General features: G+C 27.0%; 17 protein-coding genes and 3 long non-coding RNA genes across 44 annotated transcripts in view; 11 read left to right on the top strand and 9 right to left on the bottom strand.

The window, feature by feature from the left end:
• The window catches only part of LOC122716706, a 6,159-nt gene extending 718 nt beyond the window's left edge, over positions 1-5,441 (top strand). Inside the window, exons 2-7 of one of the 2 annotated variants that reach the window (XM_043940043.1) lie at positions 738-850; positions 953-1,171; positions 2,827-3,245; positions 3,355-4,060; positions 4,497-4,731; positions 5,184-5,441. In XM_043940043.1, the coding sequence (XP_043795978.1) occupies positions 738-850; positions 953-1,171; positions 2,827-3,245; positions 3,355-4,060; positions 4,497-4,731; positions 5,184-5,392 (1,901 nt within the window). In that variant the 3' untranslated portion in view covers positions 5,393-5,441. The remainder of the gene's footprint in view (positions 1-737; positions 851-952; positions 1,172-2,826; positions 3,246-3,354; positions 4,061-4,496; positions 4,732-5,183) is intronic. The other variant, XM_043940044.1, reaches the window with a different exon arrangement.
• Positions 5,442-7,457: 2,016 nt separating this feature from the next.
• Positions 7,458-18,195, bottom strand: LOC122716560. Its single transcript, XM_043939767.1, has 7 exons — positions 18,031-18,195; positions 9,811-11,689; positions 9,324-9,487; positions 9,077-9,239; positions 8,731-8,994; positions 8,249-8,470; positions 7,458-8,181 (listed from the first exon to the last, which is right to left on the bottom strand). Exons 2-7 carry the CDS (start codon positions 11,500-11,502, stop codon positions 7,729-7,731), a joined length of 2,958 nt encoding a protein of 985 aa, XP_043795702.1. The 5' UTR covers positions 11,503-11,689; positions 18,031-18,195; the 3' UTR covers positions 7,458-7,728.
• A 1,473-nt stretch (positions 18,196-19,668) lies between these two features.
• On the bottom strand, positions 19,669-43,744 carry LOC122716716. 5 transcript variants are annotated; one of them, XR_006347076.1, is made up of 5 exons: positions 35,266-35,510; positions 24,677-27,608; positions 22,972-23,257; positions 22,750-22,879; positions 22,415-22,530 (listed from the first exon to the last, which is right to left on the bottom strand). XR_006347076.1 is itself a non-coding variant. In XM_043940064.1 (4 exons), exons 2-4 carry the CDS (start codon positions 26,969-26,971, stop codon positions 22,352-22,354), a joined length of 2,760 nt encoding a protein of 919 aa, XP_043795999.1. In that variant the 5' UTR covers positions 26,972-27,608; positions 43,483-43,744; the 3' UTR covers positions 19,669-22,351. The 5 variants fall into 5 exon arrangements, 4 of the variants coding, with proteins under 4 accessions (XP_043795999.1, XP_043796000.1, XP_043795998.1 ...); XM_043940064.1 differs by lacking the exons at positions 22,750-22,879; positions 35,266-35,510 and adding an exon at positions 43,483-43,744 and having other exon boundaries at positions 19,669-22,530; XM_043940065.1 differs by lacking the exons at positions 22,750-22,879; positions 35,266-35,510 and adding an exon at positions 36,035-36,811 and having other exon boundaries at positions 19,669-22,530.
• A 1,143-nt stretch (positions 43,745-44,887) lies between these two features.
• Positions 44,888-46,377, top strand: LOC122716705 (high mobility group B protein 6). Its single transcript, XM_043940042.1, has 4 exons — positions 44,888-45,436; positions 45,515-45,585; positions 45,728-46,073; positions 46,160-46,377. The coding sequence occupies exons 1-4, from the start codon at positions 45,338-45,340 to the stop codon at positions 46,268-46,270; spliced, it is 627 nt and encodes a 208-aa protein (XP_043795977.1). The 5' UTR covers positions 44,888-45,337; the 3' UTR covers positions 46,271-46,377.
• Positions 46,378-46,393: 16 nt separating this feature from the next.
• On the bottom strand, positions 46,394-48,629 carry LOC122716704 (hydroxyacylglutathione hydrolase, mitochondrial). Of its 2 annotated transcripts, none has more exons than XM_043940041.1 (5): positions 48,477-48,629; positions 47,556-47,680; positions 47,026-47,368; positions 46,825-46,928; positions 46,394-46,741 (listed from the first exon to the last, which is right to left on the bottom strand). In XM_043940041.1, the coding sequence occupies exons 2-5, from the start codon at positions 47,601-47,603 to the stop codon at positions 46,469-46,471; spliced, it is 768 nt and encodes a 255-aa protein (XP_043795976.1). In that variant the 5' UTR covers positions 47,604-47,680; positions 48,477-48,629; the 3' UTR covers positions 46,394-46,468. The 2 variants fall into 2 exon arrangements, with proteins under 2 accessions (XP_043795976.1, XP_043795975.1); XM_043940040.1 differs by lacking the exon at positions 48,477-48,629 and adding an exon at positions 48,331-48,467.
• An 80-nt stretch (positions 48,630-48,709) lies between these two features.
• On the top strand, positions 48,710-50,740 carry LOC122716702 (ATP-dependent DNA helicase Q1-like). The gene is made up of 2 exons (XM_043940036.1): positions 48,710-48,764; positions 48,930-50,740. Exons 1-2 carry the CDS (start codon positions 48,716-48,718, stop codon positions 50,669-50,671), a joined length of 1,791 nt encoding a protein of 596 aa, XP_043795971.1. The 5' UTR covers positions 48,710-48,715; the 3' UTR covers positions 50,672-50,740.
• A 399-nt stretch (positions 50,741-51,139) lies between these two features.
• On the top strand, positions 51,140-55,475 carry LOC122716700 (TBC1 domain family member 16). Its single transcript, XM_043940035.1, has 5 exons — positions 51,140-53,165; positions 53,247-53,586; positions 53,652-54,077; positions 54,170-54,463; positions 54,536-55,475. The coding sequence occupies exons 1-5, from the start codon at positions 52,298-52,300 to the stop codon at positions 54,918-54,920; spliced, it is 2,313 nt and encodes a 770-aa protein (XP_043795970.1). The 5' UTR covers positions 51,140-52,297; the 3' UTR covers positions 54,921-55,475.
• A 147-nt stretch (positions 55,476-55,622) lies between these two features.
• LOC122716703 (transmembrane protein 104 homolog) lies at positions 55,623-59,571 on the bottom strand. Of its 2 annotated transcripts, none has more exons than XM_043940038.1 (6): positions 59,387-59,571; positions 59,102-59,183; positions 58,897-59,026; positions 58,382-58,756; positions 58,128-58,305; positions 55,623-58,037 (listed from the first exon to the last, which is right to left on the bottom strand). In XM_043940038.1, the coding sequence occupies exons 1-6, from the start codon at positions 59,388-59,390 to the stop codon at positions 57,328-57,330; spliced, it is 1,479 nt and encodes a 492-aa protein (XP_043795973.1). In that variant the 5' UTR covers positions 59,391-59,571; the 3' UTR covers positions 55,623-57,327. The 2 variants fall into 2 exon arrangements, with proteins under 2 accessions (XP_043795973.1, XP_043795972.1); XM_043940037.1 differs by having other exon boundaries at positions 59,102-59,223; positions 59,387-59,570.
• A 906-nt stretch (positions 59,572-60,477) lies between these two features.
• On the bottom strand, positions 60,478-65,353 carry LOC122716691 (actin-5C). 2 transcript variants are annotated; one of them, XM_043940017.1, is made up of 2 exons: positions 65,226-65,353; positions 60,478-62,911 (listed from the first exon to the last, which is right to left on the bottom strand). In XM_043940017.1, the coding sequence occupies exon 2, from the start codon at positions 62,890-62,892 to the stop codon at positions 61,762-61,764; it is 1,131 nt and encodes a 376-aa protein (XP_043795952.1). In that variant the 5' UTR covers positions 62,893-62,911; positions 65,226-65,353; the 3' UTR covers positions 60,478-61,761. The 2 variants fall into 2 exon arrangements, with proteins under 2 accessions (XP_043795952.1, XP_043795951.1); XM_043940016.1 differs by lacking the exon at positions 65,226-65,353 and adding an exon at positions 63,949-64,100.
• LOC122716692 lies at positions 65,277-66,024 on the top strand. 2 transcript variants are annotated; one of them, XR_006347072.1, is made up of 2 exons: positions 65,277-65,392; positions 65,624-66,024. It is a non-coding gene; the product is annotated as an uncharacterized LOC122716692 (long non-coding RNA). The 2 variants fall into 2 exon arrangements; XR_006347073.1 differs by having other exon boundaries at positions 65,298-65,407.
• Positions 66,025-69,437: 3,413 nt separating this feature from the next.
• On the top strand, positions 69,438-71,640 carry LOC122716644. Of its 2 annotated transcripts, XR_006347064.1 has the most exons (4): positions 69,438-69,550; positions 69,626-69,950; positions 70,693-70,966; positions 71,094-71,640. It is a non-coding gene; the product is annotated as an uncharacterized LOC122716644 (long non-coding RNA). The 2 variants fall into 2 exon arrangements; XR_006347063.1 differs by having other exon boundaries at positions 70,693-71,640.
• A 5,840-nt stretch (positions 71,641-77,480) lies between these two features.
• LOC122716653 lies at positions 77,481-79,801 on the bottom strand. The gene is made up of 3 exons (XR_006347065.1): positions 79,729-79,801; positions 78,949-79,136; positions 77,481-77,820 (listed from the first exon to the last, which is right to left on the bottom strand). It is a non-coding gene; the product is annotated as an uncharacterized LOC122716653 (long non-coding RNA).
• A 4,356-nt stretch (positions 79,802-84,157) lies between these two features.
• Positions 84,158-84,937, top strand: LOC122716645. Its single transcript, XM_043939922.1, has 2 exons — positions 84,158-84,312; positions 84,407-84,937. The coding sequence occupies exons 1-2, from the start codon at positions 84,296-84,298 to the stop codon at positions 84,744-84,746; spliced, it is 357 nt and encodes a 118-aa protein (XP_043795857.1). The 5' UTR covers positions 84,158-84,295; the 3' UTR covers positions 84,747-84,937.
• Positions 84,938-88,785: 3,848 nt separating this feature from the next.
• On the top strand, positions 88,786-97,356 carry LOC122716685. The gene is given in 6 exon segments (XM_043940010.1): positions 88,786-88,959; positions 89,297-89,784; positions 89,894-91,306; positions 94,715-95,051; positions 95,122-95,971; positions 96,077-97,356. Coding segments are annotated over 5 exon segments (3,177 nt in total). The 5' UTR covers positions 88,786-88,959; positions 89,297-89,314; the 3' UTR covers positions 96,184-97,356.
• Positions 97,357-106,293: 8,937 nt separating this feature from the next.
• Positions 106,294-108,317, bottom strand: LOC122716623 (zinc finger protein 616-like). The gene is made up of 3 exons (XM_043939891.1): positions 108,211-108,317; positions 107,326-107,767; positions 106,294-107,197 (listed from the first exon to the last, which is right to left on the bottom strand). Exons 2-3 carry the CDS (start codon positions 107,726-107,728, stop codon positions 106,731-106,733), a joined length of 870 nt encoding a protein of 289 aa, XP_043795826.1. The 5' UTR covers positions 107,729-107,767; positions 108,211-108,317; the 3' UTR covers positions 106,294-106,730.
• Positions 108,318-114,790: 6,473 nt separating this feature from the next.
• LOC122716717 (epidermal growth factor receptor substrate 15-like 1) lies at positions 114,791-126,105 on the bottom strand. 5 transcript variants are annotated; one of them, XM_043940067.1, is made up of 14 exons: positions 125,873-126,105; positions 125,374-125,418; positions 125,030-125,263; positions 124,691-124,963; positions 124,381-124,593; positions 124,156-124,313; positions 123,914-124,073; positions 120,646-120,891; positions 120,021-120,083; positions 118,745-119,088; positions 118,488-118,656; positions 118,244-118,363; positions 117,869-118,174; positions 114,791-116,603 (listed from the first exon to the last, which is right to left on the bottom strand). In XM_043940067.1, the coding sequence occupies exons 1-14, from the start codon at positions 125,897-125,899 to the stop codon at positions 115,875-115,877; spliced, it is 3,087 nt and encodes a 1,028-aa protein (XP_043796002.1). In that variant the 5' UTR covers positions 125,900-126,105; the 3' UTR covers positions 114,791-115,874. The 5 variants fall into 5 exon arrangements, with proteins under 5 accessions (XP_043796002.1, XP_043796003.1, XP_043796007.1 ...); XM_043940072.1 differs by having other exon boundaries at positions 116,507-116,640; XM_043940069.1 differs by lacking the exon at positions 114,791-116,603 and adding an exon at positions 117,113-117,402.
• On the top strand, positions 121,776-123,901 carry LOC122716718. The gene is made up of 8 exons (XM_043940073.1): positions 121,776-121,899; positions 121,961-122,144; positions 122,247-122,412; positions 122,464-122,782; positions 122,866-123,059; positions 123,142-123,323; positions 123,379-123,534; positions 123,620-123,901. Exons 1-8 carry the CDS (start codon positions 121,776-121,778, stop codon positions 123,789-123,791), a joined length of 1,497 nt encoding a protein of 498 aa, XP_043796008.1. The 3' UTR covers positions 123,792-123,901.
• A 393-nt stretch (positions 126,106-126,498) lies between the features above and the next one.
• LOC122716578 (PCI domain-containing protein 2) lies at positions 126,499-129,315 on the bottom strand. Of its 3 annotated transcripts, none has more exons than XM_043939803.1 (5): positions 129,184-129,315; positions 128,015-128,056; positions 127,794-127,915; positions 127,197-127,678; positions 126,499-127,116 (listed from the first exon to the last, which is right to left on the bottom strand). In XM_043939803.1, exons 2-5 carry the CDS (start codon positions 128,045-128,047, stop codon positions 126,602-126,604), a joined length of 1,152 nt encoding a protein of 383 aa, XP_043795738.1. In that variant the 5' UTR covers positions 128,048-128,056; positions 129,184-129,315; the 3' UTR covers positions 126,499-126,601. The 3 variants fall into 3 exon arrangements, with proteins under 3 accessions (XP_043795738.1, XP_043795737.1, XP_043795736.1); XM_043939802.1 differs by lacking the exon at positions 129,184-129,315 and adding an exon at positions 128,889-129,025; XM_043939801.1 differs by lacking the exon at positions 129,184-129,315 and adding an exon at positions 128,144-128,357.
• On the top strand, positions 128,972-138,267 carry LOC122716577 (protein lingerer). 9 transcript variants are annotated; one of them, XM_043939794.1, is made up of 15 exons: positions 128,972-129,013; positions 130,836-131,032; positions 131,143-131,506; positions 131,607-131,870; positions 131,954-132,147; positions 132,223-132,462; positions 132,536-132,856; positions 132,948-133,385; positions 133,448-133,669; positions 133,730-133,937; positions 134,024-134,220; positions 135,256-135,465; positions 135,598-135,720; positions 135,839-136,114; positions 136,188-138,267. In XM_043939794.1, the coding sequence occupies exons 2-15, from the start codon at positions 130,901-130,903 to the stop codon at positions 136,434-136,436; spliced, it is 3,438 nt and encodes a 1,145-aa protein (XP_043795729.1). In that variant the 5' UTR covers positions 128,972-129,013; positions 130,836-130,900; the 3' UTR covers positions 136,437-138,267. The 9 variants fall into 9 exon arrangements, with proteins under 9 accessions (XP_043795729.1, XP_043795731.1, XP_043795727.1 ...); XM_043939796.1 differs by having other exon boundaries at positions 128,991-129,013; positions 130,895-131,032; XM_043939792.1 differs by having other exon boundaries at positions 129,002-129,145.
• Positions 138,268-141,240: 2,973 nt separating this feature from the next.
• The window catches only part of LOC122716631 (WD repeat-containing protein 13-like), a 2,976-nt gene continuing 37 nt past the window's right edge, over positions 141,241-144,179 (top strand). Inside the window, exons 1-4 of the mRNA XM_043939901.1 lie at positions 141,241-141,556; positions 141,626-142,302; positions 143,513-143,805; positions 143,893-144,179. The exon at positions 143,893-144,179 is cut by the window's right edge and continues 37 nt beyond it. Of these exons, the coding sequence (XP_043795836.1) occupies positions 141,475-141,556; positions 141,626-142,302; positions 143,513-143,805; positions 143,893-144,139 (1,299 nt within the window). The 5' untranslated portion in view covers positions 141,241-141,474 and the 3' untranslated portion in view covers positions 144,140-144,179. The remainder of the gene's footprint in view (positions 141,557-141,625; positions 142,303-143,512; positions 143,806-143,892) is intronic.

Consider the following 144,179-nt stretch of genomic DNA (forward strand, 5'->3'; position numbering starts at 1 on the left):
ATAATAAGATATTAATAATAATTATCATGAATAATATTTTTTAATATTTATATTTATTTATTTATATTTTATTAGTTTTTATTTTTTTTTTATTAAGTTAAATATCATTTCTCATAAAAATTTCTTTGCATTCATTATCGTATTTTGAAAGATATCATTTAGATAAATAAATTACAAATGTTTCGTAGAAAATATTAACGAGGAAATTACAATTTTGTTATAAATATAAATCTTAACGATGTTTTATTTATGAAAGTGATTCATAACAAGTAAAAAACTCGATGTTGTATAGTTTATTAATATTATTAATAAATTTAATCATATTTTGTTGCTGATATGTATTTCCTTGAAATTATATGTTTTATTGAAATTATTTATAATATGCAATAATACAATTATGTTTTTTTCGACAAATGTTCGATTAATTATTATTATTATATATTGCAGATACACGAAACATTCGTAATAAATAATAATTGATAGAAAATTCGTATAATATCAGAAGATTTTTATACGTTTTTTGGCCAGACATCATGTATCTGTTTAACGAAAAATTGAAAATATAATTTTAAAATTGTAAATTTCAGTTATAAAATAATTATGATAGACAATTTGCTTAATATTATATCAAGTACCATATAAAAATATTAATGATTCTCAATATTTCGTATCATCATCTAATTTAATTTTATTATTATAAGAAATCCATATATATATATATATATTTTCATTTCAAGTATTAACATGGTCAAGAAAGAGTTGGATACGTTTTGTAAAATGGAAATATCCAAATGTGATCGTCGTAGAAGAGAACAATATTCGTACAATTCTAGATAAATTTCGGAATCATGTAGGTGCAATACGAATATAAGATTAATTTAATTCTACTTTTTATTACACTTCAATATTGTCAGTTTAGTCTTAAATGTACATTCTTTTTCTTTAAATATAGGGAATTTATACTTTATTGATTCAAGGCCGTTCAATTGCGGAAAGCATTCGTGCTCATTTAATACATTTGACTTCGTCCAGAAGATTTCTTCGTGCAGGCTTATCTACGCGATGGGGTCTTTATGTATGGAAGGATCTTGATTATTTTTCCGTGGACAATCATTTGTTAAATTCACCGTGTTTATACAGAGGTCGACCTATTACAGAATCCAACATTCAGGTCGGTTTTCAAATTCTAATTTTTCATAGTCTATCAATTTGTATTCTGTTTTATACTACATTTGATATTTCTTTTTATACAATTTTTATTTTTCATTTTTATTATAAGCTTTTCTGCATATTCTATGCTTTATTATGAATTACATTTTCTTCTATTTCTATACTTTAAAATAAAGTTTTTAATTATTTTTTAGATTTTTTATCAAATTTGACTTTGGACATGGGTTATAATGGATTATAATTTTTTTCAAATTTTTAATTCTCTATCATAAAATAGATAAGAATTTTTTTTACAATTTTACAATTAGGAGAATCTAAAATAGAATCTAAAAAGATATATGAAAATGATATATGAAAATTGTTTAAAATTTGTATTTAGTTGTTTTATATTTGCTTTTTTAATGCTACATTTATTAAAAGAAATTAGACTTCTTTATTCACTTCTCTAAATTTAATTACGAAATTTGAATATAAAAGTTTAAAAATATAAAATATATATAAGATATAATAGAACGACAAAATAGAAATATAATACACATATATATAACACATAAAAATACAAAAATATATATAGAATTTGATACAACATATAAAAATATAAAATGTACTTTTATAAATTAGACAAAAAGCAAATCGAAAAATTTAGATATATGTAATACTATTTTGTGATTGAACATTAGAAACTTTGCTACTAGCATTATAGGATGCAAAGAGCTATATATTTCAGAGACAGAAAGAAAAATACTAAACTTTTGAACTTGAAAACTAAAACTTTAAAATAAATTTCTCATATAAATTTTAATAAAAAATTCTTTTTAATTAATTATTTATTATCGATTAATTTATCAAATTGGATTGATATTTTTGATACGCAACATGTTTTTCACTAATTTTATATTATTATGAAATTTATTTCTAAATATGAATGTATATATTTAAGATTGTTTCCCTACATTTATATATAATTTTTATTCATAATTTTATTATTTATATGAATAAATTGATTATTTATTATTCAAATGAAACAGAAGTTTGTAATTAAGATAATTAAAATAATCGTTAATAAGTAATTAATGAAAAATAATTATGTTAAAATTGATATGAGAAACTTGTTCGAAATTCTAACTTTAGAGAGACATAAACCTAAAAATGCATAAATTTTATGATAGAAAATTAATAATTAATTGATTTTCTTTGTAACTTTACCAAAATATCTTTTCTATTCTTATCACACTATCACTCTCTTTGTTTTGAATACACCTTGAACATCCTGTTATGCTAATAGCAAATCGAAATTTTCAGTGTTCAAACGCGAGATCGCGCTGATTCCGAAACTTTTCGGTCGTTTTCTAACTTATCGTCAAAATGTCAATAGATCAAGAAATAAAAGTATGGCTAAGTTTTATAATATTTAGAAATATTTGTTTAAGAGAAGTGTTATAAAGGAATTTGTTCTAAAGTGAAAAATTTGCAAAAATGTTGAAAATAATTAGAAAAGAAATTTTTTAGAAGAAAAAAAGAAATATAAGGATATAAAAATAATGTATACATATTTATATATTAAAAATTATATGGATTAAAGTTCATTTTAAGCAAATAGTTAATAGTTAATAATTAAATAGTAATATATTAAATATTTGGATTCATGCATTTTAGGATTACGTGAGTGATCTCACATCGAAATTTTTTCCACCAGAACAACCACCATGGCAAGTGCACGTAATAAACTGTTTCTTTCGTGGCGAAGAGTATCAAATCTGTTTAGTGAGAGTCCATCATTTACTTCTACGACAAGAACACTTAGTCTTAGCTGATTTTCTTCCATTAAGATATTGTTCCGATATTTGGGAATGCGAAAAAGTGAATTCTCCTTTCACGAATCTTTATTCCGAGCCATCGGCACTTCCGAAACTTTATCAGAATCTCACGGAAAGTTTCAGTAATTATTGGAACGAATTTTTATATAATAACGACCCAAACAAAAGACCGGAAATTTTGAAGAAACAAATTGATATTCTGCAATGTTGTAAAATCAGTGTGATAGTTTTATTTTCTTCGATGAAAGAGATAAAAAGGTAATTAAATAATAAATAATAAAAAGATAATTTCACATAATTTCGCGTAACCTAAAAAATTATCAAATTTCTAGAATTCTTTATCAATATTTTTCTTTTTTCACTGAAGGAAATACGGAAAAGGAGAAGATTTCAAGTTTCTCGATATTTTCTCCATATTTCAACGAGAAGCTAAGAAACGAAATATCGAGCAGATCGTGTTTTTACATGCCTTATTAAAATCTTTGAATCCTTTTAAATTTTTGTCTAATCTTGTTCTGTGGTGTTGGTACTTAACAATCATATTCATATTAAAAACACCGATTCTCTTTGCTCGAGAGTTACAAGCCTTAAAATCGCCTTACAAACATTATTATCCGGATACTTTAATTTCCACGTTATGGTATTATGTTCCTCTAATATATTGTGCCACTATGGAAGTATTATCTATTATGTGGATCGCGATAAAGGCACCGAAAATTATCTTTGAGGAATTGTTTTTGAAATACGTACATGTGAGTCGACTTCAAACTATATCTTCTTGTGGACGAAAAGTGGTTGCATGGTCGGAGGAGGTCGAACTCGATATTCTTCGAAAAATTTCCATTATGACAGGTGCGACAGAAGCTGAAATTTTGTTGGCCGCAACTGTAGATGCTCTCAAAAAATATTTCCGTCATTCTGGTGTTAGAATACCGGATGATGTATTCGCTACTGGAAAGTTCGTCAGACAAAGAACGATATTTGTACAAAATCACGAAACCAGAGGTATTTTGTGCCTTGCACTTCCTACGAAAACTTCGTTGTTCGAGGATGATTTGGTTGAAATTTTGCAGGTTTGTGTTAGAGAATTTAATTTAATAATATTATAGTAAAAATCGATTTATAATAATTCTTTAATAATAATTTCATAATTAGATAAGATTGTGTACTATACAATAATTTTACAATAGTTTTACAATAATTTTAAATATTTGAATTAATTATAATTATTTATCAATTTCTTCGTCTAATTTCTAAGTAGCAAAGAAGAATAAAATTAACGTAAAATATCTTAAATAATAAAACGACATTATTCTCTTTAAGACGCATTCTGTATTTCATTTTTATATTTTTATATTTTAATATTTTTATTCTCCTTTAAGGAACATCGATAGAAAAAAAAATTATCGAATAATAAAAATTATGAATTCATAGTATTATTCGTAATAATATATATATATATATATATCATAATAGATTAAATATTTATTTTAAAAGTACTTATTTCAGATTATTCAAAAAAATGTGCGTGAGGCAAGATCAAAGCAAAATGCGTTATATGCAATTACGGCGGCAGAAGAGTCCTACGGATTAATTTCTTCTTGTTTACCTTCCTTATTACTTAAAGTGATGCTAAATCATTTAACGAGAAGATATTCCCTTTCTTTAACACACATCGATGGAAATCTCGTTATAGAAGGCGTCGATGCGGTGATGTATTGGAGACCACCTCAAGGCAATTGTAGTAAATGTTTTATTAAAAATTTTTCATCTATGAAAATGATAAAAAAAATCTACGATGTTTTTCTCATATTTGTTTTTTTAATATATTACGTTGTGAGAAAAAATCAAGAAATTTTGAATTGATTTAAGAAGAAAAAAATTATGAAGGATATATAATTATAAGAAATTTAAAAAATTCTTTATTTCTAAAATACTATCTTAAATGTTTTTGACAAAACCATAAATATTTAATAATTTTAATCGTTAAAAATCGTTTAAATAATTACTTAAATATTTTTTATCACTTAATACATGTTTCATTCTTGATAAAAATCATTATTAACTCACATGATATGGAACATGTTAATTGTTGTTGGAAAATTTATTTCTTTTTTTTTTGATTTATAAATATTCTCAATATGTATCTTCTTTTATTTTCAATGTTCATTAAAATCTGCAACTTATTTTTTTTAGATATGTCGATAAGTCTACACAAATATGGAAGTGGTGTACGATTAGGTGTGATGGCTGACGCGTTAATTGGTCCCGAGCATGCAATCATTACAAGAACTTTTCCAAAAAGTGTGGAGAATCTCGCTAATGTAGTTGGTGTTCCTAGAATTCCGAGCAGAAGTCCAATTCAGAATCTAGCACTTAATCCAAGCACTTCACCGGGATATTAAAAATGTATCGAGATTGTACAAAATAAATAAGGTTCTAATTTCTAATCGATATTTGAATTGTTTTTTTTTTTTATCGTGTTTTAGCACATTTTTAAAGTCAGAAATTTAGAAAGAAAATTCTTAGATTCTTAAAAAAGAAAAATTGTTTTCGTATATAAATAATTAAAATTTCATTAGTTTTATAACTAGAAAAATTTTTCCTTTCACAAGTATCATAAAATATTACAAATAATATTGATTCGGATATTGCACGATATTATGTTAATGATAATTCAATTTCAGTTCATTATCTCTTTTATATTTTCTTATTTATGCTTGTTTACATTATAAAATTTTTTTCTTACAATTTTAAAATTAATTAATTTCACATATCTTCTATGTCTGACATATTATCTGCAGTAATATGGATAATTTTACAGGTCACGTGTTTGTCTCTTGAGAAGATAAATTCTTCTAAAAGATTGAATAAAATTTTAAATTTGAAAATAGAACTGGATATTAGGTTGTACAGTAATATATAGAATTTTTTATATTTAATCATATTGAATAATATTTATAATTATTTTCGATGTTCATATATTTATAAAAAAATTTTCAATTTTTTAAGAAAATGATAATAAAAAATGAAAAAAATTAGCTATATTATTTGTTACATTTTTATAAATTTATGATGCAATATTATTTTATCTCCGTCCTTTTTGATACTCATTTTTTTGATATATTAAATAATTATATAAAAATAATGTTTCTTGAAATTATAATATATATATTACAATAAATATCACGTATATATTTATATAAATATGTATACTCGCATCTAATTTGTACGTGCACTTTTATTGTACAATTTACACTTTATAATAATTCATATTATATATAACATATTATATATAACACAGAATGTTAAGAAAGATATATTTTTTATTTCTCTACATATATTATACTGGATAAAAAAAAATTCTAAAAAAATATTCTTAAATTAAAGTATACTTAAATTACTTACCAACATTTTATATTCTTTCCTTTTCTTATTTAAAGATATTGTTATTGATAATTTTTATAGATATTTTTTTAATCATTATCACGATTATATTTTATTACTATTATTAAAATAATTATATAAAAAAACTATTATTATTAATATTATCAATAATAAAAAAAAAGCTAAGAAGATTTAAGAATAATACAAGTAAAATTACAATCATTATAGTTAAATATTTTTATCCTCTGTCATGAAAGAAATATTTTTTTGAAAGTTGTAAAAATGTTTTTAAAAATTAAATAAGTTCATCGAATTTATTTTATTATTTTTTATAATGTATAACATGATAACATTGCACTTCAAAAAATTTCGTTAATATATTAATTAAGCGCCATATCTACAATTATATAATTAACTAGAATACACTAATTCCAAAATTTGACTAATTTTTTCCTGACAATGATTATAATCACAGTTGGGACGTTACGTTACAACGATGCGAAAAATAATCATGCATCGTTTTAATTAGCATGGCAGACTTGATTTCTCAACTTTTTATCTATATTGGACGTTATAAGGCAAAAATTTAGAAATATAAGAAGTATCAATTTCTGAGTATATTCGCAATTTTTCTCTATCATTAACATCTCCCAGAGTATATGAATTTAGTTTTACTATGTTTTTGTTCAGAAATATTCGAAATATTTAATTATTAAATAATATATTTTCACATTATATATTTCCATTAATATATATATTGTGTATAGAAATCTTGTAAATATTTATCAAAGCAAGATTTAATTTTTTTTTCAAATCTTTTTGTTTCTTCTTTTTTAAAAAAAGAAATTTATAAATTATTTAAGTAAAAATTTTTATTTTAATAAAATTATTGAAATCTAGTTTTTATTAGTAAAACTAAATAAGATGTATATATAGCTTTGTACTGTTAGATAAGAATAAATATAACAATCAATGATCATAATTTTGACAAAAATGTAGTTATTTAATTAAATATTTTATTTCCTCGCTGTTTATTGTTTCCTGTTTTTTTTTTATTTATTTGTAAATGCATTTCATTGAAATTTAAGTTTCATTCTATAAGTACATGTTATTACGAATTAGTATATATAAATACTATTATTATCATTATATATAAAATATAACTATCATAGTTATCTAATAGAAATGAAAAAATCTCATAATAAGATAATAATCAGATTAAAGAAAAATAAATAACAACAAATAATACTTTCTTTTTTCATTTTTCAACTTTCAACAATAGAAATAACAATAAATGATTGTTTACTTTTGCTGGAGGTAATAGTGGTTCATTGAAACTTAATTAATAATAAATTCAAGCTAAACTGTCTCTTTCACGCTCCATTTCGATTGGACCTTTGCCCCAAATTTTTCTATTTTTGGTGTACGGAATAAGCCCCACCAATAATCCAGAAACAACAATCCAACTACCCGCCATATAAAAGGATAAATCCCACGAATTCGTTATATCAAATAACCAACCAGCCAATGGCGGACCAAGAAGATTCCCTATACCCTGACATAATAGGCTAAGACCATAGGCAGTAGTGAATCTCTCCAGAGGTATCAATTGTACCAATATAACAGGAGTAAAACTAAAGCTACTCGCGAAGAAGAGGCCAAATGCTGCTGAGGTAATCATCAACAAATTGTAGTAAGGAGTAAATGTTGACATTAAAAATGTTGCCACACCACAAGCAACCAGACACCAAGTGTAAGTTTTGCTCACATTCATCCAAGGTTGATCTCCCGCCCATCCAAGACCAATCTGAGAACATATTAAAAATAAAATTAGATATGTATTGAAAACAATTGATAAATAAAATCAATAGTACCATTCCAATTGTGTTAGTGATGCCGATAATACTGAGAAGATTCGCAGCATCGGACTCGGTGTAACTGTTTCTGGTAAGATGTTCGGCAAGATAAAAGTAAGGCACGATAAACCAAGTGAACAGCAAAATCGTTGACAGTGAGAGGAATAAAAAATGCAATTCCAGGAACATTGAAAAGTCCATCATACCTTTTAGTAAATCTATTAATTCGCTGTACCATTTCTGAAAATAAGAAATTAAAATAGAGACTCGATCGGTAAATGAATGATGAGTGATAAGACATAAAGAAGCGAAAAAGAAGTCTAGAAAATAAAGAAGGATTGAACAGAGGTCAGAGAAAAAGAAAATTCAGGAATAAAAGATAAAAAGGTACATAGGGTGGAAATAGAGAAAGGAAATAAAAAAAAATCTAAATAGAAATTAAAATAGATCGTGAGTTTAATTATCGTTGATATAAAATAAAATTATTATTTTTATTTTACCTCCTCGTTTTCTTTGGCCAATGTAGTCATACTATTTCTATAAATATCGGGACAACTGCTAGCTCTTAATCGGTATTTGTGTAAATTGAGAGCAGCGCCACGATACATAACCGAATTTCTATGGACTCTGATATCTTTGAAGTAATGAGTGTTGGTATTAAATTGTTTTTTTAACCACGGAAGCGAGTCCGTTTTAATAAGTCCACAATTTAATTCTACTATGTGTTGTCTAGACACAGATTTTAATTTTCGTCCCTCGCTTATCTAAAAAATTATGCAATAATGCGAAAAGATATAAATAATTTTCTTTCTTATACAGCAAATAAATTAAAATTAATTTACTAACGTTTTCAAGTTCTTTAATTAAAAGAGGATTAGCTTCTTCTGATTCTTTTTTATATATTTTTTTACCTATATGATTTTTTATAGTGTTGCACGCAGATCCAGAGTAAACATTATTTATTACATGCGAATTGTCATGTTTTGATTCATCACGTGCTTGCTTGATTCTTTCGAAAAACGAAATATAATATTAAATCTCTCGTCATTGATAATTTATTATAAGGATAATCTATATAGATAAAATTTAAAACCTCATAGACATTGTGACAATACTCTTATTGCCAACTTCTGAATTGGAATCTTGTAACATTTTGTCCGAATAACTTCTACAGGATAGAAGATTAGGATAGTTCTCCAAAATGACCTTGCATAATCTCGGATTACTGGAAAGCGACTCTAATACTTCCATAGGCACCTACAATCCTCAAAAATGCATACTTTAGATGATATTTCCCAGATCTTTTCTTCGATCAATTTTTTACAAAGCATTCGTCAAACTTATTCATATAAAATATATCACTGTAAGTATTAATGTACATTCAAGATCAAGTTCTTTAATTAAGATACGCATAATAAAATAATATTGATTTTCAGTATTTCCTCACAACTGATATATTTGACGAAATATTAAAAAAAAAAAAAAAAAAAAAAAAAAAAAAAGAAAAAGGAAAAATGACAAAAGAAGTCCTTCAAAGAAACAATTACGGTATTCCACGTTTATCCAGGTCAGTTTCTCACCTTCTCATTATGTCTGACAAAAGTAGGCAAATTAACCACGCTTCTGAATCTAACATCTCCATCGACCGATTGCGGATCCTCCGTGGTGGTGCTGAGAATTTGCAACAGATATTCCGGCGTATGTCTGCTCTTCAACATCTTCCTCAGCTCCTCGATCCCAGGAAACTCGTCCACGGGGCTGATGCTCGATCTGTCGCACTCGGACTTGGTGATCGATTTTTTAGGTGTTGCACCGTTCTGCTTCTCTTGTTCCAAGATCCACCATTCGGGATCGCGCATCACCGTCCCGCAAACGATCATGTTGAAGAATGTGCCCGCCAGTAGCAAGCAGGTGCCTCTCCATCCGTATTCCTCGATGAAATACGTGGTCATGGGCGCGTACACGAAGGTGCCGATTCCTGTGCCGCACGCGCTCAAACCTACAGCTAGGGTCCGCTTTTTCTCGAACCAATACGCGATGCTCACGACCGCAGTGACGTAGCACAGACCCAGACCGAGACCCGCGATCACTCCAAACGTCAAATACATTACCTCAATCGTGGTGCTGAAACAGCTCAATATGAACCCGAATCCCGAGATCAGACCGCCGACGATGGTCATGCTCCTGCACCCGTAACGATCGACCAACGCGGACATGATGGGTCCGGACAAAAGTGGGACGGCCATGAACAGAGAACCTATCCAAGCTGTTTTCAACTTGGATGCGCCGAACTCTTGCAAGAATTCGATGTACAGGAGACCGAAACTGAACGACACCCCGTCTGCTATCATGGATATGATCAAAGAAGCCAACACAACCGCCCAACCCCATCCGCCGTCCGGCACCTTCGATTTCCTCTTCTCGTCCTTGGCCGTGCTAGTTAACTCGTCCACCAAATCGCTATCCGAGTCGATAGAATCCCTCGTATCGTCGTCCTTGTAGCCAGGATTCGGTGTAATTATCGGCCTTGCCTCCGGGGACCGTCTCAAATTATCCTCGCTTCTTTTAAACGAGCGCGACTCGTCGTCGCTTCTGTTCGTAGGGCTATGCCCGATCGCGAGGTTCGTCGAGATCAGGTAATCGGGGGGAGGAGGCGTGGGAGGGCCTATCCTGTCCTCGGTGCAATCCGTTCCAGGGCTCAACAGATCGATCTTGTCCTCTATGTCGTCGGCCAAGCTCAGCTCCTTGCTTCTCCCGATTTCCGGGGACGTGGTCAGGAACGTGTCCTTATCGGGCGACAACGATTCCACGCTTCTGTCGATGGTGCGGGCAGGCGTGGATTGAAGGAGTCTCTCGTCCGCCAAGCTGCTCAGGTCCTCCGTGTTCCCGGAATCTTGACATATCTCGGAACATTTGGTGGACGACGCGACGCTCTGCGAACGGGACAGATCGTCGATCGTGTCGAGCGATTCCGGGTCAGGGGTGGTACACGGTGTGCTTGGAAAAACAGTCGGGCTGCCGTTCTGCCAGCCGACTATGGGCGCCCTTTTCGGCAGACGATAATTCGAGTTCGTTTCATCCCTTTGAAACGCGTTCGACCGATGGTAATTCGTTTGATCCCTTAATCCGTCCCTTCTGCCGATCAGGTTCGCGGAGCTGTTGCTGCGAATATCGTTGTTGTTGTTTGTCCAACTGTAGACAGGTTTGTAGGGGCGTGTGGTGGATTGGTCGGAGATTGTTCTGCATAAGAAATTCTCGTTACGATCGGTCATTTTTGTTCTTCTAAATGTAGGTGTTGGCCGGGTGGATCCAACGACGGGGCCACCCCTTCAACCCTTGGATCTCGCTCGGGAAAGATCGTCCACGCCTCTCAGCTACCATAAGGACTTCCCAGCCGAGCTTGGACGAGTCACTAAACGTCGTTCGCCTCAGCATGCACGTACCGTCTTCTTTCTTCTCCTGTGGAAAATAATCTTTCGCTAATATAAGAAGGATTATGTTTTTTGCAAGTATAATTCAATGTTTATGTTTATGTTTGGATATGTTAGCGGTTCTTAAAAGTTCTTACGATTTTGAACGTGACTTTTATTTATTTATTTTTTTTTTCTTTTTTATGTGGTGTACGCGCAAATTTACATGGATGGTATCCAGTTTAAGGTTTCTTGAAGTTTAAAGACTTTGAAGAAGAGTTTTTATACGATGTGCAGTTTTCAACTTTATATGGATAACTTTATCTAACCGTTCTTAAAATTTACGATCTTGAAGATATTTTTTTTTAGTATGTATACCAATTTTCAACTTTACATTCACGTTAATTCCGTATCATTAATTTTTTTGTGGAAAAGAAATTTTCGCTGGAACTAATTAACTGTTATCCTTGTCATTTATTTTCTATCACAAGAATACTTGTATAGTGAAAAAAATAATTGTGAGAGAAAGAAAATTCTATTTCATCGTATAATGAAAATTGAAAAAAAGAAAAGAAAATAATTCATAGTAAAAAATTTCAAAAATTCAAAGCTTAATTTACTTTTTAAAAAGATTATTTAATTTTCTCGTATGATCTTATAAATACAAATGTAGTAAATGAAACGTACATTTTTTAACACGTATATAAGATGAACGTGCATTTAAGGTGTAAAATTATAAAATAAATCGAAATGCTTATTCATTGGCACGTGAATTGAAACGGTATGCCGGTGAAAAAAAAAAAAAAAAAGATGAGATTAAAATGAGAAAATAAGAATTTTAATAAAAGCGGAGCAAAAAAAAAAAAAAGAAAAAGTGAAGTAATTAGCAACAACGAAAAAAAAAAAAAAAAGAAAAAAACTGTTTACTCACCATTGAGGTAATGCAAGATGATATACAGGCGTGCATGCGTATTTAGGTGCAGGAATGTGCATACGACACTGAACGGTGTGAGCAAATAAAAAGAAATCGATAGAAAAAGAGAGGGAGTGTATATTTGCGATCAACCATTAAGTGATTAAGTTAACTAATCGTATATGCTAAAACAAGCAAAGCGTATACAAGTCAATTAGAAGAATAGAAGAAAAGCTGAGAATGGAAACATATTAATCAATTGTGAAAACAAGAGGAGAAACTTCCTGAAACAAGATAAGAATAATTACAAAAGTTGTGAAATATATTTCTTTATACATTTAATACATTGGCTCTTGGATCGATTCAACAGACAAAAATTATTAAACACAAATTGGTATACAAAAATTTCGTTTAAGAAATTTTTACTTATTAAATTAAAAAGTAAATAAATTTCCTTTAGATGAAGCGAAATGAAGATATAGCAGAAACAATTCTATTTCAGTTATATCGTCATCGTGTTTTATCTCCGTCTTGCTTCATTTAAAGCAAACTTTTGTTTTAATCTTTTTCAAGAAAAAAAAAAAAAATTTCAAAAAGTGTGTCACGAATATATAAACATCCTTTTACACGCATAATTACAAATATATATTAATGTCATCTTTTATATAATATTTTTAATTGAATTAAAACATTGTGCATAATATTTTAAAAGTAAAAAGAGATGGATATCATCGTTAACTCCAAGAAGAATAATTAAAAATTTTCAAGATTTTTCTCAACAATTTTCTCTCTACTATTACTTTTATTACACAAATAAATAAAACATTCTTCTATACTTGTATCTTCACTTCTGTAAATATATTTTCCTATTATACTCCATTTATTTCATATTTTAAATGTGTTCTTACAAAAAAGAAATTGTTTGTAATTTGTAAGCTTTCTCTTTTATTTCGTTTCATTAAAGAAACGAACGGAGTGATGGTGCAAGGATTAGAAGCAATCTGTTTGACCACTTCTCTTTTCTTCAAAACTTCTCTAAGAGAAATACAATAATCGAAAAAGTAAATAATTTTGATTCAATCCAATTCTCGAATGAATGTATCATGATTCAAACGGCATGGTAAGAGCATTATATCCTAAACGTTTTATTAATTATCGTTTATATAAATACGAGAAGGTCGACTTTTGTGCTAAATAACATACATATGCTATATCCCCGATAAAAGCTCGGCAATGAATCATCTGTTAAGTAGTCTTTGACAGGCTTCGATCTAATGTAATTCATTTATCTTTCTGTATTTCTTCTTTTTTTTTTCTACGAATCCACTTCCATGAAATCTTCTCTCTAAAACTAAATATAATTTATTCGAAAGAGGACTTGGAAAAGAAGTTGGAAAGAACTTCTTCCAAAAAGTCGTATTCTCTGGACATATCCTCTACATGGACGCGATCCAACAATAGCATGCAGTTTCGTCTAACTATTGATCAGGAAGATGAATAAAATATGTTCGTGCAACAAATTTTGAAATATTTATTTCTTCGTATTTATTTTTAGAATTTAGAAAATAAATTCTTTTTTTTATATTCACGCATTATAATCGAAAGATCCAATAAAATTTTTATATTTTTCTAGTTTGGCAGATTTGTTATTTCCAAGAAAATAATGTCACTGGGTTAGTAAGTGGATTACCAGTTTCTTATAAAGGAGAAGTAAACCGAAGCACGTGATTTATAGGTTTACGAGGAAATCGATGGGAGTTCAATCGATACGGTTCTCGGGTTATTTTAGGTACATTTATCCTCTTCATTCTTTTCACCATAGAGTGCTTTCGATTAGAATAGAGACCTTGAATTCTATTGCAAACACAGATGACAAGTTGAACGAATTTTCTTCTCTCTCTCTCTCTCTCTCTCTCTTTCTTTCTCTCTCTATTAATCTTATAATTAAAGATATATATTTGACTATTGTTGATACAAGTCAATTTAACTATTGCAATTAATATCAACATTATTTCAATATATTAATATCGAAATTTTAGAAAATTTAATTTTCTTTATCTCTAGAAATTCTTTGCTTTTCATTTACCGATTATAAACGATCTATCTACATATCTCGTTTAATTTATTTCGTGCTATGTATTGCGTGTAAAGACCAGAAACAAAGTAGTATTTGATGACACATATCAGACTTGTAATCTTTTGAGCAATTTCATTCAACAAATAGCGATGATAAATAATTATTTAGAGAGATAAAAAGAATCTTTCGAAATTGTTAAGAATAAAATTTATCGATAGAAAAAATAAAAAAAATTTTTTTTCTAAATAAATGTCAAGGAAATCAGAAATTAATTTAATAAAAATATGAAAGTTTTATTTTTATTAAATTATATAACTTCATTTATTTATTAATGCTTCTATAATTTTTCTCTAGGTATCGCAAGATATTCATTCAAAGAGCCGTCGATCGATTGTTCTTTTGATTTCACGTGAACCTTCACCTACAAGGTGTGGCCATAACTTTAAGGTTATCTTATCAGGAAAGGAAATTCAGAACGGATATTATTAGCCTGCATGCAACGAATCCTTAATCGCTATTGTATTTATTATTCACAATTCCTATTGGATTGTTTCATATTTACAAATTTTTAAAAATAAGACAAATTAATTTTATATATTTTTTTTTCTAGCTTTAGTTACAAAAATTTAAGTGCAATATTAAATGTTTTCGAAATATTTGATTCTTCATTTTTTAAGAAGACATAAATGATATCATTATTTCGAATAAAAACGTCAATTAAAAAATTAGAAAATAGAATAGTATTTTGAATAATTTAATATTTTTTTCCGGCACAAGGAATAGCACAAAAAAATCTATGAAAAATTCATAAGTCACGAGATTCTAGTTTATACATATATATTAAGGAGATTAGGTCACGAGTGCTTATTCTTTTTGGCTAGTTCACAGGAATATGAGTACTACAGGATGATTCAGGAATGCCTAAGGCTAGTGATCGAGGGGAGTCACCATGACGACCGACATGGTCGATTCCAACGTCTCTCATCCACCAGAAGAAAATAAACAAGCGAGATCCAAGGATATTTTTCTAAATATCATCGATAATCGATCGAGGAGAAATTCAGATAATTAAATAAAATAGATATCGAGAACAGAATGTAAGATTCTTTCCATTGCTTAATTTGCCTAATTTTAGATTTCATATTTCTATGTTTACCTTCTTTCTCTATGACACCTGCTCGCTAAAAATTTCATTTCGATCGATCACGTGTATCATTCTCAAGTTCAGCCAAGATTCTGCATCGTTATCATTCATTTTTTTCGATTAATAACGTAATATAATGTCTTTTCAAAAATTTATAATAAAATTTCTTTTACACCGATAAAATCGATTTGTTCATCGGACAACGATATGATTATAAATTGTTGAACGAGCAAATTCTAACCTGCAATATTATCATTGTAAAAAATATCGTAATGTTAATATTTGTGTTATTAATCTTTTATTATCATGCTTGTGTAGCATACATTCGGTCGAGTATAGATTGTTGTCGGTTATGGATAAATATTTCAACCCTTTAAGTTAAACGTTTTATATAATATGAAACATTTTTGAACATAATCCGCCATTGGCTGACTACAATGATTCTGATATGTTAAATTGAACATTCGATACATTTCTTAAAAAAATAGAAATATCGAAACGAAAATAAAATAAAATAACGAAAAATAATTTTCAATATCATTTATATTGATGAAAAAGAAGTTATTAGTAGGACGTAGAGATTATTTCTCAAATTTCTCGAAAAAAAAAATTAAAAATTTGAAATAATGAAATCTTATCAAGACCATTATAATTATTTAAGGAAGTTATACATTTTTTAAACATGTAAATCATTATCGTTCCAATTAATTATCTTGAATGCACCGATATTGAAAGCAACATCTAATTGTGAACGTACTTGCTTATCATGCATAACGTGAATATTAATATTCGTTATTACTGATACTTTTGCAGCACAATTTTAAAATAGAAGATCAAGTTATTAAAAAACAGTTATATAATTATATCATCTTATTAAATCTTCACTTTTTCACGATTATATACGATTTTTATTTAAAATATTTTAAATATTTATATATAATAAAATAACTACTTAAAAAAGAAATAGATTTATAGATAAAATAATAATAATATGTGAAATTAAAATTTTTTCATCAATTGTAATAACATGAACATTAATGTCACAGTGTGCCTGTATAAATTATATAAATTTTCATGACATAACCTATTCGCATAATAATCCTATAATACAACGTTAATCCTTCTATACAAGTATAATATGTACATACAATGTACATATTTAAATATAATGTAAAATATTATTTTTCATGGAACGCGTGAATATTTGATGTTTGTAATCGATATCATAGTATATCAGATGTAATATGACATTCTACTTCATATAAGAAAAATATAGATTAAAGAAATAAAATATTAATAAAGTAGAGAAATTCAAATAATAAAAAAAATAAAAAAATGTAAAAGTAACGTTTGTCATCTTTTTTATTAAAATATTTTTTTGATAGAAAAATTATTTTCTTATTAAGAAAAAACAAAAATAAAGAACTATGATTCTATTGATAACGCAGAGATTATTTTGCAGAGAAATTTTGATCACTCGATCATATAAAAAACCTATCGATTAAATTTGTTAAAAAAATTTTAATATATTTTAATGTTTTTATTACAAATATAATATATACATAAATAAAAATATGTAATAATGTGATAATAACTAGATAAACAATAATAAAGTAAATAAATTAGATGTAATTAAAATGTAATTATTAAAGGAAAGAAAAAAAAATCTAAACAAATATTTTAATTAACTATAAAACACAAATATTATATATTCTAATTATTAATATTTATTTAAATGTGTATTAAAATTAACATATTTGTCATTTTATCGAAAAACAAAAATTACACGAGTATTTGTGTATTATAATTAATTAAAATTTATTAAATATATACACATGGATATATAATAGATAAAGTGTTAAATATAGAACGTGTTAAGTATAGAAAATAAAAAGAAATAAAAATCTTAAAAAATTGTCTGTTCTTTTTTTCCCAAAAATATAATATAAATTTTTTAAAATATCATATCATAAGATATAATTTTTTTTCCTTATATTGCAAAAATCACATTACATTTTGAGAAACTAAATTAAATGAAATTAATTACATGAATTAAAATTTTGAATTTTATACGCATATTTTTATAGAACGAAAAAAAGAAATATGAAAATAGACACATTGATAAAATTTTATAAAATTTAATTAAACTACATTATTTCTATTTTATGTACTTACTATTTTTATGTTAATAATAAATCAATGAATTTAATAACAGAAATTCATACATGTACGGAAATTTTCCGATTGTCAACTTACCCACGAGGAGTGTTCTTGGTATTTTGCTGTGTTTTGCGTTTCTCACGAGAATGGATCCTTGGAAAATCGTCGATTCGCTAAAAGATTAATTCGTCAAGAATCTACTCGTGTAATCCCTTTCGATCGATATTCAATATGTTTCTTCTATTGTCACAAAAACGTGAATTTTGTCTTTATTACATGCGTATAACCACTTCGATTGAACGCGCCCTGAGTACTGAAACAGAATTGAGCGCTACTGTGTGTTGTATCATTGAAACGCTTCTAAAAGAGGGCGCATGTCATTTCTTCAACTATTTATACATATATATATATATAATATTATAAACCATTTATTAGATTTAAAATAATAATAATAATTTTTAAAATCCTATATTTATAGCTTAATAATAAATTATAATTATAATTATAATTATATATATATATGCAATTATAATGAAGATAAATCTATTGATTAATCGATTTTAATGACCTTGTGCAAAGGATATTATTTTAAGCAATTAAAATAATTGCTTTTTCTTGCACAGAACTGGCAGTTTTCGAATTTTTAAAAAACTTTCGATACTATTATATTAAATAATGATTTTGTTTTTTAAGAAGATAATGAAAATTATATAAAATTGATAAAAATGATTGTGAATTATCTAAATTATTTTATTCATTATTAATATAATTTATTAAAATAATCTTATTAATTCATAATATTCAAAGGCAATATTAGAATACGAAAAAGAACAAGCAATTTGGAATTGTAATTTACTTTTTATTTTAGTTTAGTTTAAATTTTTTATATTTTTGTACGTGTGAATAGTATACGTTTATACGTGAATGTGTGTATGTATGTATGCTTGAGTACGTGTAGCTGTGTGCACATATACACATTTATACAATTCAAAAAATGGGTTGTCTAATAAAGTCTAAAAAGGAGTCTTAACATAAGTCTTCGCGTTCCATTTGCAATGGAATAAATTTGCTTGTAACTAAACTTGTAACAAAACCGTTCTTTTAGCAGGATAATCGTGCGCATTAATTTATCGAAACATTTACTAAAAAAAAATATCATATCAACGTTTAATATAAACGTTAAATTATTTTCAATTAAAACGTTATTGCTACAATATTTAAATGTAAAAATAATCATATAACGAAAATCGATTATCGATAGTATTATTTTCTTAAAAAAATAACAAAAGCAATAACTTATGTATGCAATTAGATAATAGATCATTTTTTTTTTTTATAAGTTAATAAACAACGCAAACAACACAATTGCCCACGAAAATCCAGAGTACCAGCGATCACGGAGATCACTTTTGGACCACGTACAACAGTTGTAAAATATATGCTAGATTCTAAAATATGTAAAACTAAAGGAACGATTTTGCTCGAATTTCCCTGTTTTACAGTTCAGAAAGAAACTCTTAAACTTGGATTTGCATCATGTTGTAAAACCGAATTATCATCGTTTCTCTTTTTCTCTCTGCGTAGACTTTAAGCCACTTTCAAATGGTTTAAGCGATTGTTTCAAGGTTATCAACCGTGGATAATAGGATATCTTATTAATAAAGAGGTAGTGAGAACGTTCCGGTTATTGAGTTAACAGTCAACAAGAGAAATCTTTGAGAAGGAAATTCAACATTTAAGACACACTTGGTGGACACACTTATCACCAATTTTAATTAAATTCTCAAAACGTCTTTCGTCACGTATGGAAACGTATCCTCTCGTTCGCTTGAACAAAAACATGCATTTTAAAACCTCGTATATACGTTAGACGTAAATTCGCTCCGCTTTCACAAATATAATATAGAAGTTCTCACTAGTCCTTTTACAAAAAATTATTATCCCATATACCTCGTCTTAATAACTACTTAATAGCTACTTGACGAAAGTCACACACGACTCGGTTTCGATATATTTGAAATGCAGTTTTTTTGTCTCCATAATAAAATATTACTTTTATTACATCTCGTAAACGCCTGTAAGGCCGCGTATGCATAATCACGCTACCATAACGCGAGCACATGCACTGTAGAACTAGTTATTGTACCATGAAAGAATAAATTATTACTCGAATTGGCAAAACGTGCCGATAGATTTATATATGTATATACGTAGATATATTAAGACGCAAGGATAAACAAGTAATTCATACATAGATATCTGTTTTCCTTTTCTTAAATATCGAAGAATGGATTTCTTTTTTTTTTTTTTTTTTTTTTTTTTTCTTTTGTATATTTATTCGAAGAAAATATACTTTTGAAATTTTTCTCTCGTGTGAAGGCCCCGTACAGTCACAAGTGTGTGTTCTAAGTAAAAATTCTGAAAACTAACTTGTTCGAATGTACGAGTGACTTTTCTAGAAAATTAGCTTATATCGGAGGAATTACACGCACTTCGATTTTTTTTTTTTATCAATTTTAATATTAATCTTCGATTTATCCGTACTTAACTCGATCAAACATTTAAAATAATTAAGATTTAAGAAATTGTAATCTTCCAATTCTATGATTAATAATTAATATCTCGATAAATAAATTGCGTCGATTGAGGAAGAATTATAATTATAATATCCGTGTATGACTGTATGATATTGGTAGATTATATGATATAATAGTGGTGCAAATAAATTGGAAATGCATCGTTAGAATTAATAATACACGCACGCACGCACACGCTATGGAAACGGAGGTATTAACCTATTTGTAGCTCGGAAAGTTCATAAAATTCAGGTTCATCATCACAGAAAAGCTATATATATTATATATATATATTATATATATTATATACATATTATATATATATTATATATATTATATACATATATGCCTATTTACATATACATCTTTAAAAATTTTGCATGCACAAATGTACATGAATCTAAAGGAAAGAAAATGGTAACTAAATTGATACGGCTAATCGATTATTACTTAGTTTGCGTTGTTCGATTAATCTCACTTTTTGTCTATTCGATCGACAAAATTAATACAAATGTAGGCATAAAATTAAACGTTACGTTATTGAAATGTGAAGGCGACTTCTGGTTATCAAGATAATTAAACGACATAACAAAATCAACAAAATAACGAAATTATTTAACTAATATATTTTTAACACATGTTGTTGATATATGTCGCATGACTTATATTTACAATGATATCTTTGGCGTTATTTAGAAATAACTTGTCAAATTTTATACGTATAATTGAATGAAAAAGTTTATACGTAAAAAGGAACGTTTTTTTTTTTTTTTTTTTTTTTTTCTTCTTTTTCCTCTTACTTTTTCCTTTGAGAACGTATCGTGAAAAAGTACAAGACGAATTTCGTTTAATCCTAGAGGAGTAAAGACCGGTTGACCGTTTATTAAATTATCGCTTTAATCATTTATCTATTATCCTGAGATTCAAACTTTTCTTAATTATCGATCACGCTTAACGTTAGAAACGATTCGCAAAGTCTGTGCACTTTATTGCTAAAGCAAGCATTATCTTATTTTAATTGATATTACTTTTATTGTGATATCGATTCACTATCTAATCATAAACTTCTGTTCCTCCGTTACATTTTTTTTTTTTTTTTATTTATTTCAACGATTATCAATATTTTTTCAACTTTGAGAAGTTAGCAACGTTTTTTGTCTAACTCTTGTGTAATATCATTATTAGTATGATTATTGAGTTCGCTGAATACAAAGTGAATACAAGATTTATGTAAATATCGTAAAATGTTAATTGCGAACAGCGATCATATGGAATTCATTCGCAATTCGATCAACTTACGTATCGACATAAATCTTGTCAGATCATTCGTAACATTATCTTCGGACATTATCGTTATCAACAATAGATCTCGCTTATTTTTACATCGTTTTAAATCGATCGATCTGTTTAAATATCACGCGCGAAACTTAAAGGACATATAAATCCTTAATGAAAGAAGATATCTCAAAAAACGTTATTTCTTTTCCTTCTGTCTTTCTTTTTTTTTTTTCTTTTTTTCTTTTTCTTTTCTTTTCTAGATGAATTACTTAATTGTCGAGCTTAATTGTTCAATCAACTCGTGTATACGCTATTCTATGAAGGAACCCCACGAACGTTTAATTGAATGTAAAACACGCGACTGATTTTAACACGTATTGCGGGTAAAAGATACCTTGCTGTAAAACTAATTGTACAGGTGCTAATTGCAATTCCTTTTGCTTTGGAAGTGTTATGTATTCCATAAATTCCGTTGAATTGATAAATACATCGATGTACATCGTTATCGACGATCGTAATTTCCTCGAGTATAATCATCTTTAATACTACTAGTCGCCGTTTATTCAAACTCTGTTCATGTTCGCGAAATCCTTATCCGTCTCTTCCTTCCTGGATCCGTTCAAACATTTTCGATAGAGGCTGATTAAAGGCATGGCCAGCAACAGAACTCCGCTTAACGCAATGAAGAAACCGGCCAAATAAAACGACAGATCGTACGTCCCTGTGATGTCGTAAAGCCATCCTGGAACAAACGGAAAACGCGTTTCGTTGGACATCGGTACGTTTCATCAATAGATAAAGAAGGATTGATACGAATAGAATGGAATAGATAAAGAAGCATGCATTTGCTCGAATTTTCTCCAGACTCCAATGAAAGTTTGGCCGTAATTGCACGATCCTCGATCTGGGCCACGAAACTCGAAAATTATTACGTATAATTCATACAGAGTTTCAGAGTTACCGTGGGCGGAGCCACTGTTAATTGAACTTGCTTTTTCGCATATGTGCTAGTTGCATTAAGTATTCGCTCACTACGAATACTACTGTTTATTATTCCGTTATCTAATTTGCAAAATGCTCGATCGCAGGAACTGTGTTAACAAAATGTTGAAAATCATTTTTAACACGAATGTTGAAAAATTTGTTAATTTGTTAAATTGTATATTTTTATTTCATCTCTTACCAGCCAGTGGAGGACCCATGAGATTGGCAACACCTTGTACCAAAAGCAAAAGGCCGTACGCGTTTGTAAATCTTTCGAGCGTGATCAGTTCGACGAGGATGATGCTGGTAAGACTATAATTTGCCCCGATGAATAATCCAAAAGCACCAGAGATTGCGCACAAAGCATAGTAATTGCCAACTACCATAGGTATTAAAGCTGTCACTGCACCACAGAGGGCCATGCACACTGCGTACACGATAGATGCATTTACCCATGCTTTGTCACCTGCCCAACCAAGGAGAATCTGAAAAAAAAAAAAAAAAAAAAGAAAAAGAGAAAGATTTATCTTCTTTAATACCAAAAATTTCGTCACAATTTTTATTTCTCGCATTCTCTGTTAACAAATTATTTTCAATTCCACAGAAATTATTCAAAATATGTATTCGAGAGGAACGAAAATATATATTCCTTTTTACAATTAATACGATTTGCAAATATTCGTAGATTTCTATTCAAGGATGGTTTGATCGTTTTCCTACGCGATATATTCCCAGAATCGATAGAGAGAGGGGAGCAACTTTTCTCAGAATCATTCCTACGTTAATTGTCACCAACACAGAAGTTGGTGTATAACCGTTGCGTGACACCGTCTCAGGGTTAAAGGGAGTTTACAATCAAATGAGATCAGGGAGGGTGAAAGGAAACTAACTAGCCGCGTCACGCTGATTGACCTAAGACGGGATTGACGTAATACTAACCTGTAAGAAGCTTTTCTAGTTTAGCAAGAAAACTCGTTCGATCGTTGCGACATCTACGTTTCTCGTTTGCGTTTTCAAAGATTTGCGGAAGAAGGAAAATTTAATCGCGTCGATTAAATTAGAAACGATTGAACGATTGAAAAAAAATTTAACGTTTTTGAAATATTGAATTTAGCTAAAGAATTGAAACGATATATTACGACATATAAAAAGATTGATGTACAAAGATTTTTGCAAGGTTAGAAAATGGAAAGGTCTATCGATTGTTGCATAAGCGGTTAGTGGATTTAATTTGAACATCATTTTCGAAGCCGTAGGAACGTTCAAAGCGATTAGCTGAATTTTCAGAAATATCACTCGTTAAAAAGAAAATATCGTTTCAGGAATGATGTCTTAACGAATCGGTAAGCGGAAATAATCATTTCTTCACTGGCCGATGAACAGCGGTGAGGCAAACTTAATATCGGAACACCAATAAAGCAACAAAGTAATAGCGCAAAGGAGAACCCAGTGAACAATAAACATCGATATTTGGAATTATCGGTTACATTCGGTTGAAGTGACACGATCGGTATCAAGTAATAAAGCCATTTTCTTGATTTTCAACTATCACGATTTCAAAATTATTAGCAAACGAAAGTGGAAACGAAAAGAATAAAACACGATTATTACGAGTAAAATAATTTTGGAAATGGAAATAGAATAAACGAATATATCACGAGATATTGCCACTCTCGTAATGTACGTAAGAATATTTCATCATTCTACGTAGACAACATCAATTGAAATTCTGAAAATAGCCTAATTCTTGCAGAAGACGCACGCTTCGATCGCTTTCGAGAAAGATTTCACCGATGATCCGTGTTAAAAGAATATTCGAAAATCGGATGAATAATCGATAAATCAACGTAATTCTTAATTTCACATTTCGTTAAACAAAGATTTTGTTAAAGAACGATCCTTACCTCGCCACTCATATTGGATATCCCTATAACCGATATCAAGATGGAGGCATCGGTTTCGCTGAATCCCATCTCGATCGCGTTGTCCGTCAAATAGACGTAGGGGACGTCGTACCATGTGTGAAGGAGGAAATTGCTGATAGCGAAGAGCAAGAAGCGGGAGTCTGCGAAATGGGAGAAATCGAGCATGTCGACGACTAGGTCCCAGAACTCCCACAGGCCCGCGTACCACACGAGCTTGGTCTTGGCTATGGTGGTCATCGAGTTCCTATAAATATCCGGACAACTGGACGCCCTGAGTCTGTATCGATTTATATTGAGCATAGCCCCTCTGTAGGTGAGGCTGTGCCTGTGCACTCTGATATCCTTCAAATAAGCGGTGGGCAATCTCCTCGTATGGTCGAAGGTGCTGGATCTTCTCAACGAGCTGTCCAGATTGATCTTCTTCGACCACCACAGCCGCCAAGCGGCGTCCGTTTGCTGTTGAAGGGTTTGCTCGTCGTTGGCCGGCACCTTACCCTCATCCTTGTTCTCCTCGCTCTTCAACTCGGACAGGGAGCTGGGGGTGGGCACGAATCGGGCCGAGGGTGTGCTGAGCTGGTCGTGAAGGGGCCCCGAGTCGCTGAAACTTCTCGAGGAGATGAGCAAGCTCGGATAATTTTGCAGCAACACGTTGTACACGTTCTTACGCGTGCTCAGAAGTTCCAATACCTCCAACGGCACCTTCTCGCTGTTCTTCACGAACGTGGGCAAGCTCACCAGACTGGAGAACAGCTTCTCGTCGTCCTCCTCCTTCTCCTGAATCCGAAGATTATCCATGATCGTGAGAGTGTTGAGCGAGCTGTTGGCCGAGAACGAGTCCACGCTCGAGCTCTGTATCCTGCCCCTCTTCCTCTCCCGATTCTTCCGCCTCTCCTCGGTCTTCGCCTTCGCCCTGATCGTCGTCCACTCAAGATCCCTCATCAGGCAGCCGCACACGGCCAGGTTGAGGAACAGGCCTGCCAATATCAACGTGGTTCCCCGCCAACCGTACTCGGCGAGCAGGTACTGGGTGACAGGGGCGAATATGAACGTTCCTATACCGCTTCCGCATACGGACAACCCGGTGGCGAACGATCTCTTCTTGTCGAAGTAATAGGCGACTATGACCACGGCTGCGACGAAGCACAGGGACAAACCGAAACCGGCGAGGACGCCGAACGTGAATATCAAAACTTCCATCGAGTTCGCGTAAGAGCTGACGACGAAGCCGGCCGTGGCCAGGATGCTCCCCGCTATGGACACCCTCCGACAACCGTATCTGTCCGTGAGGAAACTTGCCACGGGGCCCGACAACAGCGGCATCGCCATGAACAAGCTCCCTATCCAGGCGGTCTTCGACTTACCCTCCCCGAAATAATTGAGGAACTCGACGTAGATGACACCGAACGAGAACGTGATACCGTCCGCTATCAGGTTGACCATGAACGAGGCCGCGACCACCACCCAACCCCAACCGCCGTCGGGCGGCGTGGCCTCGCACAATTGGCCGAGGCTCGAGTTGTCGTCCGAGCTGTTGGTCGTCGAGGGTGGGATCAAGGGGCTCGACTGGGGCCTCTGCGTATCCCTCGACTGCTGCCTCTTCGAGTCTTTGTTGAATTGCACGTGGTGCTGTTGCCTGTCCTCTCGCCCCAGCTTACCGTTCACCAATTTCTCCATGCTCTTCTGGGACGAGGATTGATTCTTGGACAGGATCTTGGTCGGCGAGGCGAAGATCGAGTTCCTCTCCGCGAAAACGCTTTTGCGCTTTGCCGGGCTTTCGACATTCTTATCCTTGTTGTACAAACTGTCCGGCTTCTTAGCCGAGTTCTTACGTGACGATTCGTTCGCCAACTCGTGCCTCGCTTCCTCCCGTATCTTCGACCCGGCCTCCTCGTAACCCACGTTCAACGCCTTCCTGTCCAAGCAATTGCGAATTTCCTCGTCCCTCTCGGTCGCGATCGAGTTCACGTAGCTCTGATCGTTGATAGATTTCGACGGTTCCTCGGACAGGATCCCGATTCGATCGGAATTCTTCCTCTGCCTCGACGACGAGCTCGACTCGGACGCGTCCTCGCTACCCTTCCCCGACCCCGCCGCTCCAACCGGCGTCGCCTCCTGGGGGATTCTGTTCGACGTGGAACACCCTCTCCCCCTCTCCCCGTCGCTGCTTCTCCGCGCCGCGCTCGCCTCCACGCCCCCGCCCCCCTCCTCCCCCGCCTTCTTCCTCGACGATCGAGTCGGCTTCTCCTCGCCGTTGAACTTGGCCCACTCGGCCATGATGATGCCTGAGACGACCAAGAATAAGGGAGGAGAGCCCGCTGTTCAAGCGCAGTCCTCCTCGACCGGCCAACGCAACGACATCGAATCTAATTCTTCCTTCCACCCCTCTCGTCCACTACTACTACTACTACTACTACTACTACTGCCGCTACACCGATCAGAGATCGACGATACGCGCTTCTCTCCGCTCTTCTCCCCTGCCCTATTATATCCTTTATCCTTTCTGTTGCCTCGCCTCTTCTCGTGGCAAGCACTCAACGATAAAACACGGGCACCGCTGGAAAAGAAGTATTCGTCATATCGCGAGGGGGAAACGCGATCGATTGTTCAAAACTGATCTAGTTTCGTCCTTGATTTGAACAACGGTAAACCCGGCCACTCGTAGAGCTGTCTAGTGAACTGGCGGCGCAACGGCAACAAGGACGATACGCGCGAATCGGCAAAGTTCCTGGTGGCGAAACACTGGTGGTGTATCGCGTCCGGGCCGCAACCATCGCAAACGTGGCCCAGTATGCGGGACGCTTTCCTTCTTCTCGGGCCCTGGATAATCGGGACCGCCTCCTCCGCCGCGAAACGATCGTCAACCCAGGCACCCATACGGCGAACGGTACTGCTTCGGCTCTTGCGGTGTATTCTGCGAACGAGAATAAAATATGTGTGTAATTCGCTGCGTTCGTCCATATTTTCGTTCCTTTGATCCTTTTTAATTCTGCCTAATTCTGCATAATGAGCTTGTGGAGATATTGAGAAAAATTAATTTTTTTATTGTTTTGGAAATATTGAGGAAAATTAATTTTTTTATTTTTTTAGAAATATCGAGGAAAATTAATTTTTTGAAAATATTAAGGAAAATTAATTTTTTTATTTTTTTGGAAAGATGGAGAAAAATTAATTTTTTTATTTTTTTAGAAATATCGAGGAAAATTAATTTTTTGGAAATTTACTTTTTTGAAAATATTAAGGAAAATTAATTTTTTTATTTTTTTGGAAAGATGGAGAAAAATTAATTTTTTGGAAATTTACTTTTTTGAAAATATTAAAGAAAATTAATTTTTTTATTTTTTTGGAAAGATGGAGGAGAATTAATTTTTTTATTTTTTTGAAAAGATGGAGGAGAATTAATTTTTTTACTTTTTTGGAAAGATGGAGGAGAATTAATTTTTTTATTTTTTTGGAAAGATAGAGGAGAATTAATTTTTTTACTTTTTTGGAAAGATGGAGGAGAATTAATTTTTTTACTTTTTTGGAAAGATGGAGGAAAATGTATTTTTAAATAATTTTATTTGAAAGTTTGAAAGTGCGAAATTTTTAAATCGAAATCTAATTGGTTGTATTCGTTCGAATTTTATTTAAATTTATCAAAGATATTATTAATAATTATTATTAATTTTATCAAGATACGAAGAGTATTTTATTTCAATCCATCTAATAAGAGGACGTATTCTCTCGTTCGTCCTCAAGTTTAACATTTTATCGTTCAATGAAACTTATTTTTTCGATACTTTCGTTCGATCACGGGTTATAAAAACTATCTTCGCGCGCGAATCGATGTGTCTTAAATTGAATATTTCCATTTCTTGTTAATATTCTGTAACGTTATATGCACTCGTGATAGAAGATTAATAAAAAACTAAAACATGGATCGTATCGAATTTCTTCAAATTATAATTTTATTATAACGTCTAATTATATATATATATATAATTAAGATTAAATACAGATACAGTTTCTAATTATTTTTAATCAACACAGATATAATCTCAAGCAGGAGATCGTTATAACGTTTAAACACTATAAAATAAACGAAATAAATTCATTAATTTATATGCATCTGTATCTTGAGTGTATCTCTGTAACAATGAATTTTCAATTGCAACTACTTGTTCCAGAATCACGTTAAATTATTTCAATTTTATGCTCGATTACATTCGTCATGCTTGAATTAATTTCGAATTCATTTATTCGAATCGTTATTGATCGTTCGGCGTCCATCGTTTTTTTTTTCTTTTTTTTTTTCGTATTAAAAGATGCAACCAGTTTAAGTACACTCAAATGCACACAAATACAAATATATATATAATATAAAAAGAAGTTCGTCTCGTCTGACCTTGTTTTCAAGTTGCACCCGTTTTTATTGTCCCGCCCGCTTTGTACAATACTCATCACGCTTGATGCGCGGAGGAGCATCATCGATTGCTAATATTCAAATGAGATCAGCCACGCTGATTAATTCGCGACGAGTCGAATCGAACAACAAGCGTACTTTCGATCGGAGAATTATTAAGGTTAATCTGATGGAAATACAGGTGATAACGCGGATATTATCGTATTTTCGTTATTAATTTCGAAAGTAAATTTTTCGTACGCATTTCCGTTTTGTTCTCCGTTTTACAAATGAAAGTTCGTTTCTTGACCAAGAATAAGAATAAATGAGCATCATTTTCGTTTTTACATTTAAATTCGTAATTACTCGACAATGGTAACTCAAAAGATAAAACTATGAAATATTCAAGTTTCAATTATCCCCGTTGCAAAAAAAAAATGTTTCTAATTGATTTTAAAACTTTCAAAAGAATTTCTCTAAATTGCTTCAACGCACACGAAAATATCCCATTAAAATAAAAATTTCGTTGCGGGATTAGTATTATTTTTGCGACTGACTATGAAACAGAATTTTCAACAACATTAATCGAAAATTCGATTGAAACGATCGTGGACACAAATTGGCTGCAATCACCATTACGAAAGATCGGTACAACGAACAAAACAAGCGGAAAAAAACTCTCTCAACGAGGAAGAAACAACATTTTCCATTGAATTTAAATAGTTATGCACGTATATCTATTTTCAAATCCAATTCATCAAGACGAATGTCGTGGAAAGTTGAGAAGAAGTCGCCCCGTAAACGCGACGAGCAAGTTGAGAAATATGTCGATCAAAGGTTTAAAGGTTGGATGTCAATAATAAAGCAGATTCGTCATAAGCATACGAATTCTCACGTCGTCTCTTTCTTCGAATTCGACGTTTGCCAGAGAGGCGGCGTTGTCGTTGAGATTTGCTTCTGCCACTTCGTAACTAGCCGAAGTAGCTCGAATTAGAGTCGGCGATTATAAATGAAGTTCATTGTGTATGAGTTGCTATCAATTTAACAGTGGCCACGATGATCACGTGCGTATCTTGCGATCCCCTGGTCTTTCCTTCCGCCAGTTCTTCTTCGTCTCACCTTCTTATCCTTCTCCCCTCCTTTTCTCTCCCCTTCTTTTTTACACGTGTTCCACTGTAAATCGATTTATCGCCATTTTGTAGGCGCGCCTTTCGCAAAAATCTTATCTTCGACGCCACGCTCTGACGCTTCGTTTCGACAACGCTGCGTGCAACGTTATTGTCACAACTCGGGCAAATTTTAGATTGTTCGGCCAACTGTGAATACCGAAATACCTGATACACGTGGAATTGGAGCACGGAACTCCGCGCCATCGATATCAGATCTTGAGAATTAAGGCACGTTTTGGATGGGAGGTGTGGCACTTTTCATTTGTGCTCGAGAAATGAATTGGTTAGGATTACTGTCTTTTTGAATTTTGGAATTGATTCTGCTTGATCGGGGTTCGTCGAAAGAAAGATTTTGTAAGAAAAACATAGAACATGGAAGAATTAAGAAACGAAGTAATTGAATATTCGGAAAAATTGTACTTTAGGATGTTTCGAAAATTTAAGAATTAAGAAATTTTTTTTAGAAAATCGAGATAAAAGAAGTAGGTGAAGTGAATAAAATATAATAAAATAAATTTAATTTGATAAAGATAATTTTAGAATTAAAATTCTTCGAGAAAATGCACATTTCGATTGAAATGTAAATAATTCTGTATTCGTTTAAATAATATTATTATTGGAATGTTTACTTTATCGAATTAATTTTATTTAATTTTATTTTCACACAACGGATTTTGATTCATTGTAACGTAATTCGTATTGATTGAAATTATTAATTAATAATAACGCTGAGGAGAAAAGAATAAACCACGAATCATTTTCAAACGTATGCGCCATTCAACACCGTATCATATAATTATAATCATAAATAATCGCGTTATGATACGTAATTAACGCGATACAAATATACGTCATTTATCGTATAAATAATAAATGATTTATCTATCTATATATAAAATACAAAAAATTATTTATCATTTCATACAAAATAATAACTTTCCTCTATAAAACATAATTTTTCCATTTTTAAATAATAAATAATATATATTATATATATTTAAAAAAATTAATAAAAATTAAAACATCCTATCTTTCATAAATCAATATGAAAAAATTTTTTCCATTGTGTATCTATCAATGATACTTTTTTCTTCTTACTCGTATTCATTTGAATATCCAAAGATCAGAATATAAACCAGCCATAAACCAATCATTGATATTTAAACCGGATTCTTAACGAAGCTCTAAAGCTGTATTGAAAGGAAAATCGCACGGATACCTCCTCTTCTAATTCGTCAAAATAATTGTAGGTTTAACACTGACCTCGATCCAAAGGAAGAAGGCGATTTACTTTTTGCGCGAACCTTATGCTATCTTAATAAGCGGCTCGCACGTAAACCAGGAAATTTGTAGCTCGAACGGATCCATAAAGCAGCTGCGTCATTTACAGAGGACGAATTTTTCCTTATATTTCGTAAGAATAATATTAAGAAAATCACTCTTTTATAACATCTCTATAACATTGGAAAAATTAAATAAAATGCGAATCGTGATCATTCAAAATTGCAATTCGTTGATCTGAATTTTTACCTGTTGTTGATATCTTACTGAGATCAACGTATTTGTATTTCTTCTTTTTTTTTATCTGGCGCATTTATATACCTTGATAAAAATAAAATGATAACAACAATATAAGGAAACATATCGTGTATTTAATTCAAATATCGTTTCGCAAATTCTATTTTGAATATAACTACGTCGATTCGAGCGATAAAAACAATTTTGAAAATAATATAGAATAATTACATTAGTTATGATGAAATTACTATCCTAATCTTAATTCTTCGACTATTTACTTTTCCACTTATAATCTTATTTTATCGCTCTATTCTCATTTTCTCGCCAATATATAATTTATAATTATTTTTAAATATCCTCAAACTCGAAAATTTCGATATTATTTCACGACTATTCTATTACCGTCATACTTACGTACACGCAGTCAGAATGCAACAATGCACGACAGAAAACGTGGAAAATTAACGAGCCTCAATTATAGAATAACGCCAAGTTGCCAATCCAAGCAAAATAGGGTGAAATGGATGGAGATTCTTCTGATTCTGGCGTTGAACCCGTGGAAATTCGTTCGAGTTTTTAACACGCGCAACGTTCGAACCAATTCTTAAGTAAAAAAAGCTTACTTATTATCTTAATTAGATTAACGATCTCGGGAGTGAGAAAACGAAGAGAAGGAAAAAGAGAAAATGTTACGTAATCGTGCTTTGTAAGTCGTTTGCTGTGTAATCAACTTTAAGGAGTTCTTTCCCCGTAGGGAATTAACGAATCAACACTTTGGATATAGAAAACTGTGCAATTCGAATGGAGATAAAAGAAGAAAGAGATAGAGGGGGGAGAGGGAGAGAGAGAGAGAGAGAGAGAGAGAGAGAGAGAGAGAGAGAGAGAGAGAGAGAGAGAGAGAGAGAGAGAGATTATTCCTTTTTAAGTATGAAGAGTGAAGAATAAATTGAGCAAGATATATGATTTTATTTGAAGGAATAAAGCCAATGATCTTGAAATCTTTGGAATGCCTCCACTTCCGGAACGCGCCATCCGAAGCCATTTATTTTTTTTAACAGCTGTAATTTGTTTCGATCGTTCCAACCGTTTTAAAAATTATATATCTTTATTCGTGCGAAAGACCCTGTACGATTATACTATAGTCGAATTTAATTCAAAGATAAGATTAAATTTTAAAGATGAAATTAATAATTGTAATATCTTTCAATAGATTAGTATAATGCTGAAAAAAAATTAAACTATCCTATCAGTTCTAAATTCTAATACTGAAATGGAAAGATATATTAAAAGAGACTTAAATATGAATGTTTATAAAAAATGTGAATTTTCTAAAATAAAAAAGAAATGTATATATATGTGGATAATAATGCTTAACGAAAAGATACGATCGAAGAATTTCATTTAAAATAAATACGTAAAAAAAATAAATATAGGAATAGAAGTAGAACGGTGAAAAGGAAGTACGATGTAGCTGTTAAAAGTGCCTAACGTATCGCGACAAAATGCTCAGTCTGAAGCGTTTACTTTTCAGAGGCTACAAAAGATATTTTAATACGCATGCTCTGACCGAGTATGATACAAAAGAATGTTTTGCTTTTGTTGCAAAGGAACGTTTTAGACTGAACGAATCGCAGACTATTAAAATCAGATGAAAAATACAAATATTTATTAAAATCTATAAATGATATTTGATAAAATAGTCTTTTCAATCAATTTCGAAAATAAAAAATTTCTATTAATTGAATCGTATATAAGAAAATTATTTTTACTCGCTTAATTATTTATAACTCGATTGATATTTGATATATATTTTCATGAGCAGAAATTCTATTTCTATATTTTTCTTCCTTTGAATATAAAATATAATTTTTCCTCGTACGACAATATAACGAGAATATTTAACACACATATTTGTAACGATTATTGCACAAAACGATTCAAGATCAAAAAATTATAAAACAAAGTTATAAAACAACAATCACTGATAAATAAAAGAATTTAACTTTGTCAACAAAATTGCTTTCGATTTATCGTTTTATTAATAATATATTTATGGCCTTGAATGATTTTATGGGATAGGTCATTGAACTTAATCACTCGATGCTATTATTCTATGCTGATTTATCTAATCTAACCTACATTCGTTGAATTAAACGTACCTTAACTGGTACTATTCGTTCTAAAATTATAAAAAATTTCTCTTTAACTAGATCTTAATTTATATTAAAATAATGTTCATTATTTTTCATATAAATTAAATGTATGAACAAAAAATTAATTCGACAAAAATGACATAAATATAAAACAATTAACTTACAATACTCTTTATACGATACGATATAAGATTTTATTAAAAAAAATGAGGTTGACCTTGACCATCCACCCACGGACCAATTTGTTTCCAGTGTATTTAGAAGCAGCTAACAACCATAGAATAAATTTTCAGTTCAGTTATTTCGTATTCAAAGATTGACTGCTTTTGCAAAGATTGACTAGAGTAATAGTAAAGATTTTAATAATGGTTTATGTCCCATAATTTAACTCGATTCAATAGATCGGTTAATTTTCCTAATTGAAAGATTTAGAAAACTTAATGATTCACGATCACCGTTCCGGGAAGCTACGAACCACGTGCTTCTGTTTGGATGACAGTCAATCAGTTTATCAAATGGAATGGCCAACATTTGACCCGGAAACTATGAACCTTCGTTATCAGTGTGCAAGGAGAACGAACTCGTGGTACCACGTGCTGCCGTTTAATAATCGCCTACCGGGTTTTATTACGCTAAAAAGAATATATATCGATCTTGTGTAGTACACGTCGTGTAGATTTCGAAGAAATGTCGATGACAATCATATACGTTTGCTAGATGCCACAATTACGCGATCGAAAATGCTTGAATAAATTGCACATGAATTTTCATATATTTAATTTTGAATTTTCAAATATTTGATTAAAAATTTGACAATCTAAATAATATTACAAAGATATTTTTTTTTATTTATTTACATTGTATTCCGTATGAAATATCATATTAAGAATTTTTTTAATAAATTATTAAAAGTGAAAAAAATTATTTTTCGAATTAAAAAAATAAAGTTTTTGAAAAATAATAAAGAAAACATAAAAGAAGCGTATATCAATTAACGGAAAACGAGATTATTATTATCAATGTTAGATACTGGTCACAATGTAAAGAGATACATTAACCTGGTATAAAATTAGATCTTTGATAAAAGAAATTGTACTCCATTTTATTTCATAAAGCTTTTGTTTCTCATAAATAAAAATACGAAGAAACTAATCGATTTATATTTTATTGTAATAGATATAATTAACTTTATTCGAATATACAAAGCAATTACTATTTTTAAATTTGTTTGTTGAATTATATGTATTTTGTACTTTTGTACAAAAATAATTTATAAAGTATGTTATAGTTTTGTGGCAATGACAATGACATTGAACCAAAAATATTCATAAACAAAGAGAAACATACCATGACGCAGCGACACTTGTTCTTCTAATCCTTGTAAAAATCACAATAGCAGTTTCGATTCTCGAAAATATCAAGATGTTCTCATTTGCCAAAACATTTACAACACATCACGTATCATCATCTTATATTTCACAATATCAACTTTAAATAGTCTCGCATATGATAAAATTTAAGTTGATCTTCTACAATTCATTCAAATTTTATCGGGTCGAAAACGCTCGAGATTAATTTGTTTCTTAAAAATTCTTCAATTCATATAAATTTTTTAATATTGGACACTTTTGTATGATTATTTTTTATACATAAAAATAGTTAATAAATTCAAATTTTTAAACAAAAATTACTGATAAATGTTTAAAAAAATTTTCTCATAATTTTTGGTTATCCGATTAAGATTTCTATATCTTCATCATTTTTGATAGATTTTTAAATCATCTTAAACAGAATGTTAACTTAATGCAACATAGAATTGCAGAATCAATCGATCGTTCTTATTTAAGATCAAGTCCCGTTGAACAATTTTTTGACATCCTGCGAAATCCTGTCGTCATCATGGATGCAACAATATGACACATTTCACGAAATTTCAAAAAACACTCTTAATTTCACTAATTTTCCATTATACAAAGATTTTATTTGATTTTTATTGCAAGAATGATGTTTAAATAAGATTTCTTAGATATCAATCCAAGATTTTCCGACTCTTTTATCTTTTCTTGATACATACGTACGCATATGTACGCACATGCACACACATATAAAATCGTACCGTTAATATCCGTCCATTTTCATCGGGACTATTTCTGTTACCAATGACCGATCGAACAGACTGTTTTGTTTACTTCCAGACCGTTATGAAAAACAAGCGTATATCCGGACTCGTTCGCTGACAGAAGCAAAGGACGAGAAAGGAAAAAAAAGACCGGTTATTCGATACGGCTTCGCGAATGACTTATTTCAAATGGATTACACGAGTTGTGTAGAAGAATTACGCGAATAAAACTAATTTAATTCGGTTATTTATCTTTACGTTGCAACACGATTCATATTCCGCACGTATATTTTTTACGTAATATCAACAATCACTGGACATTTTCATCAACGATTGTATATAAAAGATTTTAAACATAAATCAGAAGATACTGTTCGTTTACACTGACGTTATTGCCGCAACAATAAAAGTTATTAATAATCTTCTATCGATTAACCGGTTAAACAAGGAAGAGAATAATCAAACATTCGATTGTTTCGACAAATCGTATCTTGGAAAAACACTTTTCTTTTTTCTTTTTTATCTTTTTTATTTCTTTATTATTAATTAATGCTGTTAAAACAAGTGTCAACGTTTTAAAATTATTTTACTTCTCGATACTGTTTTTGTTCCGGTTAACCTCACTCTATCACATCGAAGTCTCGTACGCGTAAAAGTTCGTTTTTCTCTAATGAAATGGTCGTAACGGTGTCGCGTAGAGCGCCTCGAGTGCGCACATGAGGACGGCCGAACTAATACTGATAGCTGGCAATGCTTTCGCCAATGCATACGACTGTTGCCTCCAAGATACGAAGTTCTTAGCCTCTGCTCTTACCCGCGTCTTTCCTTTATATACAAATGCGCTTTCTGTACGATCATCGGGGAACCACGCGTTAATAATACAATAATTTATTGATAATCTCTAGATAATAAAAACACTTTTATTTTTTATTATTTAGTAAATCATTATAGTCATATGACAATCATATTTTTTTTTTTTTTAATACCAAATTTTTTTTCGATCGTGAATATTGATATTTATTTTATTTTTTTAGATATTAAATTTCTTTTAAATGCAAATTTTTTATATTTTATATATTTCCTTAAATTATATACAAATTTTTCTTCTTTCTAACATATGAAACAATGAATAAATAATATTATCATTTCTCTCATAAATGCCGATGATATCTGTTTATACATTATTAATATATACAATTATATTTTTAAATAATGAAAATGTTTTCCAATGCGCAGCATTTTTTATTTATCAAGAAATTAAATTATCTCATAAATAAAAACGCGTAATTTCCTTAAATGTTAAATTTTTCTATTAAGAATTTAAACGCATTCGTGGAAAAATCATTCTTACGCAAGATGATATTGAATATTTTTTCCTGATTTATATAACATTTTTCCTTTAATTATATAGAACTTCCCTTTTAGAAATTAACATTTTAAGAATATTTTAATACCGACGGTTGCATCTTTAAAGCTTTGTTTGATAATTTTATCTGATTTCATAGGAAACGTGTCGATAATTACAAATTATGATCATTTATACAAGATGAATGATAAAATTTAGCATAATTGAAAAACAAATTAAGTCTTTGTTTTTTGAGAGCAAATATATATACAATTAAGGAAAATTTTCAAAGTCAATTTTCTTGAAAACTTTTATTTAAAATTTTTAAATTTATTCTATTTTTGTTTGTTTTCATTGTAAAAAATAACCACGTATATAATAATATCTAATCAAGAAAGAGCTAATTTTAATTTTCATATTTTTTTATCTGAAAATTATTGAAAGTTGAAAATAAATATATAATTCGGTAAAAATGATGGAAACATTGCGTAAAATGTAAAAATATGGTCAACGATGCAGAAATTGCAATTACGACACTTTGACATTTGGTAACCAAATGTTTTTATATATAAGCTATTTATAAAATCCCTATAAAAATCCCTTACAAATATTTTTCCTTTATATTTGAATTTGAGTAAAATGTTATGAACTCTTTGAATATACTAAAATTAATTAAATAATTTTACCAAAGCTAATTTATATATCCTTGATAAAGTAAAAGTGCTCTTTGAACAAATTTGTCATTCTAGAAATATTATTATCACCTGTATCTATTATCTGTACCAAATAAACAAGATAAATCCTCAACATAATTTTGAACACATCTCCACTATCATCATTATTTACGCTGCTTTTGGATTTTTTGATCTTTTTTTATCGTTTTAAGAAAAATAGTAAATCGTGTCAAAAAATGTCTTTTTCAATCGTTTTAATAAAAATATTGTATCGATATTTTATCCGAAATAAAACTTGAAATCGAAAATTAATAATGTAACGAACGAAGAAGGATCCGTCGAAAGATATTTTAGAAAAATATTGAGAAATAAGATATCTTCGTTTTTAATTCAGATCTTCGAGTTTCTTGAAACTGATTTCACATGCAAAACGTCGAACTAAGTTGTCACGAGCTCGAGACAAACGACTTATTTGCCGGGAAAACTTATCAAGCTATATTTAAATTTCATACCTGAGAAAACTCGAAAACAATTCACAAAATTTTTTCCAATTTTTATATATTATATCCAAAAAACAATTAGAGTATATAGTATATAGAGATTATAAAGATAGAGTATATAAAGATTTTTTTTTATATTTTGAATAAAAAAAACTTTTAAATCGACATATACCATTGTACACAATGAAATTTTATTTGAAAAAATTTATTTTTCTGTATAATCGATTTATGAACGTGATATTATTTAAACAAATAATGCAAATGGATACAAAAATTTTACAAAAATTTTATATTATCGTTCAATAATTAAATAAATTTTGTGAAAGAATATCACAATGATGATTCGTAATATCGTAATATTCGTAGAATAGTATTGTAAATATAATACGTAAATATAATACGTATGAAACATATTATACATCTGTTGAATAAATCTATACGATTTCATGTCAAATATTGAAATATACAAATATGATTTTATTTCTTATTTATTTATCTATAATCTATATTATTTATTAATTTACTTATTTTCATTCTTTTCGATGAATTAATATTAAAAAATACGAAATATTTAATAATAAAAATATATATACGAAAAAAATTTAAATAACCATGAAGATTAATATATTTGATAATTTTATAATTCAATGATTATATAAATAAACTATTTGTAAAAATATTACGTAATCATAAATGACATAATCGTAAATTTCGGCAAACTTTTGCGATGTAATCGAATAAACAATTTGTAAAATATAAATAAATAAGAAAGTGAGAAAGAATATTATACGTTACATATTATTAAAATAAACATTTAAACTTGAAAATTTACACAGTGTATATCTATATTTCGTATCTGCATTATTCATTATTTATCGTTATCGTGGATAAAGATATAACAATTTTATAAATATATATTTCATAGTCAATTTCAATAGATTAATTACAAAAAAAAAAAAAAGAAAATATAATAGAAAAATAAAGTATATATAAAAAAAAAAAGTAGAAAAAAATATTGAAACGATATACGAACAATAGATATACAACAATTAGATAAAAAAAGATAATAATCTTTTTATCAATATTTCAATATTTGTTGAGTTTTAACAATATAATGAGAAAAAATTTTCGATAATATAACGTTATTAGATTTAAAAAAATATATGATATATAAATAATTATTCAAATAATGTAATAAATTACATATAATGATTAAATTAATTTTGAATTAAAAGTTAAAATAATATACGAATAATATACTATGTGAAATTAAAAAGAAATAAAAATTATCATCATTCGATTTCATCTACTAATGTAATCGTTATATCTATTTATAATCGTTTTCGATTTAACAAAAGTATATCTACTTATAATAATATAGAATAGTCTCGATAAAAGGTTAAAAGCGTGATAAGATAAATCGTGGCAGCGAACTTTACTGATCATTCCATAATTTTCCAATACCTATACAAAAATTACCTATATAATTTCTGCGATGAGCAAATAATATTCGCGTATTTATAATAATAAAATAATATTTCATCGATATTTCGCTTATGAATAACGATTCCATTGATGAGTCATGGACTCAGGACAAATATGTCGAGAACCGTGAAACTTTTCTTAGCAATTTTAATTTTCCATCGTCGCAAATGCACAATAAGCGTGATAAATGCGAAAGATGTTTGTAAGACCGAAAATTACTTAAAATATGAATAATTAAAATTGTGGATGATAAATAAAAAAATTTCTAAAATTTCACGTCTTACGATTGTGAAAATTCTATGAAAATTCTAACAGAAATTTATCTATTCTGAGTTTTGAGATTGGACCTTTTACAACATTCTTATTACATCATTATTACATTACAAAAAAAAAATCTATATTCTTAATTAATTTGACATTATCACACGAGGGGGAAACAAAATTCATCGAAACTAATCATTTAATCTTCAAAAACTTATAATATCAATCGTACACTTTGGCGCCATAATTAAAAATATATTTCTATAAATATAAAATTCTGCCTTTTAAGATGAGAATGGCCTTAAAATAAAAGTGATTTGAATGAAGTAGATTTATTAGATGCGCATTTATTAGATGAGCTTTGGATTTTTTCCAAAATTAAAAAGCATACGAAACAACAACAATCCTGAATATTATATCTTATAGGAGTCCAAGCTTTAAATAATTAAAAAGAATTCAAGCGCATAATCTCTCTTTCCTCCTTTAACATAATCCTCAATTTCCCTTACTCTATTAATTCCAATTAATTTTCGAAAGAAAATATCCGATTGGATAAAGTGATATTTATCTTAATATATGTGCATATAATGAACAATTGTATAAAACTGTAAAATCTATAAAACGAAATCTATAACTTGAATTTTGTCAATTTTACTTTTTTAATCTTATACTTATAATTATTTATCTTACAATTTTTTTTTTTTACAATCTTTATACTTCTTTATCTTATATTACATAGAATTCGAATCAAAACGAATATATTTTCATCCATTTTTTCATTAACTTGCTTGACTCGTCCAATATTTCAAGAGATTAAGAATATTTCAGAAATTGATCGGTTCAACTTCTGAATGATTCAAAAAACAAGATTATAAAATCAAAAGATTAACATTTAATCTGTAATAAATTTGAAAAAAAATCGCGAGAATCACGCTATAAGTGAGAAATACATGTTTTTCCTTTACACGTGAAATTCTTAGGGGATCGAAGAATCGTGTTTTCCAAAAATCTGAAAATTGCGATTCAACGAAACGTGTTGTAACACGATGAAACATAATTAAGCCATGGCAACAAGAGAACGTTAGAAACATTTAAAAAAAGACTCTTCCTTGTCGAGAAAGAACATGAATATCCCTCGAGATCCCTGCATTGCGGATCTTCGTATCGCACGGGACACATTGTTACATCGTGATCGTCTTTTTGTTCATGAAAAATGAAAATCGCGAACAATTTTCAGAATTGGTCGAAAATTCGATAATAATATCGTATTAATAATTCGCGACTTTTAGATTTTTTTTTGTATGTTTTTTCACTTTTTTATTATGTATCCATTATACAAATAATTCTTGTACGAAATTGATAAAAATACAGAAATAAGTGAATGAATTGACCCAAGTTGAATGAAATTGACCCATATAATCAAAGTTGATTTATTTGAGTGATCAAATTATTATGATTATGAATGGAAAATTAAAAAATGTTATATTAAAAATTGTTAATAATTTTTGAATTTTAAAAAACTTTTAAAACTTTCTTCTTATTAAAAAAATATTCTATTTCACTTGAAAATTATATTATAAATTTCTCTAAGAGAATTTTAAACGATATTTAAATTTTTTAAACGAAGCAAAACTACCATAATTTATTATAGAAAAATGAACATTTACAATTTGCAAATTATGAAGATATATTTTTTCTTCTACTAATTAATATGCAATATATAATACAAAATATATATATATATACTATATTATATATTATATATTAATTATTGGAAAAAAAAATATCTGGATCAAAGACGTGCTTTTTGCATAATTACGTCAATGATCGTATTAATAAAATTTCAACAATAATTATTCAAATAAACTTAAAATAGTTATTATTTCTTTGTGTCGAAAAATATTAAATAATAATATTAATTCTTTACAATTCTAATGTTTCTAAAAAATTTCTAGATAATGATACAAAATTACATATATTTTTATTTTTATATTTAATTATATTACAAATAAATTAAAAAAAATGTTAAAAAAAATTTGACATTGAAAAAATTTAATTTCTAACAAAAAAAAACTATATGAATAGATTCTATTTCTATCAATATTTTTATAAGATTTAAAAGATTCAAAGATATGATAAAGTGATGAATCACAATAAAAAATCATACATTACCAGCTAGTAGTAATAATCCATGAATGAAGAATCATTAATTTCTAACCTAATCACATCTAAATCATTAAATAGAATCTATAATGGAAAAAATGGAAACATTAAATTTTTTAAAAAATGATAAAGTATCGAAAAATTAATTATAAAATTTTAAAATTATATAATATTATAATTATTTTTAAATTTATTAGAGATTATTATATTTAATTTATTTGTTTAAAATTATATTTTTTAATTGTTATTCTTAAAATAAATGAATATGATTAAAATATTTTAAAATCATTTATATTATAAACTTATGTGTAAATTTAATTGAAGTTCATGTGTTATGGATATACTGTATCGATTCATTTCATCTTACAATCATACCGAATTAGTGATACGTACAAATATAACGTGTCTAAACTTAACAAGAAGCCGTTAAATGTCATGAACTAACAGTCACAGTAACATATCTATTTTGAGCAACGAAATTATATTATCTATTTGAATTTTACGATCAATTATTTAACAAAAACAATAATTTCATGTACAATAATAAGAAATATTAATTATCCAAAACAAAATAATAATCTTAAAGAAAATTGTTTCTATCTGCTTTGAAACAAAGATAATTTTTAAAATACCATTTTAATTAAATTTTTATTTTTCTTAAATAAAAGTAAATAAAAATATTTTGAAAAATTTTGAAAAAAATTTTTTTAAATCTCTTTATTTAAAAAGTAAAAAGTCTGTAGCATACATTGTTACCAAAACAAGAATGTTAACCTGTTATGTTTAAATATATTAATAATAATTGTATAATAATTGTAAACAAAATAAGCGTCAGCTGATCAGCTGATCGTGTTACCATAACCGCAATGGCTGCTATTGATCTCGTGAGCAAGCTCTTTCGCACGCGCGTGCTGCGTTAAAACCCCTTCTACCTATTTCTACGCACGCGATTAAATCTTATCTAATGTCTTATTCTCGGTATTTGTTAATGAATAAAATAATTTATATGGTACTCACCAAAAGTCGATCTGCAAAGCTGGAGCGAATGCTAAAAAACTGCGACGCACTCCATAGTACGCGCGGGAAACAATAACTTACAACTAATTGACAAAAAAATATAATAGCACACGAAAGATGTAAATAGAACTTAAGAAAAAATGTTGATATAAAGATAGGTGAAACAAATGACACAATAATCGACACAAGAAAGACAAGCTAGTTTTGATACTGGAATGTAAAATGCGAAATTTCGAGAAGCGACTAAAGAAAGGAATAACGCGATAGGGAGAACGATACGTGTTTTGACTATGTCTCAAGTCCAGGGTGAATTGTGATTAGTTGCGCATGTGTATCGACGCAACCCTTCTTTCACAACTTTCATTGGTCGCTTTAAGAGTCAGGGACGACACGATTCAGGGTGCAAAGTAGGGAATAAAGATAAAATACAATTATAATTGGTATTCTTTTTCTATTATTTCTTCATATCTAATTAATTTATTCTTAAATAATAATGAAATAGTTTATTCAGATATTATTTATTTTGTTAGAAATTTAATTATAAATAATAATAAAAAATTATATAATAATAATTATTAAAAATATTATTTAAAATATAGGAATACAATTTTTTTCTGCAATTCTAATTTCTATTTAAATATTTCTATTTAAATTAATATTCAAAATATAATATATTATTTAATACTAGCATAAATGAAATACAGAATAGATTTAACATTCAATGCATTTTTTTGTCCCATGTTTTGAAGAATCTCTTTACCATTTTAATATCATTTTCAATGTTACCGATTCGATTCAAAATAAATTTGCAACATGAATAATGGGTGGAATTCAAATCAAATTCAATATAAAATTACGAAGAATAAATTCGATAAATGAATCTTTGATCAGCATCATTTTTCAATAGAATGCTTCAAAATTCTTACTCCTTTCTTACTTTTCTCATTGTCAATTTTTCATTTGTTTAAATTCCATTGTTATCATCGAGTATAGATAATGAGCAAATAATAAGAACAAAGATAGAATCAAATTATTGAAATCAAGGCCATTTCTAGAATGCCACAAATAAAAATAAAAAAAGGATAAAAAATTATATAAAAATAAAAATAGGATAAAAATTGATCATTAACGCCATCTCTTGAATCAAAAATCTTTTCAAAGACAATAAAGCAGAATCAGAATTGAATATTATTACCATCTTTTGGTATTCTTTTATACTTTTAAAAAGATTTGTAACAAGAGATGGCGATAATGATCAATTCTCTATTTCTATTCTTCTTTTATTATTTGCTTTCCTTGTCTATATTTAAGTTTCATTTGCAGCATTCTGAAGATGGCGTTGATTCCCGAATTTTTACTCTATCTCTATCTCTATCCTTCTGCTATTATTTGCTTATCTTTATTGTCCTTGTATATCTGTTACTGACAAGATACAGGAGGAACGCTCTTCATCATTTAGTTTCTTCGAAACTACATGTATTAATCTTTAACGTAAAAAATATAAATAATATAAATAAAATAATAAAATATTTTCAGTTTTACAATGTATCTATACGAGGACATAGTTTTTTATGACTTTAAATTTTTATTAATTTCAAATATTAATTGATTATAATGAGAAATACATTATCTTTAATAAATTAATAAAATATATATAATTTATAGAAATTAATAATATAATTAATATTTTTTTAATTTATAAATAAACTTATTAACTTATTGAAAAGTATTTATACTAGCGGCATCTATCATATTACTATTGTATTATGATAAATAAATGTGTTAAATCTATCGACATGATATAAAAACAATGTGAAGAATATTGATATTATTTAATTAAAACTGTGTATTTAAAATGTCAGACGAATCAGAATATGATGTAGAACCAGAAGAATTTGATATTTATAAACGAAAATATCAATTACTATTAGATAGATGTGAAGTTTTACAACAGGTTTTGATTTTAATTTTCTGCATTTCATATATAATAATTTAATAATGGAAAATGAAATTATTCATTCTTTAATTATAGGAAAATGAAAGATTGGTTTATCGTATCCAGCGAGTTAGAAAATTACTCAAACGTACAAGAAAGGAAAAAAAGTTAGTTCAATTTCTAGGTTATGTATTGAATACTATTACAATTTTATCTATTATTTATTTATATTTGAAATAATATATTTATTTTATATTTTATTATATACCATTAGAGTTGTTTTCATAAAATATTTTTTTTATATTTTAGATTTTTAATTGATCGCTTGGATCAACATGGTGATCGTTGGAGAGAAGCACCTATGGGAGTTCTTGAAGAAAATAATGTATTTCAAGTAACACCTAAGCCAGAAAAAGGTCCAAAAGCTACTACATATAATTCTAAAGAAGAAAAGACTAAAAAAGGAACAAAACGAAAAGGCACTAAGACAGATCCTAATGCTCCAAAAAGACCAGCAAATCCATTCTTTCAATTCTGTCAAGAACAAAGACCTCGAGTTATGGAAAGATTAGCTGGAGAACCAGAACCAAGCAAACAAGAACTTACTAGACAACTTGCAACTACTTGGAAATCTCTCAGTTCAGAAGATAAAAAGGTTTGTATAAACAAATAAAATACAACAAACAAAACAAAATATGAACATTTTTGTTTGAAAAGATAAAATAATATATATTTTCCTAGGTATATTATGACATGTACGAACGATCCAAAGAAAAATATGTTGCTGAAATGCAAATTTATAATAAAAAATCGGAAGATATGCCAAACCATATGTCTTTAAATATAACATAGTATTTGTATTTAAAATAAATATTTGTAAATACGTAATTTATAATCATATATTTGCACATATGTCAATATTTATATATAGAAAATTGAAATAAAATTTTATAAATAAAACAAATAGAAAATTTGTACGTAGGAAGAATATTTTATATTGATTAAAAAAGTTATGTAACCACCACTAATTTTTTTGTAACAATAATAAATTTATGCTTTAAAATTATCTTTTTCCCTTCTAAGAAATGCCATAGTTTGAATTGGATCTTTTTGTTCAGTATGATCCATAACAGATTGTTCGTGAACTCGCATAAATGGATTTGTCAATTTTTCTTCCTGAATAGTGCTGGGCACAGAAGGATTATTCTTTTCACGTTGTATACGAACCCATTCTATTTTTTGACGAATTGCTTCATTTTCTGGCTCTACATGTTTTGCAAATTTTAAGTTATTTGCTGTATATTCATGACCACAATATACTTTCTATAAAATATCCAAAATATATATATTGTTTTTTTTAAGAATTATTTTATATCACAAAAATCTAAATATGATCATATGCTTACAGTTTCATTAGGCAATGATCCCAAAATTTCTATAAGTGCTTTATACATTTGTTCTGCAGTACCTTCAAAAAATCTGCCACAGCCAGCAACAAAAAGAGTATCTCCTGAATATCAATATTTATATTTTAATCAATTTATGAAAAAAATAAATATGTATAATAATTTATAAAAATAAATATAAATAATAATTTATATTTTTACCTGTAAAAACTGCTGGAGTATCTTGATTTTCTGTAATATAAAAACAGATATGTCCAGTTGTATGACATGGTGTTGAGAGGCATTGAACTTGTAATTTTCCAATGTTGAAAATATCATTATGTTTTACTTTACATGTAAGTGCCTCTATTCTATCATCTCCACCATATACTTGAAGATTATTAAATTTTTTACATAACTTTATATTTCCTCCAGCATGATCCCAATGATGATGAGTAGTTAGAACTTTTGTTAAAGATACATTATTTTGTTGGACTGCACAAGCAACAGTATCAGGATCAACAGGATCAACGATTGCAGCTTCTTGTGATGTTTCGTCAATAATCTTTAAAAATTACAAAATATGATATCAAATAAATATGTAATAAAAAAATGACAGATATTATATTATAAAATATGTAATAATAATAATTCTAAATAATTATAAAAAAAATTTAATAATTTAATATATTAATATATATAATAAAAGTAATAATTAATATAAAATAAGATAAAAATAAAAAAATACGCACTAAATACATATAATTATCTTGAAGTGCAGGTAATATTTGAACCTTCATATCGTATTGTTTAAATTGTTTTATTATTGCACGATTAGAATGTGTCGAATAAAAACCATTCGTTGAAATATTTTTTGCTAAAAAAATAAAAATTTTTATTAATATTTAAAATGATGTAAATATTAAATAATAAAAATATCAAATTGATAGTTATATAATTTGTTAATATTTATTTATAATTATTTATATATAATTTATGTATTTATATATAATTAATATTAATTTAATTTATGTAATAAAACATATATATGTTAAAATATTGTCAATGTCTTTATCTATAATATCATATGATATAAAAACTTAAATCAAATTAACATTATAAAATCCATATTAATAATAAATTTAATAATATAATAAAAATGGAACAATACTTATTTAAGTGTATTCTAAAATTTATAAATATATTAAAAAGAAATATCTATATTTGTAAATATATATCAAAAAAATTTTATTCATATATAAATGTAAAAAATCATTAGTTATCAATAATTATTTTTATTATATTCTTATAAATTTTTTTATCGCAATATTATAATTTTTATATCTTATTTTATATGAATAATTTTATATTTAAAAAAACTTGATTTTATATTTTATGTTTAAAAAAAAATTAAATATTTTCTAATATTCTTTAAATAATTTTAATAAGAATCGTAAAAATTTTAAAGTCTAAAAACAATAAAATAAAAATATAAATTTGTAAGAAAATATAAAGAAAGCAGGATACCCTTATAATATAAAGATGTTAACCAAATAGGAGAAGCACGAGACATTATGTTTAACATAACTTTTAATAAATTTAATATTGATATTATATTAAATTTTATTCGAGAAAATATTATCAAACACTATTATATATACAATGTTACTTGCCTAATTACTATGTAGTACTACTATAAAACAACTGGACTCAGCTGATCGGTACGATGTAATACTGATGGAAAATGTTAGGTTAAATACGTTCATATGCTGTATGAATCATTGTTAACACACGAATGCATATGTTTTTAACTATAGTATTATTTAATTAATGAATATTTTTATTTATTTAATAATAAAATATAATGCTATTTTACTCTTATTATATGTAAATATTTTTTAACTTATTTACAATGTCTGCAAATAATTCGAAAGAAATAGTAATAAATAATGAACATCAAGGTTTGTTATTTTATTTTTATAATATTAAAAATAATGTGTTTTTGAAAATAAATAAATTAGAGAGAAATTTAAGAGAGAATCGTTATTATTAATATCAATAATTCTTTATTATATTTAAATTTCATTTTTTTAAATTTATTTGTTATTATATCATTTTTTTTCTAGATGTTGAACAAGATGAAATTACCGCTATTGATTATGAATTAAAACAAATTGAAAGTGAAATGCAAAATCTTGAGGATCGTAAAAAAATCTTGATTCAACGTAAGGAAAAATTACGAGATGATGCACTTCTAAAAAAAAGTTTATGTGTATCAAAAAAGAATTGGAGTAAAGAAGACTTTACATGGTCTAAAGACTTGAAAAAAACTTTAAAAGATGTTTTTAAAATAGAAAAATTAAGAGAATTACAATTACCAACTATGAATGCAATTATGTCTAATGAAGATGTTATTTTAATTATGCCCACAGGTGGTGGCAAAAGTTTATGTTATCAATTACCTGCTGTTATTAGTAAAGGTATTACAATAGTAGTATCACCATTATTATCATTAATGGAAGATCAAATACATGGATTACAAAAACATAATGTAAAAGCTGAAATGTTAAGTGCAAAATGTAATAAAGAAAATATAAAAATTATAATGAATGCACTAATAGATAAAAAATCTGATCTTAAATTAATTTATGTTACACCAGAATATATGGCAAAATCCAATCGTTTCATGAATAAGTTGCAAAAAGCTTTTGAAATGAAACGTTTAGATCGTTTTGCAATAGATGAAGTACATTGCTGTAGTCAATGGGGACATGATTTTAGACCTGATTATAAATTTTTAGGAATATTAAAATCCATGTTTCCAGGTGTACCAATTTTAGGTTTAACAGCTACTGCTCCAGCTAAAATTATTGTAGATGTTCAGAAAATGTTAGATATTCAAGGTTGCTTGGTTTTGAGAGCTACTTTCAATAGACCAAACTTATTTTATGAAGTTCGAAGAAAACCAACAGACAAAGACACATGCTTAGCTATGATAGAAAATTTATTAAAAAATAGATTTAAAGATAAATCTGGAATAATTTATACAACTACCATCAAAGATGCAGAACAATTAACAACTGATTTAAGAGCAGTAGGTTTAAAAGTTGGATGTTATCATGCAATGTTAGAAGCAAATTATAGATCAGAAGTATATTCCAAGTGGATATCAGGAAAATATCAAGCTGTAGTGGCTACTATTGCTTTTGGATTAGGTATAGATAAGCCAGATGTTAGATATGTTATTCATCATTGCATTTCAAAATCAATGGAAAGTTTTTATCAAGAAAGTGGGCGTGCAGGTAGAGATGGAAAAAAATCCATGTGTATAGTATTATATAAACTTCAAGATATTTTTAAATTAAGCACAATGGTATTTCAAGATAAAGTTGGTTTACAAAATTTGTATAAAATGTTAGCATATTGTTTAGATCAAACATCATGTAGACGTAGTTTAATTGCAACTCATTTTGAAGAATCTTGGACTAGAAGTGATTGTGCAGAAATGTGTGATCATTGCCGGAAATTTAAAGACAATAAACAAATAAATATAGCTCCTTATTGTAGACAGTTATATCAAATTATGACAAAAGCAGTGCAAAATGAAACTAGATTGACTGTCTTAAAACTCATAGATGCTTGGTATGGTAAAGGTGCATCAATATTACGAGTATCTTCTGTGCCAATACCAAAATTTACAAGAGAATCAGGAGAAGCTATAATAGGACATTTACTTGTGAATGGTTATTTACAAGAAGACTTTCATTTCTCTGCATATTCCACAATATCATATATAAAACGTGGGCCTAAAGCAGTATTAGCACTTGATACTACTCATGAAATATTTTTTAATTATGAATTACATTAATTTATATAATCATCATATATTATGATCTGTGATATAATAATAATTCATTATTAAAGGAACACATTAAGTAAACAGAATATTATTTTAAATTTAGAATATTCCTATTCATCAATAATATATTTTTAGTAATTGTAAGTTATTTTAAATTTAATTTATTATAAATTTTTAGAGTGAATGTTTTCGATAATAATATACTTTTAGGATATTTTTAGGATATTTTATTAATAATATTTTATATAATGTGTTTATTTTAAATTGTATAATATACATAGATTTAATAATAAGATTTTAACATACTTAACCAAAAATGAATAATATTTTCACGAAATAATAAATAGTTTTTGATACAAATATATTATTTTCATTTCTAAAATGATTTTAAAATTTTTTAGAATTTTTTACAATTTTTGATAAAATTACTTGATGCATATTTTGAACATATTTTATAATCATAATCATTTGAAAAAAGTTGATGAAAATTTTTTGAACGAAATTACAAGTAAAATATTTAAAATTTTTTTTATGAAATGAAGAGCAAATAATTTAAACTTAACATCAAAGAAAAATCAATAAAAACTATATGTACAACGCTAGACAACGATATGTCGGCGGTTTAGATAGTAAGCCAACCACCAGGTTCACGATCAGATGGAAATATTGATCCTGGATAAGGCATCTGTGTTCCGTCTGTTAGCAAACACATTTTACTACAGTACTAATTACAATACTTATATTAGCTTTATTATTCATTCATCTTTAAAAATTAAACAACAATAGTGAATATCGTATAATAGTAATCTATTACAAGTGATCACAACATTTTTAGTAGTTTTCAAAATATTTCAATTTTTCATTCAAAGTTCAATTGTATGTATAATAAATAGTGACATATTAATGATATATCTTTCATTCATGAATCCATTCAAGTGAAAGTTTTAACGAATAACTTTTCTGAAAAATTTTAAACGTAATGGAGTCCTGACAATCATTGATAAAAATTTGCCGATATATTACCCTCAATACGAGGGTAATAAAAAGCAGGTAAAGACAAAAAATTTAAGTGATTGATTTTCCATAGTGATTTTCCATATGTGTACATTTTAGGTTCCATATATATATATATATATGTGTGTGTGTATGCGTGCGCGTGTGTGCATCAAAATTAATTGATGTGGTAATATGCATATATGTTTAAAGCAAATGATAGCGGGAAATGTTATAAGAACAAAAATCAGTTTATTATAGCATTTCAATGCGTCTATTCGCGCGCTTCTACGCGACAAAGTTTGATCTCTGTAATTTTAATACTCCATAAAAACACCAAATATTCTGTAGATATTCTTTAACTTGTAAAAAAAAAAGAAAATAGTGCATCTGAAATTTTTAACTTTTACATGAATATTGTGTTCTTCAATGTAAAGAGTAAAATTGTATTCGTACAGATTTATCACTTTAAACATTGTATATTATATTTCATAATCATTTCATAACAATCGTTATTTGAGTATTATTATAATTACGATGAAAATTATGTAAAGAAACTTAATCGTATAAATACAATTTCGCATTACGCTCTAATAAAGATAACTAGATGATTTGTTCTTCACCAATCTGCCTTAAACGAAGATGCCTCTGCCAAATATTCTCAAAAAGGCAAGCAGTTATATTTTAGGCGATTGTAATCAAGATAATCGTCGTACTATATATCAGGATGGCGAGGCATTATTTTGTAAGAATAATGTTTGCGTTCATCCGCCAACTTTAATGAGACAAAATTCTGATGTGGTACATCATCCCGGATACATGGCCATAACCTGTAGATTTAATAAAAACTCGAATGTACCAACTTTGCATCTCAGTTGGATTCCAAATAGTACACTTCGTAAACATCCGACAACATTAGAAAATTTAAACGTAAAAAAACTTGATTGTATTACCCATCGAGATACCGATATAAGTTCTCATCATTCTCAAATATCAGAAGAAAGTTGTGATCTAAAGTGTGAATACGAAAATATTGGTGAAAAAGTTGATGTTTGTTTAGAAGTAAAGGAACCTGTCAATTGTGGAGATTGTGAACGAGTTTGCTCTGGTGGTTTTTCACGGAATGCACGTTTCGAAAATGATGATACAAAAAACAATGATAATTTATGCGATCATCAAGTTATGCTTACATCAGAAATTAAAGAAATTCCAAATGTTAATATCAATCGGCAAACAAATTATCATCGATCTGATAATTTATCAACTACTATACATGAAGAAAATGATCATAGTATCAGTTTAAATCAATTACATTCTGAATCTCTGAATTCAAAATATGATGAAAATCAATATTGTAAAGATCAAAAATGTGTTTCCGAAACACATGAGAACGATGGAATAAGTATTGACGAAGAATTGAAATATCCTTATTATGATGATGTAAGTCTCAAAAGTCGTAGTATGTCATTAACCTCTACATGTAGTTTATCTGTTGGCGTATCTTCAGAAGGTATTAAATTGATTACTTTGATAGTTTTTTCATTAGTTTCTAGACATTACTAATGCATAATATGTAATGCATCTTCTTTAGCTGAAGAAATTCCATCATGGATGAGATCACCTGAACTTTTGGCTTTACAACATAACCTTACATTTCCTGAAAGTGCAACAGCTTCACCAGTAACATTACGTAGAGCACACAGATGTAGAAGATTTTCAGTGGATCTTAGTGAAATGAGATCTCTAAGATTATTTTTTGCTGATCCAGCTTGTACTTCTGGTCAATTGGTTGTTGCAAGTAGAGAAAGCCAATATAAAATTCTACATTTTCATCATGGTGGATTGGACCGATTAGCAGCAACATTACATCAATGGCATCAATTACTTTATCCTCGATTAGATACTGATGCTGAAGAAACACTTCCATATAGGTAATAATTAATTAATGAAAAAAAATTAATATTTTATTAAATATCTAATTTTTTCTATGATTCAGGCATTTTATGGTATGTCGACCAGAGGTTAGTCGTGATGAACTACATCCAGAAGAAGGTCAAGTACCAATGATTACATCATTAGCTTGGAAAGATTTATTAAATGAAAGAGGTCAAGTTGAAGATGATCTTGCTCTTCGTAAAGGAATATTTTTTGGTGGATTAGAACCTGCATTAAGAAAAATTGTGTGGCCCTTTCTTCTTCATTGTTATTCATATCAAAGTACTTATGAAGATAGAGAACAAATTGATGCCATTCGTAGACAAGAATATGAAGAGATACAAAAACGTAGACTGAGCATGAATCCAGAACAAGCAGAGCATTTTTGGCGAAATGTAGTGTGTATTGTAGAGAAAGATGTAGTTCGTACTGACAGAGGAAATCCTTATTATGCTGGAGAAGATAATCCAAATATTGAAATAATGAAGTATGTTTATATAAGATTAATTTTTTTATTTCTAGATTTGTATTTATATAACTTTATTTATATGTTAATACTATCATATTTACCTTTTTCAGAAATATTCTATTAAATTATGCAGTTTATAATTCTCGATTAGGATATACTCAAGGTATGTCTGATTTATTGGCTCCTTTATTGGCTGAACTCAATTCTGAAATAGAAGCATTTTGGTGCTTTGCTGGATTAATGCAAAGATCTGTAGCAGTATGTACTCCTACTGATATAGATATGGACAGAAATTTATGTTATTTAAGAGAATTAGTTAGAATAATGGTCCCAGATTTTTATGCACATCTTCAAAAACATACGGATGCTTTGGAACTCCTATTTTGTCATAGATGGATACTTCTGTAAATACGAATTCTATAAATATTTTAAAATTTTCATCAATAGATTTATCATCAATAATATATATTTTTCAGATGTTTAAAACGTGAATTTCCTACTGAAGTAGCATTAGTGATGTGGGAAGCTTGTTGGGTAAATTATTTAACTGACCATTTTCATTTATTTCTTTGTCTTGCCATAATGTGTGTTTATGCAGATGATGTAATAGCACAAGATCTTAGAACAGATGAGATGTTATTACATTTTAGTTCTTTAGCTATGTATATGGATGGAAATCTCATATTAAGAAAGGCGAGAGGCCTACTACATCATTTTCGTCGACTTGATCGTTTACCATGTACATTAGCAGGACTTTGCCGACAATGTGGTCCAGGAATGTGGGATAGCACTCATGACCCTGTTATAGAATGTGTGGATCATAATGATGCACCTTGTCCATATTTAAGCAATTATGAATAACGACCTAAATTTAATGAAAGAGATAAAAGTATACTATTGTAAAAGTTGTTGAAGCTTTCAAATTATTCTTACGTTAATTAATTAAATTAAATATGCTGTAACGATCACATGTAACATAAATAAGTTACATAAATCACAGTTAATTAAATGTTCTAAGTAATAACAGATATTTATGAAAGTAATATTTGACTTACATATTGTTTATACGAAAAAATTCTTAATCAATTTAATATCATAAACAAAAAATTGTACATTATCACATTTTATTTACATAACTACGTAATTTATAAACGCTCATCAAAAATATCTGACAAATTAAGTTTAATAAATAAGAAGTGAAAGACATATCTTAAAATTTGACATTCAATGAAGTTAATTGTAATTTAAAGAAAATTTTAATAACAATACATTAACTTCTATAAAACAAAAATATTCTGAACTAAATAATTAAGTAGAACTTCAATAATTATGACGAGTTTTAATCGAAAACCTGTAGTACAATTAAAGACTGATGACCAAAGAAAAATGGAGTGATACAAGCATTTTAGCTTTAAAATCTCCAAATAAACAAGCTTTTTCATTACATAAACATTATTGTTATTTATTTATTTGTAATTGGAAATGCTGTTTTTTCGTTTGGTACAAATTTTGCAATCTGAAAATAAAAAATTAATTTAATATCAACAAAAAAATTAAATGTAATTTAATGTATTATATAAATATTTATTGTAAGTCCATTCAAATTTCTTGGTCAATTAATGATGCACGTGTTCACTTTGGGATATTTACTTATTGTGATATTTTTAATATTTTTTCTACAAAACAAGTTTTAATTTATTATATATACAATGTATTATGTTTTATTATATTTTGAATTCTTATACATAACATTTTTGGTAATTTTATTATGGTAATTGATTATATATTGATTTATATAAAGAAGTGATATAAATGTATCTTGCTCAACAATTTTCCTTTTTATTCTGATAACCCAAAGTGTTTTTATGCTAGTCTATTTGCTCATAAAAATATATAATTGAAGATATAATTCTTTCTATATTTCAAATTTAATCTTTTTGGTATAAAATAGATGCATCATTGTAATGAATGTATACAGATTGTATACAATTATTTGTATGATATCTTATAACTTAAATAAATAAACTTTAAAAATTATTCATAATTAATAGAAGATTGTAAAGATTTCATACAAATAATATAATGCTTTTACTGTGCCACCTTATGTTGTTAGACTATATAGAGAAATCTATTCGTGTTAAAATTTATTCTGCTAAGTTTAATTGAATATAATATACAACTATGAATAAATAGAAATATGTATGTACATATAAAAATAAATCAAAGTAAGCTTATGTATAATCAATTCTTTATTTTTTTCTTTTACTTTTAGAAAATATATGTATACATATTTTATGTATTTATATATATATTACATTTGTACAGGTACACGGTACGAGAGGCATTTTATGAATACTTTGGCAGTTTTACTATATAAAAATATGTTCTGTGATATACAAATCAAATTTAATTAATAATAATTATTTAATCTGCCTAATTTTTTTTATTCAAAAAAGCATACCAGAAATGAATTTTTTTTTAAATAATAAATAACAAATAGGCCTTTAATATTTTTGAATATATATTCATTAACAATTATATAAGTCTACAAATTTAGATGCATCTTCATACCGTTTAAATAGTGGACAAATTATTAATTGGCCACTAAATATCACTTATTTGAAAGACATTTATGTACAGTAAAGACTGTACTAAGACATATTTTCTATTGAATAAAAATATAAAAAAGATAAAGAATACATTATATAAAAGTTTATAATTTAAATTAATTCATTTGGCTTGTATAAGATTAATCCTGACTTGTGCCAGTGTATTGTCAATTTGTGACACATTGTGTCATGATATATTATTATGATTAATATCATTATTATTATTGTTATCATTATTATTATTAATATATTCTCTTATATGATGAAAAAAATAATTTTCTAATAATGATGCCAAAATATAAGAAATAAAATGAAAATATCTTACTATCAATAATAATTATTTAAAAATACTATCTTCTAAAATCTATTTTAGTTTAAATAATAAATATTTATTAATTTTTGAAAAGATTTTTTTACTCATTAGTAGGCTCTTATTAGAGTTACTATTAAAAATTTCGTATATCTTAATTATGATTTAATTTAAAATCATTAATATCACAATTTTCATTCTATATGTTTTATAAATAATCCAATTTTAGATTTAATGATATTACTTTAGATATGCAACTTTCAAGAATAATTCAAATTTGCACCATTATTAATTTCTCTTTTTTTTACATTTTTGATTTAAATATCTAAAATTTAAAATCTTAAATTTTTTACTGTAAATGTATGCTTATAGAATAAAAATGAATTTGAATAAAATTGACTGATACTAAAATCATACAAGCAATGGCCCAAACTATAACAAAAATGAGCCAAGAGTTACTAGAAAATGGACTTGCAAATTTATTAACAACACCAAGACCTATAACTTTATTTGTTTTTTGTCTGGCATAATACACTAAAAATGTTGGAATCAAATATTGAATTCCTGCTCCAGCATATGATCCTGTAATTCCTACTAATATTGATAAATCTTTAGTACTCAAAGCAATCATATATGGAGGTAATATTGCTAATATTGGGAAGACAATTTTACGAAGGCATGAATATGATGTATCTTCATTAAGAAATAATGATTGTAAATTATTTCTAAGCGTTATAGCTATAATAGGAAAGCTTGTACTCAATGTAAACACTGGAAAAAGTGCCAAAAAATATTCTATAAGAATAATAAAAATATTATTACTTTTGGAACAATCTCCAGATCCATGAGGACTAAAATCTAAAGTGTAAAGATCGTCCAAATGTTCGAAAGCAAATGCTCCAGTTAATGCCAGTAAAAGATAAAAAAATGCTATTAATAAATAATCCAGTGCCAAAAATCGAGTCAAAGTGGTCTTATTTGCGATTGGAGCAACCAATGCAGGTAAAGAATGATGACACATAAAAGAATAAATACAAGCACCAAATAAACTAGGTATACCTGAAATACACAAATATAATGTTTTTATTTATTTATTTAAATGTTAAAAAAAAATATATATATATATATTTTTCAAATATATAAATTTACCCATAATATTTGCTGCTGGAGGATTTCCTTGTGGACCATGAATAAATAAATTTTTTAATGCATACACAATCATGATGGTAAATGCAAGTGATCTCATAGCTGAAGTTAAAAGTTGAAGATATTTAGTCTTTTGAATATTAAAGAATACAAATGGACCCAACAAAAATATAAATATACTCTAAAAATAATATTCATCATTATATTAAAAATAGTAATTATTGAAATAAATATAATATTTCTGTATTTGTACATACAAGAAATATTCTATATGCATCCGATCGATTTAGAGTAAATTCTTTCCAACAGATTTCAGTATCTGGTATTGTATCATTACATGTAAAATTTGTTGGTTGATAAGTACAAATAACATCAGCTAAAGTTTTTGCTACTGCTGCTCCATATATACTTAAATCCCCATAAAGATATATAGCAAAACATAAATAGAATAGAGTTATGCCAAATTTATTAAAAAAAATTGATGCCATCTGTCCCATTTCTATTTTATCACGTATTATATAATATCGATATGTCATATCTGTACGATCAGGACTAGTTGAAAATGGAGTAACAAGAGGAGTATCTTCAGAATCTAAATTTGAAGGTCCTGATTCACCTAGTGTTTGAAGTACCTGAAATAAAATACAATTTTTTTTAATTAAAAATAAAATAATTGCTAGAAAAAACAAATCTTATTAAAAATATATATATATAATACTATCAAAAAGCAAAAATTGTTACAAAAAATGCAATATAGAAAATATTTAAAAACCTCAGATTCTGATTCGTTGAAAGATGAATCTTGAGAAAAACATACACGTTTTCTATGTTGAATATGTCGCCATGCTAGTATAGCATTAGCAGATGCCATTACTTCGATCACAAATGTAACTGTGATGAAACTATAAAAATAATACAATTGATTTTAAGTTTTAAAACTAATTAATTAAAGTATATAGACCTTATTATTAATCTACCTTATAAATGCTAATATTAAAATAACACTTAATCCAAGAGCCCATCCTGCTCGACTAAAAACAGCAGGTAATGTTAAAGCTCCTGTTCCAACAATTAAATTAAAAATATATATTAGACCAACCTGAAAAATATATTAATAATAAAACTTTATTTATATATATATAGACAAAAAATAAAAAAAAGTAATATAATAATGGGACCCAAGAAAGACTTTGTTTATAGTTTGAGGTTATTTAATACCATATGTCAAAATTACAAAAACCATATCGAAATTATAAACTTACCCATGTCGAATATTGATCACTTGAGTTTTGCTCGGGCATTTTCATTCAAATTACAAATTAAAATGAAGTCTGCTCAAGCTAAACTGTATTATTATTATATATGTCATTGACCTATCTGATGCTTTGTATTTTTGTGATGATTCAAGAACAACTGTGCTAAAATCAAACAAAACTTCAACCATGGATTTTTTAATATGTTTGTTCCGTAATTTGTAATTTATTTTAATTATTTTTAATTATTTGAATTATATAATTTTGTCACATATTTTATCTATTTACTGTTTTCTCAATAAAATTTTAAAATTAAATTTATTTTAAAAAAAATGTTATAATCAAAATTTAAATTTAAATTGATATCAAATATATTCTTCCGCATTTGACAGTTTGCGCTGTAGTCAACTTCATAAGAAAGCTTTGTGCTGCCATCTAATTGTTATTTAAACAAATTATTAATAAAAATAATTTAAATATTATTGTCAAATATTTTAATTATAGACATTCTTCCATCATTATTACATATATTAAACTTTAATATTTTTTAATAGTTATGACATTTTTATAAATTTATTTTTTTTTTAATTAATAAGACCTTATAAATCAATATAGCCATTTTATTAAAAATTGATACATAAATACTAATCATTAAAAAATTTTTTTTGTAAATGAAATCATTTCTGTTTTATTTGAAAATTGAATAGAATATTTCATAAAGCAATATTATATTATACTACAATATAGTAATAAAATATCTCTAAATTTTAAATATAACTCAAAAACTCTAAATTACAGATTTTTATAAGGAGTAACAGATACCACTTCATTGAAAATAATTTTTATTCGACTGAAAATATAAACCTAATTCTTAGAGTAATATAAACTTTTACCACAAATCTTACGTTACAATAATGAATAACGCCAAACAGTACAAAAGCTACATTGTGTATAAAACTACATGAATTCATGCTAAATGAAGTAATGATCAATTTTTTTTAGCTCAGATTATGATATACTGGATTGGAGATCAAGGACACAATATCCAGTAAAGGGTGTTGGATTAACTATAATCTTAAAAAACACAAAAGTCAAAGCAATAATGTTTTTAAGAGTTTTATTTTATAATCCCATAAGTCTAAAGTAGTCTTTAAGATGTGTACGTGAATGGTCTTGCACAATACAATGGGAATAAATTATAATACTTTGGCTACGCTTGCGGGGTCGAAACCGTGTCTTTTTTATTCGTTTGAGCGAGCGTTTGTGGGATTTTTCTGGGTCAGCGGTCTCCCCCATTATTTAAAAAAAAAGAAAGGAAAGAGCCATCTTTTCCCTCAACGATTGGTAACAGTAAAAAAAAAAAGATATGATTAAGAAAGGCCTATCTCCGCTGGGAATGATGAATTCTCGAAGGATTGACATAAGTGTCCTTAAATATTGGCGGAGTAAAATAGCGGAATGCATTTAATTGGAGGATACCAAACTAAAAGATCTTTCGTGCATTAAAGATGCGCACAACGATTCCATTCTGCATCGAACAATATTCCAAAATAATTTATATAATAGTTTTCTTCTGCTCAAACTCGCGAATATTAAAAATTGGCAAATATTTATATATATATATATATGTATATATAGCATGTTCGATAAAGAAAAGAACAAAATTATTATTTCGATTGTAAAGTGAAATATTGCGATGATAATAAGAAAGATGTTTTTCGTGAGGGTGGTTAGCTAAGATGCTACCATAGGCAATGTTATTTGAAGATACAGGGTGTTAATATATTCATGGGATAGCTTCGTAAGGTCAATTCAAAAAGCCAAAATAAATACAAAAGTTGATATACAAAAAATGTCGGTTGAGACTTATTTATTAAATCATAAGCAATTTAAATTTGTGCCAGATAAAGCGAGACGGAAACAGAATAAGTCGACAATGTGAACGACGGAGAAAGAATCGTCTCAGTTCATCTAATACAAACTGAAATTGTATATAAATTAATAAATAAGCCTCAATCAACATTTTTTGTATACTAACTTTTATATTTGATTTGGTATTTAGAATCAATCTTCCAAAGATATTCTTCCAAAAATATCTTAGCACCCTGTATAATATAAAGGATTCGATAGGATAGAAGGATATTTAGGAATTCGGGGAGTACGTTTAAGATACAATAGTGTTTAATTAAATGAAAATGAATGGATTGCCTCTGCGCTAATTATGTCCCACGTGCATCCGAATCGAAAAAAGTTATCTTCGCCCCGGAGAAACCAAAGGACAATTACTATTGCGGAAGTTGATGTTACGTCCGCCTGTGAAACGAGACAGAGGCCGCTTTCGGGATTCGGGGAATGAGTATGCAAGGAGAATATCAAATATGTGCTTAGAAGCACTTCCTGTGGACAATGGATGGTCCAGACTCGTCGTATTCTTGTTTAGAGATCCACATCTGTTGGAAGGTGGATAAAGAAGCAAGAATTGATCCACCAATCCATACGGAATATTTCCTCTCAGGTGGCGCGATGATCTTAATTTTCATAGTGGATGGTGCTAGGGCAGTGATTTCTTTTTGCATTCTATCTGCGATTCCAGGATACATGGTGGTACCTCCAGAAAGGACAGTGTTGGCATATAAATCTTTACGGATATCGACATCGCACTTCATGATTGAATTATATGTTGTCTCATGAATACCGCAAGCTTCCATTCCTAGGAAGGATGGTTGGAAAAGAGCCTCAGGACAACGGAATCTTTCGTTACCAATAGTAATTACTTGACCATCTGGAAGTTCATAGCTCTTTTCCAAGCTTGAGGATGATGCAGCAGTTGCCATTTCCTGTTCAAAGTCAAGTGCAACGTAACAGAGTTTTTCTTTAATGTCACGAACAATTTCACGTTCGGCCGTAGTAGTGAAAGAATATCCTCTTTCTGTAAGGATCTTCATGAGGTAGTCAGTCAAATCACGGCCAGCCAAGTCCAAACGAAGAATAGCATGAGGCAAAGCATATCCTTCATAAATTGGTACAGTGTGCGAAACACCGTCACCCGAATCCAATACAATACCGGTAGTACGTCCAGAAGCGTATAATGAAAGTACAGCTTGAATGGCGACATACATAGCAGGAGTGTTAAACGTTTCAAACATAATCTGTGTCATCTTTTCACGATTAGCCTTTGGGTTCAGAGGTGCCTCAGTGAGAAGTACCGGATGTTCCTCGGGAGCCACTCGAAGTTCATTGTAGAAAGTGTGATGCCAAATTTTCTCCATATCATCCCAGTTGGTAACAATACCATGCTCAATTGGGTATTTCAAGGTAAGAATACCTCTCTTTGATTGGGCCTCGTCACCAACATAGGAATCCTTTTGTCCCATGCCAACCATGACACCCTGGTGGCGTGGTCTTCCGACGATAGATGGGAAAACGGCGCGTGGTGCGTCGTCTCCGGCGAAACCGGCTTTGCACATACCGGAGCCATTGTCAACTACGAGTGCAGCAACTTCTTCGTCAGACATGTTTAGCTTATTGGTTTATCTGTAAAAATAATAAAGATATTAAGTGATAAGCAATGATTATCGATTAATAATTATTGGATTTAAAATTAAATAATTTATTAATCTTATAATTTTACATATATTTTTTTCTCTTCATTTTATCGATAAATATGAATTTTTGCTTTTTTTTTAATATTTTTGATATTTTAAAAAAAGTATGATCTTGTAATATTTAATGAAAATTATTTTACATATAGAAATATACTGTGAAATTATAATATATTTCTATATAACTGAAATAGTAGATTATAAAATACCATGTGTTGTAAAATAACATTTCAAATATTTTCAAGATGGCGTTTAGAAATACGAAAATTTAAATTCTTGTGATAGTAAAAATTAAATATTTTAAATAATATATTTAACAATTATAAAAACAAATAAATTTTACAAAATATATTATAATCTATGTTAAAAGAAATGTCATTGAAAAAATAAGTTGCAAAAACTATTTGTATTTTCTATAAATCGCCGTTAACTAGAACCGCACCCTGCCCCGCCCTTCCCCGGTCAATATCCGACGTAGTTTTATAGTTTTATATAAGAATAAATTCTTATAATGCTATAAACATAGAATTGAATATAAGTTTTAAGCTTTAATAAGTGAACTTATATTTAAAATTATACATTCTTACTTCAATAGATTAATTCTTGCAAAATAATGTTTAGAGCATATTTTATATTATAGAAATTATCTTCTCGCAAAAAGATTTCATTCTTATTCACATATAAATCATCACCGATACCGGTATTTGTAATTAATTTTACAACAAACGGACACTATGATATTACAATCGAAAAAATATAACACAAAAACACACTAAATATAACACAAATTATATATTTCAAGCCTAACACCACCCACTTTCCTCAATTTAAAAATTCACATTCGGATGTATATATGATTTGCTGTTCAATTTGCCCACGCACTATCTTTAATTGGTTACACTACGATTTAAATTTTCAATTGGTTTATAAAAAATATTATCTATCACTGAACTTAAAACGATAACTTACGTTTTTCGTTTTATATAAAAAAAAAGTTATGTACAAGTTAGGGAGCTTGGGTCTTTGGATGTGACACTGCCGACCGATCTAGCACCAAACACAGAGTGTAGCTGACAGCCGGCTTGCAGTGTATTATATGAACACAGTCGTCGACCCCCCACTACCAAGCAATCGGCCAATAAGGGCAGGACACCCTCAGCCAATCCTGGCTTTCTTTACCATATATGGAAGTGCTCTGCCACGGAGGGGTTTATCCCCTCTGCCCCTCCTCTGCCCTTCTCTAACCATTTTAAGTGTGTCTCACCACCCTTCGTGAATGCATCCGCCAAATTGACCGAACCGCACATCTCCGATCTTGCCAATATTTTCCTCCCTCTCCTTACTATGTAAGTTCAGTTTGATCACATTCAATGTCAGTCGATTTTTTACATCCAATTAATAAATCATTATTTTGTATGATTTCAATATTTCTATTGATTTTTAACAGATATATGAAATAATTGTGTAAACGAAATTTTTAAAAAATTTATCGATATTTTATATATAAAAATATATATTTTTTAATATCAATAATTTTAATAAAGTATTATAAAAAAATTTATCAAAGGATTTAACTATTTAACTAATTCATATATTTTATTGATTTATTAATTAATAAATTATATTTTACAAAATGTATGAAGTAAGTAGTTTACATTATTTTCAGTTTTATCTAGAATGCAAAATATTTAGACGCTAAATTTCTTAACTATTTTATACTTGCTTTTTAAAATAAATAAATTTATAATTATTTTCAAACATTCATAAATATAAATATTCAAATTTAGCATTACGAATATTGAGATAAAAATGTTATAATAATTTTTATATTTAGCATTTTAATTTCTCAATCGATGACAAATTTATGCTATATTTCATGTTACGAGCAAGCATAATCGCAGGTTCTATAACACCGTACAGAGTACTGCTATTAATAAACGACCACGTCGCGACCACCTGCCTTGCAGTGCGTATACGTCAGGAACCACTTGACAACGACAACCTGTCGGATCGTCATAGTATATTCCCCATTTTCAAAATAATGATAGCAGAAATGAATTCTTCAAACAAATAGAGGCTACATCGAAAGTCAAAAATGGAGAGAGCAACGCCCTGCCATCATGGCTGCTCATCAACCGGCGTGTGTCCTCGATCTTTTTGCCGTTAAAATTATGATAGATCATCATGAAATGCGTTAAATTAATGCTAAACTTGAACTTTAATATATTAAATAGTATATTACTTACCTTTTAGAATAGAAGGTAACCAACAAAGTACTCGATCGCTGATCGGCAAAGAGACACTGCAAGAATACTATCGGCACGACGAAGCGAGACTCGAGAGCCGCGAGTTGCGAACACTGTGAGCACGATCGTGGCCGGTACCGTGTCATGTAGACTCGCCCAAAGGTGTGGTCGGTATACACGCTGTAAATGTTCTAAATTATTTGATATGTACCCCTATTTTTTCGTTTTATTTTTCAAATTTGCATAAATATAATTCATTAAATAATGAAAATTTGAAAAATTAAAAATTTAATGATCATATTTTTATTTTAAAATTGTATTATTTAATATTGTTATATGGCTACACCCCTATTTCCGGAATGGATTCGTCCAACTTCCCCCACTACTTGAATTCACAGCTCTTGCCATATATGGGCATAAAACGAAAGCGGCTCGCTGATTGGTCCGTTGGCCGGCTGCCGGCTAGATTCTCCAAATGCCGCTTCAAACTGTACGATACGGGGAGCATAATGCCTTCTGGAAGCGTATACTAGCGTAAGGGCTTTCCTGACTAACCGTCAGAGCTGTTTGTAGTAGTAAACATATCAATGTATGCGAAGATTATCACGTTCTTTGTGTATGTGTGTACCGGCAGTAGGTATGAGTCAGAAAAAGTTTTGTTATATGTATACTTTGGAATGGTCAACATTTTCTTTTACTTAATGCAAATCGAAACATTTATCATTGAGATTTAATACTTTCTTACATTTGCAATCATTAATGGAAATCATATTTAAATAAAGTTTATTAAAATATAAAATATCAAATATCTTTATTTATTTTTTGATAAAAGAAGATAATATCGCATTGTTGATTTAATTAATAAAAAATATTTTTTATATTAATAAATATATTAATAATGGAATTGCTATATAATAAATGCAATTTATTCTTCTTGCATATTCTTCTTTTATATATTAAATATTTTGCAAAAATGATTTCATGAATTGAAATATCTATTCTTCCAATTTAGGAAGAAATTCCTTCCTTTTCTTCCTTAATCAAGTAGTATGATATATTCAAAGAAAGAGAAAGAAATTAAGAGAAAAGAAGAAAGATTGATATTTTATTCTTTGTAATGAAATTTAGTTATATATTTTATTTTGATAATATAATTGACTAGAAATTTATATTAACTTGCTTTCATAAAGATTATTGAATAATTTTATAAAATCAAATTATTAACAATTATTAGTAATTCATATCAATAATCTACAATCCTAACTTAATACTATTTGCTTTTCCAATTTTAAAAATTGTATCAAAAATGATATACAAAAAATACATTTAGGAAGTCAGTAGGTCAGATTTAACTATTTATGCATATTTATTATTTAGATTTTATTTTAGAATAGAGCAACTACTGTTTAAATTGCTCAAATTATTGTTCAAATTCAATTTTTTTTTCAAAAATCAGAAAATAAATTTAGATTAAATAACCAAAGCCGTTATATTCGTCCACTCATTTATTGCAAGTTGTATATATCATCTCGACCGCCTTTTTCTTGAAACAGAAGCTAAAAATAGACTCAAGGGCGCAGATAAGGGTGCACTGGACTACTACGATGTCACGTAAGCCCTACGCATCTATTTTCTATATAATACATATCCATCAAACTAAAGATGTCATGGTATGTGTGAGTGCAGTGTCTGCTTCAAAATCGATAAGCGTATTCGTGCAGTCTACAATAGTAAAACGTGCTTTATGAACGGAAACCACGTGGTAATGAAAATGTCAAAATATGCTATTTTTTCAAAATATTTTGCAATTAATTTGTCTATAAATTAATAATTATAATATCACCGTCATGATTAAAATATACTATTATCAAATAATTGAAATTAAATTATATTAAATTATAGATAATTATCTTAAATTATAGAAAATATTGATAATATATATTTTCATATATTTTATATATCATTATACACTATGCATTTTTTAAAATGGTTTAAAATTTTATACAAAATTTTTATTTATCTTATTTGTTTATAATAATTTTTTAATACATTTTTAATATCCAAAGTTTAAATTTATAGAATTTTTAAGATTTTAAGAAAATTAGTTTAAATTCAATAATTTCTAAAAAATACATGTAAAATGTATATTATCATATAATAATAATTATTTAAAGAATGAATTTGCACATTGCGAAAGATATGTTCAAAAAGAAATAGGACAGTTTTATAAATACACCTGTCACGCTTCTTTGTCGAAATAGTGCTTCGATGATATAATCAGTGAATCATTTGTGCCTAATAAGAAATCATATTGTTTTTTTACGAGGACATGTCAAATGTTCTTGATTTCATTTTTCTTCTTGAAATTCAATGATTATTGTATTATTTTTATAATAATTTATTATTATTAATATAATTTTTAAATGTTATCATTGTATACTTGGTATGTCTGAAATTCTGTACATTCATACATCACTTACATACCAAATGAACGAGTAAGCTACTTCACCTAAGGTAAGTCTAACCTAACCTCAAAATGATGTCAGCGCCCGGCCCACTGTCACTTGCATGCAGCATCTTCATACAAAATTTTTATACAAAATTTGATGTAAAATATTTATGCTTTTAACTTTTCGAGTATTAAATAAAACATAAGAACGAAAATATAAATCATAATATAAATATCTATACATTTACGTGTTACATTTAACTAACGAACAAATGTGATCAAATGTAACAAAAGAGATTTATAAAATAATCGATATCCTTAAAAATTTAATATTTAAACAAATTAAATATTTAAACAAAATATACCAAAAAAATAAATATATGTATATATAATATTAATAAAATTATAATTAAAAATATTATATATTTTATAATATAAAAAAATGCTTAAAATAGAAGTTTATGTGCTAAATATAATTTGTGGCAATAAAAATATTTATAATTTACAAAATATATGAAACATTTTATAATACCATTTCCAAATACATATTAATATTAATTTTTGTTAATTCAATGATACAATATATTTCTATTTACTTTCTTCGTTATTGCGGTAATTGCTTTCGATAGGAAGAATTAAATCCAAATAAGGTGCAAGTTGCATTGTGGGCGGCCTGAAAACCCAATGGTCCGCAAAGCCTCGACCTTGCTTACCAAATAAGGTCCCGTTCAAGGTCTTCGAGGCCTTGCGTAAGGCTCTGGCCGTGCCATCGGCATAACGATTAACCGATTATGTCCATACTTTAGTCATCGGCCGTTTTCAGTGAAAGTGTTTGGTGCAATTTCCATAGAAAGATTGGGCGTATTTTTTCTTTCGAACCTTTTATTCCGTATTAGATCCATGATCTCGTCCTGAAAAGTTCAGATTGGGCGTGTCTGTCCTACGCGGACACGTGCTGTAGGTAACGTCTGGCTCCAGTCGCGCAGTGCTACCGAAATCAATACGGAATGCGACGGTAAGTTCAACGCACCCACCCAGAAGAGTGCTTAAGGTTCTTTCTCATCGGACATGCATTCGGTCCAGACAGTGAAACTATCATCGAGAATCACCGTAACGAGGTCAAAGACCTTGTACGGCATATCTTTCGCGAATTGAAAATTCACCAAGTTAACAAAGAAATCAGAGTTTGGGGAAATGTATTGAAAGAACTTGAAGTAGAAATTCTTTGTAAACAAGTATACTTATCGAAGAACATGTTTTTACAGTTACGAATTTTTTCTTAGAAATACAGTGATTAAATTTAGTTTATTCATCATTATTGATAAAATTTAATAAGATAAGTTTATGCCTTTTTTATTTTTTTTTTATATATCAGTTTACTGAATATAATTTTGAATTATAATATAAATTATTGCGATATCTTATGAATGATTTGTAAATAATGATATTTTGAAAACTAAATTATATTGCAATGAAAAGACTTATAATAATATAATAAAAAAATTATATATAATTATAAAATTCTTAATAAGATAATTTAATATTTTATACTTTTATATATATATACAATTTAAAAAAAAAATTTTATACAATTTTTATTTAAATCTTGATTATTTTTAGAGATAATACTACAAAAATACTGTGAAAGATTAAAATGTAATTATTTTAATTTTTTTTGTTACACATATTTCATGGATATTTCTTTATTTTCCTTTGGTAAGAACAAAAGAGATCTCTTATATACTTCTCTTCTTTTCAAGATACAACTTAGTGGCTGTTCATGCGTAATACTTGAATTGTCTTTAAATGGAAGATAAAAGTTTCTCAGTGAAAAATTTCATCTGGTTTCGCGTTTTTTTTTTCAATTTCTCTTAAAGTAAAATTTTATATCTAATCTTTTTATTAGATTTTATTAAATTTTTATAAACATTTAATTCGTAATCAATTTCAGAGTGAGAAGTAATTAATTTGGCTGCAACTAATTTCTAGTCATAGTAACAGTTCTCATTGGCGATTGCCAAGCATGCCGGGAATCCGGTCAGAGACGCGCGATAATACGTGATCACTATATTTAGTGTTGACTTATGGCTCGTTAAATCGAGAAACAGTGACGTTGGACTGAGGAGCTGATGATAAAGAAAATGATAATATGTATGCAAAGATTGGAGAAATTGTTATTCGTTTATGAACGAACGATTTAAAACTTCGATCAAAAATTCATTCGATGATTCAAAGTAGTGGCTTACTTTTGAGAAGGATTTCAACCGTTAGTCAGAGTACGTTGTTATTTATTCATCGCTTACTCATATAGTAATTGTATTATTCCAAGCATTTAGAATGACACGTGTAAAATTCATACGATTACATGCATTTATCTATTATTCAAAGATAGATATAATCATTTGTTTTTTTAATCTATGTTTTTTTTTTCGAAATAAGTTCGAAAATCAAATATTTTTTTTATAGTTTAGAAATTTAGAAGAAAAGTATTTACGAACTAAAATCGAAATAATAATTAATAAATATATATTTATATATATTTTCCTTAAATACTTAAAAGATAAATATCATATTTTTATAAAAATTGATAATAAAATTAATAATAAAAATAATAATATAATAATTTTTCTTTGATAACTTTAACAATATCGATAAGATAATCTTTAAGTAGTATAGAATAAAGATGCTTAGATTTTTACTTCATTGTTTTTCACAATATATATTTATATCTTACAATCTATTATATTTTACGCATGGAATTCCTTTATTCCTAATTAATTCCTAAATTAAAAGAAAAATGTACTTATCAAAATTAATATTTTGAATTAAAAAAAAATAATAATAACAAAAGGAAAAATATTGAATTCAGATTTAACAAAAAAATAAAAATTTAAATTTTTTTATAATTTTTTGCGCATATAATAGCCATGGAGTCGGGTTAGTCAATGCTGGTAGGAAATATTTTTCTTGTAATGAGTTGACGAATCGAAGGTAAAAATGACGACTATTCCATTCTAGCACGCAAGATCCGCGGTCTTCAGCTCTGACGGAATGACGTTGGAGATTCTTGGGATTTGACCTTGCACACACGACTGACCCAGAACAGGTAGACAACCGGTAAAACGAATGTACTCACATATTGCCGGCTGCTACTTACGTTCTTGACTCCATTTTCTTCCACGAAGGAAGTAAATCCAAGGATTTGGAACATGGCCGTGGATCGTTAGGACTACCAAAAAGATGATTTTGTCCTTCCGTTTATTCAGATCGCCGCTCAACGATCCGCATTTGTGTAATTTTTGACACGAGTTGCGTATTTCATAAAATTTGATAATTATTTCGAAAAATATTATTTGAAAAATACATTTTAACAAATTTATTTATTTTTCTTATTTATCTTTCTTTTTTTTTTATTTAAGTTTAACAGATGAATCGATAAAGGAAGAAAATTTAAGGAAGTTTAAAGGATAAGGAATTCGCGATTGATTTATCCAAACGATGTCAGAAATCGTTCTAGGAAATTTTAAGGTCTGTCGATGAACGATGAGTAAAGAAAAACTAATAAATTGTGTTATTATGAAATAATGAGCATGAAACACGAAAGCGTAATATGTTCATTAATCATTCAGGAAAGTTATATTTCTTGCACTAGTGATCTTAAATAGGTATACATCTATATATCGATAAGAATACTTATGAGTGATCATTATACATGGATTAAACAAATAAGATTATATTATTCTATAATGAACACGATACAAAGGAAAATTTTCCTTCTGATAATTATCATGAAACGTAACAATTTCTTATATCTTATATCTAAAACGTAACAATTATTTTATATCTTAGTATCATTATATTATTGATATTAGTATTAGTTTTATATAAACGATTACTTACTAACTACTACTTATCAATACTTAACTTCGAATATTTAACAATTCATCAGTAATCAGTAATAATCCAATAATGATAAGAAATATCTATATTTATTAATCTTTTCAGATACGACTTTATTAAAATCAGAAAAAGATAATTATTTTTTTTTTTTCAATTTTATTTGCTTGAAATAAAATTAATTTTAATTAATTTTATTTATAAATATTAAGCGCATAGCATGTTAAAAATATTTTAAAATATCTGATATATGTATGATATATAAATATTATTGCAACAATATTATTTTTTTTAAAATTTATTTATTTCGAGCTAAATTTATTTTAGCCTTTCCTTGTTGCCATCGGTGTCAAGTTCTGCGGTGAAATATTGGTCGACTACTACTTTCAATTTGCTTTTGAGAAATATGTACGCTTGAGAAATATATTCGCTTGAGAAACAGCCATTTTAAAAACTTCGAAACTCCGTTTTTACTCGCACAACATCATCATCAATCATCAAATCTTTCATTCAAATTTTTATGCACTTATTTTATCAATCTATTTTCTATCAATTCTTTGAAATTCGTTCCATCATCGATCATCGATTTTTCAAAACTTTCAATCATCATTTGTTAGGTTGAAATTAAAACAAAATATTCCAATATTCCGCTTTCTGTTCTTACAATCGCAATTGTACTCGGCCTGAGTGATTCTACGAAAAATTTAAATATCGAAGAAAACTTCTAATGGAAAGAAACTATCCTAAGTTCGTCATAGTTTTCACGTCTCTGTATAACTTTGTAATATTATATATGTGACACATATACATTCACGTTAGGCCAAGTGCACCGTTCTCGTTGCATATGAAAGTGGAACAGCGTACGTGTAACTACATATAGCTAGGATGGTATGTTGTCTATATGGTAAGACAACGTCTGGTGTCCTTGTTCAGAGAAGCAAGGTCTTACCTTATCTGTGCAACTTTGGAGCTTGTTAGCCGTCTATGTATGTAGCTCAACCGGTCTCCACCGCTCTTCATTTATACCATTCACGGAAATGTTAAGCGCTTTAATGACCTACAATTTCATGCGTTAAAATTTAAATCGTGTGTATTATCGAAAATTATTTACGATTTAAAGCATTTGATATGATATCGTAAAAAAATAATTAAACATTGAATATCATTTTATATCGAGGGACAGAAAATGAATAATGAATAATTTGTTATTTTACAGATTTATCGGAAAAATAAAGAAAAATTTACCGTTCATAAAGAGTGAATCATTTATTTATAAATATTTATATTTAAGGGAATCTCGAATTACATTTTTACATTTTAATTCTAATGAAGTAGTTAAAGATATAATAGTTGAGATATTAAATCTTTTTAATGACATCGTTCTCATAATCATCATCAATATTTGTGTCATGCACAGGAAATTGAAATTAATCGGAATATCCAGAAGCATATGCAATTGATTACAATTAGCTCACCCTATACATGTGAGAGTTTTCTATCAGTGTAGTCATGCGTAGATAATATGTAGGTCGCCTCTTCCATGTTCCTCTTAAACACGTCTTCTTTGGCAGTGCAAACTACTTTCGAATTTTCAGGCATTTTTTTTTTTTTTTACATATTTCAACGATATAGGAATGCGGATATCGACGAATGCGGAATGATATCCTTATACGACTATTATTCTATATTTCAATTTTAAATTATATTATATATATATATATTATATATATTTATATCAATTTTAAATTTATCGAAAAAACTTGTATAAAATTTTATACTTTGAATTTTTAAAAGAATACATTAAATAAATTTTTAAAAGAATTATTGATTAAATATATTATATTGCATACATCAAATTAGAAGAACACGAAGCTTTGGTCATTGTAAAGTAATATATTCTTCATTGGACCCTTCTCTGTAATAAACTGTAAATAAGAATTCAAGAGGCATTCGTAGTTATAAATAGCCATTTCCGCTTCGTCAGGTAAGCAGGATCGATTTACTGTTCAGCTTCGTCGAAGGACGAACAGGTACTTCGAGGACCTTCTTACCTTTCGTGCATTCGAACAGAAACAGAAAATTCAAATTTAACTCTTTTGTATTGTTCAAAATATAATTCAATTAATCTGTTAATTTTTTTTTTTATCAATTTTTATACAAATTCATCAAACTAATTAGTAACATGTCCCATCTAATTCAAATATTTATTCTCATTTTTTATTGAAAGTATAAACAAATCTAAATACATATAATGAGAAAAAAAAATATATTAATGATATACTTCATAAAATAAGTTTTTATTTATTTCAAAATTTATTAAAATAATATAATGATATTTAAAGAATAAAAAGATAAATATTTTAAATATTTTCATGTGTTAATCATCGATTTCAATTTTATAAATAATGACACACACCTTGTTCTCTTTCCCATTCATTCCAGATAGTCTCGTAATCGGTGAACGATTGTCGTCACAGCAAAAAATCGGGTTGAATGAAACTGGAACAGAATGTATGTTCGTTAAGTCGACAGGCAAAAACTACCAGATGAATGGCTGGATATTGTACAAGGCATCCTTCTCAAGTGAGACGAGGGACTCGCAGACGAAGAAGAAAGAGAATAGGATCGTATCTGGAAACTTCAAAACCCTTCATTTATGAAAACTTGTAGTTGCATTTCCGGTGATAACTCATATTCTTTTCCAATTACATACTTTCCAAACTTACATACTTAATTTAATTTAACTTACATATCATTTAAGATTAGAAGAAAAAACTGGAAGGATATATGATGCTTCACGTATTTCAATATTTGACACAATCACTGAATATCGAATAATATTTTTCATGATCTTTTTTAATTTTGCAAATGTATTTAACATGAATATTCGATTGTATGAAAGTGGAACGAAAACGTGTGCTTTCTGAGAACGAATAGTTTTTAGAAGTCGAAATCAACAGCCGCATTTCGCATTAAAGGAGGTGAAATAAAGCGATTACAATTTTGGCGACCATCCAACAGGGTTCTCATTGAAGGGTTTTTCTCAAAGCGGACATGACTAATATATCTTGTAATTACACGCATGTATACATTTCAAGACATTTACGAGAATACAAATTGCTTGTTAACGCTAATGCTCGTAATAAAACAAAGGAAATAAGATATTGATCTTACATGCCAGTAAATATATCGTTTTAAATTTAAACGAATATTGAGCAACTTTAAATGCTTGTTTCTTATATGATTGTATATATAATCGTACGTAATAAAACAGTCTAATATAAAGATTTAAATATATAAAAATAACTGAGATATATTCTTTTTAAATATTAATAGATATATTTAAATAGTTAAGCATGTAAATGTTTAAATGAATTGAAATTGTCCTAAGGAAAGAAAAAAAAGAAATTAATATTCATGGTCTGAAAAATGGTATCTTGTGTGGAACATTCAAAAAAAGTAAAGAACTCAGAAGTTTCAATTTTATGTGTGAAACATAAATCATCTTGTAAAATTTTAATTTTTTATGGTTTTTACATATTTTTACAATTATACAAATAATTAACGTGAGAAATAGAAGCAATAGAAAGTTCGTGTCTGTAGCAATGATAGAAATCAAATAAGTACTTGCGTATTCCAAATATAGAACGCGTTACGAGAATAGAAATTAAACTCAACACGTGGTCTCTTGTAGTACGATGAGCCGGTGGTTCACCTCGTCTGTTATGTTTTTAAAAAATCATACAGAATGTAATAAAGAACCAAACAATTTTCGAATTTTTTACATAGAAAATTCGTATTACATAATTTTATTAATATTTATCTTATAGACTAATTGATTGGTCAGATATATGATTAATTCGCGAAAAAATCATTTATCAATTGGTAAAATAATTTATATCGATGAGTAATGAATAATTATGTAAAAATGATAATTTATGAAATACGTTGCGAGAATAGAAATAGAGTTCAATATACGATCTATAATACAGTCTTTGTCGATAGCTCGCCCCACATATTGAACACGGCAGATGCTGAGGTCGATATACTTACGGTATAGGTTATACATATTCCGTATATATGATGTACATACTCTGATTCATTCGCCGTGACGAAAGATAGAACTGCATAATCATCGCGCAGCTTAGAATAATTATTAATATCTTTCGTGCAAGAATAATATTGTACATGATATTGAATTGTTATTTTGCACGTGTATAGTGTTTGCAAGAAATATTTGAACGAATTTTCATTTTTTAATGAATAGTGTTCTTATCATTTATTATTTTTTTTTCATTCTCGTGATTTTAATACGTAATCAAGAAAGGGATCTAAAAAGGAATAAAATTTATAATTATTATTTGATTTCTAATAATATTCTAATAATTTATAATTACAAATTTACTTAAAACTTGTACTACTAACTATATTTGCTATTGCTTTGAATAAAAGCAAGTTAAATTGAATTAAATTAAAAAGTTATTAATTATTGGTGACTAAATTAAAAAAAATAACGATCGATGTGCAAAAGATAGCAGGGTAAAAGTATCAAAGTAAAAGTATTCTACATTATATGTTAAAAAGCAAGAAAATAATGTGAAAATATGTGAATATAGCAATGGTTTTAATATATATCTAATATGGAAAATAATAGTTAATGAAATGTAATTAGATCATAATTAATTCCATAATTGTATCATATTTTTCATTTATATACATTTTAATTTAATCGTATTTATGTAAATTTTATTTAAAAAATGAAAAAAAAATTAAATCAAAATTAAATTTATCAACAAATAATTTATAATTTTTAAGATTTATTTATTAATTCCCTTTTTCTTATTTTTATTCGTATTAACAAAAAGATTATCAATAATATAATCAAAAATTTTAATTGCAAATAAAATATTGATATATTATAAAATCGTGAGCAGAACCAAATTTATCTTAATAGGTTTCGCATGTGTAAGTCCGGATGTAACTGCACACGATCGTATATTTATGTACCGCTCCATATTTTTTCAAGTTCAAGTTCATTTAGAGGTCAAAAGAATCCTTAGAAGAGAAAATAGAAGAAATCGCCTGGGAATTTACTTACTTTAATCTCTCTGGATTCATGATGTGAGAAGGGCGGATATGCGTATCATAATTAATCGCTTGCAATTTATATAATGGCAACGCATTCAAACAGATTCGTTTCTCACAGCTCTTAAGTTTAAACGTAGCATCCAAAAATAATATTTATTAATAATATTTACAACGTAAAATTCAAAATAATTTTTAACTATTGTAAATTGATTTTTAACGTCATAAAGGAAAAGAAATATTTTATATTGTTATAAATAACGAATGTACCCGTTGTGCAATCTAGTGGAATCACCTGGCAAAATTGACATAGCTTTAAAAATTTTGTGCTCGTTAATTGTACCATAGCAACAGCATTGACATAAAAAAAATCTTATTTAATGATCTTGTAAAATTTCTAAATCCAATTTATTCGTTATATACGCGTGTATATATATAATATATATTATATATTAACGATAACGTATTATTCCTATAATATTTCATCTGTAATTGAAATCATCGATATTTATATAACTATTTGATGTTATCATATTTATCATTTTCGCATTTTTATAATTGTTATCGTTATTTTCATTTTTGATCTTACTTCAAGAATTGGAAATATAAGAATTAATAAATATAATAGGATAATAAATTACTAAATGCATATTTTATAATAAATCAAATATTCTATAAATTGTAAAAATAAAAAATAAAAAATAATTATATTACATAAAATATAATTAAAATTGTTACAATAATAATATAGGATAAATAAATGTAATATTTTCAATTAATCAATCTGTAGCTATCATTTAATTTATATTTTTCTACCGGAAATGCTCAAATATTCAACCCATGATATGTTTCATCATGTATAACCTCAATTGTAATTCCGGATGTACAGTCAGTTTAATACAAATTTAACATTGCACTTTTGTTTTATAGCTATTATCCTGGCATGAGTTTTCTCCCTTTGTGAAATATGCGTATATATCTCCGGCATTCGGATTATCGGGTACATTGCACTTCTGCACGGAATGGGACCCCGTGTATTGCTTGGAGCTACGTCGAGGGAGCACGGAAACGAGTCTTGAGGGACAGTGTTCAGGAGCGTATTCTAAAATCGAAGTTCTTCTAGCCAACATCATTTACATATATTAAAAAAAATCGTTTCAACGTCTGAAATAGAATAACATTTATACATTATAACAAATTATAACACAAGATAAAATATTTGATGTTATTTTGTATATGTATAAATATTACAGTATAAATAATCTCAGTAAAGTTTCTGAAAGAAAATATTAAAATTGAATTCATAATCTAATTTTATATTAAAGAATTTTCTATATTATATTAAAGAATTTTTTTTGTTAACATTTATCTAAAATTTTTATCGACTATTCTTATTACATTTACTTTTTTTCAAAATTATATTCTCAATATAGTTTCAATAAATCGATTTTCTTTTAATAAATTTGTATAAAATAAAATACTTTAAAATAAAATAAAATTTAACATTTCATTAGTTTGAAATTGATTATAAAATATTTGTATCGATTAATTTTCAGATATTGGATTTAATTTCACGCGATATTTCGAAAATTTACGATGTATAAATGATAAATACGGCACTGACTTGAAGGAGGACCACGAAGAAAACCTGCTTTCATCACGACACCTGTCGACCCGTTATATATATATATATATATATATATATATATATATATATATATATGTATGTATGTATGTATATATTTGATACTCGAATGCCTTGATTCTTTGCGAAGCTTTTAGATCATTTGTTAGAAATTATAAGTGAATGCAAATAGATTTAGATAAAATTTTCTTCTTAACAATGAATAACCTGTTTTTCATTCTATTAAAATATATAAAAAAAATTGCAATTCATTAACTATTATTAAATTAAATCTTTTCATATTTAATTAATTTAAAGTAATTAAACAAATTTATAATTTCTTTTTATGATACTTTTTTTTAATCAATCACTTATCAAATTTATTTTATATATCCTGTTTCAAATTATTTTTTTGGTTATAGATAATATCTATAACAGGTTATTAATCATTTTTTATCGCGTTATTTACGTGATTTTCGATAATTTGTCTCGATAATTTTGTAAATCTCTTACAATCTTATTGTAAATCTTAGTATAGTTTTGGTTTGCAAAATTTCTTATATTGACGATTATTTTGAATTTTGCAAATAAATAAAAAATCATATAAATAGAAAGCTTAAAAAAATATTTATATTTATAAATAATAATCATATTAAGAAAATGCTTACACGATGAAATTATGGAGGATACAATTTGTCACGAAGAAGCAAAAATTTCACACAAGCTTCAGCATGAATCATCGTCTAGCTTTTAGCTGAAGAACATTCGAATTTGAAATTGTGTATATCTATATATAACTTATTCAGAAGTTTAAAAGACTTCTAAAAGACTTCTTTTCCATAGTTATAAGGAATTTCTAAAACAGATAATGCACTTATATTTGATGTTTGTATTGATTCATTTATATTAAAATATTTATTTTAGCTGTAGTTTAAAACTGCATCACATGTGGTCGAATCTTCGTAGGAGAGTATAAGGCTCGTGATATATGAATTTATTTTTTTTTTTAATTTTTCTTTTTTTTAGAAAAGAAAGAAAATAAACTTATAAGAAAGTTTTTAAAATATAAGAATTTAAACTTCATAAGTAAAAAATTTACGAGATATTGAATGGAATTTTCTATATAATTTTTTATATAAGACTACTTCGATAACTATATAGCTTACAGTATAATATTATCACAATAAGATAACGGCTAATTGCCAAACTAATTGTTAAAAATAATAAAAAGAATAAAAACTGCAAAATCTAATGCATAATGCTTTCAAGAAAAATATAATTTTGCTTATAAATAATATTTAAATTAACAATCAAAATAGAATTAAAAATATAACTTAAATAAAGATATTATAATTTTTATAATTTAAAGTTTAAAAATTATGTAAATTATGTTTATATAGATAGATAAAACTTGAATTCAGACTTGAATTCTCGTTACAATTACGTACAAACAGAAAAATATATCGAACTCAACAATGCCCGTATAAGGAAACACAAATAACTTGTTCAAGATTACTTCAAACAGATAGCAGCAATGCGATATATCAGCACGATTACAATGCAATAATTCGTTTCTTCGATATCAATGATTCAGTAAGATTTCATGTTGAATTTATCATTAAATATCAGTATATATTGTTCCTATACTTTATTATTTTCATAGAAATGACAAGTGCAATTCTCATGTTGTACGATAAAAAAACTGTCGGAAGGAAAAAAAGAAAAAATAAAATTCATTTCAACGAAAAATCAATATTTCAAAACAATATGTATCCCGATATATCTCGTTACACTGAGGCCTTAGTATTAAAAGGACCACCTTGGTGAGCCCTATGGTGTACCATAGCCGTGAAGAGATCGATGAGGAACGTCTGCAACGGCCACCACGCCCAAACCGGGAGGGAGTACCATGACTCACCCCATACAGAGAACCATGAGTCGGGTGGGGACACCCCCGTGGCGCTGCTACGTGGCATTGAAAGTGACGAACCACCGTGCAAATTCACCCTCGCTTTTCGTCATACATTCGACGAACGTGAACCATGTGAATCTTGCTTTAGGAATATGCAAGACAACAAACCGTAGACCTAACCCAACAACTTATTGTCCGATTTAGGCAAGGGGATAATCTTGATTTTCAAACATCGGAAGAATGGCGAGGAAGGTTTTCCGATTACTCATCGATACGATCATATCATGCGGCTTATGTGTCTCGAATAAAATTAAAATTCTTCCATAATGTAAATATCTCTTTCACATCGTGTTCATTGATTAAATATTGAATATCGTATGAATATAGTACCTGGAAGAATTTTAAAATTTTATTCGTATAATTAGATATATCTTTCTCTAATTTTTTTTTTTTTTTTGAGGAATTTTTGTATTTTTACGTTTTGTTGTAAAATATTTGAAGAATTGATTCAACCGATAATACTGGAATAAAAGTGATAAATTAATGATTGTATAAATCTTGGGAATTGCATACAATACTCCTTTGCCATGGGAGTGGCTCGATTTCCTGTCATATCTCATTGACGTTAGTCTCAGATTTGATGAATAAACATGTCGAATAATCTAAAATCTTACTCATTCGTTGATTATTTTCATTCATATATATGATTGTAAATGGAATTATTTGTTTTTAATTTCATATCTTCTTGTAACTTTTCTCCTTGCAATAAAACATAATTAAATTATAAATATAATTTATTGTGAATTATCACTATAGCTAACAATCTTTAAAATGTAGTCTTATTAAAATAAAAATTATAAAAAAATATAAAATATAATTTACTTGTAACATTTTATTAATGTAAAAATATAAAAATTAAATATTATCTTAAATTTATAAAAAATTCTTATTAACATGAAACGTAAGATTCGTATCGAATCGTTCGATTATTCTATTTATTATCCAATAGGTAAATATTATGTGCTATATTCGTCGGAAAATCAATACGAGAGCTAATTAGATGAAACGAAGGCATCGTATATTATTAAAATTTATTGAAATATATTTTTATCGTTTAAACAATCTTACTTGAAGGAAAATAATTCCAAAATTAAAAATATTCCACAATATTCCACAAGATTGTTCGGGAATTATTGTTGACTCAAAATTTTTTGGGACGCGTTATATTACAGACAGTTGAAGAGAAATTGGCCGTGCACCCAAAGTCAATGACTTCGTGGCTTGGTTTAATTGACCTAACGACGGGATCTTTTCACGGCTTTAGGAATCAAGGCCATTGCGTATATGTATTTAATACAACTTAATATATGTTTCATAGATATTGGAAGTATTTTTCCAGACACATAAAAACTAGTTATATATAGAAAGATATGAAAATATCTTAAATACATTGAATATCTTAATTTGTCTAATCTTATTAATATAAGATAAAGTTAACACTATTACGATCTAAAATATCTAAAATCACATATGCTTGATCGAATTGTAAAAGTAGTATAGTTTTTTCTTTAGATTCTTTTAGAAATTATGTTTTGATCTATTAAAAAATTTTGTAAATCATTCGAATGTAAAAAAATATCAGAGGAAAAATTTTCATAACGAATTTTTCGATTTTAGTAAAACTTGAGAAATTAAACGATTCATCATTTTTCCGCTTAGCGGAGTAGAAAATTTTTCAGGGATGCAAAATAGAAGATAAAAAAATGAAATATCCGAAGAATTTTCCTTTTCTGTGGTATTCGTTATCATACGGATGTCAGTATCCTACGAGATAAATATTTCCGATTTCCCAATAACGATGGAGCGTTTTTCATGATTCTCTTTCTCGGAAGATCTTTTAAAATTAATTAAGCTCCTCAACATGCGCATCACGATATAATTAGAGCGATTCGTTCAAAGTAACAACTAACAAGAGTGCGTTCACACCCACATAGAGATTAAGTAAAATTATTGATATATAAAAGCATCAAATATGGATGGATACTACGATATTTTTAAATCTTTTATTATATATAATTTTGATATTTTAATGTATCTGTAAAAGTATACGTAGTATTTGATTTTCTTTGCCACACATAATTTTAATATTTAATATAATTTTAATTATAATTTTATAATAATATTTTATGAAATAATTTTTTTCCATATTATATTTAAATACGTAAACGAAATAATATATGGAATAAAAATAATTTAAAATGAAGTATAAAATAAAATTTTTTAATAATTTTGAATTAATCTTTTAATGAAATTTGTGAATAATTAGTGAAAAACAAATTAGATAAGAATAAATGTTCTCGTTTATATGCAAATTATCAAAAATAAATACTTAAAAAAATTCAATCTTAGATAATAAAAATTTTATCTTGAAATCATCTTTCGAAATGTTAATGCGAAATCAATATTGATAAGTTAATTAAAAATTGTATTACAATATATAATGTATGATATATTAAATAATAAAACTATAATAAGAAATATTATATATTTATTTTAAATACTTCTTATGAATTCAAATATAAATTTGGAAATTTAAATTTCCAAAATTAGAAATTTTCTATATAAATAAAGTAATTAAAAAAAATATATATATATATATATAATAATAATAATAATAATAATAATAATAATAATTAAAATAATTATAAAAGATTTTGTGACAAGTAAAAAATCAATAACTATTCATAAATATTTGATCGTGTTGACAAGTTGTATTATAACATATTTATAATAAATATAAATAAATAAATATAATAATACATGTACTGAAGATTTTAAAATTAACTTTATCATAAAGAAAAATAATTAAATTTTAAAGTTCAAAGATTATTTTGAAAATATTTTTAAGCAAAGTATGTACATTTAAAGATATATATAAAGATTAATGAAATAATATTGCAGAAAATATGATTCATCAACAAATAATTTTAGTGATTTGTTATGAGAATATGCAAAATAATATATAATAACATTGTTATATATATATATTACATATTAATATTGTTAATATATATTAATAAAAATTTATTAAAAATTAATTAAAATTTTAAAAATATAACATTAATAACTCATTATATATTAATTCTATATAATTATTTTTAACAAAGATGTCATATAATGTTTTCTTGTATATACTTGATATGTACATTCTACTTCCGGTCGGTAACTAGATGATCGATGGTTATATCGTGAGTCACAAAATGTCAGCAATAACAATTAAAAAATTATAGGTAATAGGCGAAAAATACCAAAAAACTAGCCATATTATATGTAAAATGAATCACAATTATATTATATACTTATATATACTTTAAATATGAAATATTTTATTTCGTTATAATAAAAAAGTATATGTTTTATACTTTTGTTTTGAACATATTTTCTATCTTATTATAATTTATTATTTTTCATAAATGGTTCATTTTAATAAAAATATAACGATATAGAATAAATTGTTTTAAATATTTCATGAATTTAAATGGATTGTTTCTGTTACAAAATATTAAATTATAAAAATAACTTATAATAACTTATCTTTGACAGAAATAAATATAATAAAAATAACTATATTATAATATATTATATAAAATATATTATAATATATTTTATACAATATATTATAGAAATTCTAAATAAAATATTATAATATTATATTCAACATATTATATTTAAAATAATACATCTAAATATTGTATTTTTAAATCAACTATAAATAATAAAAATAAAATTGAAATATAATTAATTTTTAAAGTATTTGATTGAAAACGTGTCACTTACGCACTCTACCAATGAAAGATTGAACTATAGTTAAGCGAGAATATTGAAGTATATATATATATATATATACTTCATATATATATATATATATTGTCGATTTGTGTAATCAAGATTTGTTTTCTTGACAAACGTATATGACGTATACGGCTGAACAATATACGACATTAATTGTTTCGGCAGAGAAAAGTTACAAATATCATAATATGCAGTGGTTAAGAATATATTTATAATAAAATCTTCTACTAAAAGTTAAAATTTACTCAAGAATGACTCGGGCTAACAGGTTAGTTTTTATTGATGTGTGTGTGGAATGACACAATTCTTTCATGTAATGTATAAATAATAAAATTTCATTTCATTAATTCACTTTTATTTAGAAAGAGAGGGCGCGATGCAGAAGAAGAATCTAGTGAATTTATGCCATTAAGTAAAAGAATTAATAATCTTCATATTAATGGTCTATCAGGCATGCAAGAAAATGTGTCTGAAAACATGGAAACAGATTGTTGCAATAGGAATTTTATGCCTTCTCCAAATTATTCAGAACTTTCTCAAGGATCACCATTATACGATGGATATAGCTCTAGCCAAAGTAGTTACATAGCAGAATATAAACCTGATTTAGATGCTATTGAAAATCCATTTTATTATGAAAGTAATAAGCTACTATTTTCTTTATACATGGAACGTATACAGAGAACATCTGATTCATTTTGATATCTCTATTTTCAAATTATAATTCCTAATCATTAAGCATTTCTTGCATGTCATTTGTTTCATTCCTTTTCAATACAATTTTATTAATTAAATCATTAAAAATTTTAAAAAGTCTTGAAGATCTTTAATAACAATTTATTATTTATTATATAAATGAAATTGTATATATAAAAAGAAAATTAAATATTTAAAATTTTTTGTCACATGATAATTCACAGTTAGACAAACATAGAATTAAAATTTATATAATTATGTTTATGTTTATGCTTTGAATAATTATTGATAATATATATATTTCATTATTGTTATAATATAATATATCAATATTATATTAAATTGCTGATTCTATAAAAGTGACGTGTCGTTGATCTATTATATTTTTATTATGAACATTTATTAGATTGCAAAGTATTTTGAGACTGTGAAAGCATGGAATAGCATATTTATAATAAAAAAAGATTATAAAAGGAATAAAAAACATTAAATGTTTTTATTTATTTTTATTATACCATATTATAAATATATATATTCATTTACAATAAAAGAATACAAAATCAAAAAAGATGATGACTACAATAAATTCTTCATATAACGCGCGCAATAACATGAAAATATGGCGGCTATCGAAATATCTTCAAAATATCGATTCTCGACCTAACCTCACTTCAGTCTCCGCTAGGTGCGCACAGAGTTAGTGTCGCTTTGTAGTGGTAAAGGGAACGAAGTAATTGAAAGTAAAACAGAACAACGGACAGGTGTTTTTTTTGCACTGTAGTAAATTTTTTTCGAAAATTCGCGATTCTTATAAAATTGTAAAAATAATTATAATACCTGTAAATAGAACGATACCATAAGAGTTGACTGTTTAATCGACAAGCGCGCACGCGCCGCTTTCCCCTCGCTCTCACAATATACTCCGCGCGTAACCGCCGCCATAGTTGATATTTCTCCGATAGAATATTAATAGCAGCATAAGTTTTCGCGGTTAAACATATTTTTATTTACTAACTGGAAAACAAGAATGCGTTCGACGAGGGCGGTGAGACGAGGTCATTCAAGATAAAGCTGGGATCCGTAAGAAGAAGGAGGGTGTCTACTTTCACAGCTCGTGGTTTTCAGGAGAGTGGCCTGGCATCGCGGCGCTTCGAGTTAACGTGTGGCCACCGTCGGGTGGCTATGTACCGTTAGCTCGAATTCATTCCCCGTTGGCCGGCCCAAGACCCACGCTTACCTACCGACTGGGGCCATACTCGATCGAACTCGACTGTTGTAAACCCGGAAATGAGTGCGTGTCGCGGCTCACCGTTACCGAAAGACTAGCAGTAGTGCGCGAATTTATCACGAGTCACGACTCGTCGATCATCAAAAACACGTACATTTGAATGTACGTTTCGTATGACGTGTACACCGTAAGTAGTAGCCGTGGCTAGCCAGAAAGCCGTGGCACGACGAATGTATACGTAGAAATGAGAAAGTTGCTGCCGCCGTAGTGAAGATTGAGAACGACGCAGGCGAGCCAGCCAGGCGGACGGTCTCTGTACTACGCAAAGCTTCCGACGCAGCGACAGTAGTAGCAGTACGCCGAAAGGAGTGCACAAGGGAGCCACAGCTGCTCGTGGGTAAGTAGGACACGCATTTCCTCGTGGATGATTGTCTTATACGTAGGGAACTCGCGTGCACCCGTTTGTAAACTAGATCGAATTGAAGGAATCCGCGGATAATGCCGCCCCACGAATCTTTACGCGCTTTACTTCTAATACGAAACGTGCACGAGAAACCGCGAAACGGTGGCCACAGAGCACCCACCCCAAGACACTAAAATCGTCGCGGGGCCCTCGTCGTGGCTCACGGCTTGGCTCGAGCTGGCTTTGGTGGGGTGGTTGGAGGTGCGGACAGTGGTTGAGAGGCTGGTGGGGTTGGAAATTGCGTGGTGGTGGGTGCCCACCGAGGTCTCGGAGGCCCCTCCGTGGCATCTCGCTGCCTCTAACCCGTCGAGGTGGGGGTGTAAACAACAGCCCTGCCTGTGCCTCTGTTGGCTCTACTCTGTCCTCCGTTTCGCCTCTGCCCTGCTCTCGCCTCTGCCAACTCGCCCGATCTTTTTCCTACTTCCTCTCCACATAACGTCTCCCGATGCGCGATCGAAAGAGCACCGAAGGGAGGGAGAGACGCAGGGCGAAAGGGAGAGAGGGAATAATCGAGAGAACAAAGCATCGGCTTCGCGGACCTGTGCTATTTTCTCGCGTCACCGTGTACTCAATTCCATCATGGCCGATGTATCACCAAAGTGATGACGTGTAACCTTGTCTACCCGTTTATTTAACTACCATTCATACGTACTCGTTTTCAATGTTTACATGACCGCACTGTTGTTTTAATGTTACTTATTCGAATATTAGTTATTTGTTCGGTACTTTTTAAAACTATTTACAATATATTCCTCTATTTCAATTTTATTCTATTTCGTTTATATCTTTTAGAAATTCGTTATATTGGGTGCATGTAAAAGCATATCTGATTGCACAATGCCCCAGAGCCGTTCCATTCTACGCACGCTGCCCCCAATAACATGTGAGACACTAGAATTCCTCTAGAAACCGCGAATGCTCAGACATGATCTCTTCGATATATATACGAGAGAGAGAAAGTTATATAGTGTGAGAGAGATATGTTGAACCTTAAGAGAATCGGCGCCATTACGACATGCGCGTCTTGCAAAAGCATCCAACAACGGTACGTCGGCGAGGCTGACCGATCAGTCGCACACGCCATTCCGCGAAAGTCGAAAAACGCATCCGCAGTGCGTTCGTTTATGCGTGTTCACGATAGTTTTTTTTTTTTCTATTAAGCCGTGCAACCACTCGCAACGACTTGCTGGCACTGAATAATCGTCCATTCGACACAGCACCCTCCTCGGTGCGTCTAAAGGAGGAGAGGTGCACGGGTAACCTAACCTCTTCTCTTTCTCTCTCTCCCTCACTTGTTTTCTACTCCTTCCCTACCTACGGATGGATCAAGGGCGAGAGTCATCGGTGTGTCCCACTTCGTCTGCCGCGATGTCTGCTTCGTATGTTCTCTCCCGATATTTCGCGTTCCCCTCCCCGGGGAGTTCCCGGTATGTCGAGGATCGTCTCCCTTCTTTCTTGACATACCCCTACCCTTTCGAGCTTGCGGCACACGCTTACGCACCTACACACCGTTCTATCGTTCCTTCCCGTCCTATTCTCGCGATATTCCGTGTGTTAGTATGAGAAAGAGAGTGAGTCTCGGGCTCTATTTCGCGGTGGGTTCCCGTTTTCCCACCTATGGGTTCCCCCCTACCCTTGTCAAGAGCTCCTACCCCCTACCCCCGTGGGGGCACCATGGTGGAGTGGGGTGCAATCCTGGGCCACTTCGACGACTATCCTCCCTGCTCCCAGATCCCTTTGAGGTGGGGAAGGGGGTGAAGTGGGGGATCTCTCACCCCACCCCCACATACTAACACATGATCAAGAAGTCTGAAGTTAAGACTTTGAAAGTAAAGGTGGCGGGATACTCAATGTTTAACTTCATCAACTTTCACGAATAAATGTTGTTATGAAATGCAATGTTTTAAATACGAGCAAAATAAGGACGGTGGAAAAGAATCAATTGTTAATCAATATATATTTATAGAATAAATATATGTATTAGTTATTCATTCATTTAATATATCATTTAACTTTGATCTTGCCATATATTATAATATATGTTACAGAAACATACAATTCTTTTCAGAGATTATTGTTTAAATCTTACATATAATAACGATTAGTAAAAATAATAACGATATAGTAAAAATTTTTAATAGAAGTCATGTACGAATTCTTCAACCACCTGTAGCTAATATCATATGGAAAATGAATAGAAAATAAAATATAATAAATTTAATATTATCAATATTAAATATGATAGATAGAATTAACTTAAAAAAGAAAAAAATCAAATTCAATATATAATACATGAAATATAATATTCAGATTAATTGATTTTTATTGACTTGCAACTTGTTTTTCGTATTTAGCAACATGATCGTGTTCAAACATGATGTATTTACTTTACTTCGGAACATATCTACTGAAGAAACATTAAGGAATTAAAGAGTATCTGTAAATTCTATGAAAACACCGAATCTCTTTTGAAATTATTTGAAGTATCGAAGATCGATGCACTTCGACAGCAATACTCATGCATCAAAGTGAGTGGAGTTATATAATATGATATATAAATACGTATTTTTTATCGAATATTTGATCCTATTTCTTTTATTTCTTTCATTAATATTCATAAATATGTTTCATTTAGGAAAGATATAATTTTTTAGTATTATATATATTATAAATATATATACATTTGCTAAAAAAATTTAATAATTAATTGATAAATAACATATGTAAATATTTATATAACTGAAAAATATTATTTTGATGTATGTTTCTTGAATTACTAAATAACTTTAATAATTAAATAGAAAATACTTATTTCATACTTATTTAATTATGCTAATATTAATTATATTTTGTTTGGTTTTTCAGATTTAATTAACATAGAAGATGAATTTCACGCCTTTTCCCGGCTTTACGACAGGCTCGCTACCGACGGGCACCGTTCATCAATTTGCAACCGCAAAATTCGCGCAAAACCTACCTACTGGTGGTCAGGTGGTTGGTGTTTTATCTGGCGGCGAAGGTGGAGTTCATTATCTGAGGCCGGTCGATCCGAACGGGTTCGCAGTGGCTCAAGGGGGTAATAATCAACAGCAGCAAATTATTACGCTGCCAATTACTGTACCTGGAAAAGATGGTACGCAACAGCAACAAACCGTCCAGATCCAGGTGGTTAATCCTAGCGTTTCGCAAAGTGGAAACAGCGGTGATCAGCCAAAGTATCATTTGGCTCCTATATCTTTGGGACAATTTCCCCAAGGTGCCGCAACAGTTCTCACTGTTGCGTACAGTCAACAAGGTGCAGATGGGGTACAGATTCAAGTGCAACCACAAAACACAGTGGCGACAACACAAACGTAAGAATTGTATCATTTAGAATAATTTTAATTTGTTTAATATATTGATTTATAAAAAATATATTTTTTTTATCATTATTTTAATTAATAAAAGACATTTTTATTTTAGATCTGATCAAACAACTCAAAGTACATCCACAGCAGTTACTACTACATCCCAACAAACTATTCAACAAACAGTACAACTTCCGGGAGCACCTGAAGGATTAACTGTAGTTGCACAGATTCCACAAGATTTGATTTTACGTGAAAGTATGGAAGAATCAAAAGAAGATGTGAAAGAAGGTACAACACCAGTTGCTCTCATTAAAAGAGGTAGTATTAAAAATCAAGGAAATCAAAGTGGAGAAGAATATATTACGTCTATGCCTGCAAGTTGGCAAAGTCTTGCAACTCCAGGATCAACTGTTGCTGATTATCTTTCTAGATTACCTGCTAGTACTTTGCCTCTTAGTTTACAGCATTTCTTGAAATTTTCGGCAGAAACTATTAAAAGAGAAGCTACTATTGAATCAAGTCCTTTAGGAGCTGATGGCTTAGATGCATCTGGAAGTACTGCATCTGGTGAGCAAGCAGTACAGATTACCGTAGCAAGCGGAGAAACTGCTATTATTCCTGATGTTGTTGAAGAACAGGAACCTGGTACTAAACCTAAAAGAAAAAAGAAATACAAGAAGAAACCTCCAAAACCAAAAAAACCAAAGCCAGGTCAAGTGAGCATAGTTACTGCTCTTGATGGTACAACATTATTTTGTTGTCCTCAATGTAACATGGCTTATCCTGAAAAAGAACTTCTGGAACAACACCTTATTGGGCATAAAATAGAAAGAAGGTTTATTTGTGACATTTGTGGTGCAGGTTTAAAACGGAAAGAACATTTAGAACGGCATAAATTGGGTCACAATCCAGATAGACCTTTTATTTGTTCAGTTTGTATGAAAGGTTTCAAACGAAAGGAGCACTTGAATCTTCATTTCGTTATACATTCTGGACAAAAAACTGAAGTTTGTACTGAATGCGGTAAAGCATTTTATCGTAAAGATCACTTAAGAAAACATGCTAGATCTCATTTGGCAAAACGTATTAAAGAAGATCCTTCAAATATTGCTGATACTTCTCAAAATTCACAACAGCAAACGGATCAACAACAGCAACAAGCAGAACAATTACAACAACAAGCAGATCAATTACAACAACAATCATCAGTATCTGAATTGCAACAAATTCAAATACAAGTAGGCCAAGGATCTCAGGCACAGATTCATCAAATAGCTGTTAGTGAACAATCTACAGTTGTTCTTCCAACTGCTGCTGAAACTGGTGCAATGGCTATGCTTCATCATCAACAGCAACAGCAGCAACAGCAGCAGCAGCAGCAACAACAACAACAACAGCAACAACAACAACAACAGCAGCAGCAGCAGCAGCAGCAGCAACAGCAGCATTAGCAACAGCATACCGCCCCGAATCAACCTGGGCGGTTCTTCCGATTCAATCATCAGCAAGCCAGAGGTCGTGCAAGGCAAGGTGTTCTTGCCGATTAAGTTCTATAATCTCATAGTCAAATTGGTATTGGTGTAAAAAAAATTCGTTGATGGTGATTATCGTTGCCTAGTAGTGGTGTTGCAAAATTGAGACATTGTCTGTTGATCTTATTTGATCTTCAAATAAAGATACTTTTACTGACGAGTCGTCGCATTTCAAAGTTTGTACACCATCAGCTTCTTAAGGGAGTTATAGACCAGATTAATGTATGATTAAAATTATTCTGCAAAACGCACTGAGCTGACTGACGAACGAAGTTCGTATGTATGAAGTTTCATTTTGCGTACACGTTATAGCGTACGTGTGAAAAAACAAAAAAAAAAAAGATGATAAAAACGAGTTTATTTGCTCGTTTGATTTGAAATGTTTTTGTCGCTAATCCAGTTCCATGACGCAAGTTAGAATTAAATAAAGAAGTTTATATATACATATACATATATATATATATAAATAAATATAAAAATATATTTTTGAAAGCGCGAACTGGATTCGTCACATAGAAGGCAATCGAGTTTTCGGCTAAAGTTAATTTTCCTTTCTTTCTTTTTTTTTATCATAAATATAAGAAAAGAAAGAAAATACGTAATACGAAAAAATATACAAAGCAAGATGTAAATACAACCAATTTATTGTGCACAAGGAGGGAAAAAAATTGTCGTGCAAATACAAAGCGAGTCCATTTATTTATTCCACTTGTTCTTTACGTAATCGAGATACATAATATAAGATATCATAAAAATCATCAAATGATGACTAATATTTTAAAAATGCTGCGTTTTGCTAGATAAATGTAAAATTTTATATTTGTATCTACATATTGATTAATTAACGTTTACTTTTATAAAAAAGAATATATATTTTTGGCTTTATTAATATAAATCAATCTAAGAAAAATAGATTTATTACAAAAGTTTAAAAATAATTAATTAAATATTAATATGTCGTTATTTCTGAATTAAATTTAGTATTGCAAATTTAAGGTTATCATGAAATACAATTGGCTTTTAAATCTTGTATTTAAATTTAAAGAAAAGAGCATTTCTACAACCACTCTAATATTTCTAGAAATTTTAATAAGTTAGTATAACTTATTTTGTATAGTATTTAACTTGTTTTACTTACTAAACTGATCATTTTTATGAGAAGATATTATAATCTTCTGTATGTTGATCGTACTTGAAAAAGTTTCTTGTATTATCATAATACAATATACATAATACATGCACGACAAAAATACAGCAAAAAGTTGTTGAAAATGAATCCTTTTGATTTATTAATTAATTATAATACATTCAAAATTATTTGAAGAAAATGTATCTATACAAAAAAAAAATAAATACTTTTTATTGTAAGTATCATTATTAAAGGCAGTGGGTATAGCTGTACAAGAAATATAATTATTATTTTATTATATTATTATAGCTATTATCATAATCAGTATAAATAGTCTATAAGTCATTTTCATTGTTACTTACATAAATATTGGAGAAAATAGCTAAAATAAAACATACATTTAATATAACAAATTTTTCTTGATTAACCAATTATAAACTTGTTTGTACTATTGATTCCATATTTTTAATTTGTCAATTATTGATTATAAAATGTTAATATTTAAAATATACTGACGCATTTTAAATAAACAAACTATTAACCAATAAACTGCATATACAGGGGAATTGATAATTTTTTAGATTATTTGTATATTTATATTGATATTATTCTATCAATGGGTGTAAGGATATATTTTCTTTATGTTACTATATATTAAATTCCAATTTTATTAATAAAATCTTCTATTCATTTACAAATAAATTATTCGTTACAATAATTTTCTTATTTTGTACTTAATTGAAAATTTTCATATGTTATTTTATATTCTACAATAACTATTATTGTTAGGGATTAATAATTAATTGTTAATTTAACAAAAATATAAAATTATATGATTATATATTATGATATATAACTCGTTAAATTTCGTTTTATACTTTACTCCTTCTGATTGGTGATATTTTCAAGCCCGTGGCTATATCTCTGACTTCTTCTTACTCTTATGCACTGAGAGAGAGAAAATAATGGCAAGTCGCCGAAAGCAATTCGAAGTTAAAACCCCGATGGATTCGGGCATTTTCGCCAGCGCGGTTGCGAGGAGGACCGGGAGAGAGAAAAAATAGTTAAGAGGCTGGCACAGTAGAGGGCGGACGGATGGGGTGGGGGCACCGACTTGAGGGACAGGTGTCAACGGCACACACATAGAGCGGGGGATCTTTTTCGGAGATTCTCGGCTTCGTGAAAATCTTGACCAGGCGAGCACAAGCTGCTAAGTACTAAATGGTAAGGTGATTTTATAATAAATTTTTTGAATTAGTTAACTAACGTTCGTGATGTTCCGTATTCAATACGGCCATTTTCTGCTGAATTTCGTGCGAATTCGGCCTCTGCGTATCGACTAGGTGCCGAGAGGGGAAAGTCTGTCTCTCCCCTCACACTCCATCCCACATATACTACCCATCCCTCTGACCAGATCATCCCCCCTGCGTCCTCCCCCGTTCTCCTTCATTCTTCCCATCCTCTGATTCCCGTTCTCCGCGTCGTCGTCCCTCTATAGCTACCCTTCCCCCGCATCGCGACGATCCTGGCCGCTTACAATATTCGTTTTTATTCGTCTTTTTTTCCTGTTGTACCCTTTTCTATAATCAGTAAATCGTTTGTAATCCTTGTGATACAAAGGTGTGCAATTTCGCGGTATTTTCTGTGAAGATTTACGTTTTAGTGTAACACTCGTGCCGTGTAAAAAGGGAAACGCGACCGTTTCCCGTGTGTACTTCCTCGTGACAGACGGCTGACGCAGCAACGACGGTGGCGTGGTGTTCTTGCTTCTTGTGTCTCTCGTGTTGTAAAAATCTGCCCCTACGCTCACTCTCACCTCTCGGAGACCCCCCTCCGAGGAAAGGATTCGATTCCACAGCGAAGAAACATGGGGAGAGGGACGTCGCTGTGAGTAAATACTCGGGCGTCAAGCACGACGCACCAGATATCTTCGTTCGGTGTGTCATATTTTTGCGAAATATCTCTTTCGTTATTTTTTCTAATGTCGTCAAGAAATTATTTTCATATCTTCGATTTTTTCCCTTGGATGATGGCACTATTTTTATTTAGGCAATTACAATGTATTTCATACACATATGTCACTGATTGACATTTACAATTTATTCAACATTTATTTGTGTATTAGCAATAATATACTATACTAAATTTTAGAAAGGATATTGATTTATATATAAACTTTTGTAATCTACTCTGTATTTGTGTTCTATAAAGTTTATTAGTATATGTAATTAAATCAAATTTGATTTTTTACAATTTTTCAGATACTTGATTGACGGTTTGCAATGAATTTCCCGCCGTTCGGAAGCCATTTTCCCGGTACTATTCCGAGTATTCACCAGTTCGCAACCGACGGCTCCGGCGGTGCAGGCGGACGTTACGCCAATCATTTTCCCAACCAGCCTCCAATTGGAGTGCCGGTTATGGGAAAGTACCGTCCTGAAAGCAACGGCGTTCAATCTGCTCAGTCACAAGTAATGATGAACAATAAAGCAAATTATCCCAACAGCAATGTTCATCATTATCCAAATGTACCATATTCTCAAGCTCAACCAGTTCAACAGCGGCCCTCTAATTCGCCTGGAATGCCAGAGAAACGGTCGTATCATCAAGTAAGCTCCTTTGACACTATTTTACAGTGTTGCGTGTAGAAGTACTTCATAGAAAATTGAAACTTTTCAGCAAGCAACAGAAACAATAAATCAACAAGATGTTTGCAATCTCCTACAGGATAAAGATAAAACTAAGGAGAAGAAAGCAGACGAGCAACAGCGCAATGGAGAAACAACAACAAATGGTAGTCAACAAGATTATACAATGCATCAACATCATCAACAGCATGCTCATACTCAAACTCCTGCAACTATGCCTGCTACATGGCAATCTTTGGCTACTCCTGGATCTACAGTAGCAGATTACCTCAGTCATTTACCAGCTAGTACTTTACCATTAAGTTTACATCATTTCTTAAAATATTCTGCTGAAAGTATTAAGAAAGAATCAGAAATGGCACAAACTACTTCAGTAGCTGTAGCAACTACAACAACACCTAATATAATGATGTCTCCAAATAATAAAAAGAAAAAAAAGAAGAAGGCTCCTAAAGAAAAAAAGCCACGACCAAAACCTGGAGAAATTCGTTTAACTACAGCTCTAGATGGTTCTACATTATATTGCTGCCCAGAGTGTCATATGGCATATCCAGAACGTGAATTATTGGAACAACATCTTTTAGGACATACTTTAGAACGAAGATTCGTTTGCGATATTTGTGGCGCAGGTCTCAAAAGAAAGGATCATCTTACACGTCACAAACAAAGTCATAATCCTGAACGTCCATATGTTTGTACTGTTTGTTTAAAAGCTTTTAAAAGAAAAGAACAGTTAACATTACATTTTGTTATACATTCGGGTGAAAAACGACATGTATGCACAGAATGTGGCAAAGGTTTTTATCGTAAAGATCATTTAAGAAAACATACCAGAAGCCATATTGCAAGAAGGGTAAAAGCTGAACTCAGTCAAAATGCTGGTAAGAATTTGGATGATTTTTATCTATTTTATCTATTTAATAATAAAAAAATAAATAATAAAACTAATAAAATTTATTACAATAATAATATTTTTCTGTCTTTAGGTACACAGCAAAATCAACAACAAAATAATGTTTCAAATATGCAAACCACAGCTGTTACAGCATCATCTGTTCTTTCTGGTGGACATCCAGGACCTCTCCTATCCTGAGCCCCGCCACCAGGGAACTTCCAAGTTCCCCATCCAAATAATATTCTTCATTCACATACTTCTCATCATTCATTGCATCATCATCATTTGACAGCCGTTAATGCGGCGCATCAATCAAGTGTCACGCCACTTGCTACATCCAGCCACTATCAAACGCATGATCTCAGTTTTTTGGGACATGTTAAAGATTTCTGAGAGCAGGGGAAGACCTCAATTAAGAGGTAACAAAACTGACAAATTATGTGGAGCACTCTTTGCCAAGAGGAGTTGATTCAATCGCTTTTTTTAATTTCGATTTTAGTAAGTTTTCTACGATAACAAACAACTATTCGTGATTCTGCTAACTCTCTATGTCCTAGTACAATAGTGCAAAAACTGTGACAATTATGTAAATTTTTCAATAAAATGCACAGTTTTTATTACCTATACATCAGGTTTTTGAAATATGTAAATCTTATCTTTCAAAAGTGTGCCATATATGTATGTACATGATTAAAAAAAAAAAAGAAAAAAATAGAGAGAGACATAGAGAATGTTTTCGTGCACACAGAAAAGGAAATATATATAATTTTCTCTAGAAGCATTAGATTAGATCTTGATATAAGAATCTTGCCATACTACTATATGTATGAAAAACAAAACATATTTTTATGAAAGCTTGATGCAAACACAAAAAAATTATAATATTATCAAGCAAAACTTATTACTCAAAAGAGAAAAAAAAGTATTATAATTTTTTTTAATTGAGTTGAATTGAATAATTCAATTTAATTTAAATTTTTATAGATTTATTTTTATTCAATTTAAAATCGTTGAAAACAAATAATATTTACAAAAGCATAAAATTAATGCGAATAAAGACATGTATATAAGGATGCAAACGAGTCATCCCACCGATTAATATGTAATGTCTTTCAATTTTTTATTAAGCTAAAAAATATGTTTTTTTCAATTACCAATCTAATGAAATTTTAAATTTATCTAAAATTTTATCTTGATCTAAAAAAATCAGCTATTCATAATTTTTTTATGAAATTGAAAAAATTCTTTGTTTTTAAATTTGGATTATTTAATGTTTTAATGAAATATTATAAAATAATAGCTAAAAAAATGTGGCAATATTTTAGTTAGTAAAAGAGAAAAGAAAATTATTTCGCTTTTGTTTTTATAAGTTCATTTCGTTTATATATAAAGTTGACAGTATTTTATATTTTACAATATGTAGTTCCAAATTTTTGCTTGTATGTGTACATTTATATATAAGTTACGTATATATATTTATATACATATATATTTTACGATTTCATAGAAAATCGTATTAAATCATTCTTTTTTTATATACATAAATTCTTTAGAAGTTTACATCGTTTTTTATATCGTTTTTTACATTGTTTTTTTTATACATATTTTTTTTTCGTTAAATCCCTTTAACTTTCGTTGAATACTGATCATGTTAGTAAACGTTTTTCGTTAGTCTACACGTACTTTTGATTTTCTTTGTTTACATTATTATTATTATTATTATTATTATTATTATTATTATTATTATAATTTTTATATATATATATTATATTGTAATCAAATAATCGTCGTTAAAAGTTAGTTTTTTAATCTTTTTTTTCTTATTTATCCGTATCGTGAATATGAAATATCCTTGCGGACTGTGATTGTTTCGGACAGAATTGACACTTGTTCAAATTGTCTGACTTGCCTGATATATTTTTTTCTACTACTTCTTCCTTATTTAGTATTATTCAGTGTGCCATTTTCTTTCAATTCCCTTCGTCAATACTTTCTTGCCACAAGTATTATTCAATCTATTAGATCATTGATGTCATTCTTTTGTTCTTAATTCTTTTATTAATATTTTATATCTTTAAATATTAAACATTAAATATTAAGTATCTATAAATCTTAAATATTATACCTAATAAACGGTTGAATATATTTACAGTGACGTAAAATGAAGAAAGAAAATTTAGAAGCATAACAATATTAAGATAATTAGGAACATGATATATTATTATAAGAAAAAATGAAAAGAAAAAAAATCGAAAGCTTCGTATTCGTTGGGAGGACGACGCGTTTCGGCGATCCATTACTGCTTATAAGATAGACTATAAAGTATTTTATAAACTTAGGATTATATAAATAGGATAGACGTACAAATCTCTATCGTTGATATATTTTTTAATTATTCTTCTCATGAATATGACACATACAATTTTTTAATGATCTTCTAAATTTGATTCAATTAAAACTATTTTTTCTTCCAACCGATTTTTTCGCATCATAATTTTAACAAAAAGTCATACGTTTTAGCAAATAATATGAAAAATTCAGGATTCGTGAGACCTCATGTATAAGGATGTATTAAAAATATTATATACAAAAGCCATATATATATATATATATATATATATATATATATATAATATATACATATATATATATTATACATATATATACATATATACATATATACACATACAAAATTATAAAAGAACGAGCTGTATTAAAATACTCCATCGCCATGTATTTGTAATCATGAAAAAGAAAAAGAGAAAAGAGAGAACAGAGAGTACACCTTAGATTATATGTTTAGGCAATAAGTTTGTATACAAGAAAAAGAAAAAAAATAAGATTACTACGATATATAAATTGGAAATTAAAAAAAAAAGTGTAAAAGAAGAATATGTGTGTTTGTATGTGAATGTGCATGCGCGCGCGTTGGAATGTATGCATATGTATGCGTGTGTTTTATGCGTGCATATAATATAATCGAAAACATGAGAGAAAAAAAAAGAGCCTGTGAGAAATTAAACAAAAGAAAAAAGAAATGTTGACATGTGCGTAGTTATATATATATAATATAATATAATATATATATACTGTGAGAAGAAAAGATATCAAATTTTTCCGAAACAGGAAATCGATACGAAAAAAGAAAATAATGAGATAAATAGCTTTACGATTTATATTAAAATAAAAACAACAGTGAGCGCGCGCGCGAGAGAGCAAGAGCGAGAGAGAGCGAGAGAGATTTTTCATAAGTTTGACATGATTTTTTTGAGAGAATTAAACAAATGAGAGGCTCAAGAAGCGGTCTATTTTCAAGAGTAGCCAAAAAAAAAAAAAAAAAAAGAGAAAAACCTGATATTTCCACACTCGACGAAGCGGACAGTTTGTCTTCTTTAATATTTTAAAACCGACCACTTCGTTGAGAATAGGCATAGTTGGTGTTCCTAGAGAAAAAAAAAAAAAATGAGAAAGAGAAACAAAATGGAAGAATAAAATAGTTAATGCGTCTCTAAAGAAGGAAAAAAAAAAATAATAATTCTCCGGTGCCTTTGCATAGCGCTGGACTTTAACCGCACCTGCATTTTTCCACCTTATTAAGTCAAAGTCCATGAAAATGGCCTCGTGCATAGCTTTTTTTCGGGACACCTTGTGCTCCTCTGCTCTTTCATCTCCTGTTTGTGACTTTTTTTGCTCGTTTTTATTGCTATACAAATACTCTTTTTTGCGAACAAATTAAAAAGATATGAACAAAAAGTCGTTCCACGGGCGATCGAGAGAGGAAGAACATGAAATATTTTTTAATAATGCGAAAATGATGCTTGAAAGATTGAAATAAAAGGAAGATGTGTGTTTTTAAAAAGAAAAGAAAACAGCGATTGAAACGAATAGGCAAAAAAGGGAATGGCAGTAAACAGAATAAAGAAATACATTTTTTTGTATTTAGTTTTTTCCGTTTCAATTAAAATATTTTCTGTTTTTTTCCTTCTCTTTTTTTTTATAATATTTTTTGAAAAATAAGAGTCAAGCATAAAAAAGAAAGTTAAAAATTTGTTACTTGCATAGAATTTTTATTTCTGTTTCTCGAGATTAAAACTTTTCTCGTAGTGTTATGTATACATTTTGTACTTATTTTTTTTTGTGTATTAAATTTGTGTAGATAATTTTCTTTATCATGAATAGAAAAAAAAAAGAATTATAGAAAATTGCCGAAAGTAGAAACTCTGTTTCTCGGATTGAAATGATTAAAAACCATTTAATTTCCATCCTAATTTTAATATTGGCCAGATATTTTTTTTTGTTCTTGTAATCGATAATAGTGTCTAATGATTAAACAAATATAAATATCGCGTTTTATAGAAGTACATAAGTACATAAGTAGTAATAAGATATAGGCCTTTATTGCCTAATTTGCACGAGCTAAGAGAATAAAAGGAAGAAATTGCGAGTGTTGCAAGCGAGAACGAGAAAATGATGAAAACATAACAAAATGATAATAACGGATTGAATTTGCGTAAATCTCGTTTTGCAATTTATCTTAAAACTGTGAGAAAAAAAGATATAAAGGAAACATCTTAAATTTTGAAAAAAAAATTCCAGTAAAAATTTATATAATTTGTTTTTACACAGTAAAAAATATATTTTGCGCTCAATTTATTTAATCCTCTATAGATTAGATGTATTCTAATTAATAGAAGAAATATGTCTTAAAGGAATAACTTTTAAAATGAATTACACTAGAATAATATTAAATATCAAACTTATTAAAACATTAAAAATCTTGATCTAAAAGCAGTATTTTGCTTTAATAACATATTAGGCTATAGAGGATTATACGATTAATAACATTATTATTATTATTATTATTATTATTATTATTATTACTACTTTTTTGTATTATTTGTATACTATTATTTAGCGATACGATTAGATAATCGAATTTTATTTCTTTAATAAGTTTAAAATAATAATTGCTCGAAAATAATCATTGCTCGAAATGAAATATTTTATTTATGATATCCTAATATTTTTCGATTATTAAAAATTGTATCATCATTAAAAATCACTTATTTTATATTTATGGATAATTTTAAATGCAATTTCGAGCATTGATTTATAAATAAAATTTATTATTTTCAACAAATAATTTCAGACGTAAATGTAATTGCTCGAACAGGGAAGATAAAGAAAAAAAAAATCTAAAAATTTAAAAGATAACAGTTTGTTATAAATCAAACGCGATTCACTGAGAGATATGAAGATGACAATGAAAACCATATTTTTCTACACAATGTCGAAAAAAAAAACTTAATCGTACTAATCCAGAATAGAGCCGAAAACGAATTCGATTTAATAAAATAACCTCGTTGTGAAGAATAATAATTTACTTCACGCACGAGTTACAAATTTCAATTGGTTCATGCAAAAATGTAAAGACATGAAAGAGAGAGGAAAAAGTACAATAATGAAACGAAATGCGTGCATTATATTTAGAGAAGAGTCAAAGTATTCTCTCGCGCATTTTTTTCCTTGTAAATACAAGAATTAAAAAAATAGAAAAAAAAGAAAGAAGGATAGATCTAAGATGAATATCAAGTAAAAATTCACAGCTTTCGAATAAAATAAAATAATGATTTCTCAAAAGATGCATAATTTTTTATAGAATTCACTGAATAGATGTTGATTATTTAACTAATCTTAGACATAATAGACGCAGTACAGTAGAATAACTGTACACGATCCTTTATAATCTAACTTTATTCTTTTTTCACAGCATATAAATTTAAAAGTTATTTATATATTTAAATTCTGAGAAAAATTTGTATTTTTAATCTCTAACATTAATTTCTTTAAATTAAATTATTATTTACGTATTTCATCAATCAAAGAAAAGCAGTAGAGTTTAATCGATTATTAATCGTAATAAATCTTTTAAAAAGAATTATTGATAAACAAAGGATATTATAGAGAAGCTAGACCATAAAAGTAAGAAAAAAGTTTTGCATGAACCAACAGGCGCTGTTCTTAGGTATACATATTTTATCTGAGAATCCAGCTGCCGCGATTCAATTTCTCGGCTTGTCCTGTGGACATAATGTGCGTGCGTGTACGTACGTGTGTGTGTATGTATGTATGTATGCGTATGTGTGTGTGCGTGTGTGTGTGTGTATTGCGTTTTTTGCGTGAGTCTCTGTGCGCGTGTACGTAAATGTGATTACCGGTTTTTCAAACAAAGACGTCAGCACAACAGGCGAGTAACGACAGAAGGAAAATATGGAAAGATATACAAATTCCTCGACATAGTACAAAGCATTTAAACTCCTCTTTTTCCAATAGCCTAGGAATATAATAAGTACGCAATTGCACATAAATCATTATGCGTATAATAGACATCTACCGAGTAGCCGGAGAGTCCGCGACGCAACAAGATAATTTACTCTTCTTTCTTTTAATATTATACTCGATAATATTTTAGGATTGTTATAATAATAATGCTTTTAATCCTCTGCACTCTAAATCTTATTTTCTTTATGCAATTAAATTTATATCGAAAATTTAAGATATTTGAAGTATTTTAAAATTAATAATAATAATTTAAAATTACATTTTAAAAAAATAGAAGAAATGTATAAGAGAGAATACTGTTAATATTCTTTTAATCATTTCTTTTTTTCTCTCTCTTTCTTATTATCCTAATTTTTTATTCGGAAATATAAGTGCAAAGGATTCCAACAGATCATGTACACAATTAATCTAAAAAGGAATTTTTAAGGAATTTTTTTTGTTAAACATAAATGCAATACTAAAGATCCGTAAGAAAAATATTCTTACAATTTTTTATGAGACTGTAAAGGCTGACGTTTTATAGATTACTTGAAATAGTGCAAGGTCCTTACATTGCGACCGATCAGATATTAGCAAAATATATATACTTTTGTAATAGATTAGCCAAATTGTGAATGATGAATATTTTATATAAACCAAATAGAACTTTGAGAATTAATTTCAATGCAGCTTAATAAGAATAAGATTTATCTTAAGTTTGTGAAAATTTAAAGTTTTGGGAACGATATCTCAAACTAAATTGTATTTTCTTCGTTTCCAAAATGTATTTATTAAACATCTTGATTTCTTCATATATTTTTACTATTTAGTGTATCATAACAAACCGTATATTTAAAATGCGTATATAGATACTGCCACAATTGCGGTTATTAACAGCTTCAAATTAAAAAAAAAAATAAGAAGCATTTAATGTTGACATAATATCAATGAACAATATTTTTTCGAACGAAATTCATTCATTATTCATTTTTAAATCTAAGATTGTATTTTTAGTTGTGGATTTTCCGGACATCCGATAGATAATAAAAGAGGAAGAAAGGGAAATTATTAAGTCGAATTTATAAATTTATTTTACTTGGATATATGGAGAAGTTATCTTTTGTTCGAATCTACCATATTCCTTTTCTTTATTTATTATTCCTTTTGTTTATTCCTCATCGAAACATTTGTACCGCAGTCTTCCAGGGTACAAAGGAAAGAGTAAAATAATACCATTCGTCATTAATCAAAAAGTAAAAGAACAGATGAAAATTAAAAAGAACAGAAGAGAAGAAAAGAAAGAAAAAGAAAAATAGAAAAAAAAATAAAAGAAATTATGTATAGCTATGCAAACTCTCTGATGATCTCAGCGTTTTATTTTTGTATAGAATGCATAAGAAACATGTATCTAATCTTCAGGAATGTAAGAACGAAGAAAGAGATACGCAGTTTGAGACAAATGAAAAGAGCAAAACATATGTAGTAGATGAGAAAGGAAAGCGTATAAATGAGGAATGTAGATATAAAAAAATACAGACAGACGAATTTAGGTTGCGAGAATAGAAGTTTAAAGTTTGTGAACGTTTTTTCGGACATTTCCCAATGCTGCTTTATGTAATATCCTATATATAATATATATCTATATATATATATATATATATATTAATTGTATGAAAAGTCATCTAAAAAAATATGCTAATTTTTATTCATAATTCCTTTTTTCTCCTCATCCTGATATTACTTATAAAACAAAGATTGTGATTTTGATTTAATTGGTAAAATTGATAAAAATTCGTATTTTTAATAAATCATATAAAATATATAAATTTTTATTCTTAAAATAAATAGAAAACTTTTGAATGTCATTTTTTTTTTTTAATTATATTTTCTTAATATAAAATTAGTTTTCTAATAGCAAAAATTTTTTGAATTCTGTATCAGGAAATAATTGAAAAAAGAACAAATTTTTTTTCAGATTTGAAATATCGTAGTATAGATATATGTATAAATAAAATTTGGTGAAATATGTAAATAAAATTGTTTTATCCAATTTTATGATTTTATCCTATTTATCTATATTATCTGTATTCTGTATATTCTATTTTATCCTATTTTATCCTATTATGTAATAATATCAAGAATAAATATAGACAAAGAGAATAAATTGTGAAAGAAAGACAGAGATAAGGTAAAAATTCTGGAATCAGCGCCATCTCTAGATTGCCGCAAATGAAACTCAAATATAGACAAGAAAAACAAATAAGAAAAAGTTAGAAATAGAATAAGAATTGATCATTAGCGTCATCTCTTGTATATTTTTGAAAAGATAATTTTTTGAAGAGATATTTTTGATATTTAAAAAATCTAATATTTCTATCTTTTTTTATTATTTGATTTTTTATTTATATTGTGTTTTATTTGCTGCATTCTAAAAATGGCACTGATTCCCAAATTTTTATCATATCTCTATCTTTTTTTTATTATTTGCTCTACTTATCTATTTGTATTTCACTTGCGGCACTTTAGAGATGGCAATTCTTGAATTTTCTTAATTCTTAAATTTTTACTCAATCTTTATCTTCCTCCACTATTTATTTTTCTTGACTATATTTGCTCTGTAAAATTTATGCATTCAAAAGAAAATGCTGATATCTGATTAATTTTATTTTCTAAAATAAAAATACAAAAATATATATAAAATATATTACGACATATATATATATATATATATATATATATATATATATATAAAATAAGTATATAATAGAAATATATATATTAAAAATTACACGATTTGAAATTCGATTTTATGTATTTATATATATTTTATATTTATATTTATTTATATATTTAGATATATGTGAAATAAGGATTTTTCTTATGAAGTATTATGATTTGATTTGCAAAAATTTATAATTTTATGTAATAATGATTTATTAGTTTAATTGCAATTACTACAATTGATAACAAAACGTTGATTTTTTTTAACCATGTTTTGTATAATATATCCGATTATGTACACCTTGGAAGCATTACATAATAAGCCGATATATATGATCGGTTTTTTTTTTGATAAATATAAATAATGTACAGGAGCAATTTGATGTAACATTTTATGTGTAAATATGCGTATAATATATAATGCATTACTATAATACATGTTATACATATTTATACGCGTATTTATACATTTGCATATAACACACGCATGCACTAAAACGCACACATACATTGACATTCGCGCAATGTAAAACTGTAGTATTAAATTATTTAACATAACATATCTTTATATTCATTGCAAGATCAAACATTAAGGAACATTGCTAAAATTTTTAAAAAATTAAATCAAATATATTTACTGTATTATTTACAATTTAAAATATATAGCATAAAAATATATAAATAAAAGAGAAAAGCTAAAAATTACATTATAATTAATATAACAGATATAAAATATTTATTTTTTATTTTAAAATTTTTTTACTTTTTGTTAAGTATATAACTTTATGCAATGTTCCTTTCTAGTTAGAGCTACAAAATGTATTTTATTGATTATAAACTATTTTTAATGTTAATTTTATATTTCCTTTTCATAAATAGTGCAAAGATAGATGTTATGCTGTTTCTCTTAGGCACATGATCCAAGATGATTGATACCGTTATTTTAGCAGAAAACAAAATCATGTATTCTTTTTTTTTTTTACATAATAAATATATAAATTTAAATATATATTTTTTTTAATATCTTGATATATAAAAAAATTATTTATGTATTGTATTATAAAGTATTTATATTATTTTTTTCTTAAAAGAAAAAATATTTAAAAGCTGATTTTTCAAAGGCTTTAATTTAGAATACAGTAAGATATATTTCTTCTTTTTAAATTTGAAACTAAAAATTCTATTTTTAATCTATTTTTCCTTATTTCCATATTTCAGACATTATTTTAAAAAGTTAAAAAAAAAATAACAGTACCTGGTTTTTATATCCAGTTGTAATTTATATATAAAAGCTTCTTAAATAATTTATATAAATATATTTTTTTAAATAAAATTATTTAAAGTATCTAAATATATATATTATATTTCAAAGAACTGCTCTTAACAGGTACATTCTTACTTTAAGAATATTGTGCATATTAGAGGCATATTAAAAAGAGAAATATAAAATTTACAGAATTATTTTAGAGCCTGTTTGTCTTCTTTTGCTACATATAAATAGCATTTTCAGATTAATACATATATATATATATATATATATATATATATATATATATATATATGTATTATATATATGCAAAATTCAGAACAATTAACAACTATTCTGTTATATCATGAAAATGTCTCTGATAAAGCTCGCTGTATCAATCTCTTAAATTTAAATTGCCTAAATTATAAAACAACTTTAATAAGATAAAAATGTATTAAGTTCTTAAAATAGAAAACGGAGGTGGCCCAGTTTGTCTCATCATCATTGCAAAACTACTTAATCCTTCATCGCCATTATTATGACTATTTTGATTATTTTGTGAACTATTTAGATTTTTATTTCTACTACTATTATGACTTTGCAAGTGCTTTTTTAAATGATCCTTTCTATAAAAAGCTTTGCCACATTCTGTACAAACTTGATTTTTGCTACCAGAGTGAATAATCATATGACGTGCAAGATGTTCATTGCGTTTAAATGCTTTGCAACACATATTACACTGATAAGGCCTATCTTTATTATGTCCTTGTTTATGACGATCTAGATGTTCTTTGCGTTTTAAACTTGCACCACAAATATCACAGATGTGGGGTCGTTGTCTATGATCCTCTAAATGTTCATGTAATGCTTCTCTGTCTTCAAATCTATATGCACATTCTGGACAATGATAAATTAACATACCTGAAATTATTAAATATTTATATCAAAATTTATAATACATATTTTTAGATATAAAAAAAAGTTCAATAAAATATATATAACTTATATTTTCTAGATTTATTAGATGTTTTTAAATTTTTTATATTTACCATTGATATGTTGTGGTTCAACTTCAAATTCAATTTTCGGTCGAATTTCTTGACAATTATGAGTTGAATTATTGCTATTTTCTTCATATTTAGTTACATATGGTAAACCTAATGTACTAGAACATCGTGCTAAATACTCAGAAGTAAGTCTAAAATCTATTTGTAATGGATCAGTCATGGTTGCTGCATCTACTTTTTGAATAGTCTGTGTACCCGAAGATTGATGAGATATTTGAGAACATGTTTCCTTATTTCCACAATTATTTTCATTTCTATTTTCATCTGTATGTTGAGCATGTGGTACTGGATGTCCAGAATATGTATATCCAGTCATATTAGGTTGATTATGTTGATGATTGTGCATTTCAGATGAATATTTTATATTACGTGTATCATAAGCCATTTTTTAATATGTAACAAAATAAATTTGTTTATCATTTGCCTATAAATATAAAAATAACGTAATAAAAAATCAACAAATAATGATAAATATAAAAATGTATATTACAATTAAAAAAATAACAACTAATAATCTTATTAAAAAAAATTGCATTTATAATTTAAAAGAGTTTCATTTTTCCATTTTAAAAAACTGAATAAAAATATTTTATTTTTGTAATTTCTTAAAAAGATTTTGGTAAAACTGTGAATAACTGTGTATATTGAATATGAAAAACAATTTGAAAAAATTTACATATGAAGACAATTTTATCGTAAATTCAACGTAAATGAGATCGTAATGAGAAATTTTATTGAGCAGGTCAGGATAAGTGTCACTTAGCATTAAATATTTTCGAAAAATTTTAAATATCCTTAAAAGATATTAAAATAATTGAAAAACAAAACTATTTATCAATATTATATACGTGAATTAAATTTACTCACCCCCTAGGTACAGAGTCAGTCGTAAAATGAGCACGTCACTGATCACTATTTGTTTGTATTGAGCTTGGCCATCTTTACACATCAGCTGCTATACAAATTCCGAGTCCTTCTTCTAACTGGCTATTTATTTTACAAAAATATGTGTGATTCACAAAAATATTTAGACGCTGCCATAATTTTGATTTTTATGCACTGTATTTGAAGTAAATATACATAAAATAACAAAAAAATTTGTAATATGTTAAAATATATATTAAAATATAACAAATAAATATTTAAATGTCAAAAAATAAAGCTTTTTTCGATAAAGTTTAAAAAATTTTTAATTTACATATATCAGCTATTATAAATTACTATAAATATTAAAAAAAAGACGAAAAAAAGTCGAAAAATTTTTACATTATAAATATATTTGAACAATTTACAAATTTAGTTAAAAAAATTAAAATATATATATATATATATATATATATCATGATAACGTATGGTTTTATTTATTTTAAAAAATTATCAAACTGATTATACAATTATAATTATAATTAATAGCAGTATATTTATTTTGCAGTATATTTATTGTATTCTACAATTTCATTTTGAAATATAAATGTTAATTATATGATACAATGCTCACAATAGAAAAAATATATCTTATTTAAAAAAAGCAACTTTTAAGATAATTGACAGAAGACATTAATTTTTAATTTGATTTATATTTTTTTTCAAATCAACAATTAAATTATTTACATTTTTAATAATTGAAATTAATTATTAAACATTTCTTTTAATAATTTAAAATATATTGTATATAATATAATATATATTATATTTATTTATTTATTATTTCCAAATTTTAATATAATATATATAATTTTGTATTCTGTAATTTTTTTTCTTATTAAAATAAGAATATTTATTAAAATTTATTATTATATTTAATTTATCATAAATTATATCATAAATATAAGTATAATAAATTTTTATCATTTCTTTCTCTCTTTTAAAATTAAAAATATTTACAAATTTTAATGATTAGTTCTTAAATATTTACGATGATGATATTATTTTTATTTAAATTTAAATTTTTTATTTAAATCTTATTTAAATTTATAAACGATAAGACAAAATATGAATGCATTTTTATAATAACATTTTGCAGTAAATAAATTAATATTTCAACAATTTATTTTTTTTACAACAATAAAATATACGGAAGTATATTTAATTATAAAATATAATAATAAAAAATTATAACAACTTTATAAAATTTGTATATGTAACTTTAATAATTTAAAATAAAAATCGAAATGAATTTTTTTTTCAAAAAATTGATGAGAGATGTAAATATAGGAGATGTAAATATATATATGAAAGTTAATGTAAGTACACATAATGAATCAGATGTGTTTGTATATTTAAACTTATTATGTACAAGGATTATATCATAATAAAACAACGATTATATAGTTATATACGTATTTTGTCTATAAGAACTCGTAACATTCGTACAATATATGTTGATCACATGATTGCGATGTGATCATATATAACAAAATTTAAATTCGCTATTCTCTTTTTCTTTTATGTCAAGAAATAAAAAAATAAAGAATAAAAGTGTATATCCAATTTGTAAAAATTGATTCGAAATATGAATATTTCTTATTCCAAATATATTTAATTACAAAATATATGGCATTTAAGATCTTTTATATTTGCAAATATAGAAGTAATTATATTATAAATCAATAAAGATCAATAATATAAAATAAAAATGTAAAAGTAATGATGAGTTATCGCTTGTATTTAAGAAAATATTTATTTATGTTATTATCAAAATGCAATTTCTGCAATATATTTGTAAAATATTTTTTTAATGAAACAATGAAAAATAATAAATTAATATTTGTTTGAGCTTTGGCAGACGCTTGCGAACAATAGATTATCTTTTGTTATCAGTGTTCAGTATCAGTAAATAACAAATGTTTAGAAATATTTAGAGCATACAACATAATATCTCGAATGATAAAATTCTAATCATACCACAAAAACCAATAAATCATATTTTATTCGTATATTTTGTGAAATAAAAATGAACATCTTATGAAATACTTAGACGTTGAGCAAAGATACTTAACACATTCTATACCAAAATTCAAAATTTAAAAAATTTCAAATTTTATAAATAATATCGTGTTAAATTATAATTGTTTGTTATTATTTTTATATTTATCTCGATACACATTCTTTTTTGTGTTTTTCATATTTCATATCTTTTTTTAAAATATATTTAATATTATAATATTATATATAATAAAATAATAAAGAAAAATATAAAATAATATAAGAAAAATATTTTCTTTAAAAATAATGTAATTTTCGATCTATGCTACAAATTATTATTTTCACATGGCATGGAATGTTATTGAAATTATTTAAAGTCAATTATAATACGAGTAACGAAGGAACATATTTTGCATATAAGTTGCAATTTACTACGAATAAATCCAACAAAATAAAATTTATAATTTCGTTACGTTGTATGAAATAATATGCTCTTCTTTTTTTTTTTCTTTTCAAACAATATCATTTTATGTAACGCAATATAATTTTATTATATCTCAAATTTTAGGAGACATTGGAATACACGTGAATAATAATAAAGTATATGGTAATAATACAGTCTCAACATTATCTACTTTCGCGGTTCATGAAAAATCGAAGATATTATCGGCGTGCGGATCAGCTACGTGTATACATGTGCAACAGCATCTTTTTATTTCAATATTAAATAAATAGTAAATAAATCTCGATAATTCTTAAGTCTATTCGGATCTCATTATTGTAATGAATATTCCCGAAATTTGATCAATATTCGTTTTTCAATTTTGCGAAGAAATATGAAATAAATAAATATTTTTTTGGAATGTTTTTTAATCATGTTTGTTATTAACAATGAAGATTTCTCCGATAAGCTTTAAAAAAAATTAAATGTATTTGAATCAAAACATTACTTTTAAAATTCAAATCCATTTTTTACAAATTTTTTTTTTCTTCGCTTTTTTTAGTCAATCATAATCCAACATTTTCTCAAGTTTTTTACAGTTTGTCGTTTCGTTATTTTATGATTTAAAATAAAAATGTCGAGAAAATTAGTTGCAATGTGATGAAATTATATCTAATAAGAGATAACATCTAAATGAGAATCTCGTTCTCAATGATACAAAAATCGCGTGAAGGAATCTCCTCTATTCGAATTCCATCTTTTCGAATGACGATTTTCTACAATGTTCAGTCTCTCGGAGAAATTTTTTTACTGAAAATACATTTATATATACTTATATAATCAATATGATATACGTTGTTCAAAAATGCTTTTTTGTTAATTACACAAAGAACAAAGTTACATTACGCGACACTTTTTTTTTTCTATTAATACTATCTACTGAAGAGTCGCGGCATAAAATTAACAAAGCATCACTACAATTCCATCTTCTTCTTTTATCTTATATTTCTCGAATTTCTAAATGTATATATATATATATATATAAAGAACCGATATTCTTTTGTGTACAATAAGATGATTTCCATTATTGCGCACCATTTAGGGGATTAATAATTTGAATAATTAATTATACATAATTCAAGTAGACATTTACATATATAGTTTATCACATATTATTTTTTTTGTGAATTTTAACAATTTTGAATATGGATTATATTAGTTTTATTTATTCAGGTATGTCTATGTGACATCCTTAACGATGTTATCCTCATTCTCGACAATAATATTGAAAATCGATTTTTTTTATTTTCATAAAGTATACTTTCGATGAAAATGTAACAAACAAAATATTAAAAATCAAAATTCTTTGTATAAAAAATATAGGATTAAAAAAAGATAATATTCGAAATTGATAATAAGGAAGAATATCATAATATTAAAATATTATAAAAATAAATTATATTAAATAAATTATAATATATATATAATATTTATCATATATAATATATATAATAAACATATTTAATAATTACAGCGCAATAATTTATATTATTGATAGTTTGCATTACATCTGAAATAAAATATTTTGTCGAGAATATTGAAACAACGTAAAAGAGTGTAATGATATTGATTATTAATAAATTCATATTGGACATCTATATTCTTATAATTTTCCATGATGTCTTATTATTTCAAACGAATCAATACGATAAATTACCAAAAAGAAGTTTGGCATATTTTGCATATTTGTTCATTTTACACACCTGTACATTGGTAACAACAGTTTTATAAACGTTCTTATTAATAATAATATTAATAATTTCTTCGTACTTGCATTATTCTAATACAATATTATTGTTAGAACTTAATGGACGAGTATATTTTTTTTAATTTTGTTATCAATTTTGATAATTCAAATATTTTATTTCCTTATTCTAAAAATTATATCGAACAAAGATATTAAAATAAAGACGAAAAATAAAAGAATTTTTTTATACATTTTTTTTAAATTTTTACAAATATTCTATTGAAATATTAATATAAACTATTGAAATATTCATTATAAATAAATATGATTTATACATACTCATCGTCCTTTAAGAATTAACAAAAACAAAAAGAAGGGAAGCCTTTTCTATTTATATATAGTCTAAACATGTCGTAGTCACATTTCCTAATGCATTCCAAACACTCTATCCAATAGTGCTTGCGTATATACTTCTGTTTATCTCATGTATTTGTATGCTTTTACTAAAGTATTAATTTTTATTTTAATACATTCACGTTGTAATATATGTAACAGAATGTGTCAAATACATCTGAAGAAAAATTATAAAATTTATCGAATTTTATTTCCTCCATTGTTCCAACTTTTTTTCATTATAATTAAAACTAACTCAAATAAATATTTTTTAAAAGTTTAAAGGATACAATTTATAAACAAGATTTATAGAAGAAATATATAAGACTTATTTTTTATAATTTTTAGTGTGATATACATTTAAAATATATTAAAACATATGTACATTGATAGTATTACTATTTTAATAAAAATTACAATAATATAATAAATTATTATAATTATTCAATTGATAGCAAAAAAAGACTAATATTAATTTGTGAATTGATTAGATCTGTTTCAAATAAAAATATTAAAATGAAAATATTTAAACGTAATTGCAATGAAACGAAATTATTTAAGAAACTTTAATAATAAGAAAAGAACACAATGATAAGTAGATGATATGTTGTTGGAAATATAGTTGGGACAACCGAAGATTAATTCGACTCTTTGGTCGAGGCTTTTTAAATTATTCGAATTAAGCGTGACAACAGATCATTTGATTTACTCCAATGAAAGTTTGTCTGGCAAATCTTCAATTTTCGCAAACTGCTACTTATTTGCCATTGTGATATATATATGCATTCAAAATGCATATGATGTATGTAACATATATAATATATATAAGCTTTATATATATGCTTTATATGTATATATAAGCTTTATATATATAAGCAACAATATATTATATATACAATAATTTATGAAGAATATATAATATAATACGATTTTATAATCATTTATTTTTCTTTTTCTTCACTGGCAAATGATATATTGTCAACGCCTTTGTTACTTTATGATATAATTAATACATTGCCGATAATAATAATAATAATAATAATAATAATAATAATGATGATGATGATGATGATGATGATGATGATGATGATGATGATGATGATGATGATGATGATTATGATGCTGATGATGCTGATGATGCTGATGATGCTGATGATGATGATGATGCTGTTGCTGATGATGATGATGCTGATACTGATGCTGATGCTGATGCTGATGCTGCTGCTGATGATGATGATGATGATGCTGATGCTGATGCTGATGCTGATGATAATGATGATGATGATGATAATAACAATAACAATAATAATAATAATAATAATAATAATAATAATAATAATAATAATAATAATAATAATTGTAGTAGTAATAGTAATAGTAGTAATAGAAGTAATAGCAGTATTAGTAGTAGTAATAGAAGCAATAGTAGAAGTAATAGTAGTAGTAGTAGTAGTAGTAGTAGTAATTATAAGAACACTATATCATAATAACACAATTATTATAATAATTATCATGAAATAATATAGACAGTAATATATACAGCCTATGTAACACGTTGTCGTTGTAAAGTTATATAGCTATAATAATAAAAATAAAGATAAACGCGGCCCTTTGTATTTGATTCGAGTACCATGCTACGCAGGATTTTCGATAACAAACATGGAGCTACGCTTTTTCTGAACACCTTATTTCTTTAGGACATAGATCAAAGGTTGAATCAGACAGCATTCTCACAAACATTATAAAACGATTCACTTACATTACTCAACATAACAAATATCATTTTTTATTATTTGCACCTTTTATTCATTTGCTTAATAAATTCATATTCTATTAAACAAAACAAAAAATTTCATTTTGTTTTCATTATATTTTAATACTATTTAAAGAAACACAAAATTTGTATCTTAACTTGTGATTTCTTTTTATACACAATAATAACATATTGAAAAGCTTACTATTATAATAATAATATTTTTTAATAATATATCATGTACATTTCTATCTACTAATATTTATATAACCAGAATTTATTTTTTTATGTTACTTATTCAATTTTGGTAAATATTAGCAAAGACAAGTACCGAATTTGAATATCATGCATAGGACATCATTTATAATACAGACCAAACAAATAAAAATATTATATTCCGCTGCTATTCGCAAATGTACAGATGTATATTTTATATATATATATATATATATATATATATATATATATAATGATATATGCATTTTATATAATGATGTTCAGAATCATTCATCTGCTCAAATGATAATCATTTATATTACTATTCCCCTCCCTTTGAACTCACAAAGTACATAACATTTTTTATTGTCAATCCAATAATCTGCCATTATTTTGTTTTTATATGCTAATTTAAATTAGCAATAGTGTACAATCACTACGAATATATAAGTAAATGTCATTATCTTAGAATTCGATATTGCAAGGCAATGATTAATCTTTTCTTTTTCTCCCTTTTTTTTTTTTTTTTTTTTTTTACAAAATCATCTCTGTGATAAAAGAGCGCATGATTTAATATAACTTTTTTTTAAATTTTCGTATAAGCATTTAATGCATCGATAGGTTTAAGAATATAATTCAATATTCGTCTTGTGAATTGAATGAAAATCGAATAAATCAAAATTTAAGCAATCTTATATGCGATGAAATGTAGTTTAATTTTAATAATTAAAATGTTTTATAGATTGTTGAAAACATGTATATCTGATCAATTTCTATTTCTGTTTCTTTTTTTTAAAATATTTTTTGTTAATATGTCACAGCAATTATGATATACTAAATAGTATTAAAAATAAGCATTACAGATTATCTTTCATAGCCTTCATTAGCACAGATCTTATAGTCATTAATAATAACTTAACATATCATATGCTCAGTTCTGATTTTGTTATTAAGATTCGTAAAATCGTTGTGCCCGAAAAAATATACATGTATATATATATATGTTTCAATTTAATCAAATAAATTGAAAAAAAAAAATATTTTACCGATAAAATTTATAATTTTCCAGATTTGTCTTGTTTACTTAGTTCAAGAGCTAAAGCTAATTCCGCTTCTTCTTGTTTTTTACGTCTACGCCTTTCTTCTTCGGTCTTTAAACTTTGTTGGGATGCCCAAACAAATTGCTCTTCTTCGCTTAATGTTAAAGGTGTATTACTGCCATTCCAAATTTTACCAATTTCGCTTTTCGATTTTTTATCATTAAAACTAGAACTTTTAGATTTATTGTGTGCTAAATCTTGTCCGTGTCTTTTAGTAGATTTTTCATTCTTAGTAGAAAATGCTTCATCTATATCGATCGTTTTTATTTTGATATTTGAAAATGCATCGGATTCAATGGTCTTTATATTTCGGTTGTCATCAGAAAATGCTTTTACGAAATCAGTATCGAATTTAGCATTGTCTTTATCAATCTTATTTTTAGTGAAAGATAAAGTATTTGAGAAATCAGTATCAAAGTTTTTTGTAAATGAATTTTTACGCGAAAGTGCTGAAATTGTTCCATAACTAAATGGATCTACATTGCCTGCCGTTGTTTCATTTTTATTTGCATTGAAATCTTCTGTATCGTCGGCGAAAGGATCTGCTATATTAAAAAGATCTTCATATCGATAATCTCTGAAGGGATCTTCCGTGAAGTCAGGCAGCTTTGAAGTTACCGTTGATACTGTATGTGTTCTGCTGGTTGGTCTGGGTGGTGCCGTACGATTCAGTGTTGGTTCCGGCTGAAGCATGTTTTTTTCAGTGGTCAATTTTCGTTTACTGAAAAGGCAGAAAGAATATCGCAAAAACCGCTGATTATCATCAAACTGCTGGTCCATACATGGCTGCTGTTGAATATTAAAATACATCGAATTGCAAGTAAAATATTCAAAATATTCGAGTTGATTTAATTTTATTATAAAAATATGAAAAATTATATTCTATAATAAAATATATATTCTAAAATGTTTTATTAAATTAATCTATTCCTCTTATATATTATATATAATTATATTATATATATATTATATATTATATATATAGTAATAAATATATAAGAAATTCAAAAGACAAAAAATAAAAAATAAAAAAATGAATAATTTTTAGGAATAAAATATTTAATATATAAATAATATTAAATAATAACATTAATAATTAAATAAATTAAATAATATGTAAAACATAATTAGTAAATTAACTCGAACATTTTATATAATTATTTAAATATATAGTGACTACAAAAAATATTTATATATGTATTTAATTTTCAATGAAAGATTTTTTTAATATGTGCTTTTCATTCGTATAGTATTAAATTGTTGTAATAATATAAAATTTTGCTAATGATATGAAATTACTTGGATTTAATTAATTGTACAAATATTTTTTGTGAGTATTATAAATAATTAAATAATATAAAAATTGTCATGCAGTATCATAAAAAGAAAACGTAATACTGAAATAATTAGAACAAATTAATTTGTAGACATCATGCTCCAGGAGCCAGGTCAATGAATAAACTGAAAATTGTGCAGCTTCTACCTAAATATAAAACAAAAAATATATATAATTAATCTTTTTCTGATATAAATGTATTTTACAAAATTATATTGTAATATATTGAAATGATGCATTATTATATATTATATATTAAATGTCTTTCCAGAAATGTAAATAATTATTCTTTATATTATTATTTAAACAAATATTTTATTTAAAATTATATTTTACTCATGTCAATATATTTTACTTTGCATTAAAAATAATTATATTTAAAATATACAGTGAACAATATATAACATACTAGAGATTGACAAATCTGAGGAAGGAAAGGATATGGCCAGGAAGATATATGGGAACACTTAAACAAAAAAAAAAAAACAAAGAAATCATTATAATTAAAAATACCAAAAAAAATAATTGTTCTACTATTATTATTATAATTATTAAAATAAGAATATAATTTTCAACAATATTATGCCAAACTTGAAAATTTGAAAATACATACCTTGGAATCAAAATTAGCAAAATCTGCAAATCCAGTAGATGTATTAAAATTATTGCTGTTATTATTATCCATAATTCCTTGCTGAGTAGAGAAAGCATTTGCAAAAGGATCAGGAGTAGGAGAAGGAGTAGGTGGTGCTGGTGCTGCTCGTAAAGGACCAGTAGGTCCTTGAGCTGGTCTTGGAGGTGCTGGTCGTGGTGGTGGTTGTTTTGCTTTTTTTGGAGGAAGAGCAGGACTAGGACTTTCTGGTCGAGGTGGAGCATGAAGATTTGCAAATGGATCATCTCCAAATGGATCTTTTGTTGCCTAAAACAAAAAGGGCTAATAAATGAATCAAATAAATATATTTTATATAAAATTTCTTTAATGACTTACTGATGTTGTAGAAATAGTTTTAGTGTCACTTCTTTTTCCATCTCCAAATGGATCAAATGGATCTTGCTTTGCGATATTGTTATCATCAAATACACTAAATGGATCAGCTGTGAATCCTCCCTATAATTATGAATATAAGAATATTAAATTATATTATTTATTATATAATTTATTTTAAATATTATATATAAATATTTATATATTATTTTAAATATATATAATTATTTAAATTAAAAAATCTTACAGTGATACTTGGGGATGAAAATGCATTTCCAAATGGATCTGGTGTTGATGCATTAAATGCTTCTGCAAAAGGATCTTGTTCAAATCCATCTAATGTTTTTTCGTTTGTTTTAGAAAAGGAAACGTTTTTCTTATTTTGAATTTTGTCTTCCTCATTCGTCTTTTCATATCTATGGATTTTTACATAAAAGTAATGAAATATCATTATAACAATTATATATATACAGTTAAAAATAATATTTATACATATATACATACTCTAAATTTTCAATTTCAGGATTAAATTGCAGACTAGTATCAGGTACAAGAGTGGCATCTCCTGCTGCAAGTGCAGAGTCATAAAGTGCAATTGCATCACTCATTTGACGTTGTTGTTCTTGTAAATGAGTAATTTTTGCTTTTGCTTGACAAATTTGCAGCTGAGTATCCTGTAAATTTTTAGTAAGTTCGTTTAATTGGTCCCTGCTTTTATTTTGCTGTTGTTCTAATTGCTGTTCTTCTTGTCTCAAGCCTTCTAATTCTTGTCGTTTAAAATTCAGTTCTTCTTCTTGAGTACGCAATACTGATTCTTGTTCTTCTGCTTGTTGACGTAATTTATCAACCTATTGTTAATAATAAAATATATAAAAATTAATTCTTTATGTAAAAAGAAGAAGAATTATATATATTTAAAAATTTTCATTCTTTATAACTTATATATAAAAATATGTTTGTATAATGTATTAATTATATACATATATGTATGCATCTAAGTAATATATATACAATTTATGGATTAAGTATCTTTATATATGTAATTAAATAAAATTTATTTTCATTTATATATAGATGTATAAATAGATTTATACATTAAACACATATTGTTAATAATGTATAACATACTGTAATAATGTTACTATTATTAATACATGATGTATTATTGACAAATCATTTATTAAAATAAATATTTTATTAAATTATATTAAATTAAATATTAAATTACATTATATAATGTTTAAGACTCAAATCTAATACAAATCTAGTATAATTTCGATTAAATTTAACAGATAAATTTACTTTAATAAGTAAAAAATCTTTTCCAGATTGGAGTCTTAAATAAAGAATTACACATAAATATAATTTTTTTATGACAATTTATGCTATAACTAATTTACCATGCAATACAGCAAAGCATTAGCATTAATTATACAATATAAATAACAAAATAAAGCATTTTTAAACTGAGATATAATATAGAATAAATCATTTTTTTATATTTTATACATGCTTACATAGATATAACTAAAGTTCCACATAATTTGTATATGTTTTTCTATATATGATTAAAATATAAAATAAAAACATGAATTGATTTTATTTTAAATATTTTTAATTTCATTGTTACTATTATAAGAAGCTATGCTAACTTTATCATATTATTTATTAATATTACTAGTACTAAAGAATTGTAATTTTTACTTCATAGAAGTAAGAAATAAAGTCTGCATATTACAACCATACCTGTCTTTTATTAAAAGTAACAATTTTTATGTACCTTTTTTTGTTCCTCATGTATCTTCTGCTCGATCTCACTCAAATCTTTATCTACTTCTGTCTTCTACAAGTCAAACATAATAAAACTAAATCATAATGAAAAATCTAAATATATTACAAAATAAAATAAGAAATAAATTGATAAATATTTATCTATCATAAAATATAAATTATATTTATATAAGAAAAAATCGTATATATAAAAATAATAAAAAAAATTAATTATAAATTAATAGAAATAATTTTAAAAATTATATAAATTGTAAAATATAATAATTATAATTAATTATATTATAAAATATAAAAAAATATATAGAATACTAAATTTAAGAAAGAATTTTCATATTTTTTTATGTTTCTTTCTGTTTGTTAACTATTTTGTGTAATATTTATTAAAAAATATAATGTAATAAAATAATATACAATATTAGATTATATTATTAAAGCTTAATTTATCAAATAATAATTTTTAAGTTATAAAAATTGTAATACATTTAATTATTTACATATTTTAACAAAAGCGTTATATACAAGTCACAAATATACATTTCTAATGTCATGTAAAAGCAAAGCTATACATTCAACAAGCAAATAATCTAAATGTATCATATTACAATTTTATTTACCTGAGCCTTCAAATCATTCAATCGTTTTTGTGCTTCACCTTTCTGATTCTCCAATTGTTTTAATGTAGCAGCCAATGTATCCAATTCGCTTTGTAAACTTTTAATTTCACCATTCTTTATTTTTATATCAGCTTCTTTTTGTGCTATATCTTGTTCCATACTTTGCCTCTCCTTTACAAGTTCTGCTATATCTTTACTTATCATGTCCAATTCTGGATTTGAATAACCAGATACATTATTGTTTTCCTAAAAATTAAAGTGCATTTTATTTAAAAAAAAAAAAAAAAAAATAAGATATATTTAAAAAATATAAGATATATTTATAAAATTATGACTTATATGCATGAATGAATAAATATTTTATAAATATATTTTGCATCTGTAAGAAACAAAAATAAGTAAACTAAAATTTAAATATAATCTACATTTTAAAAATGTATTATTTATATAATCATATTACATAAAATAATTAAGACACTCATATCATATTTATGTTATAACTAAATATTTTTTTATTAATATATTTCTTTACAATAAATGAAATATTATATTAATTATAAAAAATGACCAAATAATTTAAATTCTTCTTATATGTTTAACATATTTTTCTATTAATTAATGGTAAAAAAAATGAAACTTCTTTTTTGCTAGAATTTATTAGCGAAAATTTATTTATAATTTTCCGATCTATTATATATCTAATGTTAGATCAATTTATAGAAATAAAGGTACTATCATTCAGTGTATTCATTATGAATTCTTCTATATATTCGCGACGAGTCTTAAACTTGATTTTTCGAGGATCATCTGTACCATACAAAGATTTTAATTTTGCTTTTCTTGCTTCTGTTTTTAACTGTTTTGCAAATATAACATTTTTTGTTTTTTCTTTTTTCAAAATAGCTGTAGGTGATTTATAATTTATTGAAAGAGATACAATTTTTATACAATCTCTCATATCCAAATCTTTTTCTTTTTTATGCAATAAGGACATGCCCAATCTTGCATTTAAATTATGTTTACAATCTTTTGACATATTTCTTAATTTCAATATAAAAAATTAAATAAATATATAAAGAATTGAAAATCGAATATCAAGCTTCATTTGAAATATTATAAAACAAACTGCTATGCATTTAAAATTGCTGTTATATTTATTGTATATAGTTTTTAATTTTTCAACAGGAATAAATTTATGGAAAAAATATAATCAAATTCGTAAAAAAATAAGTCAAGTATTGAATAAACAACAAGGTAATAATTTTTTCTTAATTTCTTCTCAATAAAAATATAATAAATTTTTATTTACATAAAGGGAGTGATTTACTTCTTGATATTAATGAATATGAATATCCAAAAGCAAATGAAACACTTAGAAAAATACACAAAGAGTTATGGCAGGAATATTATAAATGTTTAAAAGAAACATATAATGAAATTGGACCAGAAAGAATTATGTATCCAAAAACTTATGAAGTTCTAATAGGAACATTAATCACGTATGTATGATGAAAAAAATTTTATATTACTAATTTTTAATAATAAAATGATTAAACATAAATATAATAATTATATAATAAATAATAAAATATAAATTTCAGACTAAAATGTCAAATATGTATATCTCCAATTGAAATATATACTAGCAATAATATAGAATGGTATTTCAATAATACTGTAAATAATGAAACAAATAGGCTTATAGATGAAACAGACAATATATTTATTTCACCAGAAGATAGAGCATTAATGATACGTAATATTAAGGTACAAATTATTAGAAATATTTTTATTACATTAACATGAAAGCTTTTTTAGTCTGATCAAGCTGGTCAATACTGGTGCAAATTTAAAGATACAATATCAATATATTATTATATATCTATTGATACTGATCTTGAAGGAATAAGAACTGTATATCCTACAACAGCACCTAACATGCTTCATGCAATGCCACAAGAGATTATCCCAGAATATAATTTAAATATTTATACAATGTGGACTAAATGGTCTTTATGTTCTAAATGTAATGCAATTGGTAAAAAAATACGATATGGATACTGCACTCTTTCTTCACATGAGCAAATTATTAAGAAAAACGTAATAGAAGAAAAATTGGAAAATCATAAAAGACAAAGTACATTTTTTCTATTATTACATAATAAATATTTATATTAAAAAACCTAAAATAACATTGATTTATAATATAATAATATTTAGCTATAGATAAAAAAAATGAAACAATAGAAACAGTTCAAAATCAAATTATAAATGAAAGTGTGAATAATAAAATCAAAATAGTTTTACGTTTATTTAGAAATAGAATACCATGTAAAAGTAAATATTTACCAAAAGCTTTGAATATTTCAAAAATCAATGATAGAAAAACAGAAATTATGGTGCATTATTGCAAAGTATTATTAAATATTAAAAAAAAATTTTATGTAATATTTATATATTATATATATAAATCAAATATAGATAATTTGTTAACAGGTAAAATGTTCAGAGAATATAATATTTGAAATAAGAGATAAGAAAGGAAATGTGCTTGAAAGTGCAAATAACAGTGCTGGTATATATTCTATGGTTCAAGGGATGCCTGCTCCATTATTACCAGTTATACGTACAACAATTTATAAAAAATATAATAAAAAAGCAACTCTTATATGTCTAGGGTAAAATAATATTAAAAATTAAAGAAATATATTCAAATTTTATCTAATTTTTCAGAAACTTAAATGTGGATATACCAATTATTTGGAAAATAGATGACAATGTTTTAAATCCATCTATCATTAAAGATCAATCTCAAGGAAGAATTTATATTAATTCACAAATGCATATAATTTTCAAATCTTTGAAATTCGAAGATACAAATATCTATAGGTAAATAATTATTTAACTTTATCAATTTAAACAATAAATTTTTAAAATAATTCATGATGATATTTCATAAAAATTTTGTTTACAGTTGTTGGCAAAGAAATAAAATTGTTAGTGTAATAAAATTAAATGTAACAGGAGAAATAGAGCTTCAAACAAATTATAGCATAATTATGGTTGGTGGAATTCTAATAATTATTGTATTCATGTTTCTATTTTGGAGAGTATTTCAAGCTCGTAAACGTATTACAATACATTAACTGTATATTGTATATTTAAAATAAAATAATTTTAAAAATATTAAATTAACAAATATATCATATTATATTAAATTATAAAAATATTATATTCAATAAAAATTTTCATATAAAAAAATATTTACCACAATAGATTCAGGTGGTTTCCGCATAGAAGGTGGTACCATATCAGGGCTTAAAGTTGCAGGTGGTTCAATACCTCTAAGCTTCTGTTTAATAAGCCACATGGCTAAAGCAAATTGTTCTTTATTTAACTTTCCACTTTGACATGTATCACAAAGACTCCTAAAAAATAAATAAAATAAATAATTAAAAAATTTTATTTCTTACTTATCAGTAAATAGAGTTAAAAAATATATATATATACCATATATGAGCTAATACAGTTTGTGGAAGTCCACTTTGAAGGAAGACATCTTTGATTTCAATACCTGAGACATATCCATCCATGTCTAAATCAGCTTGCAAAAACAGTTTATCTGCTGCTATTTGATCTTCAGATGAAATTACCCATTGTATATTTATCTAAATCATATATTTTTATGTTTCAAATTTAAAATTTTTAATTTTTACTTTATTATAATTAAAATACCTTTGTTGTATCCAAACCAGTCATATTCTTCATTGAAGACACATTGGGTAAAGGTGGAATTGGTGGTGGAACTGTTGTTATTACACTCATTGATGCAGAAGATTTTGATATTGGTGCAGTAGAATCTTTTCTTTTTCCTGGTGGCATTAACTCTGGTGGAAGTACACTTGGTATAGCATATTTCTCTAAAGCTTTATATACTAAATGAACAGCCTGTATTAAATAAGTAATATATCAAGCTATATTAAAAAATTTAAAATTTATTTATCATGACTTTTATATCTTATATGTTATATAAATAATTACTTACAACAACAAATTCATGTCTATCCAGCATACCATCTTTATCCATATCTGCAAGATCCCAAATCTTTCCAAGTGTATCTAAAGGAAGTTTACTATCCATAAGAACATCCTTTACTTTATTACCAGGTATATATCCATTTGAAGGTTGCAAACTATCAAAAAGTTGATCATATTTGGCTCTTTCTGAAGGTTTAATGGACCAATCTCCATTATTGACAGATGTTATTACTGGTAAAGTATTTATAACATTTTTTTGGGATATTATAGGAATATCACCCTAAAAATAAATAACAATAATAAATATAATATCGTATTTCATATATTAAATAATATAATAATTTACCATTTTTGGAGGTGGCAATTCTATATTTAAATTTGACATACTAAGATCTCTTCCTGCTTGAGCCAATGCACAAAGTTTAAGAGCAACAAAAAGACCAGACTTGTCTAATGAACCACGTGATTGTGGATCTGCCATATCCCATATTTTACTTAATATAACATCACTTAGCTGAGATTTCTTAAGAAATCTTGCAGCTTCCATTGCCCCAATGCGTCCATATCCATTTGGATCCACCTTTAAATATAATTATATTTAACATGTTTTTCTTGTAAGAAATTATTCAAATATTTAACTTTAAATCATCTGAATTTAAAAATAATTTAAGAAAATACATCAAAATATACCTGGTTATAATAAGCCTCATATATAGCAGTATGGCTTCCAGCCACCTGCAAAACAAAAATTATTATACTTATTATATTATAAATTATATTATATTATAAAATATTATATAATAATTTTGAGCTTAAATAATTCATAAATTTTATCTAAATTTTATTTATATAAAATTATTACCGAAAATATATGCTATATTAACATTAACAAATATGTAAATAAAATTAATATTTCATATTAATTGCAATAGTTTTATTAAAAAATTTTATTAAGAAATATTCAAAGAAAATAAAATAATTTAATATCAATTTACTAAAAAATTATTTGTATTGTCAAAGAAGTTTAAGTAATCGACGATACAAATGGATCATATTCAGAAATGCATGGCAAAATTGATATTATTTTTGCATGAAAGAAAAATAAATTTAAAAAAGAAATTGATTGATAATAATAAATTTAACATATCAAATATTATAGCCTGATAAAATTATAAAAATTAAAATATACCTGCGTGGGTGATGGCAGGGCGGCCATACTTGCATTGAACACTGGCTTAACCAATCAGACTATGAATCGATATGATGTTAACTATTTTATTTAACATTTTGTAGATAAATTTTATTTTTGTTAGATATACTAATAGAATACAAAATAATGGTTATATTTTCTCTTTTAAATTATTTAGATTAATAAATAGATGAAATTTATTAACAATATGAATCACTTCTTATAATGTTTGATTGCCGTCTCACATTTCATCTTCTTTCCAATAACCGATCATGTAAACTAGACTTCATGTAAAGATATTAACATAATTTCAAATCTGTTATGTTTTTTAATTCTTAAATAGAGTTATATATAAAATATAATTTATACATATTTATATTTATATTTATATAATATATTTTGTATATTTATTATATATATAAATTTTTATACATATTTTATATATATATATATATATATATTATATCTAAGAATATCTAAGACAATTTATATCTTAAATAAAAAAAATTTACATATATATAATAATATAAGAATACGAGCATAATAATAAGTAATAATAAATAATAATAAATAATAAATAATGTAATATGGATATATGAATAAATATTTAATTAATTATACAATTATATCATAAAATTAAAAAACAATATTGTATAAATAAAACAACAAAAACATTTCATTAAAATTAATTTAATTTATTAAGAAAAAATACATATAATCTAGAAATAATTATAGTATGGTTGAAAGCCGTGGAAAAGGATTTTGTTTAGAAATGACTAATTTTTTATGTTGATGTGATATATAACCTTTAATTTTGCCTTCATAAATTAAGTTTGCAACAATGCATTCTACTTCATCCATATCCACATCATCAATTCCATGCATTTCTAAAGCCGAAAGTAAATCTTGGATAGGAATTTGATGTATATTCAACACTAAATATACTTTCTTAAATAAATTTCTATATGCTATTATTTTCAATTTCTCCACAATTAAATATATTCCTGCTCCTATAAAAAATGATTCATGTTTTTCCATTACTTTTTCAAGATTACATAAATCTCCTTTTTTAACAGCTTCCATTAATTCTCCAAATTCCATTAAATTATATTTTTTTAATAAATTATGTTTTGGCATATATCCTAATAACATTTTCACTGGTACAAGATAAGTTAAAATTAATCGTTTATTTTTTGAACATTGTTTATGACAATGTTCAAAAGCATAAGTAAGATATTCATCAGCTAAAAAATAATTAAAATAATTATTTAGAGTAAAATAAAAATGCCAAATTTATCATAAGATATTAAATTTTTATAGTTACCAGCTTTATAATCACTATCAAACATTGCTTTACGACCTACAAAAAATTTATAAGTAATTTGCTGTGCTAATGCAAAATGTGCTTTATATGGAGATGATTCTATTGCTCTTATTAAAGGTCTGCATAAATGCAATTTATTAATTCTAAAATATATTTTTAATAATTGATTAACTAATGCCAACATTCCCCATCTTTTTGTATCATCTTCTGAACTACGATTATCACAAGCACACACTCGAAAGCACCCCATTAAACAATCTGCACACTTTTCTAAAATTTCTCCAGGTTTCATATTTTTACTAATTTTTGTATTCTCAGCACAAACTGCTAATAATCTTAATTCTAAACACATTACATTCATAACAGGTAGCATCCAATTTTCTTCTTTTTGCATTTGTAAAATTTTTGTTAAAGATTGAACTGCAGAACTTTGATAATTATACATAGATAATGAATCATCTTTATTTATTGCTGCTATAGTTCTAAAAATATAAATATATAATATTATATTTATAAAATATTTATATAATAATAATATATATGTATATATAATTAAAATAATAATAATAAAAACTTATTAAGATTTAATTCAATTACTTTAAATGGTAGAGTATCAAATCATCAAGAGGAGTGGATAAATGTTCCATTGCTTTTGTTATTGCAACTTCAGATCCAATTTGTGAAATTAAAACATGATTATGTCGTAAAGATAACAAATCCTTAAATAAAAAATTTAAATAAAATTTGCATTTTTATATAATTGATATAGATAATGATTATTTATATTTATTTATTGATTTATTGATTTATTTATTTACCGCTAAAGTATCACCATCCTGATTTAACCACATACGTCTGACCTAAAATATAACCCATAAATATAACCTCAAAATTGTTAAGTTATTTTAATTACAAAATAATATATGTTAAGTTTTTCAATAAAATACCTGCATTATGTATGAATCCATTATAATATATGTAAATTTAATATAACAATTTATTTTGAAAATTTCTTTGTTATTAAAATTAATCACATTTTTTTATATTATATATCAATGCTACACAATCGTATAGTTTAAACATTTGAAGAAGCAGATGTCTCTACTATTTATTACTTATTATACTATTATAAGAAAAATGTTACTCAGAAATAAGAAATGATTAAGAATTATAATAATTATTAATATATAATTATTAATAAATTATTATATGTTATATTATTCATATCATATTTATATGTAAATATACATATATAATAATAATATATATAATAGTAATATGATTATATTTATATTTATTTAAATATGTTTCAAAATTTAAAAAAAAAATTTAAATACAATATTTTAATATTAGAAAAATCTTATATAAAAAAATGTTGCATATTAATATACATATAATATAAATATATAATATTTATTATATATTTAGAATATAAATATTTAAAAAATAAAATAAAAAAAATGTAAATATTTTTTACATTAAATAAAATTTTTTTTTATTTTTATTAATGTAAAATATTAATAGAGATATAAATATATTTAATTAAATATTTGAATAAATATTAAATAATTTGAATAATATTAAACTATTATAATATAATAATTAATAAATGTGCAATATATAATTGAAAATGAACTTTTAATTTTATTATTATGAATATTTAGAAAATTTGTCTTTCTTTAGTTGCCAAACCTGAACTTTCTAATATAAAATGGCTAGCTATATGGAGCCCGATAAAGTGTAGAGGTGGTGCTGCCAAGTCAGGGAGGGGGGTCCGTGGTCACGTGACCGAGCTGCGTTTTGAGCGCACTAACCAGGTACGAACAAATTCGTTGTTTTTTTCGTGGTTTTTCGCGCGCCACGGCCGAAAAAGCCGAGGCGTCGTGAATTTCGCTTGTTTCTGACTCCGGACGTGTCCTTTGAGTACGCAAACAACGCCTATAATAACTGTGAGTTACTTGCAAATACTTTGACTCGATCGTCTTACGGAGATCTATCGATGCTCCACCGCGGCGATGGTTGACAAGCCTTCTTCGCAAAAGCAGAAATGGCGTCTACCGTGCACATGGTCTGCAGAAAATATTCTACATCAACGTCGTAGTACTGATTCAGGAGTATAACATTCTACACGGCCAATTTCTTTATCATCCATTTGAAGAATTTTCACAACTCGCTTACAAACAACAACACAACGGACAAGGTGTTTTTTGTGATGCGCCTGATAATCCTCCTTCGTCATATTCTCACCGCGCACGTCAAAATTTATCTTTTTTTTAACTACTTCATCGTCTTTTAAAATCTCCTATGTTGCAAAAAAAAACACGAATCTTTTCGGTGTATTTAATTCTTTACATCGAACAACATGATCTTTGGGAATTTCACAAAATTTGTGGATAAGATTTAGATCATTCTGCATATCACACCGACGCTTAGTTATCCATTCTTCTTCTAGGCAACCGTTTTAGGAAAAACGTGACTATTTTAAGAAATACTTATTAAATCGTTTAATTTTATATTTATCGTTATTAGTCAACCCTAACCTTTTCATCTCTGTTCATGAGGTAGAAATAAAATTGTATTTTGCAGATGTTCACTTAATGTCGATTTTTTTATTATAAATTTCTTCATACATATTTTCATAATTATGATTTAACATTATGCTTCATATATATTATAATCATACAAATATTTTTATATACCAATTATTTTTCTTATGTAGGTTATTTTCAATCCATATTTATGATATAATTATTAGGATTTTGGGTAATGATGGTATTCAAAAATTCATAATTTTATATGTATTTTATTTTTTCAGTTCAATTCTTTATATAATTTAATTTTATTAAGCATTATTATGTATAAGTAATCATGATTATAGAATTTCTATGATATATGGAAAAACTTACATGAGTAAATTATAGTTATCTTTTTTATAAATATTAATTTATTTATACATTTATATGATTTTTTGTTTACATTAATATATAAATTTAATTAATATTTAAATTTTAATCTGATTTTTTATAATTTTGTTTTATTTTTGATATGTAATTAAGATTATTTTAAATTCTTTTCTTTAGAATAAAATTATATTAATATTTATTTAAAAATGTATTTTGCTAGATCAATTTTATTACAATATTAAAAGATTTTAATTATTTTATGCATTTTTAGTTGAAAGTATATATCTTATTTATAAGTTATGTTTTATAATTCAAAATCAGTAATATATTTAATTTTATCAATAATTATTTTATTTTATATATTACATGTAAATATTTATTAATTATAATTTTGTCATATATTTTTGTAAAAAAAAATATTTTCTTTTATAACATTTACAGACATTATTATACTTTTAAATATATGAAATTTGTAATTAATATTAAAAATTTATAATTCATTATAAAAATGAATTTAAATATTTAAGAAAATTTAGAAAATATAAAATGTGAACTATATATTTTGTTATTGCAATGTATTATACATTATAATAACATTTCAGATTTTTTATATTTAAATCAATTAAAAATAAAATTAAGTTTCAAATAATAAAAATACATTTAAAATCCATATAATACTTGTTTTTCATATTATGCCACATTGAATATACACAATTAATTATTTCTTTTGTTACAGACTGTAAATAGAGAGTGTATATAGTGATAAGTGAGTGATATAGGTGTGTGGGATTTTAGTTGGCAATGAGTTCAAGCAACAAATCGGTGTCCTCCGGTGGGAGAGGCACCAATAAAAATAAATCATCACAACAGCATGGAAAATCAGATCATCATCAAACTAAATCATCGGATTCAATAAAACATGAAAAAATGCAGGTCAGTAAATACAACCTATTGTTTTTATGAAAAAACAGTTTATTTTTTCTATCTTTTGATTTTATATTAATGTTGTAAAGAATTTTTTATGAAAAACTATGGCGTTTTAGCCAAACACTGTTCAGATGCGGCATGCACAAATCATTGACACTAGAATGGGTAGTGGTGAAGATCCTATTTTGAAAGAGCGTATAAAGCAAGTTATGGATATGACTAGACGATCAGAAGACGAAGTTGTTATGGCTTTACATGATAGTGATGGAGACTTGGATCGTGCAGTTAATGATCTTTTGGAAGGAGTAAAAACAGAATGGGAAGTGAAAAAAAAGAAGCCTCGTCAACCTAGTGGTTCAAAACAAAATATGGATACTTCTGGTGGTCAAGATGAAAGTGGTGATTGGGATGAAAGGCGTAATCAACGAGGAGGTGGTCCTCCCCGTATGCGAGGTCGTGCTAATCATGATAATCGTGGATGTATGTTAAAAAAAAATTAAATATTCATTATTATATAATATTCATTATCATATCAATGATATTAATATATACTATTAACATATTTAAAATATTTATGTAGGGCGTGGTCGAGAAAATAAAGAAAATGAAAGAAATATGGAAGATGGTATTCGTGACGGCAGTTATAGTGGTAATAGAAGGGGTAGAGGTGGCCCAGGCAGACCTGGCCGAGGAGGTCGAGGTGGAGGAAGAGGACTTGGTCCTCGAACATTTGCCAATCGAAATGATCCATCATCCGCTTCGTCAACTCATAGTTTTAATCGATCAATTGATACATGGACAGGTAATGAAGAACAACAACAAACTGCCCAAGAACCAAAAATGGGTAAGTTCTTTTATATATTTTGATTCATCAATATTTTAAATTATTTAAAATTATTATCTCATATATTAAAAATATGTGAATAGATGCATGGAATAATTTGGATTCTGCAGAAGACTGGGATAATGAAGAGTATACAGGTTCATTGGCAGATACAAAAGTTTTTACACCAAGCACTTCTATAACTGAACCTGTATCTTCTACAGAAGAACTTAAACCTCAGGATCGACAAACAATACAATCAAATCAGAATGTAAATTTATCATTACTACAACAGGAAGTATGTAATATTATTTTATATACTAATTTTATTAATTATATTATATATAAAAATTTTTTTTTATATATATATAAGGAATTACCAAAATTGTCAGAAATACCACCAATACAGCAACAAACTTTAATGCAACAAACACAGCAACAACAGCCTATATTAAGTTTACCAGCAATGCAGTTGTCACAACAACCAAATGCTATAAGTGGTGGAGTATTAACAGCTGCCCAAACACAGTATTTAACACAACTTACCCAACAAACAAGTGAAAATTTGAAAGCTGCTGGACAAAATACATTTTCCTCTTCGATATCCAATCAGGTAATTAAATAATGTGTATATATTTTATGAAATATTTTTATAGTTTTTATTAAATATTTTTTAAATATATTAGCCTCAAAGACAAACAAAACAACGTCCAAGGGTTCCACCTCCATCAAAAATACCATCTAGTGCTGTAGAAATGCCTGGAGATGCTGTTAATAGTGGCATTGGATTTCTTGATGTTCAATTTGGTGCACTTGAATTTGGTAGCGATTCAAGCTCTCTTGATGGTTCTGCAAATGAAAAATATAATTCAGCTAGTAATACAATAACTGGTGTAGATGTGTCTTCTACTACAAATACTGTAAACACTGCCAATACAAATAGCTCTTTGGATATTGAAACAACGCAACCATCATCAACAACACCTTTCAATACTACTTCACAAATGGTTATTTTATTATATTTAAATATAAATAAAATAATTACTACTTTTTAATTTTTAAATTGAATAATTGAATAATTCTATTATTTATTTACAGTTATCAAATAGCGACAACTTACCAGTATCAAGTGAACATTCGATAAACGCTCAAACATTCACTGCTCGTGGTAGCAGTACTGGACAAACTTTAGATATAACTAAACAAGATTTTACTTCACAAGTTTCACCAGGAAATGCACCTCCCTATGGTACAACTACAACTTATCAATCTCAAAAGACATCATTTCAAACACCTACTGCAACACCAAGCACTTATAATGCATATTCTACAAATGCTCAATCTACTCAATCATCTTTTCAAACTGCGTCAGGCACGAGTGCTAATAATTATTCTGCAACAGCTACTGTTTCACAAGCAAGTTATAATTCTTCATCATCATTTCCTCAATCTAATACGTCAACCTTTAGTCAAGCTTCTCCTTCTGCATCTGCATCTGCAACTTCGGGTTATAATCAACCAACAACTACAAATCAGGTAATTATTGTACTATATCATATTAAAATTATTTAGTTTTACGAGATAATTTTGTTAAATAGGTATATCAATCTGCAAGTGGATACGTACCTACTACAACTTCTCAATATCAAGCACAGTCTGTAGCTACAAATACCGTATCAAATAGTAGTACAGGCTATCAAAGTGGATATCAAGGATCGTCTTCATTTCAATCGACTCCACAAGCTTACCAACCATCTGCTACTACATTTACTTCACCTATAACTCAAACATCTGGAGCTTACCAAAGTGCAGCACAATCTGTCAGTATCTTTTTTAATGAATTTAAATATTATTTAAAAATTAATAAATTATGTTTATAGGTATATGCGAGTGCATATGGTACATATGCTAGCCAACCACAAACAGCATCTCATAATCATAAATTAAACAATAATACTACAAAAGATTCTCAATATGATAATAATGCAACAACATCAAATAGTTCTCTTGCAACTACAACAGCACCTACATTAGGTCTTAGTTCTGCTTCCGTAAATAGTTCACAAACTAAAGTAACAAATTCTAATGGTAAATAAAATTAAAATAAAATTAAAATTTTAATGAAATTTTATATAGTTAGTTTAAAATAATCTTTTGTAACGGGTTTTCTAAAGCGGTACCGAAAAGTACATCAAGTGGTGTAGTAACAGGTAGTAGTGGAAGTGGAAATATGACAGGTGGTGCAGCTGGTAGTATGACACCAATGCTAAGTCACCAATATATTATGGGCCAAGGTGTACCTTATGCATTTCAACAACCAGTATATAGTTATGAGGAATTACAACTTATGCAACAAAGAATACCGCATATGGTCAGTTATTATTTGATTACTTAATTAATTAATTTATCTTAAGACTCAAGTACAACTTATTTATGTATTAATTTTGAAAATAATTTGTACTTAATATCATTAAAATGCTTCATTAGAGTAATGTACACTTCAAAAATTTATATCATTTTATTTTACATGATACAACAAATATAATATATTTCTTAAACAATAATTAATATTCATAAATGAAAAAAAAAATTATATTTCAAATGTACTACTCTGAAGCATGCTATTCTATTTTATGTCATGATTATTTAGTAAAAAGAATGCTGAAGTAATTATTTTTTTAATGCTTGGTAATTGCTCGTTATTTCGATTCTATATATATATATATATATATATATATATATATATATATATATATATATATATATATATAAAGAAATTATGAATTTCTTATTTACATCTTTAAGTTGGCATAAAAAGTTTGTTATATTTTTTCATAGTGAGATGTTAAATAATTTTTTTAAACATTTTGATTTTTGAAACACTAATTAGTAGAAAAATAAAGACGTTTGTGATCAATTTGGAAAGATATTAAAAAATTAATATGTTAAAATTAAAATTTTTATTGATAACATACAATACCATTTTGATCATAGACTGATTGTAGCTTTTATATTATATTTTCTTTTTTATAATTGATTTCATTTATATAATGTTACATATCTAAAAATATATAAAAATATATAATGTAATTTTCAAATGGTTATGTTGTATTATATTTTAGAAAGAAGTTATTGAAAAAATTAATTATATTAATATATTCATTAATATATAAATAAATTATATTAAAGTAATTATATTTTAAGAATTATAAAAAGTTTTTAATTTTAAATTAAAAATTCTAAAAAAATTTTAAATTGAAGAAAGTCTAAAATAGATACAACTAAACCACATGTTCTTGCCCTAAACCTAGTACGCGTAGATTTAGATATTAGTTAGCCTTCTTGTATTTGGAGTACACAGTGTATGCATGTAGTTTTGTGTTTGGCCTTTCTGACTAACCTGCAGCCAACTACTGGTTACTATGACGCGGCCTTGGGCTATCAGACAACCGGCCCTGCTACCAGTCTTGGTGGGGGACGAGGAGATGCACTCTCTGGTGTACAAGGTGTTCAAGGAGTGCAAGGTGTACAAGGAGCCTATACCAGTATTAGTGATGCCAGGTTCGCTAGAAATGACAGCAATGCATCTCCAGTTCCATCTACTATGTCACAACAGGTGAAATTTATAAAATTATATAATGGATATAAAATCAGCTTAAGTAATATTACTATATTTAAACATTAATTTGATCAAATAATAAATATTATATTTAAACTTTATATTTTTTTATTTATGTTATTTATTTAGACTGCTACACAGCATCAGCAACCAATGATGAATCCTACACTTCCTCCAACATATGCATATTTTGCATATGGTGGTGGAATAATGCCAGGTGGCTTTCAATATGGAACTCCTGCTATTTATCCTGTAAGTTGATCGAAGAATACAAATTTTTTATTTTTATTTTTTTTATTTTTATTTTTATTTTTTTTTTTTTTTTGTATTTTAACAAAAATTCGATTTTCATTTATTATAATTACTATAGCAGATAGCGACTGCTGGTAACGCGGGTACAAATAGTGGTGCATATAGTGCTAAACCAGGAAGTTATGGATCTGGATATGGAGCTGGTGCAAGTTATGATGCATTAGCATCTGCTGGTCCCTCTGCTGAATATAAAGGTGCAGGAAGCAGTTATACTAGTACACAAACTGGTAAAACTGGAACATCTACTGGAAATACGAATACTGGTGGATCGTCTGCAACCGATATAAGCGCCACTATGTATGCAAAAAGTCATGTAGCACTTAGTAAAGTGAATGTAAGTACCTATATAGTTAATTTTATAAAAATTATTTTTTGAAAAATTTAATAATACTTTAATGTTATTTTAGTCTTACGACAAACAAACTTTTCACTCAGCAACTCCTCCGCCATTTAGTCTTACTGGAAGTCAAAATGCTGGTTTACCTGGTGCATATGGAACACCACATTTGTTTATCCCAACTATGCCTCATCAATTACATCAACCACTTCATCAAGATGGTGGTAGTAGTACAGGCCAAAGGTCTAATACAAGTTCCCAAAATAAAGCCCAAGCAAAACCTGGTTATAGTCCTAGTTATTGGACTGGAAGTAATTAAAAAATTGGACTGCAAAAGGAAAAAGAGAAGAAAAAAATAAAAATGCACCATTTTAGACAAACTACCATTTCGCCATTGTGATACACGGTGGTGTGAAATAAGGACATTGACATAAATGATATAAAGGACACGAGATAAGACGATTTTCCTTTTCTTTTTTTTCTTTTTTTTTTCCTTTTTTTCTTTTTTCTTTTTTCTTTTTTTTTTTTTTTTTTTTTTTTTTTTTTTTTTTTTTTTTTTTTTTTTTTTTTTTTGTGAAACTATGATTCTAATAGGACACAAGTTAATGTAAAATATTAAATGAAACTTAGAATATGGAAGGATTAAGCAATTTTTAAAGATTTTGTGTTTAATGGCGTGATAATATTTTTCACATAAATCTACTAATAGCAATTAGTTAGAAAGATGTTATACTTTTTAATTAGTCATATTAATTTCTGTATTCTTATATCTTGAGATATTAAGTTGGATTATAAAGAAATCTTTTAACATGTTATTCTACTTATAATTCTACATAATTCTTTAATTGTATTAAAAAGTTTTTGGTGTGTATAATGCAAATATAAATATAAATATATATATATATATATATATATATATATATGTATATATATATGTATATATATATGTATATATATATTTCTTTAAGTTAATAAAAATGTAATATGCAAAAGAGAAGAAAAAATAATCAAATGCAACATGAAAAAATTGCATAGTTCTTCCAAATGTAAGGCGCATTCGTGCCAAATGAATTTATAGCGTTTATAACGTATAAAATCGTGAAAAGAATGATCATACATATTTCTCAAGAAGAAGAAGAAGAAGAAGAAGAAGAAGAAGAAGAGGAAGAGGAAGAGGAAGAACAGAATTAATTGTGATTAAACGCTATAAAAAAAGAAAATCAAGATTTGTGAGTAGCTCTCGTGTGAAATACTGAAAAGATGATCTAGAAGAGTAATTGACTGTTAAATTTACTCCCGATCTCCTATCTGTATACTACTGTGCAATTGCGAATATATACTGCATCGACTGCAAAGGGTGACAGTTTTTTTGTATGACGTAGGCATTTCGACTCGTTAACATCTAAAGTGCTTCTTTACATGAAAACAAAGCACCCCGTTCGTAATGAAACGTAAAACTATGCTATGTAAATTACAATTATTGTATGTATTTAACCATGGAACATCAGGTATATAAAGTTATAATCATCATAATGTTGTCACTTTTGGTATTTAAAAATGAATGTATAATCGCACTAGTTTCGCATTCTTGCGCGCACCCATATATATACATATATATATATACATATATATATACATATATATATACATATATATATATATATATATATATATATATATATATTTGATTTGGTTGCCTTGCATTTCTTTTAGTTACCAGAATTTATGAACGTTATATTTTATTAACAAAAAGCTATTAAACCAAAAAGAAGATACCGTCATACCATGTTTTCAAAGAACGTTGATTTCAAAATGAGAGCGGTACTTATTTAATATATCTTATGTTTATAAAAAGCGGCGTTGCAGATTAAATAGTGCCACAAAATACTAGGAAAAACAAACAGAATTCAATAATTTTCTTGTGGTGCCTTGAATAAAATTCAAATAATAGAATTCAAACATCTGCTTTTTGCAGGAACTTCTCATATAACTTTCTACAATCCTTTCATACTGTAAGTTGTATTATCTAAAACATACATTACCTTATCCTTATTCATATATTAACTTTTACTAATTACTCTATATCTATGTAATTTATATTCTAAGAAGTAATAGGTGATGTTTTAGTTTAATTACAGTTTTAAAGTTTTTGTTTGCAGAGTATTATTTTATCTTTTCCAAATTTATAGTTTTCAAAGAAATTCAAATGGTTTTTGGATTAGTAACTATATTATTATGATACATCTAAAAAAATAAAAAATTAATTTGTCAACATATAATTTATAATTATTATTAAATAGTTATGACAGCTTTAAAACTTTCTAAAATTTATTATATAAGGAAATTCTTCGAATATAGAAGAAAATTGAAACACATATTACGACATTCTATTTGATGTTTACAAAATGTATAGTCCAAATAATAATCTTATGTGGCTAATTCATAATTTCTTCAATTTTTTTTTTTTTTTTTTACTTTTTGCTTTTGATTCGTACTCATTTTTAGAATCTGCTTAAAAATTGTAATATTTGTTAATACATAAATAAAATCGAATTTTAGTTGATCAAAATATTGAGTATTGAATATTGAATAAGTATATATTAAACATTACATTGATTTCATTTAAATATATAACAAGAATAACCTGCACTATTTGCATTTTTTAAATTTGATACTAAAATAAGTTTTAAATGTAACAAAAAATGTCAATGTTAGTGTACCGCTAATAAGTATTCATAATGACTTGTATTATTTTAATTAGATTATAATAAAGAGAAAAGTGTAATTACCGATTCCGTCTGGTAAAACAATATTCGTACTATTAAATTATTTATGCTGATTAATAACATATTGTACAGTTATAAAATAATCAGAAAAAGTCGGTTTAGAAGACGAGCACGAGTCACTTTAGAAAACATACATTTTTACATTGTGTATAGCAATCATGACAAATAATTCCTATCATTAAGAAGTAAACGAATGAAGATATGACGTGAATAAAGTATTTACACGAGATGCTGTTGAAATCTTTACAATTCAGCATGTGTATCATACTTTTCGGAATAAATTATTTTACCGAAAAATTATTCGAAATACTACTAACACAAAAAAAGTAAATAAGTAATAAATTGTAAGTAATATCTTGTTAGCAATTGCATTATACATATATACATATGGATAGGATGGTTTGAGAGTCATGGGAGACCAAGTGTAGAATAGTTCTCTCTAGAAGAACAATAAAAATGTAAATCTATAATCATAAATTATTAACAAAATGATCAATTTCGTCAACTAAATGATTTCTGGAAACAGATTATTCTATCATCCTAACTATATAGGATATTTCAAAACTGTATTGTATAACGCTAATGACTTAATGACTATAAAATATTGTGCTATACAAAAAATGCTTTTGAAATATATGTATAATTTTAAATGATTATCATTAGAATATCATGTGTCATATGTATAATTTTAAATGTTATCGTTAAAATTTGAATTTATCATTTAATTTCGAAATTAATTTAGAAATTAAGTTTATTGTTTGAAAAGTTAATAAATTTAAATTTACATATTAAACATATTATCTTTAAAGAAATTTTTCTTTAAGAAACATTATTACATATACATATATGATTCAATTTTATTAATTAATATTTTAAATAAATATTTCATTTCTCTTTCAAGCATAACAAATTTTTATAAAATGTTTTAGCTTATGTAAAGTACTTACGTAAAACATTAAAAATTAGAAATATATTAGACTATTTATGTTAATTACATAAATATTTTTATAATTATTTGGTAAATAATTTATATATTATATATATTTCTTATATATCTTTTTATATACATATTGAATTCCATATTTTTAAAACATCTTTATATATTCCAAATAAGTCTATTTAAATGAATATAATCATTTCAAGAATTACTAATTAAAAAAATTAATACAAATATTTTTTTTTATATTTATGGATATTTTTGAACATTTTTCATTTTATAAGTTTATCAAATAAAAATATATCAAATGTAATATATAATAAGAAAATAGAAAAAAATACAAAATATATCAGAAAATGAAAAAATATGAATATATTTAAAAATTTAAATAAAGCAGTTCCTTATGACAATTACTAAGTGGTAATATCTTTTATGTTTTTATTAAATAATAACTTACCAAATAAAAATATAAAATGCATCGCACAATTAATTATTCTATAATTAATAAAAAAAATAGCTACTACTGTGTAATAAATATAAATATCTAAAAATAAATGTATTAAAAGGAACTTTGTGATATTTATACAATATAAATGTGTAAAATATTTTAATTTTATAATTGCTCTATAATTTTTTAAATTATATTATGAAGAATTTTTTAAATTCTTTAATTATTTATATAAGTACTTTTGAAAGTTTAAAATTTTGCAGAATTAATTTTTTTAATTAACAATATTTAAAATTTTTAATATTAATTATAAAATTAATTCACATATATATATATATATATATATATACAAATTATAACAAATTATTACAATATTATATTTTTTGCAAATATATAAATCAAAATTAACAAATTTAAATTATTTAAATTTAACTTATTTCATTATTAAGTCATTATTAAGTAAATAAAAATGAATTAGAATTTCAATTATTATTAAAATAAACAATATTTTATATTATATATTATATTTTGTAATAATAATAGAAATTTTATATATCAATTTTTACAAAATAATTTTATTTATATAAATAAATAATTTATTTTAAATTTTACTTAAATTTATAAAAATATTTTAAAAAAATATTTTAATATTGAATTCGGGATTTAATAAAAAATTTAATATGAATTAATTTATATACATTTATACAAATATTTTATATGTATAACATATACAAATAAACAAAATTATATATGTAGTATATAAATATACTCATATAACAATCAAAAATGAAAATAAATGAAAGTAAATCAATTTAATATTTTTTGAATATATTATATTTAAAAAAAATATTAAGTATGAATGTTAAGTATCAATTTAGTAATATATCATAAATGAAAACTTATTAATTAATAAAAGTTTCTTAAAATATGTTAATAAAAATAAAATCAATATAATGTGTGTTTTCAAGTTATAAATAAATCAGGAAAGAGGGAATAATGTAAAAAAGAATAAATGGTACAAATATGTTTTAAACATTTGTATCTTTAATTTTCTACAGATCAAAGATTATTTAATAGGTTAGATATCGATGTTTATATAACGTTAAATCTTAACAAATAAAATTTTCTTTTTAATAAATTAATTAATACTTGATATTGAATTTCTATAATATAAAATACATATAAAATGGTTACTATGTGGCATCAACAAGTTTTTGCTCTTGATGCTAAATACAATGCACAACGTGTAAACAAATTACCTACTTTAGGTTTGTACATATATGTTTTGTGATACAATTTATTGCAATATATAAATTTAAAAAATAATATAATTACAGGAATGCTTTATATTCGTCGCAGAAATCAATTATTAAAAGAAAAGTTCAGTAAAAATTCCAAAATTAGAGAAAATTATTTTAGATTGAGAGCAAGATTGTTATTTCTACGTTATGGCGAAAATTTAGAACAAAATAGTTTTAATAATTATACGACAGAAGAAGAAAGATCAGAAACTAAAACAAAACTTTATAACATACAACGAAAATCAATTGCAGAAAGTTTTGCATTTGATGGAGTGCATCATGTTTTTGATCAACACAATGCACCAGTAATGATGCTTAAATTTGCAAATAATGATAGATCAAAGCTATGTTGTGCATCATTAGATGGATTATTATCTATATGTGATGTCATTAGTATTCCTCCAAAAGTAATAGTCTTACTAGAAGGTCATAAAAAAGGTGTTACTTCATTAGATTGGAGTATCAGTAATGATCTTATAGTTTCATCTTCTTTGGATGCCACAATAAGACTTTGGAATGTTTTGAATATAGAAAACAATCCAACTTGTTTAAGAGTTGTTAATGATCAACAGCAAGCAGAAGTTTTGTGTTGTGGATTTATACCTATAAATAATAATTTAGTTGTTGCTGGCAATTCTCAGGGACTTGTACAAATTTTAAATATATCTACTGGTATATATACTCGCAATGGTTCTTGCAAAATTGGTGGAAAAGTTAGTTTTTTAAATTTTTAATAATATATAATCTGATAATTAAATTTAAATATCAAAATTTTGATATAAGGGATTGATAAACAAAAAAAAAAGTATTTTAGAAATTTGCTTGTTTTGGAGAAAATCATAAAAAAAACAAACTCTACTTTTTTTTTCATTTTTTTATTAACACTTATGTATTCATGATATTTCTATTTATAATTTTGTTTCATAAGTTTAAATGAAAATTTAAAATAATATATATAATATATAAATAATCTTATTCTTGACATTATATAATCTAAAATGTGATTTCAATTGGATGATTGATCAATTTATTTTGACAGAATTGTTCGAGTTAAACAGAAATTATTCACAGTAATGGATTGAAGAAATAATATCTTATAAATATTAATCATTCAGCAGACATTATATCTATGAGTTTTTTCATATAAGGAGAAAATTTATTCAATGTCAATTAATTCAAGAGTTTAAAAGAAATTGAAATTATAGCTGTAATATATTACATCAAAACAATATTTAACAGTTTTATTTACATTTACAATTAATATTAGTATACTCGTTGTATTATCAGAAAAAGTCATTTTGAATAATATAATAAATAGAAATATCACAGATATATAAATATCAATAAGTAAGTAGAAAAATGGAAAGTCTTGTTTCTTTTTTTATTTTTCCAAAATAGCAAAACGAGTAAATCTAAAGAACATTTTTTAATAATTTATTGATTCCCTATATGCTCGTGAAGTTTTGATATTTAAATTCAGGATATCCTGTGTATATATATAATAAGGAAAATAGAAGTAAATCAAACTACAAAATTATATTTCAAAGTAATTTTAAAACTCGTAATATATTTTTGATAAAATATTTCTTTTTTAAATGGATTATTTTTTATTTGTTAAGTTTTGCGAAATTTTTTAAGTTTTTAAATCTTTTAAAAATATATAAGATAAATATATTTTTTACTCTTTTATCTCATAGTATCTCATAAAATTTGTCAAAAATAAACAATTTGTATAATAAAATGTATTTGATACCAATAATTTTGTATTATTCAATGTTTTTAAAAATATCTTAAAGAATTCATATATTAATTTTTAATTAATAATAAATATTAATAAATAATATAATAAATTTATTAACAAATAATAATTTTGTATCTAAAAATAAACAATTAAATGAATGAAAAGAAAAATATTTGTTTTAGATTCTATCATTAACTTGTGAAGGTAGTGGTGGTTCAGTGATATGGGTTGGAAATGATAGAGGAATTATCATGTCATTTCAATTAGAACCAGGATCAGGTCGATTAACAAAATTAAAAAGAGTACAAGAAATTGGTGGAATGATAAGTAGCCTTTCTTGGCGTTCATGGCTTTCAAAAGATGCTCCATGGCCAGCACTTTTAGTGAGCAGTGCTTGTAATATAGTATTGTTATATCATATTATTGATAATCAAGGTTCTCTATCTTTGTGGACAAAATATCCCATAAAACATAAGTAATTTATAATTAAATATTATTATAAACATTTCATACATAACAATTTTAAAATTATAATAAAATATAATTTATAAATTTTTTATAGACAATATTTTGTGAAATCGACATTTTGCCCACAAATGGAAACATGTTTAATAGCTACTGGTTCTGAAGATGGTACAATACATCTTTTAGATTCAGCAAGAAAGGGCAAAGCAGCGAAAATTAATCGACTTCAAGGTCATGCAACACCTACAATTGCTTTATCCTTTAATTTTGATGAATCTCTTCTTGCTTCTGCAGATTATCAAGGACTTATTATTTTATGGCGTAATCGTCAACGTCATATATAAACTTTTAATAATATACAAACATAAAATAATATTATACAAA

The sequence above is a fragment of the Apis laboriosa genome, unplaced genomic scaffold (assembly GCF_014066325.1).
Source record: "Apis laboriosa isolate Shangri-la unplaced genomic scaffold, ASM1406632v1 scaffold47_cov149, whole genome shotgun sequence".
Classification (NCBI taxonomy): domain Eukaryota; kingdom Metazoa; phylum Arthropoda; class Insecta; order Hymenoptera; family Apidae; genus Apis; species Apis laboriosa.

Excerpts from the sequence above, each read along its gene's own strand:
- LOC122716691 (XM_043940017.1), bottom strand. The coding sequence starts at position 62,892 with ATGTCTGACGAAGAAGTTGCTGCACTCGTAGTTGACAATGGCTCCGGT.
- LOC122716705 (XM_043940042.1), top strand. The coding sequence starts at position 45,338 with ATGTCAGACGAATCAGAATATGATGTAGAACCAGAAGAATTTGATATT. Across the intron at positions 45,586-45,727 it reads CGTACAAGAAAGGAAAAAAA|ATTTTTAATTGATCGCTTGG; the intron begins GTTAGTTCAATT and ends TTTATATTTTAG. Across the intron at positions 46,074-46,159 it reads TCAGTTCAGAAGATAAAAAG|GTATATTATGACATGTACGA; the intron begins GTTTGTATAAAC and ends ATATTTTCCTAG.
- LOC122716702 (XM_043940036.1), top strand. The coding sequence starts at position 48,716 with ATGTCTGCAAATAATTCGAAAGAAATAGTAATAAATAATGAACATCAA. Across the intron at positions 48,765-48,929 it reads AATAAATAATGAACATCAAG|ATGTTGAACAAGATGAAATT; the intron begins GTTTGTTATTTT and ends TTTTTTTTCTAG.
- LOC122716716 (XM_043940064.1), bottom strand. The coding sequence starts at position 26,971 with ATGGCCGAGTGGGCCAAGTTCAACGGCGAGGAGAAGCCGACTCGATCG. Across the intron at positions 23,258-24,676 it reads TATCCAATATGAGTGGCGAG|ATTCTCCTTGGTTGGGCAGG; the intron begins GTAAGGATCGTT and ends TTTTTTTTTCAG. Across the intron at positions 22,531-22,971 it reads CATGGGTCCTCCACTGGCTG|GATGGCTTTACGACATCACA; the intron begins GTAAGAGATGAA and ends CGTTTGTTCCAG.
- LOC122716717 (XM_043940067.1), bottom strand. The coding sequence starts at position 125,899 with ATGGCCGCCCTGCCATCACCCACGCAG. Across the intron at positions 120,892-123,913 it reads AACCACCTGAATCTATTGTG|GAAAACAATAATGTATCTGG; the intron begins GTAAATATTTTT and ends TTTAATTTTTAG. Across the intron at positions 119,089-120,020 it reads TACATGAGGAACAAAAAAAG|GTTGATAAATTACGTCAACA; the intron begins GTACATAAAAAT and ends TATTAACAATAG.
- LOC122716578 (XM_043939801.1), bottom strand. The coding sequence starts at position 128,164 with ATGGATTCATACATAATGCAG. Across the intron at positions 127,916-128,014 it reads AGGATGGTGATACTTTAGCG|GATTTGTTATCTTTACGACA; the intron begins GTAAATAAATAA and ends TTTTTATTTAAG. Across the intron at positions 127,679-127,793 it reads TTGATACTCTACCATTTAAA|AACTATAGCAGCAATAAATA; the intron begins GTAATTGAATTA and ends TTATATTTTTAG.
- LOC122716560 (XM_043939767.1), bottom strand. The coding sequence starts at position 11,502 with ATGACCGATCGTAACGAGAATTTCTTATGCAGAACAATCTCCGACCAA. Across the intron at positions 9,240-9,323 it reads ATTGTCACAATGTCTATGAG|AATCAAGCAAGCACGTGATG; the intron begins GTTTTAAATTTT and ends GTTTTTCGAAAG. Across the intron at positions 8,471-8,730 it reads TGGCCAAAGAAAACGAGGAG|AAATGGTACAGCGAATTAAT; the intron begins GTAAAATAAAAA and ends TCTTATTTTCAG.
- LOC122716718 (XM_043940073.1), top strand. The coding sequence starts at position 121,776 with ATGCATTTAAAATTGCTGTTATATTTATTGTATATAGTTTTTAATTTT. Across the intron at positions 122,145-122,246 it reads CTAATAGGAACATTAATCAC|ACTAAAATGTCAAATATGTA; the intron begins GTATGTATGATG and ends TATAAATTTCAG. Across the intron at positions 123,060-123,141 it reads TTATGGTGCATTATTGCAAA|GTAAAATGTTCAGAGAATAT; the intron begins GTATTATTAAAT and ends ATTTGTTAACAG.
- LOC122716700 (XM_043940035.1), top strand. The coding sequence starts at position 52,298 with ATGCCTCTGCCAAATATTCTCAAAAAGGCAAGCAGTTATATTTTAGGC. Across the intron at positions 53,587-53,651 it reads GAAGAAACACTTCCATATAG|GCATTTTATGGTATGTCGAC; the intron begins GTAATAATTAAT and ends TCTATGATTCAG. Across the intron at positions 54,464-54,535 it reads TGTCATAGATGGATACTTCT|ATGTTTAAAACGTGAATTTC; the intron begins GTAAATACGAAT and ends TATATTTTTCAG.
- LOC122716623 (XM_043939891.1), bottom strand. The coding sequence starts at position 107,728 with ATGGCTTATGATACACGTAATATAAAATATTCATCTGAAATGCACAAT. Across the intron at positions 107,198-107,325 it reads TGAACCACAACATATCAATG|GTATGTTAATTTATCATTGT; the intron begins GTAAATATAAAA and ends TAATAATTTCAG.
- LOC122716703 (XM_043940037.1), bottom strand. The coding sequence starts at position 59,431 with ATGAAAATGCCCGAGCAAAACTCAAGTGATCAATATTCGACATGG. Across the intron at positions 59,027-59,101 it reads TTAATATTAGCATTTATAAG|TTTCATCACAGTTACATTTG; the intron begins GTAGATTAATAA and ends TTATTTTTATAG. Across the intron at positions 58,038-58,127 it reads TCCAGCAGCAAATATTATGG|GTATACCTAGTTTATTTGGT; the intron begins GTAAATTTATAT and ends TGTGTATTTCAG.
- LOC122716704 (XM_043940040.1), bottom strand. The coding sequence starts at position 48,388 with ATGTTAAACATAATGTCTCGTGCTTCTCCTATTTGGTTAACATCTTTA. Across the intron at positions 47,369-47,555 it reads AAGATAATTATATGTATTTA|ATTATTGACGAAACATCACA; the intron begins GTGCGTATTTTT and ends TAATTTTTAAAG. Across the intron at positions 46,929-47,025 it reads TACTCCAGCAGTTTTTACAG|GAGATACTCTTTTTGTTGCT; the intron begins GTAAAAATATAA and ends ATTGATATTCAG.
- LOC122716577 (XM_043939794.1), top strand. The coding sequence starts at position 130,901 with ATGAGTTCAAGCAACAAATCGGTGTCCTCCGGTGGGAGAGGCACCAAT. Across the intron at positions 132,148-132,222 it reads TATCATTACTACAACAGGAA|GAATTACCAAAATTGTCAGA; the intron begins GTATGTAATATT and ends TATATATATAAG. Across the intron at positions 133,670-133,729 it reads ACCAAAGTGCAGCACAATCT|GTATATGCGAGTGCATATGG; the intron begins GTCAGTATCTTT and ends TTATGTTTATAG.